The sequence below is a fragment of the Polypterus senegalus genome, chromosome 2, assembly GCF_016835505.1.
Source record: "Polypterus senegalus isolate Bchr_013 chromosome 2, ASM1683550v1, whole genome shotgun sequence".
NCBI lineage: Eukaryota > Metazoa > Chordata > Cladistia > Polypteriformes > Polypteridae > Polypterus > Polypterus senegalus.
This window is the reverse complement of record NC_053155.1, coordinates 239,605,966-239,750,144: the sequence shown is the minus strand read 5'-3', so window position 1 is coordinate 239,750,144 and position 144,179 is coordinate 239,605,966. Positions and strand designations below refer to the sequence as shown.

Genomic DNA, 144,179 nt, shown 5'->3' with positions numbered 1-144,179 from the left:
TCTCGAAATTTCCACTTTAATTACGTAGTTTATTTTGTCATTAAAGTAGAACATCATAAACTTAATCTTAACATCATTTAATTAACCAGTTTCTCAAATCACATTAATTAAAGTAGCACGTTAAATGCTTTGGTTTGTATTTAATCTTGTGCTCTATGTGTGTGAATCACTACGTGTTTCTGCTTTCTCTTTCTCCGACAGGACACAGAATCCATTACATTCGTGATATTACAGCTCTCTGAATAATTAAAATACTGAGATGTATACGTGATATCTTTTTCATGATGATAAGAGTTAGAGCATGTTATTAATTAGGGGAACACGGTGCGTGATTGTGCGCGACCTTCAATGAAATTATTGTAGCAGTACTGTCTCTTTCAAACGTACTAATCTCCAATTCCTGTGCTTACTTTTCTTTCTCCAAATACCCAATCACCACACAATCAGCTCTGTAATAGACGTTATGCCAACTGTAAGCTTACGACGATTCTTGAAAACTTTTAAGGAACATTGGAATATCTTCATTGTACGTATTTAATTATTCTATCCATCTATTCTTCCAGTGTCACGTCAGCCCCAGCAAATATACAGCACGAGGCAGGCACAATCCCTGAACTAGCTAGCACTGCAGAACCGTGTCCTCACATGTTTAATTTTGAACAATACAGATTAGTTAAATTAAGTTAAAGTTTTATCTATATAATATAATCAACATATTTTGCTGCATTTCATCTTAAAAATGATATCGTCATCATATGTAAATACGCACTTTATAAAGTGGCTCAGGTTGTGCGATATTATAACTGTAGTGCAAGTTTACAGTGAGGTGATTGTACTAATAAGTACAAACAGTTCTACAAGGAGCAATTGGTTGAGTGCGTTTATAGTTCTTGGGATGAAACTGTTTCTGAACCACGAGGTCCGTGCAGGAAAGGCTTTGAAATGTTTTGCCATGCAAAGCAAGCATGTGCTTGATGCTGTATCCCGATAATTCTCTTTCCAATCAGCTGCTGCTGTGATTCCCCACTCAGATACAGTGATATAAATACTCCGAGTGGTGCAGTGAGAGTAATATGATGATCTGCTGTGGCAACCCTTAACGGAAGCAACTGAAAGAAGAAAAAGAAGGTGCAGTGAGAGTAACAACGCTAAAGCAGTTATGGTATTTGGAATACTATGGCTATTCCCTGGACTATTATATTGTTACAAGTTAATTACAATCAGATGCATTACACTGATAAACAATATGCAGTTAGTTTCAGTGTATTTATAACGCCGCAGCAGGAATGTGGATCTAAGAAATAAAGAGTAACCACACAGGAACAGTAGCACTGCTTTGACGCTGGGTGCCGCCAGTCTGCAAAACCGAGTGGAGAACTTGCGTACGACAGGGTATGAGGTATCGTGGAAAAGTGCGTGGCTTTACGCCAAGTGTAGGTTTTATACATCGCGATTTGAACATGGAAATGTTCTTACGCATCATTTCTGTGCATACACACCGTTTATACATGAGGCCCCAGGAGACCAGAAGATGTCATGTCAGGCCAACTCGTAATGAGGGACAGGCAAAGGTCAGAAGGATAGAGGTAACCAGCGAACAAAACACAAGAGAGAATTGAAAGAGAGGTTAGTGTGGTATAGCAGGTCTGTGGCTTAATAATAATAATTTTAATACATTTTATTTATATAGTGCCTTTCCCATGCTTAAGGTACTTCACAGAGTTTAAGAAAGAACGGCAGGGTATACAGTATACAGTAGTAAACCAGATAAATAAATAAAGAAAATTAAGACAGTAAATTCAGAGAAAAAGCCTAACAGACAATATAATTGATGGTCTATCACACACAGGTTACATGAGCATCTTGACAGAGAGGTAAACTGAGAGAAGAGGAATAAAGTCAAGTAGAGCTAAAAGCCTTCCTGAACAGATGAGTTTTGAGTTGTTTTCTTTAAAGAATTCATGGAGTCAGCTGATTTAATTAATTTCGGTAGGACATTCCAGAGTCTGGGCGCTATACAGCTGAAGGCCCTGTCACCCATGGAGTGTAGATTAGTGTGGGGCACAACAAGATTGGCAGAATCAGAGGACCTTAGTGGGCAGGCAGGCACATAGAGATGGACAAGGTCACTGATGTAGTTTGGCACGAGGTTATTTAAGACTTTGTAGGTTATTAGTAGGATTTTATATTCGATTCTGTAAGACACAGGGAGCCAGTGAAGACGGAGCAGGATGGGTGTGATGCTCTTGCTGCTGCTGGTGCGAGTAAAGACTCTTGCAGCCGAGTTTTGAATAAGCTGTGATATAAGATTAGAAGGAGTACCTGCCAGTAGGGAATTACAATAATTGATGCGGGATGTGATAAAAGCATGGACAAGTTTCTCAGCATTTGAGAAGGAGAAGAAGGAGCGAACATGGGATATGTTACGGAGGTAAAGTAAGAAAGTTTCTTAATGTGATTTATGTGGACGGAATAAGACAGGGAGGATGAGATCACTGCCAAGATGGACTGGGAAAGAGCTCATTTTATTAAGTTGCACTTTAGTCCCAATTTGCAGGAGTTCAGTTTTGTTGCAATTTAATTTTAAAGAGGCTTAGCAATCAGGAGCCCATTTTAATTCAAGAGACATTCAAAAAGTTTCCACACTTTTATATTTTTGTTGGAAACGGTGACGTCGGGAGGACTAGTAATTGGGCATTAAAGAGTTGGTACGATGCTAAGAAAATTGCATCGTAAACGAAGGTGACTATGAAGTAGAATGATGTCATTTGTTTTTGAAATTCATAATAAATAGAGTCAATAACAGTGCTAAGACTTTTTGAACGCCCCTCGTAGATAAATAATTAATTGGCTGGCTCGATCTCCGTGGGAGTGCATGCTTGCGCATCTGTAGGAGGTTGGTGAAGTAATTGGGGCAAGACCCACCTGCATGTGAGGGTGCGGTCTGTCTCAGTTGCTTAATTGTCTTTCTACAGTGGATGATTGAGATGCTGTGCCCAAGGAGGCATATAAGGGAGAGCCGGCATGAGGAAAAAGATGAGAGGAGGTAGGATAGACTGGCAATCAACAATTAAGGGAGAAGAGACATGCAGGAGGTTAAACGAAGTGGAAAGAAATAGAAAGTCAGGGATGGAAAAAGAGAGAGCCCATGCTGAGCTGAGTGGGGCAGGTGGTTGGGTGTGAGTCTCAGGGCAGTAGGAGTCAGAGGCTGTGGAAGGGGCACTCACTACTGAGTGTTTTCCTGGGAGTAGGAGCAACCTAATATGCGGCGACCCCATGGATGCCAAGGGAATGGTGGTGGGAGATGTATGTGGTTCAGTATAGTGCCCCAGGATTGCTGGAGGCCGAGCAATGGAGACCTGAGCTGGGATTTGAAGGTTGACTGCACCTGTAGGCAGGGGTCTCCTCCTTTAAGTGAGGTCCAGACAGGATAAGGGGAGGAAAGTGAATGTGAAAACACATTCTCAAGTACTTGGACTTAAAAGGCAGCAGCAGTACCAAACTCTGTGCCTCCATCCACCTCTATAAAGAGAAGTACAAAGAAGAGTATCTGAGACCAGTTCCTGCTGTACAAGCCGTCACTTGTGCTTTTTAATTCAATATGTACCTTCATTCTCACATGCTGACTTTTTCTCAAAGCTTGAAATTAGCTAATTGTATCAGTATAAATATTCCACATCTGGATGTGAGACCATTGGCAGCAATTACAGCTTGGGATGGACTTCAACCATCTTTATACACTGGTCTATGTCAATTTTTCGTTGATGATTGAAGATTGAAGGTTCTCAAATAAAGCAATTTATAAAACATGACATAAGCTTCCCCATAAGGTTGAGGAAAAGACATTGACTTGGCTCCTCATGAACCTTCGCCTTTTAAATCTTGAGGAACTAATTGTTGTTTTGGCTTTGTTTTTGGCATATTACTGAAGTTCTCTTCCCAAGCTTCACTTATTTTTTTTTAACCGACAGAATCAGGCTCCATTCCAATAATTTCTGGTCTGGTGCTCCAAACATTTTCATCTTTCCAAGTGATGGCTTTTTTCTCACGACCTTTCATTTCCATTATGTAAAGCTCTTAATAATGCTTACTAACGCATCTTTATTTCTCTGCAGTTTGAAGGCTTTTCCATCTTTCTTTAAAAGTCAACTTGCCTGATACTTAATTTTGACAGATGTCCATTTGTAGGTAGGTGGTGTAGTGCAGCTTTCTTTTCTTTAATACTAAGGAAGATCCTTAACTCCCTGATAAACACTAACACTATTTTGCTCTCATTTCCTAAGGTATGCCTAATGAATGTTTTATCTGGAATTTCCTTGGAATCTCTATGATGAGAAAAAGAAAATTGCACAAAATTTAATTTGCATCAAACGTAGTGTTTTGCTTTGCCAAAAAATAGACTTTTGCTTCAGCAAAATTTGTGCCATTCACATAAGAAAGAAGGTGTTTAGTTCCTGTCTGGAAGCATTTTCATCCATTAATTCCACATGTGTCTACCTGTCATATAGTATTTAACAAAAGATCTCCAGTGGAAAAAAAAAATCACCACACGCAACTCTAACCCTAAAATTGGGAGGAATAAAACAGACATTTTGGGCAGACTACAACAGCGAGCACCTTTGTGCTATAAGGCTGGTGGTGACGACTTCTATGGGTGTCATGGAGAGAGATGCAACCCTAGAATTAAATGAGGTGCAAGGTGAAAGAGAGAGGTCAGGTCAGGTCAGGTTGGGGAGCATGCACTGCTACAGTGTGTTACCACACCCACAATACGACGAAACAGGTCGGTATCCTGGTTGGCAACCCCCCAGGCAGACACGCTCTCCAGCCCCACCCCCAGAAATGACCGTCTATCTTTCAGGTGTTATGTGGGCATCCCCTTGGCCTAGTCCAGCCACTAGATCCTTCACATGGCCGTACTGCTGTAACTGACACTCCCTCACAATCAGAAAATGTGCCTCATTCAGGACTCCATGAGCAACCACTCATTCAACACAAAGTCAAACCGGCAGTACCCAAGGATTTTCAGAAGAGGTGCAGTATTGAAGGAGCCTGGTGTTCGTCTCAGGTCGCTGGATAAAGTCCATGTCTTGCAACCATATAACAAAACAGGAAGCACCAGGACACTAAAGACTTGGACCTTTGTCCTTTTGCATAGATATCGGGAGCGCCACACACCCTTTTCCAGAGACCTCATGACCCAAAATGCTCTCCCAATCCGTCTACTGACAGAGTCACCATAGACATTAACGTCACTGCTGAGTTACTGTAAGTAAACATCTTGAGATAATCCCTCACGACTAACATCCAGTAGTCAGAAGCTGTGGGGCAGGGGAGCTAAGCAGTGCACTGCCATTTCACTCTACTTTGAAGATATTTTACTAATGTGAACCTCGGGAGGCATTCTTGAACAAGCCCCCAAAACAAAAGAATACATATGCACCATCAAAGTACATATAAAATGTTGACATATTAAGGTTAGGGAGGGTAACAACTAACATAGACTAAACAGAAGGAGGAAAGCACAATACTTAAGAGAACTAGCTTCATTCAGGTGCATCACCTACTATTCCTTTTTAATCCTTTTTAATCCCACCTTGACTTTTCAATACTGTTTTGTCCTGGACTGTATACTCCCTCAGTCTAGATATCACAGCTCCAGTCCTAACTTCAAACACTTGTAGCTGAGTACTTTTAAAGCTCAAACTGGGATTATTTCCAGCACACACCTAGCACATTCAGAACACTCGTCTGGGTCAGGCAGAGTCCTTGACAAACAGGAATGTTCCGTTCCCCAAGATCTCCACTGCAGCGAAGGAGTCCCTGACAGGACTATGCACTAGAACTACAATTCCCAGACAACCCTGCAAGAGCCCACTCCAGAGAAACTGGAGGAAGGTACCGTTACTCTGAGGCTGAGGGGAACACATGTTCCTGTCCTTCCTCTATCTGCTAACCACCCCAGACAGGTTGCCAAGCTTCACTAAGCCTTGCTTCACTATATATATATATATATATATATATATATATATATATAGATATATATATATATATGGTTAATTAAAAAAAAATTATTTTGAAAGGATGTGTGATTTAAATGGAGAATACATGCTGCCTCCACTTGCCAACTGTTATATTATCGTCTCAGTCCATCATACTGTGAATAATTAGGATCATGAATTAAATACAGAAGCATTTTTATTGGGGTCACAGGCATATTATGCAGCAGATAGCAATGCTCTTTAACCCTAATTTTCCACAACGGTTTAATGTGAATAACACGATGCATATGGCAGTTGGACATCTGCATTGTAGTGAACAATAGGGGCTATAACCTTATGAATTGTGGAATGTCATTTAGCAACAGCTGCACAGCTCTAGTAGATGTCCTGTTTTATGTAATATTAAGGTTTAAAGTTCTTTGTTCAAAACTGCACAATTTGAAAATCAGGTTAGTTGCATGTGATTAAACAGTCTGCTCGAAATTTATAGTTGTAAATGAGTGGACGCTTGGTGGCACTATTGCTCACCTTTTCCCCAACAGACAAACACACTGGACAGAAGTTAAAAGCACTAAGAAGTAATTTAATTTCTTCTTTCCTCTGATATAGTGCCTCCAAAGCACCCCAGCCACATTAAACACAAATTCACAATATTGAACACAATACTCTCCTCCACCTCCCAGCAAGCTCTGTCACACTCCCTCCCAACTCTGGGTCGCTTGCTGGGTATCCAACAGTTCTTGACCATGAAGTGCTTCCGTTCTTCCATCCCTGTGACTTGCCAGCACTTCCGGGTCAGATGGAGGATCCCAACTTTTTAATCGGCCAGGAAGTACTGTGGGGCTTCCATCCTCATGACTTCCAAGCACTTCCGGGCTGCAAGGGAAGCATGACTTTCATATTCCCCCCTGGTGGCACCCACGGCACCCAACAGGGCTGAGAAATTGGACTCCAAGTCCCAGTATGCCCTGCGGGAATCCAAGGCACTGCTACACTTCAGGGGAGCTGCCATCTAGTGTTTTAGGGGAGGCAGTGTCCTGAAAAAGCTGCCTTCCCCCATCCTTCCATCACAGGGGCATCCCAGCCAGGATGGGTTGCCGGCCGTCCGCCCGCCACATAGTATACATCAAAATTGTCTGTTCATAACATCGTTAGTTACTGACTACAAAAGATTTCTAGGAAAGAGTTCATTTCACATGGAGACTTTCTTATTATCAATTTTCTGTGAGCCATTGCAGTTACTGACAATGAATTAAAGCAATGTCTAGGAGTAGCACATGACCTTCAAGAAATCAGAGCAAAGCAAAATTGGTGTGTTTGAACTGTGTGCTTTGAGGTGATTAATGCATCTTACACTACTGAGGCCACACAAAGGACAACTTATTACTAAAACAGATCAAGCCCAGCTGACCACTGGAAACATCTTGAGCTAAGCACACCCAAAATATTTTGGCCACAGCCAAAAGATGGTTCTCTACAGGGTTGATGCTAGTTAAGTTTGCTAGTTCAAGAAAGAAAAATATTGAAACTTTAAATGAGGTCTTACAATATACAAAGCATCAGCGAAAGAAACTCTGGAAGCAACTAGAGAAGAAATATAACAGAAAACAGACAGCAAAGGCCTACACCAATGGCTCTGGGCATTCATCCAGTCCAGTCATCAATTGAAATTAAAGTATCTGACCAAGTTAGATCTTCGTCTATTTTCTGAATATTCATTTCTGAGTTTCAAGCAGCTGGAACCTGTCAATGAGCTCCTTCTTCTTCTTCTTTCAGCTGCTCCTGTTAGGGGTCACCACAGCGGATCATCTTGTTCCATATCTTCCTGTCCTCTACTTCTTGCTCTGTCACACCCACCACCTGCAATCAGGCATAGATGGGATACAGGTCATTGGACTCATGCACACACAGGGCAGGCCGAGAGTTAACAGTTGTCCTAATTGGCAAGGGAAGGTAGAGCAAAAAGGCTGATTGAAAGTGTTTGTTCCACTTCACTAAGAGCGGATGTTCCTGACTTACCTGCTGAGAACAATACTCTCTTTTCTGGGAGTGGACCATGACCTCAGATTTGGAGATTCAAATTCACATTCCAACAAAACCACACTTTGGTGCAAACCATTCCAGTGTTATCCTTTTGACCTCATCAGACTTCTAATAGTCTGATCAGGTATAGAGGACAACATCTTCCACAAGCATCAGAGTTGTAACTCTTAGCTTCTCCTTACTGGATGCCCTTTAAATAGGTTGATAGGGTCATTGGTGTCTTGTGTACAGAATATAGGGACATTCTTACTTACATTTGCTAATCAGTATGCCTTATGTTGCCATGATTAGTGAGTAAAATAACCTTACCTTGAAACTTCTCTCTTCCTTTACTGAAAATCTAAAACCGCATTTGTCATAACTAGTATCTGTTGCAATTAGTATTACAAGAAAGGGGGAGAACAGGCCTCTAAATATACAAAAATTTGAGCCAGACCTCACTGATTAGCCTCAGAAACAGACCTCACCTCAGACAGCCTGACCCCAAACTTGAAAAAAATACTCAAAAATACTCAAAATACTCAAAACTACATAGAAACTCCCTTCAAGTGAGGGGATAACTGTAAAACTCCTGGCTTAAGAAGGCATCAAGGCAAATGATGAGTCTTTATAAAGAATTTATTTGTAATAAACAAAGAAGCACAAAATGTAAAAAAATATCAAGAAATAAGGTAGAATGGGTATGTCAAAAATGCAACCTGAGGCAAACAAGTCCAGTTCATAATCCAGCAATCAGAATCAAAACCCAAGCAAAACTCCACAATAAATCAGAAAATCAAATACAATAACAATCACAGTAACAATCATTACAAAAACTCTCAATGAAACTCTGAGAAACCTGCCCCACAATATAAAATACAATGGCAGAGAGTGGTCCATCACCATTGATATAATGGTAACTCTGCACCTTGGGGTTCCATCCATTGAGCACAGGGAACATACGTAAACCACATAAATACTAAAGAAATAAAAATATTAACAAAAACACATTACAATAATATTTTAGTGACAACAAAAGACACCAAACATGAGCCAATGAACAAATTCTGACCAAAACATATCAGCAACCATCTATGTATTATATGGTGTATCTTGACTGTGGCTTGATATTTTGTCCATGAAAATCAAGAACGGGTGAAGTGACAAGATACACCTTTGATGGAGTTCCTGAATAACAGAGAATAGGAGAGAAGAGGAGACAAGTTGAACCCTTGGCAGAGTTTAACACCTACATTGAAAGAACTCAACTTGCAGTAATCCCAACTGTGTAAGCACAGGTCTCACTCTGCAAATAAAGTAAAAGAATGGCATACAGTAGAGTGCATCATGTAGCATCATCCACAGAGTACACAATCATACTCTTTTTTTAAGTCTGTTAAGCACATATTGACCGAATTAGCACATGTTTATGACCCCCCAAGTAGCTGCACAAGGACAAAGTATATCTCAATGTTCCAGGGAGGAAATTGAGTCTACATTGCTTCTCCTGCATCTGAGGTTCACCTATCAGACAGACTCTTCAATTAATTACCCTTAAAAAGGAGGCTTAAGAGTATGATCTTTTTATAACTTAAACTGTAGAAAAGAATATTCTTTAAACTCGTGATCTGCATATATTCAAAGAGAACATAAGCATATATGAAAATAAGTATCATATCCTAATGCATGCTAGTATAGTAAGGGTTAAACTATAAAAAGCCCTCGCCTGCATATTTTATTATTTTCTTCTTTGCAGTTGTAAACCACCAATATCTTGCTGCTAAACTTAAAAACTTTAGTCAAGGACAGTGTGTATTTTGGGCTAAACAGGCCATTGTTTTAAGAAATGCATGAGAAAAAAAAAACAGATAGGCCGCTTGCTTCCACTTGTAGTGGCTGGGCCTCTGCCTCCCTGTCTGCCTGCCTGGACTGGTGATGACAAGCCAAGGAAAATGTAGTTTAGAAGAAACAGTGTTATTGTTTTAGGGGCACAGCTGCCCAAACCTCTAGCCCAGTATCTTATGTCTGGGTTCGCCTGATTCCGACTTACTGGTGGGAATCGATTAATAAATAGGTTTTGGACACCTGCACAGGATAGGATAAGGACAGGTGTTGGAGTGTTTCGATCAGATGATGAACATAGGGTAAGCTGATGGACATTAGGTAATGGTAAAGACCAGCCAAGTGGACATGATGAACAGGACAAAGCACTATTCTCATTAAGCTGAAGGTATTGGTGGAACTAATTAGAGGCAGGTCTAGAGCTACAAGATGATTGGGACTCAGCTGAGGATGAGTAATGAGTTATATGATAAGAATTGTAATAAAAGTATGGTTTGCCAAATTTTGGGCACTCATTTCAGTTGATTTGGGTCTGTGTATGCATCACGCAAAAAAGCTTAATTCTGCTGCCTTCCTGAGACTCAGTGTGCCTACAACAAAACATACCATCTTGTCTTCTTTTTGATCCAGGCATACTATACCTTGACAATGGAAACTGGCCTTTTGGGAAGTAAAGAGTAAATGTCCTGGTAGGGATGGAACTGGAGGTTGGATCATTCAGCAGACTCCTTGAGTCAAGGATGAACCTTCTCCTATTCTACAGGTGCCCTGTGGGGGAGGCCTCTGGTGAGGGTGTGGTCACTCACAGACCCCCATTAGGTGCCTTGCAACTAGAGTTTGTTTAGCTGGATGAAAAGGATGTCTCAAAGAGACTTCAAATTGTAGAGGAGAACCCTTTTGTTTAAATGCATGCACCCATTAGCTACTCAGATTAATCATCTTCTTTTGAGATATTGCATTTCATGCTCAGAAGAGTATGTACTGAATAATCCTGAGAGTCTTTCATGCTAGCAATCAAAGAGATACCTTTAAGAATGTAATGTTAATCTGAATAGTATATTCTTACTAAATTTCTAGTAAGCCATAGACTAGACATGACAAACATAATATTTGCGAAAAAGGGTACCTGGCACAAGACTACCTTGAACCAAAGGCCAGTGATCAATAATATCACCCCATTAGAGACCATAAGTACTGGACGCTCAAGTAAGAAAAGTTATGAGTTGTCAACTGATGGTGTTGAGTTGGATCAGAGAGATGGTGTACACCCAGGATTAATGGTGTATGCCAAAAGAAAGTAGCAAACATGTCTCTGTGGGCTGAGTTTGAATCTAATTTTCAGAAAAGCTCTTCCACTACAAGAGGCCAAGAACATGGAGTCTAAATGGATCCTGTTCATGAAGCCAGTAATAGCAGCAGTGATTAATGTCATGGTGGCAACATTAGGACCTGTAAGTGGACACCAGAAGTAAGGGAAGCTGTCCAGTTAACGAAATAGAGCTCCATGTAGTGTTAGCTGGAGGATCTCAAGATCTGATGGAGAGGTACTAGAGGACCAAAAAGTTGTCAGTTACAGCAGTGGCCAAAGTGTATGCGTGATGTTTGATGAAGTCATGGAGAACAACTTTCGTAAGTGATTAAAAACATAAGTTAGTAAAAATTAATCAGTGTCAACCAAAGGTCCAAAACATGAGGGAACTATTCAAAGCTTGAGAAGAAACTAAGAGCTACAGTTATGACTATTTTAGTATTGTAATAATCAGAAGTGTAATGTTTTAGGCATTTGTCATCGGCCAGGTGTCTAAGAGAGAAAATGTGCATATTAAGCAACTGTAGCAAATGGGTACATCTACCTTATTTAAATAAGGATATCCATTTAATTGAGCCTTCCCCATTTCCATCCCTTTCCACAACTTTTGTCTGTTTCTCCTAGGAAATGAAGCATCTTCAACACAGAAGGGCAGGAGGGCTTGCTCTAATATAAAAGACACGTTGGCACTGTCTGCCATTAAATATGACAGTCTTCTCAATTCCTCGGTGCTACTCAGGGAAGGGTTGGTAGGAAAAAGGCTATTCCTCTATTCCTCTACCTCACAAAGGTACTATTCTATCCAGCTCAGATCTTCCAGCATGGGATGAGTAGCCTGCAGTCTGACATGTCTAACAGCCTACTTCATTTAATTTCTCCTCCAAATCTGCCGACAGCTAATGTCAGCGCTGTTCTTTTCCAGTGCCATTGAGTTTATATCTGCGGCCTTGGCTCTGGCTGGGTTTTTGACTCAAGGGATGGGGAGGGATTGGAAAGGTTGAAACAAGATTGCAAGCGATGAGTTGTTAAAAGCGTAATAACAACAAGCATCTGCCAGCCGGAAAAGAGTTACACAAACAGGTCACTAGCTGTTAAAAGTTTACACAGCAGACTTCAGGAAGACAGAATATGGCATGGGCAGGAGGAGAGCATTTTATTAAAGCCTTCTGGGTGGGCAATGCTGTCAAGCAGTAGGCTGTGTTTGCCCTCATAACACCGAACACCCAAAGCCTCACAGGAAACATTCCAGTTTTTTTTTATTTTAGCTCTTTGTTGGGGAAAAAAAAGACCAGTAAATTGTATTCTCCTACCGCATCACAGAATAAACATAGGGAATATAACACCAAAGCTAGAATTAGAATTGCTTTTTATGTTATTTCTTCAGATTTTTACAATATGCTCCAGGGATACTTAAATTGAAGAGAAATAATTCAGGAATTAGAAGTCTGTTTTTCTTCACCTTTTATCCATGCCAATCTTCCAAAGGCACATTCTGTTGTGTGATGGTTGAAGCCAGAAGACAAGCCCTTAATGTATTGCCTTTGACCCAGTGTTGGGCGTAGGGCAATGTGGAGGTCGGCAAAGAATACCTGGCAGTGTGACGACTTGTATTGGTTTTATTTAGAAATGAGCGATAGGTAACTGTAACAGAGGGCTGAATGTGTAAAAGAACATTAAAACAAGACCTGAATCAAACCAACCTTGACCATTAGATTATTTTCTTTGTCATCATGTATATGCAGTAGCTTGTTCTTTGTTGAAAAGTTTGACAAGCTTACTGAAATGTGGTAGGTAGCTGTTTTCATTTCATTTTCTTGAACCTACAGTGGACTTAGAAAGTATTCAGATCCATTCACGTTTGGCACGCATTGTTGTGTTTTTTAATTTTAAAATTTGCCATTTTGGCCCATCAATCTACACTCAACAACCCATAATGACAAAGTGAAAACATTTTCAGAAAGGTTTGCAAGTTTATTAAAGATCAAAAACAAATCTCTCCTTCATGTAAATATTCAGATCCTTTACTGTGGCATTTCAGACTGTATTCAGGTGCATCCTGTTTGCTGTAATGAATTCATGTTTTAATTAGCCTTGCCTTAATTAATTAGCCATCAATTAACCCCAAGTAATGTTTATGTAATTAATGTTTGCTTTCGTACAAAACTCCGGTGGGTGTCACACACACGCGACTAGGAGGGAGCTGAAACGACCACGTGAAGGTAATTCCACACCAGGGCAGTGGATGGCGGGGTACACTAAATTTATTTCTATTATCTCTGCAGACCAAACACGGGAAATCCCGTCTGATTCCACATCGGTGATGTCACTTCTGGAACCGGCGCCAAGGACAACATCACTTCCGGTTCAGGCGCTAAGGACGATGTCACTTCTGGTTTGAGCAGCAAGATGACGCCACTTCCGGTCCGGAGTCCTTTAAAACCGTCATCTTTCCTGCTTAATGCCAGTTCAGCTCCGGACTCAATTCGATGCACATGAGTGCTATTTCAAAACCCTTTTGCAGCCATGGGTGACTGCCCCAAACTGTTTTGTGTGTGTCAAACCAGTTCATTTCACAGGGGACACCCCTTCCCCTTCTCTTTGACTATGCAAAACTTCATGGGGGACCTCCTAACCATGCAAGTGCCATTACAAGAGGAGAAGATAACCCACTTCTTTTTCTTCTTCTTTTGGCTGCTCCCATTAGGGGTCGCCACAGAGGATTATCTTCTTTCAAATCTTTCTGTCCTCTGCATCTTGTTCTGTTACACCCATCACCTGCATGTCCTTTCTCACCACATCCATAAGCCTTCCTCTTTTCCTCTTCCCTGGCAGCTCTATCCTTAGTATCCTTCTCCAAATATACCCAACATCTTCCTCTGCACATGTCCAAATCAATGCAATCTCGCCTCTCATGATTTTGTCTCCTAACCGTCCAACTTGATCTGACCCTCTGATGTACTCATTTCTAATCCTATCCATCCTTGTCACACCCAGTGCAAATCTTAGCATGTTTAACTCTGCTACCTCCAGCTCTGTTTCCTGCTTTCTGGTCAGTGCCATCGTCTCCAACCCATATAACATAGCTGGTCTCACTACCATCCTTCACTCCACTACCACACCACTCCATCCTCCACTACATAGACCTTCCATCTCACTCTTGCTGATACCTGTCTGTCACCAATTACTCCTGACACTCTTCTCCACCCATTCCACCCTGCCTGCACTCTCTTCTTCACCTCTCTTCCACAATCCCCATTACTCTGTACTGTTGGTCCCCAGTATTTAAACTCATCCACCTTCGTCAACTCTACTCCTTGAACCCTCACAATTCCACTGACTTCCCTCTCATTTACACAAATGTATTCTGTCTTGTTCCTACTGACCTTCATTCCTCTCCTCTCTAGAGCATATCTCCACCTCTCCAGGGTCTCCTCAACCTGCTCCCTACTATCGCTACAGATCACAATGTCAGCAGCAAACATCACAGTCCACAGGGACTCCTGTCTAATCTCATCTGTCAACCTGTCCATCAGCATTGCAAATAAGAAAGGGGCTCAGAGCCGATCCCTGATGTAATCCCACCTCCAACTTGAATGCATCTGTCACTCTTACTGCAGACCTCACCACTGTCACACTTCCCTCGTACATATCCTGTACAACTCTTATGTACTTCTCTGCACTCTCTCATACAATACCACAGCTCCTCTCGAGTTACCCTGTCGTATGCTTTCTCCAGGTCCACAAAGATGTAATGCAACTCCTTCTGGCCTTCTCTAAACTAGGAGAAGATAACCCACTAATTAGCGCTAAAGCTAGCATTGGTCCAACTTGCTATTGGTACTATTGTTTAATTTTTACTAAAACTACTATTCTTAAAAAAATGTATAATATTCATAAGTGTAGTCACCCTTCTCTGGCCTTTTTTATTTTACAAGGAGATCGGCCTTTTTTTGGGACTTGAATGACTTTCTTTCTTTACATAGCTTCAATATTTGAGAAATTATATTATTGGAGTGACCAGCTTCTTTTCCAATGGCTAACAGGGTCATCCCATCAGCCTTCATCTGAACAACCTGACATCACAGCGTTTCAGTTACCTTATAGCTGCCCACCATGTTGCAAAATGCCTATCAATGTTGACTAATCGGTTGGTGTTGCCTGGTATTTCAGGACGTGGCCAGATTAGAACCAGCCGTTAACTAGTACAACTCGTACAACTTGTTCTCTGATTTTGATCTCTGAGCTTCTCCTGAGTTATCTTTTTAAAATCTTTTTCTTTGTGATGTGGGATAGTTTTCACTGGTGAAATATGATTACAATATGTCTCTACTATCCATGTTCAGATAACGTTTGATTTGGATAAGCAGTGACTTAGCAAATTACAAAAATGTAATTTGTTTTCTAAGTTTGATTGCTAGTGTAGAATCAGAAAAATCATTTCAAATTGTGAGTATAAAATTAAGACTCAAATAAATAATAGTTTAATGCAATTGGAAAGGACATGATTTGTGAAGAAGTGCCCTATAGAATTTTAGAAATGAACTGGGAGATAAAATGATGGCAGAATCAGAGTCAGAAGGCAGATTGGAAGTTACAGACAAGCAGACAAAACAACTGATTAAAAAATGTATCATGCAAAGAGCTGACAAAGTGGAAAAAAAATAACATAAAAAACAAAATCCCAATTTTAAATTCTTCCATGGAAAAACCTTTTAACTACTCTCTATCACTTAGGAAAGTCGCAAACCAAATAATTTATTCAAAGGCAAGGATTCTAAGACATGCACTTTCCCATAATGCACGGCTAGCATGTGAAGTGAGGCAGCATTTTGGTAAGGGTGGCATTTTCATGCAACATTATTTGTTTAATATCACAAAACAATGATATGAAAAAAATTATGTTATGTATGAGTCTTAAGAATTACATAACGTTTAAGTGTCTTAATTAAATACTACCTCAAAAAATTGTGAGAAAAAAAGTTCATTTTAAATTTTTTAGAATTTTTAAATTTCACATAACACCTTGAAACACCACGAGCAATGAAAAAAAAAAAACTACAGGTCAATTTGCGATATTGCCGTTAATGATGTCATCATGTCACTTGTCATATAATGTGCAGACTTTTGTTCATTTCTGTAATGTTACTCGGGTGGCTGTCATATGTTGAATGTCTGTATAGAGTCTCTTAAGTTTGCATCACATGTTCAGTTAAAGAGTGCAGGGGCCTTTTAGTCAAGTTATTTAGAAAAACACCCAGAATGAGCAAAACACACATTTAATTTCACATTAATTTTGAAATCACAAAACCTAATAAAAATAATTGGGGGACCCTGAGGCCTCATGTATAAACGGTGCGTACGCACAGAAATGTTGCGTAAGAAATTTTCCACGTTCAAATCGCGATGTATAAAACTTACACTTGGCATAAAGCCACGCACTTTTCCACAGTACCTCATACCTTGTCGTACGCAAGTTCTCCGCTCGGTTTTGCAGCACCCAGCACTGCTACTGTTCCTGTGTGGTTACTCCTTATTTTCCTGACACGGCTTTATAAATACAATTAATTTATAACAATATAATGATCCAGGGAATAGCCATAATATTCCAACTACCATAACTGCTTTAGCGTTGTTACTCTAACTGCACCTTCTTCTTTCAGCTGCTCCCGTTAGGAGTTGCCACAGCGGATCATCTTTTTCCATATTACTCTCACTGCACCACTCGGAGTATTTATATCACTGTATCTGAGTGTGAATCACGGCAGCAGCTGAATGGAAAGAGAATTATCGGCATACAGCTTCAAGCACATGCTACCTCAGCCACAGCAAAACGTTTCAAAGCCTTTCCTGTACGGACCTCGTGGTTCAGAAACGGTTTCATCCCAAGAACTATAAATGCACTCATTCAATTGCTCCTTGTAGAACTGTTTGTACTTATAAGTACAATCACCCCACTGTAAACTTGTACTACAGTTATAATATCGTACAACCTGCGCCACTTTATAAAGCGCGTATTTACATATGATGACGATATCATTTTTAAGATGAAATGCAGCAAAATATGTTGATTATATTATACAGATAAAACTTTAACTTCATTTAAATAATCTATATTCTTCACTGGGACTGTCGTGAAGGATAGAATAATTAAACATGTACTATGAAGATATTTCAATGTTCCTTAAACGTTTTGAGGAAATCGTTGCTCTAAGCTTACAGATGGCTTAACGTCTATTACAGAGCTGATTGTTTGGCGATCGGTTACTTGGAGAAAGAAAAGCAAGGACTGTAGGGTTGGCCACACCAATATATATTAAATATAAAACAGAAAGAGAAAATAACGACACAGCTAAAAACGCAGCGGCAAATTTCGACAAAAGTTAAACGCTTGTGTCATGAGCATGAGGCGGCTATGCAGTGTCCACAACGGACGTGGCCATCCACCATGAATAAGATACCATATTGACATTGGCGGGCAAAGGGGCCACCTATTCTTCCTCTGCCCAGGGCCGCCACAAGCCTAGAGCCGCTCATGAGTACTGCTGCAATAAATAATTTCATCGAAGGTCGCACACAATCATTGTGCCATGAAACCCATGTTTAATAATGTGCTTTAATTACTATCATCATGAAAATGATATCACGTATACATCTCAGTATTTTAGTTATTCAGAGAGCTGTAATATCACGAATGTAATGGATTCTGTGTCCAGTTGGAGGAAGAGAGCCGGTTTAAGAAGCAAGTAGTGACTCACACACATAGAGCACATTGAAGATCACATACAAAACAAAGAATTTAACGTGCTATACTTTAATTACGATGTGATTTGAGAAACTGGTTAATTAAACAATTTTAAGATGAAGTTTATGATGTTCTAATTTAATGACAAAATAAACTACGTGATTAAAATGGACATTTCGAGATTGAAGTTGACATTTCGTGCTTTTTCCCCACTGTGTGCCTTTTTTTTCTCTGTACCCTAATAACTTTTCATATGACACTCAGACAGTGGGTTACATCTCGCCTTTTCACGGCGACTTTGATATGTGACTTCTTATTTCCGGCACTGTGCAACTTTGTGAATGTGAGCTTTCAAGTTTCTCCAGCACGCTATGTCACTCGATCAACTTCATTTTGTTGATTATACCACGGTTTATTTGAACAAATAGTATGTTTTTCCTTTGCCTCCACTTGGTATTCGCTGAAATTCTTATATTTTCCCCCGTGCTTTTCCCATTGTCTTTTCACAGAAGGCTGAGCTTAAGGGCAATTTATATTGATTTACATATTCAAATAGGCGTAATTCTGGGAGGAGTTGGGGCGTTCCATGAAGTGCGTGCACGAGCGTTAGTTTTCATGCTGACCGGGATTTATGTAACGGAAGAACGTGGAAGTTGGAGTATGCACAGATTCCTGCATCTGGATTTTTCTGTGCGTAAGCACATTTCGGCTTTTGTGCTTACACCATGTTATAATGCAAATTCTACATCATGGCGTTATACATGAGGCCCCTGGTGATCAATTGTTTTCAATGCCTATTTTCTTTGTTAATTTTAAAGCTGTAATCAGAATATAAGTTTAATGTCACTGTGCTCTGTACAAAAATTATTCCATAAATCCACTCACATGTACAGGCCAGGCCAAAGTTAGCACACAGGGGCTCTCAGCATTTAGAACTGCTAGGCAAGAACTTGAAGAGAGAAGGGGACAACTATGAAAACGGGCATTGTACTATCTGTTTATGTTAGAGATAACACTGAATCCTCTCCTTGCCTTGTTTGGAACCTAAGTAAGGGCCTGCACGTGGAGGAACCAGTATAAAAGACTTGGACAGCAGCCAAACACCTCAAAGTTGACAGACGGATGGTTGATGACGTCATCTGTCCTGAGAATCCTTCCAGCGCAGCGGCGAAAAAATGGCAGACTGTATACATTAAGATCCCACCTTGATAAAAGTCTTGCTATGGCTTCTTCATTTGTAATGCCACGTAAATCGTCATTAAAGAAAACAAAGTTATTTTCTCTTATGTGATTTCTTAATTGCCGTATCACTATGGGAGAGGTATCGACTTTTAATATTAGATCTATATAGTTTCGGGTTACTTAAAACACTGCAATTACAAAACAACTTATTCCAACTATTTCATTGTTTAACATTTTGCCCAAAATAATATCAATTATTTATTATTTTAATATTCATTATTTTGCCCATTGTTAGAATATGTATTATATTAGAATTATGTCTGTTGTCTCAGGTGGCATTATTTATAGCACCAGCTCTACCATCTTGTATAGGCGTGCCATGATTTTTCCGGCTTTATCTTTTAGCCAAGGTTAAGCCTTTTTTCATCTCCTAAGGATGCTGTTATCTTTTCTCAGCTTGATTGCTGCAACTTGTTGTATTCTGGGATCAACAAATCCCTGAACTGCAGGTTTCAGTTGATTCGGAATGCTGCTGCTCGTGTTTTGGTCGGGGCAAGAAAGTTTGATTCTGTATCTCCAATTTTAGACTCTTTACTCTGGCTATCTGTTAGTTTCAGAATTGATTTAAAAATTTTGCTGCTGCTTTTTAAATCAATACATGGGTATGGTCCATTTATTTATCTGAATTGTGTGTTTTACACCAGCCATCCAGAGAGCTAAGATCTACCGGTCAGTTGTTGTACTAAGTGCAAAACTAAGGGGGACAGGGCTTTTGCAGCTGCTGCACCTCGTCTGTGGAACTCTTTACCTCATTACATTAAGGAGTCACCGTCAACTGAACTGTTTAAAACGAGATTAAAGACACATTTCTATTCTGTGGCTTTCCATGGCCTTCAGTAATACTGATGGTATCCCTCTTCTTAGTCATTTGTTAATTTCAATTTACTGCTGGTATATTTTACTGTAAAGGACTTTGGCTATAGCATTACTGATGTTTAAAATCTGCTGTATAAATAAATGGACATTGACATGATGATACAATCTGTCACTTGACTTGCATGTTGTGTGATGTGAAACAGGCATATTAACAATAAAAACAACATGGCCGTAGTCATGCAAAACAAGCACAACTATTATGGTTTTACCATGGCTCTGTCCTTGGTCTTTTTTGTATGTTACTGTTTTTGTTAAACCCTTCTATATTTTGTTATTTTCATATAATGTGTTTTGTTTTTCAAAGTATTATGATATTGTAATTTATATTAGTTCTTTAGCTGGTGTTTCTTGTTCCAGAAGTAGCATTATATGATGGCGCAATTTCATTTAAACAAACATCATGGTCTCCTTCCTTGTCCAAGTTTATGGATAACTTATCTAAACATATCTCTGGCTTTCCAATTAATTTGAACTTCTGGTAATCAGCAGCTTTGCTTTGTTTATTCGACAAAGGACTTTGGCTTCCATATGGGGGAGTGCCATTTTGATTCCATAAAATTAGAATAATAATACATTTTATTTATTTGTAGGCGCCTTTCTAAACACTCAAGGACACCGAACAATAGACAAAACACAGATTATAAACAAAAGTAAAATACAGAATTTAAAATCAGACAGAGCAATTGTAATCAAAGAGAAAAAGCAATCTTAAACAAGTGAGTTTTAAGTTTAGATTTGAAAAGTGAAAATAACTCAGTATTTCTAAGCTCAGGTGGTAGTGAGTTCCAAAGCTGGGGAGCAGAGCACTATAGTGGTAAGACGGACGAAGGGGACAGTCGAGTGGATGGAGGAAGAGGATCTGAGGGTGCAGGAGGGAATGGAGGAGGTCGGACAGATATGGAGGAACAAGGTTGTGGATAGCCTTAAAAGTTAGTAGGAGAATTTTGAATTGAATTGGGAACTGAACTGGAAGCTAATGAAGCTGCTGCCAAACAGGAGTGATATGGTGAATAGAGGGGGTTCTAGTAATGATGCGGGCAGCTGAATTCTGGACCAGTTAAAGCTTATAAAGAGATTTGCGAGAAAGACCAAAGAACAGGGAATTGCAATAATCTAGACGAGAAGTAACAAGGCTATGAACAAGGATAGCAGTGTTGTGGGGAGTGAGGGAGGGGTGAATATGATTAATGTTACACAGGTGGAAATATGCAGACTGGGAAATGTTATTGACGTGGGACTGAAAGGATAAAGTACTGTCAAGGATGACACCCAGACTCTTAACCTGTGGGGAAAGGGAGAAAGAGGAATTATCAATAACAAATGAAAAATGATCAGTTTTGGATAATGTTGATTCTGTACCAATGAGGAGAACCTCAGTTTTGTCATTATTTAACTTAAGAAAATTTGAAGAAAACCAGGATTTGATTTCTGCTTTGCAATCAGTAAGTGAGGAGGGTGGAAATAAGCAGTAGGTTCGCTAGTGAGATAGAGCTGGGTATCATCAGCATATCAGTGGAAGCTAATGTTTGCGAAAGATATTATCAAGGGGAAGGAGACAAATAATGAAAAGGAGGCGCCCCAGGCCAGAGCCCTGGAACACACCTGAAGTAACAGCAGTGGGTTGGGATGTGAAAGTTTTAAGCTGAAAAAAGTGCGGCCTGAGAGGTAGGATCTGAAACAATCTAGTGGAGTGTGAATAATGCCAATCGAAGATAATCTATTGAGAAGAGTTGTGTGACAAATAGTGTCAAAGGCTGCACTCAGATCAGGGAGGATGAGAATGGTAAATAAACCAGAATTAGCTGCCATAAAGAGGTCATTAGTAATTTTTATAAGTGCCGTTTCTGTACTGTGGAGGGGAAGAAAACCAGACTGGAACTGTTCATACAGATTATTTTAAGATAAATGAGAATGAAGTTGAATACCCACTATTTTTTCAAGATTTTGGAAATGAAGGGTAGATTAGAAATAGGACAAAAATTACTGAAATTAGTCAGATCAGCACCAGGTTTTTTCAGTATTGGGGTTATTGCAGCAATTTTAATAGGTGAAGAAACAGTACCAGTAGTGAGAGAACAGTAGATTATAGCAGAGATAAGGGGGACCAGTGAGGGGAGGCAGGCTTTGACCAGAACTGTAGGGAGGGGGTCCAGTTGACAGGTGGATGGCTTAGTCTTACAGACAAGATCTGATACCATTATGTATGGTATTGACTTCAACTCGTCTCCTGGAGCTTCTGTTCTGTTCTTACACTGCCAGTTTTTACATGTAGCAGAACACTGATGATGATACTATGGCTGCAGGCAACCTATTTAAAGGCAAGAGAGGCCTCAAGCCTGTGCTGAGGCATTAGCTGCTGCTTGTGTTGTTTGGTTCTCCTTTCATGGGTTACCTTTGCTTATAAGTTTTTGTTTTACTTCTTTTGGTTTTTGTATATTTTGCTCTGTCTTTGGCTTATCATTTTGTGTTTTGGTTTGGATTCTGATGTACTTTTGGATTGCCTCATGGAGGCAAAAGTTTGAAAACTCCTTGACCATTTTTTTTGAAATCACTGGTTTGGTATTGAATAAATTTTATTGTTATTATAAGAAAAACATATTTTGCTTAAACATTCCTCGCTCCAGTTTGGGATTTATTGGCCTTGGACTTTTTGAGGTTTCAGAATTATACCCGCTTTTGGAGTTCAGGGATAGACCTACTTTGAATTTTCAGGACTGTTTTAGAGTTTCCTTCTCTTGAAATTCAGAACAACAGCATGACAGCATCTGGAAAACAACTTAGTGTCGTAATCACAATACCAAGCATCACGATTAAAAAAAACAATTAAAAATAAATAAAACCATATTTGGCAAGCAAATGAGACACTAGAAAACAAATTGTGACAAGCTAACTAAAGTTTTTTCACACTGAAAATAATCAGATGGTGTACAAAAGGAATTTGGATGTTGTGTAACACCGTACAGTGTGTGGAATCCAAGTTAACGGATGTTCTTAAATCACATGGAGACTTGTGAGGCTTCAATGCAGGTCACACTTACTAGTGTCAGATGTGATGCCCACAATTGTCTAGATATTCATTATTTTTCACCAATAAATGCTTCTTCCTTATTCCCTCTAAAATCTACATTTTATTAGTTATTAAGTTGCTGAACATGACACCAGAGAGTGGCAGAGTGTTGGATGTTGGTTACACATGCAAGTAATAATTTTGTGAATTCTGTTAATGTGACAGGAATTTTAACTTTTAAAAAAGTATCTGGATAAGGTATTGGGTGAAAGATTTGCTATTCCCTAACGAAATGAGCTTAATGGACTGAATGGTGTCCTCTTGTATGTCAGACTTGTACTGTTCTTTTAAGGTTTGACACTTTTATAATGTGATTGGCTAAAAGGTCTTTCATTTGTTCCGATGCTGAGACGGTTACTATATGACAAAACAACATCAGTCACTTGGCCATCGCCATGTTGTCTCAATGACCAAACCATCAACCACTTTTTCTGTCTCCATTTTTTCTCAATTACCAAAGCATGAATGTCCTACAACAACTTTATTCCGATTGATTTTTTATTGGTAAAATTCCAATTTTATTTATCAGTGCACAGAAGTAAACACGACTATGCTCATCCACAGTCCACAAACAGTCAAGAGTCAGATAATGGTGCCCTGGAGCCTTGAGACATTTCTTTGGAAAGAAGGCAGGAACGCTAGCTGCATTTCAAACTATAAACAAAACATCTCTGTTTTTAAAAACACAAAGAACAAAAAGGAGAATTCTACTCACAGCTCCCACTTTTTTTTTGTAAGTCATTCCGTTTACTTCTATTTTTTTTAAAACTCCCAGTGCAATTCCACAATGTAATAATTATACTGGAGAAAAATGTTTGGAATGTAAGCCTTTGCATCTCATGTTATGGGTGCCCCACACAGATGAAGGCACCATGCCAGGGCACATTTAACACATGCCTTCGTCGAGCAATACAGTATGTGCAGACAGGCAGAGCTCTATGAGCATCCTTACACAGCTGGATCCTGACTTAAAGTGAGCCTTTGTTTAGTCGGCCATGAGGAACTTTTCTCAAAAACAAATCTCATCTCATTCAAATGAAGCCGAGTTCGGGCTCTTTGGTGAGTAATTCTGGGCACATAGTGATTAAAAGTGGGCAGGTGTGGGCACAAGTCATATGCTATACAAGTTCTAAGTGTCTTTGTGTTCCTCTTGTTTACTTTTATAGTCGTGTAACCTGGGCTGATTGAAAAGTTAACTCCACACCTTCAGCTTCTAACCGACCCAAGAAGCACAAGGAAGCTTGCAATCAAGGGATGAACAAGAAAGCTCATCGTTATAGCATCTCTAGATCAAGACGTTGTAAAGCCAATGCCACATACCCAATGTAACCAATATAATACACTCTCTATAGGACAAATATATGGGAGATAAGTCACCACATCATTACCATTGTAGGAGTGGCAAGGATGAAGTACTGTTTGAAGATGCCATCCACCTCACACTAAGAGGCAGCTCAGCCATATTGCCATTAAGCTCATCAGCCAGAAGCAGTTTTCCATTTGTCTGACAGTTTTGTTTCTGTTCAATTTACTCATTCTTTAATCTGGCTGGCTACCTTCCCAAGATGGCATTGCTTCTGCTTTGGCCATGTAGCTGCCAGCCATCAACATAAATGAAGGCTGCCTTGTTTCCGTTTGAATATACAGTTAGCTGATCCTTCAATTAAGGCAGCAGTTCGCTCGTCTCTACCAAGATCATTTATGTAGAGGCAGGGAAGCTATATTTCTGTTTTGTCTGAACTGCTAGCCACCATTAACAGGATGGCCGTCATCTTGTTTGTGTTCACTGTTCATTTTACGTCCACTAATTGATATTCTGAAGGGAATTAGTACAGTGGATCACGACTGTTATTTTAAAATGAGTTCATCTAGAACATGGAGACACAGCTGGAAACTTGTTAAGGGAAAATTTTGCACAAACATTTGGAAGTTTTTCTTTACACAGAGAACCATAGCCACTTGGAAAAAGCTACCAAGTAGTGTCGTAGACAATAAGACTTTTGGGACTTTCAAAACGAGGATGTAATGTTTTAAAGAAGAATTAAGTGAAGAGGACGGGTGAGCTTTGTTGTGCTAAATGGCCTGTTCTTGTCTAGATTGTTCCAATATTCTATTTCTTTCTGCTTAACTTCAAGGTCTGATTATGGACTTGAACTGCATAAATTAAGGAAAATGTAAAATTAATCCTCCTGCCCACAACTATGTCTACCTCTGCCACAATCCAGTGAGCAATAACGAGACAACTAGATAGTTGTCAAACTACTGTGACTTTATTAGGACAAATATAATATCAATGACTCTTGACAATACATTAAAGAACCATTTCCATTGAACTATATTGTATGTACGAAAACATTTTTTAAAAGCACAAGAAGTCAAGTAATAATTAAATTGAACTTCTCTATTTTAATGCATTCCTATTTATCGTGGTATCAGAGAGTACTGATGTGTTGCATGTTGGTTGGACAGGCAAGTAAAAAGTTCACTTTACTCTGTAAACATGACAATACTCCTGTTACTTCAAATTGACAAAAAATGACAAAAAGGAAAGTAACCCTCTGGCCAGCTTCTTCTCAAGGCTCTCATAGATGCTTGTGGCACCCAAACATCTCCAATAAGAAATTATAGCCTGGGTGTAGAGAGAAGGCTCTCCTTAGATTAACGTCATGCGCAGTGATAAGACTAAAGATGGAGTGTCCCCATACCACAGACAGAATCAATTTGCAAATACTTCCTTGTATGGCAAGCGACATTCAAACTGTCTCTTGGCATTCCTGCCACCCAGCCCCTCTCTTGAAGTCTACTGATGCGTGCCACCCTGATGCCTCCTGCATCCTTTTCCCTCTAAAGCAGATTTTAAAAGCTCTTGCTCGCTAGCTCCACCCACATCTCTTGCCTCTCCAGTATCAACCAATGAAAGCAGGAGTTGTTCACTGACTCCCGCCATTGAGGGTCAATGACCTGTGCCATTCCACAGAAATGAAAGCTTTTTTCATTCATCTGGCACTGACAACTGGATCATCTTTCAAATTATAAGGGAACTAGCAAAATACCCGCGCTTTGCAACGGAGAAGTAGTGTGTTAAAGAAGTAATGAAAAAGAAAAGGAAACATTTTAATAATAACGTAACATGATTGACATTGTCATGAGTGTTGCTGTCATATATATTCCTGCCTAAATAAGTCACCCTCGCTTCGCTCTTACTTTTTACCGTTCATTTAATCATGGCTAGTGGCGGAAAAATTATAAAATGGAAGGAGGATGGCTTTACCAAAACAATTATTGATGGCGAATCGATTATTCATAAAGCTTGAATTGGTGATCTGTTTTTCTGTGTTAACCTCATATTTTTTCATACTTCTTCTCAAACTAAGGTGGTGCGAGGGTAAAATGAATCGGGGTGCGCTGATCAATGTAATCAGTGTACCAAGAAATCATGCGTTGACAAAAGCTCCCCTTTGCTTGTAATGCAAAGTGTGATTAAATGCATTATTTTTAACGCGTTATGGAGCACATGCATCGAAGCTTCTCAGCTGTGCTTGTGCTAAGAAAAGGAAAGATTTTAAAAATAACGTAACACGATTGTCAATGTAACCTTTTGTAAGTAGTGCCTGGAGGATTAAGTGTTTAGAAACTCTAGAGACAGCGTGTGTATTAACTTGTGGATTTTTCTGTGAGTATTTGGTTTTAGTGTGACGAAGTTGCTTCGGAAAACGGCGTTAGCCGCAGAGCTTAGCTCAGAGCTAAATGAGGTAAATGGGAGGGGAGATGATGACGTGACTCCCCAACCCGCCTTAACTGTCAATCCCCCACAAACACAGTCTCGGATTTTGCATAAGAACACCCCTTCACCTACAACTTTAACTTAGTTACAAAGTGATCAAAACTCTCGTTTATATCCTGCGTCCTCTCATTAAACTTGTATCCAGCATTACCTGTGGGCATGTGAAAAGCCAGCGGTAGCCTGTCTATGAACTTACTTTAAAGTTTAGGTTTACACCTTGCTTTCTTTCCGAGGTAGCAGCACTCATGAATATGGTAGTATATGTAACTCGCTCGCTTCTTATTGTTTTGCTGCCTTCTCAATTATATAATGCATGTTTTCTTAAGCGCTTTTTGGAGGTCTTCCTGGTTTTCACGCACGCGTTGACAGTCAGTTCACGTGATTACGTGGGAGGCGTGATGATGTCACACGAAACTCCGACCCCCACGTCATTGCAGCTCAACTCCATTACAGTTAATGGAGAAAAATACCTTCCAGTTATGACCATTAGGCATAGAATTTCGAAATGAAACCTGCCCAACTTTTGTAAGTAAGCTGTAAGGAATGAGCCTGCCAAATTTCAGCCTTCTACCTACACGGGAAGTTGGAGAATTAGTGATGAGTCAGTGAGTGAGTGAGTGAGTGAGGGCTTTGCCTTTTATTAGTATAGAGATTAGTAAAAAGGAATGGAAGGACTGGGGGAGAGGACATATTCAGGGATATAACTCCCCCAGAACATAAGGACAGTTTCGGAACCCTGAACTGCCTCACCCAGAAGTGCTGCCGGAAGAGGATCTGGGAGCACCTGCAGCACTTCCTGGTGCCCTATAAAAGAGCCTCACTCTGTTCGAGGACCAAGAGTTGGGAAGTAGAGGACAAAGCTTGCTGGGAGAGGAGAGGAGGCAGCAGAGAAAAAGAGAGAAAGAAAGAAGAAGAGAGAGAGAGAGAAAGAGAGAAGGGACTGAGAATTATTTCTGTGGGTGATGATGTACTGTGTACTGTAGTGGGGAGCGAGGAATAGAGCTGCGAAGATATAAACTGTGTGTTGCTTTTGGACTTGTGTCTCTGTGCGTGTCTGTGCCTGGGTTTAGGGAGCTGTACGCCCCTGGTATTCCACAATATATTATGTACAGTATATAATAAAACAAGGTGAGATGATGGGAACAGAAGTGTGAAATGTGGCCATAGAACTGATGGGGGGTTTACTTTACAAATACCACCACTTTGATACTTTGGCACCAACACGCTGCAAAGTTGCACACTAGGTTCAAATTCTTTTAATCTTATACAGTACAATTCACTGAGAACAATGTCAGTTATTTACAACTTTACTGGTGATAGCAGTAAAATGAAAAACTCTATGAAATGTATTCAGGATATCAAGTTAATCAACAGTGAAACAACAGATAAACCTAACAAAATCATGTTAATATAAATTTCTGTTAGCCAAAAAATTGAGGTGACAATGGAGGAGAGAAACCAAATAAACCTTGTGGGGGGGCCAAAGGTGTTTTGCTGAAGAAGGCCATATCACCACTTTCCCACGCTCCACATTTTATAATTTTATAAGTAAAAGCTGACAAACTGAAGTAAAATAAGATAGTTTGGTGTTGTGATGGTACAGGCTGAATCGTGAAGCTACCAATTACTTTGATGTCACATTATGTAATCAAACAATTTTCACTGCATTTTTTTCATTTAAAATGTGTTAAGCTAAAAGGAATACCCCACCCAGTAGTGTTTTTCTTCATCCATTACTTACCTCACATTGTTTGTGGTGATCACCAAGTTCTCATCTTTTCATGGAGAACAGAGATAATAAAAATTCCTGATACCATGCACTTCAGTGGAGAACCAGCTTGAACAACAATGTAAAATGTCAGAATCAAATTACTCATGTTATCTAATCTACATTTCAGGTATCAGGTCTTTCATCATAAAATTACAAATATATGTATTTTGGTTAAAGTACTCCTAAACAATCTATTTCTGGAAAATCCTCCAGAGCGAAATTGGAGTGTGTTCAAGTAAGACTGAGGTTTTTAAATACATGATTCAGATGAAAACTATAAACAACATGCAGTAAGTGCCAGTATAAAGAAATAACATTTTTGGGAGGAGCATTCCTTTAAAATCATACCATAACAAGTAGTGACAAGTTAAACTGAACTTTTAATTCAAATAAACGTTTGCAAAACTGTGTAGCCAGTATGGGGCACCACTGAGCCACAAACCCCAGACCCAATAATGTCAAACACATTCACAGGTTCAAACAATGGATATGTTTAATCCACCAAGCACTAAACACAACGAAACACCATCAAAACCATACCAACGACAAACCTTTTCTTCTCCTTCCACCATCAGAGCAGAGGAGTGTTGCCCGCTGCCTCCTGTCTCTGACTCCTCAAGGTGAGGTAATGGGTTCCTTTTATATTGGACCCCAAACCACTGTGATATGCCTGGTTCAGCGTGGTGCAAATAGTTACATGAGAAAAAGGCAAAAGGACAGTGATCAAGTGGAAAAACAAGCAAGATGTAATCCCATAAGCACTGCTGACAATGTTGCAACTCTAAATGGCCATGTCAGAAAGTCACTGAGCCATGTACTGTGCTAGCTTTCAATAACACGATGGACACCACAGCCTGCTTTGCAGCGAATATGTGGTGTTCACCAGTAACCTTATTTTCCTGGAAATTTGTTGTGGGACTGGCTTAGACAAACATTTTTTCCCATTGCTCCAAGATGCTTTGTGAGGCCCGTGTGACATCATACAGCTGTAGCAGCCGTGTACAGAACTTTCATGCATGTAAGATTATCACCAATCTGCTTTGTGCTTGTGCAATGTCAGGACTTGATCAGTACTCTAGTTGGTTCCCCACAACGTATGTGTTTAAAATTAAAAAAACAAAACTTGCAGTGTTTTCATTTGAGAGGTACATTAGCTGACCATAATAAGAATATTAGTAGTGCTAACAGAACAGACACAACACTGATCCCTATAAGCTGACAGCTCAGCACAGCATGGCTAATTTGCAAGCATAATTAGACATGTACCATACAACTCCCTAGTCAAAACAAGCCTTAAAGGAGCCTTTCCTCACGTAAGATTCAGACCCCATGAAATAATAATAATGACAAAAGATCTATATAAAAGGTGCTTCTTTCTTCTTGGATGGATTTTTGGTCCTTCAAATTGCTCATGGTAAATTTAGATGTGTTGCTGTAGTGTCTTCGATCCCACACTTTGGTCTGTATGCAGATTGGTAAAGATCCAGATAAAGCCTTGGCCTTGCTAAGTGATTTTTTCTTGATTAACTTCTCAAAGGATTCCATGATGTGAGAAGTTAAGACCACCAGTCTGAAGTCACTTAATGCTTTGTAGTGTGCAGTTTTTGCTATAGGAATAATATTGACCTGTTTCTGGGCACCTGCTGTAAGTCTAAAGACAACTCAGATATGTATTGGAGCAGGAGTGGAACAGACACCACCTTATTCTGACTGTACTGAAGCTTTTTTATTTTAGTTTGTTTAAGGACCTTTCTGATATGCAGGTAACACTTACTAGTGTCAGATTTGATGCCCACAACTGTCTAGATGTTCATTATTTTTCACGAAAACATACTTCCTTCCTAGTCCCTGCTCTTTTTCTAATTTGTTTGTGTAACACAGACTTTAAAACAGGTCCCATCCAAATCACTACACTACTGTAGTTTGTGTCACTACAGACTCAGTGGCCTAACTCAATAAGATTCTGTAGACAGGAATTTTGGTCCAATCTGACTTGATCGCATCACGCAGTTCCTACCGACACATTCGTGCCCCAAAGCTGGCATACTATGGCCAAACCACTGTACATTGCACTTGTTTTTAATTCTGATTAAATAATTTGATCCAACTATATAAAGACAAAAACAATTGCTCTATTTCATCATATTACAATAGTTATCTAACAATATACATATTCCAGTTTTTTTTAAATATTTGAAAGACCAGTCTATGAAAGAGATATTGTAAGCTTTTATTAGCAATTATTTAAGACATCCAAATGGTAAACATACAGGTTTCTTTACGTAGCTATTTAAAAGTATTTCTCACAAAATATTCAAATTGTTATAACAAATTATTTCTCAAAATTATGAGAAAGCTGTCTTTTTATTTGCTTTCACTAATCCTGTGAAAGTGATAAATCTGCAAGTACTGCAAATATCACAAATAATTTAATCATGCAGCTTATTGATTTTTTAATGAAAAATATTTGCTTTTAGATGTAATATTAACCTTTCACAATAAAGAAAAAAACAATAATGAAGAAAGTTAAGGAAAGAAACATAAAAATGGTAACAAAGTGACACATTTGAAATGGGTGCAAAAAAGCATTTTTGTTATTAAGGGTTATATACAAATTCCAGTTTTAAAATGATAAACTCAGTCAGACCCAATTCAGATTAATTTATATTGTATAATACAATTTTGGAAAAACTGACATTCCTTTCACTGGTGTATAAATTTTGATTATATTCTGATGACAAAATAAACATAACATACTGAGTATAATAAACATTATTAATGTTGTTTGAATAAAAAAAACACATCAATGAGCCTTATGATATTTTGCGAAGATACTGTAGAGCTTAATCAAAAGTTTTTTTGATATTCCAGTTTGCATAGGCATTGTTTTTTGTACTTGTACTCATCAGTTCATCAAATACAACACAATTATTCTGAGAAGCAAGTGTGCAAACTGTAAGTCAAAAATGCAAGCATTTGGCTATGTTGTTAATAGAATAAAAACTAAGATTTTGATCATGTTTCTTCTCTGCTGATGTCCAAAATTTTTTTGTATCCAGTTAACCAAGCAGACTGTCAACTGTCCAGGTATTTCACATTAGGTAGGAATGTTTGGTCAGTGCAGTCTGTTAAGAAATAAAGAAACAATACACACAAATGAACTTTGAAAAAGAAAATGTTTTAACAATATTTTAACAGTGAATGTAAGAATATTTGATTTTATTTATAGAAATGTCTGAATAAACCACTTTTATTTACTAGAGACATGAAAAAATGTAACTGTACATAAGTATTTCTATCCACGCATGGTGCTTTGCAAAAGGAGATGCCAAAGAAGAATTAACAACAGAGAATCAAGACAGACTGGTAAATGATTTTAAAAGTCCAGAGACACTTATTTTGGATTTCTAACTTATGACAAGTACAAATAAAGGCTTATTATGAATTCATGTATGAATATTGGTCTCTGTATGATTGTGCTCTTAAATTTATGTATTGTAATAGTAATATTCTGTTCCTAGTATGCTTTCTCTCATCTCACATTTTTAAACACACATTACAGAATTCAAATTAAACTCAGTAAGCTAATTGAAACATCATTAACCGCCTCCTTTAAATCTCACAGGTTATTTGAATTCCATTCTGCACACAGACATGCACAACAGCAACATTTAATTAAAAGTCTGATTTGCTTCCCAATGCAACTAAAGTGTAAATATTTACATAGCAAAATGATAACTGCCGTGGCAATCATACAAGCTATAACTAAAGTATGATGGAGAAACAGAATGTCACCTTTTATTTCTGTGCATATACAGTGGTGCTTGAAATTTTGTGAACCCTTTAGAATTTTCTATATTTCTGCATTAATATGACCTAAAACATCATCAGATTTTCACTCAAGTCCTAAAAGTAGATAAAGAGAAACCAATTAAACAAATGAGACAAAAGTATTATACTTGGTCATTTATTTATTAAGAAAAATGATTGAATATTACATATTTGTGAGTGGCAAAAGTATGTGAACCTTTGCTTTCAGTATCTGGTGTGACCCCCCTTTGCAGCAATAACTGCAACTAAACGTTTCCAGTAACTTTTGATCATTCCTGCACACTGGCTTGGAGGAATTTTAGCCCATTCCTCTGTACAGAACAGCTTCAACTCTGGGACGTTGGTGGGTTTCCTCACATTATCTGCTCGCTTCAGGTCCCTCCACAACATTTCGATTGGATTAAGGTCAAGACTTTGACTTGGCCATTCCAAAGCATTAACTTTATTCTTCATTAACCATTCTTTGGTAGAACAACTTGTGTGCTTAGGGTCGTTGTTTTGCTGCATGACCCAACTTCTCTTGAGATTCAGTTCATGGACAGATGTCCTGACATTTTCCTATAGAATTCTCTGATATAATTCAGAATTCATTGTTCCACAGACGGGATAAGGTTCTTATGGTGGAATGCAGCGTTTTCCTTTTTCTAAACATAACGCTTTTCATTTAAACCAAAAAGTTCTATTTTGGTCTCATCAGTCCACAAAACATTCTTCCAGTAGCCGTCTGGTTTGTCCACGTGATCTTTAGCAAACTGAAGACAAGCAGCAATGTTTTTTTGGAGAGCAGTGGCTTTCTTCTTGCAACCCTGCTATGCACACCATTGTTGTTCAGCATTCTCCTGATGGTGGACTCATGAACATGAACATTAGCCAATGTGAGAGAGGCCTTCAGTTGCTTAGAAGTTACCCTGGGGACCTTTGTGACCTCGCCGACTATTACACACCTTGCTCTTGGAGTGATCTTTGTTGGTCGACCACTCCTGGAGAGGGTAACAATGGTCATGAATTCCTTCCATTTGTGCACAATCTGTCTGAATGTGGATTGGTGGAGTCCAAACTCTTTAGAGATGGTTTTGTAACCTTTTCCAGCCTTATGAACATCAACAACTCTTTTTCTGAGGTCCTCAGAAATCTCCTTTGTTCGTGCCATGATACACTTCCACAAACGTGTTGTGACGAGCAGACTTTGATAGATCCCTGTTCTTTAAATAACACAGGGTGCCACTCACACCTGATTGTCATCCCATTGATTGAAAACACCCGACTCTAATTTCACCTTCAAACTAACTAATTCTAGAGGTTCACATACTTTGCCACTCACAAATATGTAATATTCGGTCAATTTCCTCAATAAATAAATGACCAAGTATAATATTTTTGTCTCATTTGTTTAACTGGTTTCTCTTTATCTACTTTTAGGACTTGAGTGAAAATTTGATGATGTTTTAGGTCATATTTATGCAGAAATATAGAAAATTCTAAAGGGTTCACAAACTTTCAAGCACCACTGTATGCTTTAACTTTTTGTAGCAAAGCCATTTTCAGCTGAGCCCCTCCGTTACAGGTCAGAAAAAGTACTCATGAACCAATACACTGGGCTGTGACCAAAATCAGCTGAATTTCACTGTAAACACCTAATTTGCCAATCAACAAATAACTAGACAGTCATTGGCAATTTTATGAGATACTGACTATAAGACAAGTTCCCTATTGGCATTTACACGTTTGTGTTTTTAAGAGACTGAACATTTTAGGAAGCAGGTGGTATTCACTTTGTCAGTACCTAAATTGTGTATCTTTTTTTGGAAAGTACATTCAAACTTCATTCTACTAGCTGTTTGTTTTAATTATTTTTCTGGTATTAAACAACCTTCCTATCACATTGAAGCTTATATGAAGAACACCACAATGTGCTTTAATCACACGCACTTGGACAGCAATGTATTTGCTAACGCTGAATGTGAAACAAGATATTAGCAACTTGTGCACATTTGTGCACACTTAATCAGGACATCAAGTGACACTCACGGTGAAAATGGCTACCATTCTAATTCTACATTTTTAGTATGGTGGAAGCATAGCTCTTGAATAACAATATGGACACATAAATGAATTAGATAGTTTACATGAAGGTTTCTTCTACTGCAGGTACATCTTTATTTAAATTTGTTTTAAACAGTTTGTTCTTTTGGTCTGTTAGGTTACCTAGTTAATGTACTATAATTCAGAAATGTCACAGCCTTTTTTCAATCAATTTAAAGGTACAGTACATTAGAAGCAAGCATATTTTACATGCCAATAGAAGTGGTCCATTCTGGTCTCAATTGCTTGCTGTTTGAAAAGAAGAAGTTTGTAAGTTTTGAATTAAGGCAAACAAAATGGTGCCTAGGTGCCCAGAATCTAACCAAACATCAAAGAAACGATGACAAAGCAAACTAATATGTTAAAATTCAGCATAGTTAGCAATGTTTACAACAAGACTTTAATAGCTACATTTATTATACTATTCAACTGTAAGTAGTTTTTTGTCCATTTCTCAGTAAGAATGTGGAATGGCTACAGGTAAACACTACCCTACATTTACAGGAAGAGGCATCATTATTTTATATATTAAACTATGAGGAGAGTAACATTTGGTACAGCACAACCTGTCATATGTGGCATGCTGGGTGTGAAAAGGGCACAACAAAGTGAATTCTAGCCATTTGTCTTCCCAAGGAAGAGTTGAAAAGTCACCTCATTCTACATGTACAGCAGAGTCTATATTTGGAATGAGCAATGGGACCAAGACTTACTTTGTAAACAGGACAGCCACACTAACACCTAACACCTAACAGAAAACACGTACTTTTTATTGTATTTGTGGCTCCCATAGCACCATTCATGGTGTGCAAAGAAACAATGAGTGTGCATTGCTCTTGTAAATATTTACAGACAGACAGACAGACAGACAGACAGACAGAGAGAGAGAGAGAAACTAAACAAGATCAGAATTTTGCAATGTGTTGCGGTATTCTGGGCAATGATACCATTTGTACATATGACTGTGAACAAATATTTGTAAACTAGCCATGTGTGCCCAATTACGTTGCCCGCGTTAAAGTTGTCTGTGAAGGGCTCCCTGTTTAAACGCGGCTGCCAGTTGTGAACTGGGCCCTTCGTCGCACAGCATTATGATTTTTTATAAGGGAAACAAAATTACAAAAGAAAACCCTTGGACACTGATTCGATAGGAACGGCCTACTTGGAATCACTGTCCGAACAGTAATTATGTAGTGGTGTAGGAGCATTTCTGCTTCTGTCCGTTCACAGTCCGTCTCGTTTTCACGACGCTATCGTTTCCTCTCATGATGTCTTCTCAACCTTTCTCCAATCTCGCAGGTTGCTTTGTGGCAATCCAGAGTAAGGCAATATACACAGAGCAATGGTTATAAAAGGGGGACACATAGGTATCCAGGCTCTTTAAAGCATAAATAGGGATCACTTCACTGACATGTGAGCAAGGCATGGTACAACTGTGAGACGCGCAGCACTCGCCAGCTACAACGTAAAAATAATAATTTCTGGAACGTGCTGTTATGTTGTCATTCATTTTTACCCACTGTCTTTCTTTCATTCATATGTTACGTAGGCACGTACCTTTTATCTTCGGCAATCTCATTCTCTAACCAGGCCTCAGGAGCTAACCAGTGTAACACTGTCCACCACCCAATTATTCCAGCACATGGTTGACACCCGTGAGTAACATCAACGTACTAAACTGGAAGGTGGTCTACAAATGTGTGGAATTCGCAGACAAACAAAGAGGGAGTAATGAGGGAGGGTGTGGCCTAAGGAGATCAACACCCTATTTCAAAGTGTGCAGAATTATTAGGCAGCTAGTTTTCCTCAGGCAAGATGGGCCAAAAAAGAGATTTAACCGACTCTGAAAAGTCAAAAATTGTAAAAAGTCTTTCAGAGGGATGCAAATGAAGATCTCTTTAATTAATTTAAAGCACAACAATTTCTTTAGTTTGAATATCTGTGTTTTGAGGTGTGACTGGAGTACTACAGTCTTCAGTAGTATAAGCCTGGAGGAGATTCTTAATGCAATGCCTATGTTTTAGCTGTCTCCCTACTGCCATCTAGTACTTCTTCTTCTAATTCATGCGCGGACAAACAAAGATCAAGATCCAAATGAAGATTATATATAGAGATGTTTCAGAATTTTCTGGATTCTGGTATGAATGACTCCTAAAATGTGATCTGATTTTCACCCATCCATTCATTTTTCTAACCGAAATACTGTATCTAGATGGGTGTCACAGAACAATGAGCACAAGGCTAGATCTAGTAATAAAAAAAGAGAGAGAAAGTCTGATTGAACAAAAAAAGAGGCAAGATATACTGTATATTGTCATATCTTCACTGGACATATTTAAAATTTCATGGTTAAGGACTGAAAAAAACGCATCCTTTAGGAAAGAAATAACACAGCTCAGGTATTTAGGCGTTTAGTTAATCAAATGACATTCATGTGTGGGTTTGAATTGTTCTACCCTGTAGTAGTAATAATAATAATAAATATGTACAAATATGAGTTTCTGCTCTTCACAACAGAAATCTGTTGAAAGGCAGCATGGGCCAATCAATAAAAAGTTCTGGGCCTTCGTCAGGATACAGTTAGTCACAGACTAACCAAATTCAATGCAGTTACTACTCCCCTAGAAGTGGACATCCAGAATTAACAATTGCATAAGCACACTATAGAATGTTTAAGGAGGTGACAAACAACACACGGAGAAGCAATTAACAATCTACAGGCATATTTTGCACTTCACAATGAAGGGAAAAACCCGCCAAAAATGTAATAATAAAAATGCAAAAGGTTTTCGTACTTTTCTTTCAATTGTAAATAAGTCAAGCGTGATCATCTCTTAACTAAGGTTAGTCATGCACTGTAAATTTCAAACTTAAATATATTACTTACTTGCAAAATACCCGCGCTTCGCAGCTGCGAAGTACTGCCTTAAAATTTTTATTAAGAAGAAAATTAAACCTTTTTAAACTGAGGGAAAATATACCAATAATTATTTGTTATGGATCTCTTTGTATACCACATTGTGAGTTCGGCCCTCCGGTTTTAATATGACCAAGCTGTGCGCTGAGCTTACTCTTGAGCATGCAACGTACAGTTGGCCATGTGAACAGTAATCTTGTTTCAAAACTCACAGCTTGGATTGCTGCTGTCATAATCGGTTTGAGTTTCATGGTTTGTTTCAATTACGACAGTATTTGTAGGACTTGTGTTGAAGAGACATTCAGCATCTGTCAAGCGTTGTAAGTATACAACCGGTTTCATCGATAACTTCACATCCAGCTTTTGAGAGTTTAAACATTCATAAACATCAAAGTGTCCACTACTGAAATCGTCACCTGTCAATTTAAGATGTTTAAGAGGCATTGGTGGTTGTCAAAAGGTGTAAAATATTTGGCCATTTCGGTGCACTTGAAAGCGACAACCGAACAATTCACCGGCAGCCATCAACTCACATGCAGATGCATAGGTAAAGGGCTTAAGCATTTCACTCTTCTAGTGCTCCTGTGTAGAATAATTATCTCCTGTACGGTCATCAGTCCACATCTTGAACCTGTCCCAGTCATTCAATACATAAGACACAATGTTCCTCCGGATATCAAGAGTGAGCCAGATATGGCCGTGCAATATATAACAAAGAGAATGGAAAAGGTAGGTGCCATGTCCGGGCATGGAAACCACTCGGTTAGTGACAGTTCTTTGATCGATGGTGATCACCTCGATAGACATGTTAATGGGGGTACAGTTGGAATGATAAAGGAAATGGGTACCTGAACAATGTAAAGTAAGTCTAAAATACCTACACAATAACTATAATCACAATAAATGAACAATAAAACAGCGGAGAAGCCGTGGATTAAATAAAAAGGCTGTAGTTATCAGCAGGGAGACGTGAATCCCGTGGCGAAGCAAGAAAAGGAATGTCGACTGGAGCGACGGACGGCCTTATATAGGCAGGCAGCCAACAACATGGGAGGTGTTGGGATGGGGGACCCAACGCCACCTCACACGGTGACCAAGCTGCAGGCTATGGACGTATATATGTATGTAAGTAGGATTCAGTTAGCGTTGGGAACCCGCGTACCAAATTTCTTGAAGATGAGCCAATAAGTAACAAAGACCGTTGAAAAGTTCAATATGGCAGCCAACAGTGGCATGATACCACCGAAATAAGTACCAAATTTCAGCCTTCTACCTACATGGGAAGTTGGAGAATTAGTGACGTTGGAAAGTTCAATATGGCGGCTGACAGTGGCGTCATACTACCGAAATGAGTACATTGGTTTCGGTTAGTGCAGGGAAGCCGCCTACCAAATTTTGTAAAGATGGGGGCATGAATAAGAAAGTTCAACATGGCGGATGTTGTTGACCGTTATGACCGTTACGCATAGAATTTAGAAATGAAACCTGCTTAATTTTTGTAAGTAAGCTGTTAAGGAATGAGCCTGCCAAATTTCAGCCTTCTACCTACACGGGAAGTTGGAGAATTAGTGACGTTGGAAAGTTCAATATGGCGGCCGACAGGCCATACCACCGAAATAAGTACGTATATCGGTTTTGGTTAGCGCAGGGAAGCCACCTACCAAATTTCGTGAAGATGGAGCCATAAATAAGAAAGTTCAACAATGGAGGACGTTGTCGACTGTTATCGACCATTATGACCATTACGTGTATAATTTCGAAATGAAACCTGCCTAACTTTTGCAAGTAAGCTGTAAGGAATAAGCCTGCCAAATTTCAGCCTTCAACCTACACAGAAAGTTGGAGAATTAGTGATGAGTGAGTGAGAGTTTCGCCTTTTATTCGTATAGACTAGCAAAATACCCGCACTTCGCAGCGGAGAAGTAGTGTGTTAAAGAAGCAATGAAAAGAAAAGGAAACATTTTGAAAATAACGTAACATGATTGTCAATGTAATTGTTTTGTCACTGTTGTGAGTGATGAGTGTTGCTGTCATATATATATATATACATATATATATATATATATATATATACACACACTGTGTGCACAATTATTAGGCAAGTGAGTATTTTGACCATATCATCATTTTTAATGCGTATATTCCAACTCCAAGCTGTATTAACTTGAATGCTTATTGGATTTAAGCACGTCAGGTGATGTGTATTTGTGTAATGAGGGAGGGTGTGGCCTAAGGAGATCAACACCCTATATCAAGGTGTGCAGAATTATTAGGCAGCTAGTTTTCCTCAGGCAAGATGGGCCAAAAAAGAGATTTAACTGAGTCTGAAAAGTCAAAAATTGTAAAAAGTCTTTCAGAGGGATGCAGCACTTTTGGAATTGCTAAGATATTGGTGTGTGATCACAGAACCATCAAACATTTTGTTGCAAATAGTCAACAGGGTCACAAGAAACGTGTTGAGAACAAAAGACGCAAATTAGCTGCCAAAGATTTGAGAAGAATCAAACGTGAAGCTACCAGGAACCCATTATCCTCCAGTACTTTCATATTCCAGAGCTGCAACCTACCTGGAGTGCCCAGAAGTACAAGGTGTTCAGTACTCAAAGACATGGCCAAGGTAAGGAGGGCTGAAACCCAACCCCACTGAACAAGAAACATAAGCTGAAAGCGTCAAAACTGGGCCAAGAAATATCTGAAGACAGATTTTTTCAAAGGTTTTATGGACCGATGAGATGAGAGTGACTCTTGATGGACCAGATGGATGGACCTGTGGATCAGTAATGGCACAGAGCTCCACTCCAACGTGGAGGTGGGGTACTGGTATGAGCTGGTATTTTTAAAGATGAGCTAGTTGGACCTTTTGCATTGAAGATGAACTCAAAATCAACTCCCAAACCTACTGCCAGTTTTTCAAGACACTTTCTTCAAACTGTGATACAGGAAAAAGACCATGATTTTTATGCAGGCCAATGCTCCATCGAAGTTCTCCACTGCGTGGCCAGCCAGTAAAGGCCTTAAAGATGAAGGAATAATGACATGGCCCCCCTTCCTCATCTGACCTAAACCCTATCGAGAACTTGTGGGCACTTCTTAAACGCTAGATTTACGGGGGAGAAAAACAATACACCTCTCTGAAGAGTGTCTGGGAGGCTGTAGTCACTGCTCCAAAAAAGCTGATCATCAACAGATCAAGAAACTGACAGACTCCATGAATGGAAAGGCTTATGACTGTTATTGGAAAGAAGGGTGGCTATATTGGTCATTGATTGATTGATTTACTTTTTTTGAAATGTCAGAGATGTTTATTTGTAAATTTTGAGGTGTTTGTTTATTATTCTCACTATAACAGATGAAAATAAACAAATGAGATGGGAAAATTTTCATTTTTCCTTTAGTTGCATAATAAATCTGCACACTAATAGTTGCCTAATAATTGTGCGACATATGTATTCCCCTGATGATGTTCACACTCACATTTCCGTTGTGAAACATTCAGGTTTATTAACATTTTGGATTGACTGATAGCACTGTGTTTGTTCCATATTAAAATTAATCCTCAAAAATACAACTTGCCTAATAATTTGCACTCCTGTATATATATATATATATATATATATATATATATATATATATTTACATATCTATACATATACACATATCTATACACACACACATATATACATACATATATATCTACATATATACATACACCCATACATACATACATACACACACACATATATATAAACATATATATACATATACATACATATCTACATATATACACACACAGCTATTTCAGATCAGTGCAATACGCTGCTTGTTAAAACGGATAACTCCGCTCTTACGCAAGTCTGCGTGGATATTATGAACTATCGATTTGTTCAAGTTCTATTTAAATTTTAAACAGAAGGAATTTTTATTTAGTCGACAGAAATATCTTTGGTAGGAATGGTAAAAACAGACAGGAATATTATTCGTGAATAAATCAACTCAAACCTTAAATAAATTATAATATTTTGCTCTCCATAAAAATATATCCTGTCTAAATTATACAAGTTAGAAATAAAGTAAACGTTAAAAGAACAAACATTCAAATTTCTTTACTCTTATGTAAATTTATATAAAAATAAACTTAGATTTTAAATATCCCAAAAGATTTTGCTCTCCATAAAAATATATCCTGTCAAAATTATACAAATTCAAATATGAACATGCTGCATAACAAAACCTGGAAATATAAATAAAATGTGTTCCTTTCAGCAATAACAAATCAAATCATTCAGTTGTCTTTGCTCATATGTCATTTTAGAGCTGGACGCCTGGCATCTATTTTTGGCAACAGGTTCGTTTATGTTTGGTGTGAGGTTCTGTGTTGTGGAGATTCTCAGGATGGATTGCAGGTGCTCATCAGTGAGGCGACTCCTGTGTGCTGTTTTGTTAGTCTTTATCACTGAGAAGAGCTTCTCACACAGATATGTGCTACCAAACATGCACAAGGTTCGAGCCGCATGTAGACGGACTTTTTTTGTTCTTCAAAGTCACCAAAGCGCCGTGCAAACTCAGTGCGCTCAGTTTATCAGCAAAGTGCATATTTGGGAACACCGTAGTGACGACTTGGTTTAACATTACTTGGGAAAGGGAAAGTTGCACTGGTGCATTTGTGTCTCCCATAAAAGCAACTTCACTTGAAATCACTTTGTGATTGTGCACGGGTAAAAACGTCCGCTGAAGTGTCAGATTCTTATTTAATTCTTCTGCTTTCTGTATCTTCTGCATTGCATTCAGGTCTTTCAGCCTCACTGATGAGCACCTGCAATCCATCCTGAGAATCTCCACAACACAGAACTCCCTGATGTTTTGTCTCATAGTGCCGTCTTAGATTAAATTCTGTAATTACAGCCACATTAGCTCCACAAATGAGACACATGGGTTCAGTAAACATATACTCAGCCTCCCATCGGTTTTTAAAGGCTCTATTTTCAGAATCAACTTTTCTCTTCAGCATCGTGTGAGCTAGCTTCGCAATAACTTGCAGCATCATAAGCTAGACTTGATTAACGCGGTAAGTGTTGCAAGGCAGCTGAAGCGCTGCATTATGGGATCTGTAGTTTATTGTGTTACCAGCGCTTCATATACCCGGCCATTAATAACAATAATACAGTATATAAAATGATCTCGGGCGGATATAATTACGCCGGGCGGATGTGGCCCGGCCCTTGAGTTTGACACATATGGACTAAATAGAACTTGAAAAGATATATTTTTCAAATGTGATCACGCAATTCAGATAGAGTTGACGAGCACTACAGCCTGCATGCCTCAATAAGTCATCCTCCCCTCGCTCTTACTTTTTACCGTTCATCTAATGAATACACTGAGTATGGCTTTACCAAAACAATCATTGATGGCGAATAAAGTATCCATTATTCGAGTATGTAGATCGGGATATATATATACATATATATATATACCCGCGTATCGCAGCGGAGAAGTAGTGTGTTAAAAAAGCTAGAAAAGAAAAGGGAACATTTTAAAAATAACGTAACATGACTGTCAATATACAGTATTTGTTTTGTGAGTGTTACTGAGTGTTGCTGTCATCAAGGATTTGATTATCATTATTTCTTTCAATCAGGTTCGTATTTGTAGGATGTGTTGTGTTCAAGTTACATTCCGTGTTTGTCAATCGCTGTAAAGATGACAGGTTTCATTCATCGATTCGTTTCTTACTGCATCAATAAACAGCTCGTCTTCTTCTTTATCTGAGACCTGACACACTGCATGCACGGGTTTTTTACACTGTCTTCCTTTAGCGGGACATTGACTTTTTCCACCGTGTGCTTTGTTTCTGCAGTAGCTGGATTTATGAATATGCTTGTATGTATCAGACGCTTCATATTTTTGCTGCCTTTTCAATTGTGTAATTCGGTTTTGTTCAGCTCTTTGGAACTGTTGCTTTTATCTGTGCACTGCGCCAGTTCACATGAGCCGCTCTGTGTACATGCATCAAAGGTTCCCAGCTGTGCTGGTGCCATCTCGTGCTATGTCCATGGCTGTATTTAATGTTACCTTAGTCCTGGCACTTAAAACTTTCTCTCGCAGTTTCGCTGAGTTTGTGCCAAACACCATCCTGACCATCTCATCTTCCTCTGCATAAGCACAGTCCTTCACCCGTGAATATTTAGTGGAGTTTGCTATTGGATTGCCGCTGACGGACGGCCTTATATGGGCAGGCACTAAATTACAAACGCCAGCGCAGCCTGTCTATGAACTTAATTTAAAAAGTGTAGGTTTACATCGTGCTTTGTTTCCGAAGTAGCAGAACTCATGAATATGGTTGTATATGTCACTCGCTCGCTTCTTATTGTTTCGCTGCCTTCTCAATTATATAATGTATGTTTTCTTCAGCGCTTTTTGGAGGCCTTCCTGGTTTTCTATGTACTGCGTGATTACGTGGGAGGCGTGATGATGTCACACGAAACTCCGACCCCACGGCGTTCAAGCTCATCTCCATTACAGTAAATGGAGAAAAACAGCTTCCAGTTATGACCATTACGCGTAGAATTTCGAATGAAACCTGCCCAACTTTTGTAAGGAAGCTGTAAGGAATGAACCTGCCAAATTTCAGCCTTCCACCCATACGGGAAGTTGGAGAATTAGTGATGAGTGAGTGAGTGAGTGAGGGCTTTGCCTTTTATTAGTATAGATAATTAACAATCAACAGCAAAAGAGTAGGACTTAATGATTTTAGTATGCATCCAACTTCCCCACATCAACACAGAGAATTCTGTGTCATTTGCGTGATAGACATATGCGCGCCGACAAAATAGCGCCGATTAAAACGCACCGACAAAATCGCGAAAGTTTCATTAAATATGAATTACTAGTTTAATTAATCAATTTTAGAAGTCAATATTATGAGATGCGGCATGCCATCAGCACGGCACGCAGATAGTTCTTAAGATCACGCCCTGCATATGTAGGAAGGATTGCAGCAAGGGCGTCCCACTCTCTTGGCCTCTCTCGCGCCGATTTTGTCGGCACGCATTTGTCAAAAACCAATTAGCGGCTTTGTCGGCCGCGGTTTTGTCGGGGCATATATGTCTATCACATTTTTGTCGGTGAACCGAGAATTCAAAGCAAACAGGCATATGGTTTTAAGCTCCAATCTCATGTGTTTTGCATTTTTTTTAAATGGACGCTGACTTCTCAATTTGCTTAGATTTTTTGCCATAAACAAACGTACATGGTAAGCAAAATACTACTCTTATTTACATTTAACTCAAATGAAAAACAAACTTATTTACTCTCAAGTATTACCGTCATATGCAACACTTAATTAGCATTATGTCTAAAAAATCATCATAATATAGTTTAAAGTGGTAGCAACCTGTTAGGGGGTTTAAAAAACACTACGGACATGTTAACCAGATATCACAGTAGGTTTCAACTCTAACTTCAACTACGGCTTATCTCAGTTGATAGAATCCACCCACACTCAGTTAGGATTGATATTTGCATGACTTTTACCACATACTTTTTAAATATCATATACTGTATGGACGTTAACATACATATTATTCAATTACAGTTAACAACTTCATTTCATATGTTGTTTCATTCTGAGTTTATGCAGTACTAATTATACATGTAACTTCTTATGTATGCCAAATCAAAACTTGTCTTAATGTTCTCAAATATTTTGATTACCTTTAATACAAAAATAAAAATCTTGTTCTGTGAGATGCTGCCATACTTTCAGACATATTGCGAACTTTAAGATAGTTCACAAATCCTCTGAAGAACAAAAGAAGACCTAGAAGAGAAGCAAAGTTAATATGGTTTCATATAATTAGAAAATAAAAGGTCATCCAATAATTTAGAAAATATACTTAATCATGTGTTAATACCGTACATCCCGTTATAAAAGCCGAGAATTTCGTCCTAGATTTTTGGTTTGGAGTTTGGGGGTCGGTTTAAACAACGAGTATCGTTTCAGATTCAAGATTTCCAGTGCAATGCCGGTTTTGCCAATGAATACGGAAGTAAATAATGACAAAACCACAGAGCCATCTTTCAGATGAAGAAGTAACTTTGCATGCCGGTACTTTAAATTAAATAAAGAATTTATTCAAAAAAGTGTTTTAGTTGTTGATTTTATTAATAAAATTTATAATAAATTATCAGGAAGTTTAAAATAAAAATTTTTGTTTTGATTTACGATCAACATCTTGCGTTACGACCCAGATGCGGTCACGTGTATCCGCTTGCGCGATTGTAAACAAACAACCGAGAGCATTAGTAGCGTCAGTCAGAGCCCAGATACATGTGTTTGTGGATGTAATTTCGGTCATTGCAGTGATTTGCCTATTTTGGCAGGTGGCTGGGTGTGGTCACCAATCGCCACCTACTTAAGGAGCCGCCGCCCTGCAATCAAGGCTGGAGTCGGGTGAGGAGGAGGATGAGGTCGTGGCAGAGGAGGCGAGGAGAGGCCCGAGTATGTTGTGGGACAAGAAAGTGGCTAGTGAGAGCCTGGACTTGGGAAGACAGTGGCTGTTGAGAGACTAGACCGGGGGGGTTTGGTGGCGGTGCACTTGGATTTTATATTCTTTGTAAATAGTGTAAATAATCGTGGTGTGATGGATAAAACGGTGTCCGCCTGTGTGTGTCTGGGCCGCTATACTTCACACTATATATATAATTCATTAAGACCATGTAAGCAAGACACATAATTGCTAAGGAAGGAAGAGAAGGTAAAGAAAGCGATCACAATCGAAACGAAGATGGAAATTGTGTGGAAATATGAGAGTGCTGTTCGTGTGACCGATCTCGCTAATATGTACAGTATGTCGAAATCCACCATCTCAACAATTTTACAAAGAAAAGATTTGCATAAGGAGTCTCCTTCTAAACAATAACCACCTTCCGTTTCATTCTCCTCCTCCTCCCTTCCTGCAGCCCAAAGATGTCAAATTAAATGGCGAGTACAGTATGAAATTGTTGTTTCTAGAATAGAATGCCTTTTATTGTCACTATACACATCTACAATGAGATTAAAAGCAGCTCCTTCAGTGCAAAAAAAAAGTTCTGTATAGGGCTTGTATGGTTGTTTTTTAGCCTTAGCATAACGCCGGATCTGCGGTCTCGCTTCTGCTTTCTTTCCCTCCTCCGTCTGTGTCGTACCCTAGACCAGACAACAATCCACGGAGAGCTCGCTGGTCTCGCTATTTTGTCTGGGATGTTGTGCGTGTGATGAAAAACACTCGGAACAGATGTCTGGCTCTGGACACCGATGTCTATAAGGTTCTGACAGGTGTAGCGGATGTTCGCCAAACCGATCGTGCACAAACAAGGAAAAAACAAAAATACAAAAAAGTGCACTGAAAAGGAAAGCCCTGAGCTGCTGCGACCATGCGCGCCGCCATGCTCCTAGCTTAATCTAGCCTACTTCTGGTAGGCTAGGCACTTTTTATAACGTTTTGGTTAGCACATTAGAAAAATTATTGGTGTTTTGGTAAATTATGCACATTATACAACCCTTTTTTATTATGAAAAGGTTAAGTAAATGTTGCAGTGGGAGGCTCAGAACGCATTATGGGTTAGCCTTCGCAAACGAATTAAGTTCGTAAGTCAAAGGTCCACTGTATTGCATATTTAAGTTAATCAAATTTATAAAGAGTCTCTGGAAATCCACCCGCCGATGTACCGTATTTGCGTATATAGTTTCAACACAAAGGTTTCATTTTACCAAACTTCTCCGCAATCACTTACTGGTTTCCATCAAAAATGCCGGCAGTCTCAAATTCTCGCCGATAAACTTGATAAATATACCTGAACAGATACTTTTAAGGAAATTTAGAAAATTTTGCTTGGAGATGGGGGTCGGCTTAAATACTAGTCATCGGCAAATGTATCTAATTTAGTAGGTAGAGAAGGGGTCGGCTAATACACCGAGTCGGTTTGTATTCCGGGATCTACGGTACAAGAAAAACAAAAGAGGAAACACATTTTCTCTCTCTCACTGATAATAAACATTCATAACAGAAATTAGATCAGTTTAAACTGAAAGGTTGTAATACAGTACTTAACATCTCAACATTTATTTTAAAATACTGAAGTTCTTTCACAAGACTATGGTATTTCTAAAAATGAAATAAAACTAAAGTTGCATTTGTGAAGTTTTACATATCCTAATTACCTAAATTGTCAGTATTTGAGATTTCATTACAGTTGTAATTTAATTCAGCACTAGAGGGCAGTACAGGATAATCATAAGAGAAGTAACCCAAAACATGAACTCCCTGAAACCCTCTAAACATGAATATATGGGAGTCACAAAAATACTGATTAGAAATAATGGTTTCATAATATTAGTTTCTCTTTGCAATACAAGAAACCAATTTAGACACTTGATGTTATCTTAAAATGTAAAAAAATGCAATATGGTTTAAATATCTGTCCACAAATAAAGGTTTTGAAGGACTCAAGAGTGAACAGTGTAACAAATTACCTTTAGGGGAATAAAGGCACATCATAAAACTCACCAAGAACAAGGAAAATCCACCACAGCCAGTACTGTCCATTGAAATATCCCGTAAAGTAGTCAGAAAACTGCAAAATAAAAATAACATCGAAGTATGTTAATTTACGCCATTTTGCAAAATTTAATCAGTGAAGTATTTACACAAGCAATCCAAGAAACAAAAACACAAATAAGTAAATATGAGCAGTAGCCAAATACACAGTGCTTCAAAAAAGAAAAAAAATTATGACACAAAAAAAGAGATGGCACATATTGAGTGAAGAATGTTAGTTTTTTGAAGGCCCTAGAAAAGGTGTTTTTTGAATTGGACTTGAATGTTCAGACATAAGGAGCAGAACAGTATCAGCTTCAAAGTGTCAAAAAGATGATGCCTTAAAATGAAACATTTTTAAACACAGTACACAAAGACTTGAAACATCAATTTTTAAAAATGTTTGCTAGGCTTGGAAACAAGGCATCAGCTTTTGATTGCCACTTCTAATACCCTGCATTTGGATTAATTAAAATGCATATAAATCTGCATATTTTAATTTAAAAGATATCTAACAAAAGGATGAAATGTAATTACATCAGTTAAACTTGCGTTACTGACTGGTTCGTTTTGCCTACATTTCAGGTTTAACGGCTGACATTCTTTCTTTTATCATTGAGTACATGAAAAGTGATACTAAAAAATCTTTTTGCTCTCTACAGGCTTTCATGGGGCAAAAATATATTCCTTTATTAGTCTATCAGTAAAACAGTGAAATGTTCACCTCTAGGCAAGAATGGATTCTGATTGGTGAGTTTACAATTGTGAACTCTGAGCATGAAACTTAATAAACTGCAAACACAGGGCTTATAGGCATTTACCTTTAAAGCACTTTTGAACTTAAACTTTTTAACAAACTCATATTTGTTGCTAGAGCCATTACACTGCCTTTTTAGCATAATGCACAATTAATCTGTAATTTCAAAAACAGCCTTTGTATTTTTATTAAATAAAAGTTACTTTTACTAGTACCTAAATTTCCTAATCATAACACAAAACTATTTGGCATTTTATAGAGATAAATGATGACCATGATAATTATCAATACATAGAACTGGTTGCTGCAGATATTTTTAATAACAGAGCACTCGCCACTCTATGGGCCCGAGTATTACTTTTTACATTAAAATAAAATAAAAAATAAAATGTCAAATAATGTTTAAAATGCCCAAATCGCTGCTGACATTTTTTCATATCTTAATTACAGAAGCAAATCTGTTGACCTCTGCATTCAGGGCAAGAATCTTTCCATCATAAATCCATCCATTATCCAACCCGCTGTATCCTATCTACAGGGTCAATGGGGTCTGCTGGAGCCAATGCCAGCCAACACAGGGCGCAAGGCAGGAAACAAACCCCAGGCAAGGTGCCAGCCCACCGCAGATCTTTCCATCAGCGATAGTCATTTTTAAACACAAGTGGAAATGCAAATGTGTTTGCTCTCCATATAAAATAAATACTAAAATCAGCAGAAAAGACAAAATAAACATGTAGTGAGGTGGCAGCAACTAGGTAAGCCATGGAAGGGGGTAGTCCGGCCCTGACACTCGCACAGTGTCATGTGTGAAATCAACCTAACATCTCCTTCCTGACACTGTCAAATAATTTTCTACTAAAACTCTTTAAGGCTATTTTCTTTTTACTCTTTCTTGTTGGGTTATAATGAACAGCCCATTTCTATTCTAACTAAAAGTAAGTAGCCACAGTCTGATGAGTGACCACTAAACCCCAAACTGCTGTGCCCATATGGGGGAGTCCATCAAACCCAAAACAGTCTACCTATAGATGAGACAATCTAAAGCCTCAAACACATTCAGCAATCACAAGAGAAACAATTCAATATCAGCTGTAAATGTAAAATAGCTATCTTATATGCGGATACTATCTATATACAGTATGAAAATCAATTTTATGTTAGGGATGTGTTCTTTAATAGTCATTACGGGACACATGTAACATGATTTGAATAATGATGAAGTGGGTCACTTTAAAAAGATCTCGCGGCCAGAATGCCTGTGGTCCTTAAATCTGACACACCTGCTATGGCTTAAATTTTTACTGATATTTTGCAATTATTTTAAGTAACCTTGCAGTTCCCTTGGAAGTTGACTCTGATTGAGAACCACTGCATTAATGGACTTCCACACTGCAGACATTGCAGTGGAATTTTTTTTATAAGTCGTTCAGATTTCATCTCCCAGGTAAACTACATACTCGGGTTGCTCCAATTACAAGAAAGGGGCGTTACCACAGAGCTTAAGGAAAATGTCGGCATTCTGGTTATGTACACAACTGGCTCACATACCCTTGCACAATGGCCAGTCATTACACTCCCTTTTAACTTGCTTTACCTGCATAAAGGAAAGCCAGCAAGTGCAGTATGTGTGTGTTCAGTCAAATTTGATTTAAACCATAAAAGTGACTGGTGATTTCCAAGTTTATATGATTACACACAACCAGCAAAAACTGCCCAGTTCTGATCCACTGCCGAAAAGCCACTAAATCACTTAAGTGACTGCCACTGATGTGAACTAAAGGCCCAGCAATGGTTGCCAATATTCTTGAACTATTTGCCAATGGCAACAAGGTCCTATTAATTTCTAGCCCTGTACAAGACTAGCTTTAAAAGATTACAGTTTGTACAGGGTTTTACAGGGGATATAAATTTGGACAGAAGTCTGAATCATTTGGTTTCAGAGGATTGTAAGATAAGCAGGAAGATACCTATTCTAACTGATAGTAATTTGATGTAGCTGACGAGCACAAGAGTTAGTTACTGCATCTAATATACATATTATCCTTCAGGAATTCTAGTGTTAAGAAACAAAATAAAAAGTAGTGGTGACATGTAACAATAATTTCATCCAAAAATGCAAAGTAGCGTCAAAGCATTTTAGTTATTATGTAGAATAAAGGAATCCTGACATATAAGCATGCTCCTATTTACTTATTTCAATTTCAAGCAGAAGGCGCGCTGGGGTTTGGGGACCGCAACATCAGCTTCAACTTATGAATATGGGGACATAAAGCAGTGGACAAATTATACATATAAAAATGTTAAACACCCAGGAACAATCAACAATTTAGGACAAAGATGTAGAACTTAATTATCCCATCACAAGATGATGGTTTTCAGACTTTTTGTTCATTCTAAACAAATGTATCTGACTGTAATAAAACTGATGTGTGATTTTAAAGTTAGGCAGTTTAACTGACTTAGTACTGAGCCCATTTTAAGAGCTTTATATGTTTCTAGTAAACTAAATACAGCCTAGTGTTACAGTTATTAGCCAGTTAGCCACTAATTTTATGCATGGTTTAGAGGATTTCAAACATGTAATTGAAGTAAACAGGGACAAATCGGTAATTAGCCAGTACACAAAACTACATTTATCTTTTATTTCACTAGGTAGTGACACATTCCTTCTCAGCTAGGGTAGCTACAAGTAACTTTCTGTAAATGCTGATCAGCTGCTCATACCTGCTTTACTTTGCCTTGTGGTGAAGTGAGGTACGCGGCTGGTTGGCGTTTTAAATAAAATCTAATTGCCGCACTTGTGTCTTTGAATGGGCGTGGCAACATGGCAGGAGCGGACGGCCCTTTACTTAGTGCACAGCTGCAGGATCGCCAGTGACCCAAATTGGCACTGGGTGCTGCTGATCACCGCAGCCCACCATATTAAAAGGAAAACAATGGAAAGAGAGAGAGAGATAGGGGTTAAAGGAGGGAGAGCAGAAAGGCAGGAACATAAGAGACAAGGCAGACAGCTGGGAAGAAGTCCCTTGAGGGAGCGTGTGAACCGTGCTCGGGACTGATGGTCAGCAGCTGGAGATGCGGAGGAGCTGCTTAGTTGGGTTACTCTCCAAAGAGAGGCAGTGCGGCTTCAGGGGAGTGAGAGGCACAGAAAGGAGTCCTGCAGGTGTTTCCATGGGTTACAGGGGTTCAAGCCTGACAGTGGGAGTCAGAGGCTTTGGCTTATTGCCCTGCTGGGACCACAGATGGCAGCAGGGGCCTGAGCCTAGGAGCAGTGGGCTCAACTGCTGAATCGGCACCTCCTTGGCTACAACTGCCTTTATAGGGATAAACAAAGGACTGCACCAGGATTCATGTTTTTGGGGACAGTTTCCTGCCATATTTTAAACCTTGTTTTAATGGATTATTTAATTGCTTGACTTTTAATCTCCACACGGACACCTTTCTTTTTATTGGAGGATATGTTTATTGGACATTTTGTTGCACTGCACTTTTGAACACAGTTTGAATTATTTTTAAAAAAAGCACTACAGCACATTTTACACCTTCACCCTTGCTATGTATGTGTGTTTTGTTCTCATCTACCAAGCTCATCCCAGTCATGACTATCGACAGTGTTGGGTTCAAGAGGAACTTGAGATCAACAAGAAGCGTGACGCCAACCTGCACTGCCACATGCCTATTTTAAGTTACTAGTTTGTCTGCCACCTTGTCAGAATAGTCAGCTTTACGTCTTGCCACTGAATGTTTATACTTGCCATTACAAAACTTGCATTTTCTTCCTCTTATGTAATTTTTGGTAAAATTACTGTAATGTTTAGTGTAAATTTCGTTCTATAAGGCATATTTTCAGCTTAATTACATACTCTTATCACTGAATGAGGGCATGACAATTTCTTTCAAAATACTATAACATGACCTTGAAATGTATTGTTCCTCACAGTTTTGACAAATCATCATGGTTCAAGGACAGAAAAGCAGCTCCAATTGTCAACACCCTCATCTCTAAGCTCAAGATTGGGAACGTGTTTACACTGGTGAAGAGAATTTTACATTTCCATAAAACACTTTTTGATGCTTTGGCTAGAATGAATAATTTCAGGTTCACTGTTCCAGAGAACATTATTTTAAAAAATGTTTTTGCAAAATTAAAAATGTACCATGGCATTTCTAGAATAAAACTTTTTTTTCTCAATATCATGCTTCCATGAATGCTACTGCAATTAATCTTGCATTATACACTACTGAAATGCAATGAATCACTGAAAATGGTGAAAAGGTAACAGGCAAAATGCCAGAGGTTTAAATGTAATGTTTAGCTTGGCAAAAACTGAAAAAAAGGAAATTTCAGAATATTACAAATGGGCTTTATCAGAGAACAACTAAGGTTATAGCCTCCAGATATTCTGAGGCAATTAATGTAAATTAAGCCTTTCAAACGTAACAAATCAAACCATTTGCACAGGTATCCCAACTTCTGTTGATGGATTGTTATTATATACATTATACACTCACCTAAAGGATTATTAGTAACACCTGTTCAGTTTCTCATTAATGCAATTATCTAATCAACCAATCACATGGCAGTTGCTTCAATGCATTTAGGGGTGTGGTCCTGGTCAAGACAATCTCCTGAACTCCAAACTGAATGTCAGAATGGGAAAGAAAGGTGATTTAAGCAATTTTGAGCGTGGCATGGTTGTTGGTGCCAGACAGGCAAGTCTGAGTATTTCACAATCTGCTCAGTTACTGGGATTTTCATGCACAGCCATTTCTAGGGTTTACAAAGAATGGCGTGAAAAGGGAAAAACATCCAGCATGCGGCAGTCCTGTGGGAAAAAATGCCTTGATGATGCTAGAGGTCAGAGGAGAATGGGCCGACTGATTCAAGCTGATAGAAGAGCAACTTTGACTGAAATAACCACTCGTTACAACCGAGGTATGCAGCAAAGCATTTGTGAAGCCACAACACGCACAACCTTGAGGCGGATGGGCTACAACAGCAAAAGACCCCACCGGGTACCACTCATCTCCACTAAAAATAGGAAAAAGAGGCTACAATTTGCACGAGCTCACCAAAATTGGACAAATTTGGCGTAAACAGAATGAGAACATGGATCCATCATGCCTTGTTACCACTGTGCAGGCTGGTGGTGGTGGTGTAATGGTGTGGGGGATGTTTTCTTGGCACACTTTAGGACCCTTAGTGCCAATTGGGCATTGTTTAAATGCCACGGGCTACCTGAGCATTGTTTCTGACCATGTCCATCCCTTCATGACCACCATGTACCCATCCTCTGATGGCTACTTCCAGCAGGATAATGCACCATGTCACAAAGCTCAAATCATTTCAAATTAGTTTCTTGAACATGACAATGAGTTCACTGTACTAAAATGGCCCCCACAGTCACCAGATCTCAACCCAATAGAGCATTTTTGGGATGTGGTGGAATGGGAGCTTCGTGCCCTGGATGTGCATCCCACAAATCTCCATCAACTGCAAGATGCTATCCTATCAATATGGGCCAACATTTCTAAAGAATGCTTTCAGCACCTTGTTGAATCAATGCCACGTAGAATTAAGGCAGTTCTGAAGGCGAAAGGGGGTCAAACACTGTATTAGTATGGTGTTCCTAATAATCCTTTAGGTGAGTGTATGTTCTCTCTAGAAACATGACAATGAAAAGAAAAATTCACACTACTTACCTTTTATACATTCAACACATTCAAAGGCAATAACCAGTACATTTGTTTTACATACCCTAACAATGAGAATCCATTTAATCAATGAAAGTCCAAATCCACAAATTGCACCATAACGTCCAGCAATAGTGTTGGTTAGGCAAAAAGATAGACAAAAGCCAATCCAGTTGAACAAAAATGCCACTGTGAAGAAGAAAATAAAGTCTTTACTATTCTACATTTCATGAATGGCAAAAAATACAGAATAAAATATATTAAAGGATAAATTTAATATTTTTCATGTCAAAGATATTTGCAGTCATTTTATATATTAGTTTGCCACATGAATCTGCATCCAAAAGTGAAGCAAATTTTATACATTTTAAAGAGTAACTATCCCACTCTTGCATTTTATAATGGAACTAATAGGTACCGGAGTCCCTCTGTGAAGAAAAGACTTAAATGTTATTGTATATTTCAACTTTGAAGTAGCAAAAGTTTCAATTTAATAAAATGTAACATCTACATTTTTGAGGCATGCTTATGGCAACGAAATTAAACTGGAAAGAATATATTTTATCACAGATTATTGGTACTATTTACTCAAAGTAATGATGCATCTTGCTTGCTTCTCTACTCGCAGTGAGTGTTTTACATGAAATTAATGGCACAATAAAAAACTCAAAAAAATGAAAAAGGCCTAGTGTAAGACAGAGTAGATTGAAGTACCAGAAACTAGTCTAATGCATGATGGGTCACTTTTGCTGATCATATGATAATAAAAGAACTAAACACAATTTTTTGAATGAAAAATCACATTCACAAATACCAATCAAACCGTTAACACAAAGGGAGACATGCAGACTCTATATAGAACCTGGCACTGTGAGGCAAACCTAGCAGCTCTCTGCTACCACTCTGCCTATGCTAAAATTCCTGTACTAAACTTCATATACATCAACCAGATTAAACTTGGGTGAACTGGCATTGCTAAATTGGACTGTGTGTGTGTGTTCAGACTGCGATGGACTGACACCCTTTCTGGGTTTTGTTTTTGCCTTGCGTTTGATGCTTGTTGGGATAGGCTCCACTTGTCCCGTGACCCTGCCCTGGATAAGACAGTTAAGAAGATTGATGGAATTTTTTTTAGTATTATTATTATTATTGTGGAAAATATATGAATATATTAATGGAAGGGAGATACTGAGGACAAATATTATGATGATGATTGTTATTATTATTATTATTACAATATTATTACTCTACAGATGTTGTTTCTGCCTTGCTCCTTATGATTGCTGAGAAAAGCTCCAGCTGCCCCACAGCCCGGAAAAGGAAATAGGTGTTTATGCTGATGCAACATTTTCATCATCTAAGCAATGTACAGGAATTGTTATAAAGGCAAATAAAAGGCTGTACAATAACAACTGATGAATATAAAACAAGGAATATTATGCTCAGACTATATACTGTGCTAGAAAAACCGTGTCTGGTAATAAGTAAAATATCCAATTTGTTTTATTGGTTTAACCACAAATGTGGTTGCACCAACATTTTCTTACAATGTATTTCATATTATTAAACTATAAATAAAAATCATAGGCACAGAATGAACACATATGTACTTAATATTGACATTACACTAAAAACTTCATGACTGTATTATCTGTACATTATAAGGATTCAGTATTTCTCTGATACTAAGATTTATCAGCAAAGCCTCAAACTAGCTCTCCATCATCGTTTGATGCAGCCAACAGCTTTACATTCAGACACCAACAGAAATGTTAACTTCCCATTGGGTATGTCGTTCAAAAATATTATGTTTAAGAAATATGAACTACAATTAGTCATAGACCCTCCATGGCCAACAACAATTGGACATCAATCAATGCCATTTGTACATCACTTGGTTGAAACCTGCTGTTTGTGAAAAGTATTGAGCCACCGTAAGCCTATCTGGGCTACATTTTTAACCACTTGACATCGTTAAGTACTGTTAAAAACATGTATTTAATGTAGTCTACTAATACATGTAATTGTATTCTATTATCACTATTAATTTTGTACATGATTCATTGTTACAAAAATATTTCATCAACAAAATGTGACAACTGACTCTTAAATGAACTAAAAGTTTAAAATGCTCCAACTTTCAAATCAGATAAAGTTGCCGGATACACATGAAAGCTGCTCCATTTTCCATCTTTTTTTTTTTTTTTTTATTAAATAATCCAAAAAGGTCACATCTCTCTTTCCATGTTTCTGACAAGTTGTTCAAGTTAACACTTGCATACTTTGTAAACTGCTTAAACATACTGGTTGGCCGTTCCAAGGTAACAGTTTACATATACTGTATATTGCATTATTTAAAAAACATTGTTTTATCTTTTTAATAACTAGGGGACTCTGCCCCCTGCTTGCCCACCCCCGTGTTTGATTTACCGGATATACAATTTAAAGACATTGTTATGTTACATATTCATTATTTTCACTTTTACTTTAAAAACTTTTGTAAAAACAATACTCGTCCTTTATTTCTGGCCCCGGTCATGGTTAAATTTTTTTCTCACAGGACGTATAATGCTGTTCGCGTTGTGAAGGGGTGGGGCTGCTGAACGCACACTAAGGAGATGCTGTCAGATCATCTGCTGTCTTTCTGCTGCTGGCGAGCTACCTGTTCTGCTTGTTGCATGTCGTTGTTTTAAGAGCTGAGAGCACATGATGCGTGTCTGCCAAAAGCAATCCAACAACTGCTAGGTTAGATGTCCGTGGACTTGTTTTAAATGATGGCTCACTGCCTTGTCTCGCGTGACATTGTAAAAACAATACTTGTCCTTTATTTCGGCCCCAGGCGTGGTTAAATCTCTTTCTCGCAGGACATATAACGCTGCTCACGTTGTGAAGGTGGGGCAGCTGCTATCGCGCTGCCCATCAATCATTTTAAAGCCTGTACAGCCGCTGTCCTTTTTGCCACTTCATGTCTCTGCTGCTCGCGTTGTGAAGAGGGGGGTTTAGGGTGGCTGAACGCACGCAAGGAGAAGTGGTCAGATCATCTACTGCGAGCTTAATGTTTTGCTTGTCGCTTGTCTTTGTTTTAAGAGCTGGGAGCAAGTTAAAGTGTCTCTCGTGGGCAATCGGATATACAATTTCAAAAGCTTTTTTTTTCTTTGGAATTGTTTCAATTTCCATATTTGCACTTTTACTTTAAAGCTTCATTAAAAATTTGGAATTACCTTTTCTTCAAGATTGCATTGAATTTTGATTCCGTTTTTGGAGACACATTGTGACAATGCAACGTATAACTGCCCTTGAGTGAATATTGTTTCTGTTACTCTAATAAATAATCCGTGTGATTTGTTAATTGTCATAGCAAAAGCTATTCTCACGGGAAACTGTAAACATTTTATTACGAATGGCATATCAAGATCTTCTTTGGTGTCTAAAGTTATTCGCGGAACATATACATTACCTTTCTTGTCGCCTGTTAAAATCGCTTCTCTGTGATCATAAATATACAACTGACCGAACTGTGTTTTCTTTGAAATTAAAGTTGTCGTTGCTTTGACTGTTGCGGGACCACAGATTCTCATAGCGTATGGTCCATTATTGTGTAAATCAACGTTTTGTGCACTGAATGATGCGAAGGCGAAAAGACTGCTCTTTGCCTTTTATTTCTGACCTCGCTTTGTCCTGCTATTTTTTCAATTACAACGGGTCCTAATGATTAATTCCCTTTTGTTTGCGCTAATGCGATCTTTACTATCTTTTTTTTTTTTTTTAAACTGTAGCGACTGATGTAATAAAGTGTCACAAAAGTTTTACTTGAACAATCGCCAACTTCGTAACCCCAAACACAACTTTCTAGCATCTTCTCCAAACCCTCATCCCCTGGGTCTCACCACCACCCCCTTTACCGCATCAATCAATACCCCGCTATCAGTCTTCCATGCTGTACTCTGCTCTCCCTCAATCGGACCTAACAGTCACTTAAAACAAAAAAGGCTTCAACCTGGCTGGGATGCTACAATACTTTCAAATTTTACTGCTTTCATATTCTTTACCTTTCTCTGCATGTGTATCGCACCGTCGTTTGTTTGAGCCTTTTGAATTCCACTGCTTTCATAATCTCTTATGTGCCTTTTTTCTCTCCAACGCTTTTGGGTCTCTTTTCTCCACGCTGCTCTTTCTTCTTTACTTAGTTGTTGACGTTTCATCTAGAATGTATTGTCCTTGTATTCTTTATATGTGCTGCCAGCACAGGACCTGTGTGTGCTACGTGCCTGAGTGTTTTGCTGGCTGTGCTCTTATTTGACATCGTTTGCATCTCGTGGGTCTTTTAAGTGTCTTCTGAGAACTTCTGAGAAGATCACGTCTCGTCACCCTGCATTTCCTTTCCAGGATTTTTTTTATAATAAAGAGACATCAGCACGGTGTTTAAATTACAAATTTCCCAACATCATTGTGAACAACAGAAAGGTTACTAAATATGACTATTAGAGGAACAATGGAAGATTTCTCTCTTTGCCAAGATCAAAAATATTGGTGTCAAGGGTGGGTATTCCTCAATATCAAAAGATGTAGTAAACTGGCAGTTCTAAAAAGATGCAGTGGGTGGGAGTGTGCCCTCTGATGATCGTCACCCTTTCCAGGTGTGCTACAAAGGCTCCAACTCTCATTATCCTAAAATGGAATTAAGTCAGTTAAGTACTGAAAATAGATGTATGAAAAAACAGTTTAGTAACCTCTTATACTTAATAGCTTTTAAATATGATAATCTTGTTTCATAAATTTCATATTCATATAGATGTGAAAACAGACACATTTGTCAAGTTTTCTATCCTCAATTGATTCAGCAAGGTGTTAGCAAATTGAGAAAGTTCCCTTCATAGTCATATGTTGCCTATAACTACCACACATATTAACATTCATGATGTAACTTTTGCATCTTTAAAAAAAATATTAATTACTGGTTGGATAATGGATGGATAATTACAGGTTGAGTATCCCTAATCCAAAATCCCTGGGACAAAAGGTAGCTTAGATATTTTTTGATTTTGAAATATTTTTATATACATAATGAGATATGATATATCTTGGGGACACATGTCATCAAACCCGCTAAATGGCGACTTGCACGTGAAATTATTCTTATCACTGAGCTGTTATAATAATGTGCATTGATGTGAAAAACATTAAATCTCAAAAGTAATGAATATGATGTACAGGTTCTATTATAGTTGCCTTGATAGAGGGCTGATATTATATATTTGCTCTAAAGAACTTTTTTCCTGGTTTTATATAAGCTACCTGTTGTCACTTCTCAGGGAGCTGGCCGATAGGTCAAGAATATCTTAACTAAACAATCACTCCATCTTGCCTGCTGTGGTGAAAACCATAAACCAACAGATGGGGCACTACATTAAGTTTTTGCATGTTACTGTTGTAGATCTATAAAACAACGAAAACCAAACATAAAAAGGCAACTTGAAACAGCATCTGTTTTTAAAACGTAATCATAGTCTTATACTGCACTCATATTGCAATAAGGATACTTTGCGAGAATGAAGCTGCTTTTGTTAACTGTAAGAAGTGACATTCCCTTAACACAAGTGAACAAACCTTTCTTTACTATGAGGTATTCAGCAGATAATTGCAGATATAGCTGCTAATATTAGTGATAAACTATCTGTTTCAGAATTCAGATTAACCCTGAATTCAATATTTTACCATAACTTTGTTAGTGCAGGTGGTGAGGTTATTCAGACAGCATTTCAATAACTGTGGTAGTCACTATAACTGGACCATTACCTTCCCATTACTTTTTTCTTAATGTCCTGTGGTGGTATTTGCAGTCACAATAATTTTATTAGCGTTTTAAAGTGAATGATTTACTACATACAATAGACAGGGCACTGAACTCAATTGTATTTTCACAGTCATTGACATCTGAACGCACTTTGGTCAATTATTTTGTTTATTTTTTTTTTTTTATTATTTTCATCACAGGGTTGTCTAAATTATGCATTACATGCAGGTGTCTAAGGATGTTTCTTTTGATAAGTGTGCCAGAAATTATATATGGAATATTTTAATGATAATTACAAAATTCTTCATAAGTTGAATTAACTAAAAGAATGATGCATCTAAAAATCACTGAATTTTGATTGTGAGCAAAATATTTTATGGATAAAGGTGTAGTACTTATAAACAGTGGATTGTCTAAAACACAGAATGTTGACTGTAAGTATAGTAAGTTTGAGATAAAGGTGCACACATACAAAGCACTTTACACAAAGAGACATATTAATTTATATACGTTGCTGGCACACACTTAAGAGTATGGTATGGCTCCAGAATTCTAATTGCCAAATGTTTTTAGCTGCAGTGCCACTGCCATTTAAAGAAATCCTGCCCTGAATATCTTTAAATTAGATTAAATTTTGTTTAATCATATTTATCAGACACCATTTAAAAGCAAACTGTACATTTACTCAAATTTAACATGAGCTAAAAAGTTTGTACTCTATAGATTGTACTTTGCCCAAGCAAAGTTTATCTGAAAGCTCTTACATTCACAAATTGTAATAGAGACGTTATAGTGCTACTCTCACTGATTAACTAAATAAAAAAAAAACAGATGTCTGTTCTTAATACACCAGGCCTGAACTGAAATGGTGAAAAGCATAACATTTTGTAGCAAGCTAGCACAATTTCCTTTTCTCTGCAAAGGTTTACATCAAAATTTTTAAGAAAACTGGGTCTTTACTGAATGTTTCTTTGTGGCAAAGCTTTTTTATGTAATACATTAAAACTCTAAATGGTAGAATTCATTAAAAGTCTGCAGAGCCAATAAAGCAGGTGGACAGGAAAAGATTGGTTTAGGAATAATTACATATTAATAACAAAAAAAAAAATCAAATTTGAAAATGGTCTGTTTTAAAATAAAGTTGTACATTGCTATATTTTCATGTTTTAAACCATTCTTTTTAAATATTTAATTTACAAATGAAAGTTTGGTATAAAAAAATGACTATAAGCAAACAAAAGTTTGTTTTTTTCCTGATAGTAAAGGACAATTCTGTATAAAAATGTATAAACCTTTGCAAACCTACTAAAAAAAGCCAAAAGAAATACTCCATCATTGCCAACTCTCAGCTGATCTGCATCACTGAAATCATCTCTTGGTGTAAACTCTTCTTCCTGTACCTATAAAGAGGAAAGAAATAAAAAAACAAAAAGAATCAAAACAATGCAAATTCATACCAAAATTTTTAACTGGTTTATTTGTTTACTAGCATCAAATTTCAAGAGTGATTAAGAGAAACTGTTGGTTTGAAGATAGCAAACAAGTAAATGCTTTGCAATATAAATAAAAAATAAAAAAATTGATTTCACATAAAAGAGAAGACAGTGTTTTAACTCAGTGTGCAAATTTCACAATGAGAATCAAAATAAACCCTTAGTGCAGAAATTCTTCTGCAAGCTGAAGGCAATGAAAAACACACACATGCACACCATTTTACCATATATTTAACAGTAGTTTGGATTACTTCTAGGATAAGGGTTCTTCTTAGCTAAGAAGTGATAAAAGGCTTTAACAGAGCCTACAAAAACAAACTTAAATGAAACAAATTTAATATACATTTTTTTTTTTACATTTCCAGATTGCCACAGTAATAGTACTGGTGATAAATATGTTCTTAGATTTTTCAAATGTTGCATGTTGAATAGCTTATATAAGTAAGAATTTCACTGTATATACAGTACACATAACAATAATGACCCTGTATTTACAATGTAAAAATTTGGAGTAACAGATGAATGCTTCCTACAATATGTCTGTATTATTTACAAACATTAACATTAAATTAAAATTCTTCAATGTTGTGCATTGTTAAAAGATTGTCTTAAGTATGTGACTATTCTGCTGTGCTTATAGAGATGAGAATAAGGTGGCAGCAGCTAAAACTGACCTGGAAAAAAATTATACCTTGGCCCCATCTAGGTTCATCAGTAAACATATAAAAAAGTGTTGCCCAAACTCACAAAAAGCACTCTTAATACCTGGCAGGGTAAAAGGAGAGGCTCTGGCTCAAATATAGTACTTTGTTGCGTTCAGTAGAACCTGCTTACAGTGTGCTAGACAGAGCACCTTTACTTTATAGATAGAGTGTTTGCTGTGTACCAAGATCATGTTTTTTGGTGATTATGAAAAGGCTGTAATTGCACTTGTTTTCATCTGTGCACAAAGTTGAATTCTATGTGCAGTTTTTGCTCCTAAATCTTGATTGACATTAACTCCTTGATTGACATTAACTCCTTAGAAGTTTTTTCTGCATTTTTTTCTAAGCTGCAATGGAGCATCATTAAGCATGTGAAGGAAAGCAGAACTCAATGAAGGGGCTTGTGTATAATTTATAAGAAAAGACAAGAAATGAAAAATAATACTATGGAAATCAACACTCAAGCCAGACAGGAAAGGTAAAGTACACATTCTAATAAATAAACAGAAGTGTAAGTAATGGCATTTGGAAAGAAAGAAAAGGGTAGGAAGCAAAATGGCAGGCCAGCATTAAAAGACACAATCATATAGAGAAGCAGGCAGAAACATGAGGGAAAATAAAAAAAGAAACATAAGAAAGCGGATGAAGGACTAAAGGCAATTGAAATATTACTTGGCTATAATTACAGTCACACAGCAACCTGTAAAAATGTGCAAGTCGCAGCAGGGTAAAAGATAAGACATTTGATAGCATTATTAACAGATGATACAACCATTTATTTTCTTAGCAGTTAATTGAATACACCACAGAAGAACTATTGTAGCATAAATCTCTGAAAAACGTTCTGAAAAATTCTTTCCATGTCAGGTAAGTGTCTGAATATGTAAAATACAGCTTGCTATGAATGGGGTCTTCTAAGCCGCATACCATTCAGAGTGCCCATGTTGACCCCTGTCCACCAATGAAAGTGCCAACAATGAGCATGAAAGCATCACAACTGGACCATGGAACAATGAAAAAAGGTGGCCTGGTCTGGTGAATCACGTTTTCTTTTAGATCATGTGGACAGCCAGCCGAGTGTGTGTTGTTTACCTGGGGATTAAACGGCAGCAGGATAAACTATGGATAGAAGGCAAGATGGTGGAGGCAGTTCAATAATTTGGGAAATGTTCCACTGGGAAACCTTGGGTCTTGGCATTCATTTTGACGTTACTTTGATATACACCACTTACCTAAAGATTGCTGCAGACCACATAACCCCTTCAAGGCAACAGTATTTCCTGGTGGCAGTGGATTCTTTCAGCAGGATAATATGCCCTGTTACATTGCAAAATTGCTCAGGAATTGTTTGAGGAACCATGACAATAAGTTCAAGATGTTGACTAGGCCTCCAACTTTCCAGATTTCAATTTGATCATAAATTTGAGGAATGCGTTGAAAAAACAAGTCATAAGCCATGAAGACCCCAACTTGCAAGTTGCAGGACTTAAAGGATCTGCTGCTAACATCTATAGGACACCTTCAGAGGTCTTGTGGAGTCCATGTCTCGATGAATCTGAGCTGTTTTTGTGGTAGTTTTAATGTTGTGGCTGACTGGTGTATATACTTAAAATGTATTAACGTAGATCCCGTTAAATAAGCCGAGAATTTTGTCCTAGATTTTTGGCTTGGAGTTTGGGGGTCGGTTTATACAACGAGTATCGTTTCAGATTCAAGATTTCCAGCGCAATGCCGGTTTTGCCGATGAATACGGAAGTAAATAATGACGAAACCACAGAGCCATCTTTCAGACGAAGAAGTAACTTTGCATGCCGGTACTTTAAATTAAATAAAAATTTATTCAAAAAAGTGTTTTAGTTGTTGATTTTATTAATAAAATTTGTAATAAATTATCGGGAAGTTTAAAATAAAAATTTTTGTTTTGATTTACGTTCAACATCTTGCGTTGCGACCCGGATGCGGTCACGTGTATCCGCTTGCACGATTGTAAACAAACAACCGAGAGCGTTAGTAGTCAGTCGGAGTCCAGATACATGTGTTTGTGGATGTAATTTCGGTCATTGCAGTGATCTGCCTATATATATAATTCATTAAGACCATGTAAGCAAGACACATAATTGCTAAGGAAGGAAGAGAAGGTAAAGAAAGTGATCACAATCAAAACGAAGATGGAAATTGTGTGGAAATAAGAGAGTGCTGTTCGTGTGACCGATCTCGCTAATATGTACAGCATGTCGAAATCCACCATCTTGACAATTTTACAAAGAAAAGATTTGCATAAGGAGTCTCCTTCTAAACAATAACCACCTTCCGTTTCATTCTCCTCCTCTTCCCTTCCTGCAGCCCAAAGATGTCAAATTAAGTTGTGAGAAATTGTTGTTTCTAGAATAGAATGCCTTTTATTGTCACTATACACATCTACAATGAGATTAAAAGCAGCTCCTTCAGTGCAAAAAAAAAGTTCTGTATAGGGCTTGTATGGTTGTTTTTTTTTAGCCTTAGCATAACACCGGATCTGCAGCCCCGCTGTTTTCTTTCCCTCCTCCGTCTGTGTCGTCTCCTAGACCTGACAACAATCCACGGAGAGCCCGCTGGTCTCGCTATTTTGTCTGGGATGTTGTGCGTGTGATGAAAAACACTCGAAACAGATGTCTGGCTCTGGACACCGATGTCTATAAGGTTCTGACGGGTGAAGCGGATGTTCGCCGAACCGATCGTGTACAAACAAGGAAAAAAAAAAAGTACAAAAAAGTGCACTGAAAAGGAGAGCCCAGAGCTGCTGCGACCATGCACGCCCCCATGCTCCTAGCTTAATCTAGCCTACTTCTGGTAGGCTAGGCACTTTATATAACTTTTTGGTTAGCACATTAGAAAAATGATTGCTGTTTTGGTAAATTATACACATTATACAACCCTTTTTTATTATGAAAAGGTTAAGTAAGTGTTGCAGTGGGAGGTTCGGAATGCATTATGGGTTAGCCTTTGCGAAAGAATTAAGTTCGTAAGTCAAGGGTCCACTGTATTGCGTATTTAAGTTAATCAAATTTATAACGAGTCTCCGGAAATCCACCCACCGATGTACTGTATTTGCTTATATAGTTTCAACACAAATGTTTCATTTTACCAAACTTCTCCGCAATCACTTACTGGTTTCCATCAAAAATGCCGGCAGTCTCAAATTCTCGCCGATAAACATGATAAATATACCTGAAGAGACACTTTTAAGGAAATTTAGAAAATTTTGCTTGAAGATGGGGGTCGGCTTAAATACCAGTCATCGGCAAATACATGTAATTTAGTAGGTAGAGAAGGGGGTCGGCTAATATACCGAGTCGGCTTGTATTCCAGGATCTACGGTAAACAGTTTCACAAATATAACAATGAGGACAATGCAATATCAGTCTTGTACGATGACGGACTTTTAGGATGCCTGATTGTAAGAGATCTATCTCTGTGACCAGTGCCATTTAATCCAGCACCTTCAGTACTGAAGTTAATTATCTTTGGTTGGAAAAAAGAATTGTATGAACTTGCCCATTGTCTTTTAAAAAGATTGCACTCCTGGAGTGGAGCAAAAGGAGACTTTAATCCAGAAGGGTAGAGAAAAGAGGGTTATGGTTGGACATTAGTGTAAGGTAAGAGGTGCACTCCATTCAGGTTTACCAACTCTATAGTTAAAAGTGTCTAACCTAATGGGACTGAATGGCAACTCTGACATAACTAAAGGTGGTACTAAGGGATGAGAAGACCCTCCTCTGCAGTTACACAAATAAACTACAATATCAAGTACTAAGTGGAGCCTTAGTATGTTGTATACAACAACACACTGTTCTTTGCATCTCCTCCCAAGGTTAAATAACATCATGAAGTGAGTTGGCTCCATTCTGGATGAACTCTTCAAAAGTTTTCAAGTTTGGCAGTATGAGCAAAGGTAGAATTTATGTATAGCTGGACTGCTAAAATGAAAGGTGTGCATACTAAAATTATATATAGGATGATAGTGAACCACTGTTTGTTAAAAAAGCGTGTACTGCCACAGAGAAACAAGACTATGTCATTTCTATTTTACAATGGTTTGCTATACTTCTGCAAAGAACAGTATGTTTTGCATTATGTGTATCTTGATTTCATTTACACAGTCTGCCTAAAGGTCAAATATTTTTATGCATTTGGATTAGAAGATCATGGCTTTGCATACTACTGTAAAGACTTTTTCTAGTGTCATGTCACCAACTATGCTGATGAAGTTTTAGTGTTGTTATTTAGCAAGTCAGCTTGTGTCTTACATCTAACAAAATTGTAGTTTTTATGTGGAAATTTAACAGGAAGTGACTTACCCTTGGGGTAGCCTCAGCTCCTGCAGCTGCCAATGCTGCTGCTTTGGCCTTTTCAGCTTCATCATAAGTAGGCAATGAGGTAGCAACACTGTATGGAGGTGGCACTGGGTAGGTATTATTCTGAAATTCACTTTCTGCAGAAAGACAATATGCATCTTATTACTGATTAAGCATTTTACGCAATAACTTAAACATTTTATCAATATATTTCTAATTTAATACAATACTGATACAAAATATTTTACAGAAAAAGGATTAAATGTTTCAACTTTGTTTTACATTCATCCATTTACATGAAATAGGTTGAAATACAGTACAGCAAAATCTACCTAATTTTGATTAGTATCAATAAAGTATCTTAGATTTTCGTTAATGCCATTTCTATCAAAATTAACACCTCACTTAAAAATGATGGGGGAGGGGGGGGGGTAATCTACAAGTAAACAATATCTCCAATGAGGTAAATTCTTTCTTTTTCAATACATGCCAATATCATCTTTGTCTCATTTTCTGTATTCTCAACCTATGATTCAAGGTTCTCAGACTTAAATATTCTGAGCAAGTGTTTTATTTACAGAGGTTATTCACTGTTAGATACAGTATGCCTAAGTCAGAAAAGAGATGTAATTTGTCATGTATGGAAGGTTAAATTGTAGCTGGACATGCAAGAACAGAGTGTTTTACAGTATCAGAGAAGCATAAATGATAACTTACTAGGAGCGGAACATTAATTTAAACCGAAAAACAAAAAGAAAATTCAGTTGGAGTAAAAGTCAGTCACCCAGCCTGCAGTGAAAGCCTAAATGAAAGTGTCTCACAGGCAATCAGCTGAACTGAATTACTGAAAACAAAAAGATAAAGATTAACTCAGTGCTACACCGAACCAGTAAGTTCAATATGTTTTCTGCCTGTCAAGGGCATGTTTACATATTGTGGCAGTTCCACCTGCCAAACAATTGTGAAGTTTAGAGTTGGTGGGAAAAACAATGCACTTAGGATGATTGCATTAGGAACCTGATAATGATTAGGCAAACCAAAAACTGCATTGAGTTGGTGTGTACAGAAAAGTCAGTCACTTGTGATTTGGCTTCTGTCTCTCCAGGCCTCACTATAGCTAGTACACAGCCAAAATCAGCAGCACCAATTCAGCCACAGGGTGAGTGGGTTAAAATTTAGTCTCTCTTTATCCCGATCACCAATTCAGACCCAGAATAGATACAAGGCTCAACAGCACATCTGTCGAAGATGAGAAGAACAAAGAGTAAATAATGTAATGCATGCTAGAATTTCAAACTATGATAATCCAGCATTTAAATATAAATGATTCCTAAGGAAGGTTAAATTGGGCATCCTGTCTGACAATGAAGTATCTTATTTATTGGTAAATGTCTGCACTAACAGCATTGCTTTGCAACATTCTCAGGTAATAAAGTTGAACTTCATATGCATGTTTAATACCTGCTTTAATGCATTTCATCCTGAAAATGATACCAAGTATATATCTTAGCATTCTAATTTTTCAGAGAACAGGAATATTATGAAGTGAATGTATTCTGTGTGGTGATTGCTGCCGGCGCCTCCTCTTAGTGTGGAGGATGTCAGTTTAAGAAGCGCATAGTGATTAAAAACTGGGTCGGGGAACACAACACAAAGCATTTAACGTGCTACATTAACTTATGACGGGGTTTGAGAAAATCTAGTAAATTAAACATTGATTTTAGGATGAAGTTTAGTTTACGACATTCTACTTTAATTACAATATAAACAGTGAGAATAAAGTGGAAATGTCGAAATAGTTGTGTGCAAATTAAATTTTTTTTTGTACAGTGTACAATTCTCATGACAGTGGAATAGGTTATTCTTATCCAATCTACTGCAGTAATTGCAGTGGAAAATGTGGTTAACATCCACTCATGCATGGGAAAAAAAATACCGTTAAATACAGTGAAACCGGTATAATTTAGAAAAATACCTTGATATAGAATTTTGGTCATACCGCCCAGCACTAATACAAATTCACCTTGGTCAACGAGAGTATAGAACAGAAGTACAAATTTTAGTGTAGAATGACCAGATGGAGCTAAGGGGCTTTTGGCCTTAGAGAGATTTATTTTCTCCAACATTCTTGCCATTTGGAGTTTTCATTATCCTCTCCACTTTGACTATCTCACCATAGTGCATGTTATCTAATAAGGTATTGACCTTTACCATTTTAAGCATTAGTGACTTTCAAACTATAGATTCTTTGTTTTTACCTTTTTAATAACTTCAGATTTTCTTGTACTACTTATAAAGCACATTGAGATATAATTATGTATAAAAATGTACTGCATAAATAAATATTATTAAACAGTATTCACTTACCAGAAGATGCACTTGCTGCAAGACTGCTGTAGGGAGGAGGTGGAACATTGCTGTCAAGATGGACAACGGTTTCTGAAGTGGTTGTGTTCTGCATTGAACTGGAGGACTCTCCACTCACAGAAGGCTCAGGAGAGTCACCATCATCCTCATTATGGAGCTAAATTAAAAAAAAAATGAAATATAGAAATGTATAAGTATTGCTATTTTAATATCAGTTGTAAATAATTCATCAGGTTGGAGTTTCAGTGTAAATAAGCAATCCAAAGAATTCAGGAATACTATAACTGACAACAGAACTGGGGAGAGTGGGTTCATCCTGTCACATGTCCAGTTAGATTCACACTGGTAAGAGAATTGTTTGTTTAGTTAAAAATCTTTCTTCCATGGCCGCTGTGGGGAGTGAGGAGGAGTGAGCTAGGTATGATGGGAGGAAGCCTTCATAATCCTATACAAAGCTTAAATATGAGCAGTACTGTCAAAAGTCGCATCTCAAAGACCTCAGTTACAACATTTTTGTTCCTCTTGCAACCATTTTGGACAAAAATCTTGATTGTTTGACTGAATTACAGCTTTTGGCTAAGAGTACTTTTTGTGTTGTTGTGGAGTTTGTTTACCCATGTTGTATTTCCCCCTGTTTATTTTCATCTAGTCCCATTTGTGAGAAATGTATGGATCTAAAAATAGGTACAACAGTGAGAGATTATTGTTCTTTTCCTTCCATACCAAACAAAAAAACCCCCAAAAAATACTGTTTTTATTTGAGTTTAACAATTGTAAAATAAGTTTTATTATGTATAAAACTGTTTGCTAAAGGGGCATTCGGAATCATCATGATCAAATACATTTTGTGTCATTACATTTGACATAACCTATAGTGACAGATTCATTCTACTTAATAAGGACTATGATAGCATAATGTGTCGATCAAATGCACAAATAGGAATATCCTTGTACTTTCCTTGAAAATTAATTTCAAAGAAACAGATTACATATTTTATCAAAGCAAAGCCATGTATTTTTGAAAAAGGCAACATTATTGTCCAAGGTCACAATGAAACAGAATGAACTGTTTTTCTCTATAGTGCATGCCTTTGTACTTTGGAGTACGCCTTTAGATAATGCAAGAATGCACTGGCAGCAAAACTGTTGCTAAATTGTATTACTGGGTGATCTTACACTGGTTGTGTTTGAAATTAGGGCTGGAGTGGATTTTGTTTTAAATCCTTTACACCAATTTGCTCTTGTTAAGAAGACAGTGAAGAGAAAAGAAATGGAAATGTCATTTTTGTAATTAGTAACACCTAATGTTTATTATTAGTAGAGATTTATTAAAATCTGTTTTTGATGAGGCTGTTCAGCGTTAGGCTTTGATGCCAATACTGAGTCATTATTTATAGCAATTTTAAAATCAATGTTGAACGAATTCAATATGAATAATTTTTATAACACTACTGAATACAGTACTGCTACTGGTGCTGTAATATGGAGACCTGTAGCACACCACTAACCCCACACCAAACACACCCCCAATGGAGATGCTTTCCATGGTCCGCGACTACTATACAGCTAAAAGTCACAAAAATGTACTTTTCAATTATCATTCAACTTTTGAACAGAATATCAACAAAGTACTAACATAATTCAATGAAAGCGAGTTAATGATTTCATAATATATAGACAATCTTCATATATATATACAGATTTTTCACACATGTACTACTCAGGCAAATAAAAAACAATTTTAATTTAACACATGTAGGTTAGAAAAAGAAAACAGTCAACATCTGAATGAGTGCTAGTGAAAGACTAGTTAAATCCCATTTGTAAAACACTTTGGGATTGTACATTAGGAGGGAGAAGAAAGAGTGAGAAACTGAAAAGTAACAGAAGGCAGCTCTCAAACATTGCAACCTTATCAAAGTTTGTTCTGAAAAAGTCAATGGGTATTATTATCTCCCCGGCTGGAAGTAAAGCTGCTTTGATGACTTTAGCTCCATCTGAAAAATCTTTTCAAATCAAATCTGTCTTTAAGCAGTGCATGGTTAGCTTGAACATAATGGTCATTTTGAATTAGCCTTAGAAAAAAAATACAGTGATACATCATATTTCTCTATTTCTTATACTACAGGATGAACCACACTGAGTGAATGTGCTGTGTGAATAGTACTGCATAAAATCTAGATTTATTGTCTGTTAGAGGGAGTTATGTAAAAGACACCTGGATGCAGAACAAGATCTCGCTCCAAGTGCATCTTCAGCAGTCTCTCCGTTTGCCCCAATTCTGTCTTTGGAAGCTTTTTGTTAATCAATGGTGCAAATTTGGAGCCTGCTTTAAAATATATGAAAAAAATCTCCATAGCTTACTAATCTTCTCCACGCTTGCAAGACTTTTTGCAACATTTCTGCAGTGCCTAACTCACTGCCTCTGTTTACTTCAGCCTTGTCAGCAGACTTACTAAAACCCATCAGATATAAGCTACTCAACATTAATAACAGCTAGGCTAGGCAGCATAGACTACCTTCGACAACTAACAATATAGCATAATGTTTCAAAATACTTTATGTGTAAAAAAGTGATGCTTTGTGCAGTACCATAAAATGGGATGGGGATGCAGGACGTTACAGTTTAAGAATTAAGCAAAAACCTATGAAACTAATAGCTTAATGCTGATAAAATACAGAAGGTGGTTACTTATGTCATGGTACTCTACTGGTTTAAAATGATTTAAAAACTTAAACTTTACTGACTATAGAGTGGTTGAGTATAAGAAAATGTCATTTATCTTTCAAACACAGTTTGAAGTATATTGTCTACTGCCTGTACAACAAGTAAAACAGAACTGAAGTGACTGCACCATGTGAAGTGTGCTTTTAAAGGTTAGGACGTGACAAACAATCATTTAGTCCTGACCAAAACCTAAAATAAGATAATTTGAACCTGAGATAACACAAAAAAAAAACATACAGTAACAGACTTCTGTCACAACACAAAATAATCCAATATCCAGAAGATATGTGTGAGTAAGTAACCACACCTTTACTTCTTCCATATTATTTTAGGAGGTAATTAAAGCCAAATGCTGCTAGTGACCTAGAAGTGATACTACAGTAATCCCTTCCCTCCTTGATCGCGGGGGTTGCGTTCCAGAACCCCCCGCGATAGGTGAAAATCCGCGAAGTAGAAACCATATGTTTGTATGGTTATTTTTATATATTTTAAGCCCTTAGAAACTCTCCCACACGGTTTATAAATATTCTCCGCACAGGTATACATTAAACCCTCGTTTATTACGGTTAATCCGCTCCAGACAAGATAAATTAATTTCCACGAAGTTGGATTCTTTATTTATAAATCTAATATTTTTGCAGTAGAGCACTGAAAACATGTTTACAACCTTCTAAATACGTTTTTTTAACATTATTAGAGTCCTATAGACATGAAATAACACCCTTTAGTCAAAAGTTTAAGCTGTGCTCCATGACAAGACAGAGATGACAGTTCTTTCTCACAATTAAAAGAATGCAAACATATCTTCCTCTTCAATGTGCGCGTCAGGAGCTGAGAATGTCAGAGACAGAGAGTAAAGTAAACAATCAAAAATCAATAGGGCTGTTGTGCTTTAAAGTATGCAAGCACCGCGATAAAGCGAAGCAATGAAGGGATCAATGTGAAGGTAGCCTTTCAGCATTTTTTAGAGGAGCGTATATTCTAAGCAAACAGCCACTGTGCAAACACCCCCTCCGTCAGGAGCAGATAATGTCAGAGAGAGTGAGAGAGACAGAGAAAAGCAAACAATCAAAAATCAATACGGGTTGTTAGAGCTTTTAAGTGTGCGAAGCACCGCACGGGAAGCATATATCAGAGGAGTTTTATTTAATACATAATATGTGCTCTGATTGGGTAACTTCTCAGCCATCCGCCAATAGCGTTCCTTGTATGAAATCAACTGGGCAAGCAAACTGAGGAAGCATGTACCATAAATTGAAAGACCCATTGTCCGCAAAAATCCGTGAACAAGCGAAAACTCTGTGATATATATTTAGATATGCTTACATTTAAAATCCGCGATGGAGTGAAGCCGGGAAAGTCGAAGCGTGATATAGCGAGGGATCACTGTATCACATACTTGCAGCATGGCTTTGGTAAACAAAGTTTCATCTAAACAAACCACAAGATCTTTAAAATAATACCCTATTGACACACAAGACAAAAGTGAAATAATTCACTCAGTATGCACAATGCCATCAAAATCTGATACGTTTGGTTTTATATCACCACAAGAACATTACACCAGTCTTTAAGCATTTTGGAAAAAAGAGTGTCAATCTCTAAATCATTAACTCTATCATAAAATCCTCTTTACACTACAATTTTCTAGAGAAAAACAGTGAGTTCATTTCCTAACTGATAAAGCTTACCTAAAACTGGACAATGCAACAGGACAAGTGAACAGATGAAAAAGAATCAATTCTTGTAGTGTCCAAATAATAATATTGTTATGAAACCTAACAGAGTTGTGCATGAACAAATGCTCTCAATTGTCACAGAATTAAAGCAAATTTGGAAGGAACAGTGAGCCAAAAATCCTCTAATATCACCAAGGAGACTGATGCACTCATTCAGAAAACAGTTACTTCACGTTAAAGCTTCTAATTATGGTTCTACAAGCTACAGAATCACCAGTGTAAATCCTACATGGGCTGGACGAGCATCCCGACCAGAGAAGGGGATAGTTTCTCCGGACAGGAGGGTCTGAATAGGCAGATGGGCATCCCGAACAAGGGAAAGGAAGGAGCCAGACCTGAAAGTGATGGCTGGAGGAGATGGGCAGACAGTTCACCGGAAGTGGAAGATATTGCTAGGGACTTTTTATTCCCCCAGAACTGGAGATGGCAGCAGCCTTCTATATCAGCAGCAATTTGGGAACCAGTAGGGAATGCAGAGAGATGTAGTTGAGCAACACAGCCCTGCTGGGGACCATGGGTGCCACAAGGGGGCGCTGTTGGGAGATGCACTCCCTAAAATGGGACTTCCATCGGGTATTGGCCCTGACACCAGAAGTACTCACGGTCATTAATAAGAGGGACGCACTCCCTTGTCCAGGCAAGTCAGAGCTGGGTGGACGAAGACCAGCACTCAACTAGAGGAGGGCACTGAGGTAGTGAGAGAGAGAGTATTGTGGAAGGAAAGGAGAAGCGATAATTGTGGAGATAGAGAGAGAAACCTGTGCTTTTTGTTACTTTTGAAGGAATTTGGTTAATAAACAATCCTTTATTTGAACCTAGGACTCTTTGTCTGTTTGTGTTGGGGTTTGGGGGAGATTGATTGCCCCGGTTCCCATCACACCGGGTATACTTTTATATATGCCTAGTGTACTTTTTTTTTTTTTTAAACATATAAACAGAAAGAAAAATTAAAAACAAATGTCTAAAAATGAAAAAAATCACTTGTGTTGTCTGTCAGCTAAAGTTAGTTTTTACCAAGCCCTTAAATTAATCTAAATCATTATTAGTTATATCTTGCTACAAACTACACGTACATGCAAAAAAGGGTGTAATTAATATTTAACAGGGTATAAATTTAATTTGAGACAGAGGGGAGCTCTACATATTGTGATGATAAATAGCAGGGTTGCATATGGTCTATAAAGAATGACATGATCATCATAAACTATCTTATCTATTCATGAGCACAAACTAAATTTATTTACTGACACTTTATACTCAGGAATTCGAAACATGCTGCTTAAAATACTAAAAAACATAAATGTAAACATTATTTCATTGACATATGAATTACTAAACACCAAGATTATCTGGATATTTTTATTTACACAAACTTGTTAAAACTGTCTTTTCAACAACATACCTTTCAAATCATGTTTATTAAAAAAGAAGTTTCTCAGGTTTGTGACATTGGGTGTTGTGAGACTTCTGTTTGAATAAGCATTTTGGGGAAACATGAACTGGTTAACACACTCACCAAAAAGTAATAGACAAGTGAAATTAATTTAAATGTCAAATGTCATAAACTTCTGATGCTTTAATTTTCTAAAAAAAAATATTTTATTTTAAAACATGTGTCCCAACATTAAGGCTGCCTTTGTGAAATTCAACTTCTCAAGAACATTAGACAGTTATTTCAGAATTCCTGCTTTCGCTATATTCCGCACATTTTAGTTGCTATACTACAGTATTGAATATTACCCTTGGCTTCAAAAACACAACTTACAACGCAAATTTGGTTAGTGTAGCAGTTTGTCTGCTGCTATGAAGTATTCTGTTTCAGCAGCACCACTAATTGTGCGTGATTATGAGCTTTCGTTATTGCACTGCATGTTGCATAATTACAGAAATTTGCCTTGTGCTTCTAAGCATTATATGTAAAGCCACACAAATTTCTGTCCAAATTTTACAACAAACTTGCCTCAATTTTTACTTGTTACAACTGTAGCTTGCATTACCTATGTGGACAATCCTCCAAATGTTCTGGTTCTCTTCCCAAATCCCAGAGACATGCAGGACAGATCAATTCACTCTATATTGGCCCCATTCAATAAGAAAGGATGTGTGCAAGTGTGGCACCTCATGTAATGTTGGTTCCTACCTCTACCTGGTTCCTATGACACATAGCTGGACAAGACAGTTAGAAAACGGAAGGATGGTCGAAAGGACAACTACAGTCATGTCTATTGTATTCCTTTCTTGAGGCTATGTATGGTACAGTTTTAAAAGGCCATTAACCTTACAATCATTTTTAACACCCTCATTCAAATGTGTGATGCTATAAAAAAAAACAATTGCAGCTCACAGCTAAATCCATATGTGATAAAACTGTAACAAAATCTTTATTTGCCTTAAATTTTCTACATGCCAGGTTTTTAAATGATAGACATGATTTCCATAATTCTAGGCTTAAATTCAAAGCTGTAAAAAGTACAGTATGACTAACAGACATATTTCATACACTGATGTCACATGTGAATTAAAAAGTTTAATTTTTAAGTTAAAAGTCTAATAACATTTTTAGAAAAAGTATAAGTCCATGCAGATAATGTCATTTGTCATTTACAACAAATAAAACCATTACTCTTCCATATACTGTATCAAAATACTGTTCAACAATATCAGCACAGACCTCACTCTTTCTAAACAAACCTTGCAGTTTTTTTTTCTGTTTACTTCATTAGGCCACATGGTACTAATATTAAACCTAACTCAGCAAAACACTGCGGCTCATTTTTCAGAATGTCACAAGGACTTTTCACATGTGTAAGATTCTCATAAAGCTCAATCAAATATTGCTTTACTTCTTGTTAAATTAAAAAACAGGGCTGTAGTTATTATTGTAGAACATATATGTTGCATATTAACTATGTGAACCCAAGGGCAAAACTTTATTTTTTAACACTGTAGGTGGATGGCTCTTTTAACTGATTTGGCAATGCTTTCGACATTTGCAGTTTAAAATCTTAGTTCTGCAGAAATTTGATCCAAGGGTCAGATGGCATTATGGAATTCCTGCCAGACTGGCTTCAAATCAGCAGACTAAGGTTAGAAAACACAAGGCCATTTTCACATTGTGGGCATTTAAAACCTATAAATGTGTAATAAAGCACTTTTGAAAAATGACCAACTAATGAATATCTCAAGAAAGCTCGTAAAAACTAATTGTGTTTTTGCATGATGGCTTTATTTTACAGTTGAAAGGAACCTTATCAGTGGGGTAACTTGCAATCTTTGCAAGAGATTTGTAAACATAAGAAAATGATTAACATGTAAGCAAAGAAAAATGTGTACAGCATTTTGACTTCTCATTCTGTTTTTCTTGTTAAATTCTGCAGATGAACTTCACAATTATAGTTCTTTCAATCCTATCATATCATACACCATGGTAAAAATAACTCTAGCATGTTATGCATTTAGAGTTGATTACATTCTGGAAGAGTCACTTTGGTATCTATGTTTCTTAATGTTACAGCATAAGTTTGGTGAACATGCCATCTGCTTGGCTCAGTACACATATAGTAGGTTTCATTTAAGCAGCCCAAATCAAACTTTTTCTCTACATTTTCCAATGGTATTCAGAGCTGGTCATACACTTTCATGACTCACATTATTTATAGTATACTATGTAATTTACGAACATAATATTCTCAGATTTGCTTGATCCAATTCAGATTTTGGGGGTGGGTGCTACTACAGCTTATCCTAGCAGCACTAGGCAGAAGGAAGGAACCAACCATGAATGGGGCACCAGATCATGACAGGGTTCACACTCACAAACTCCTTTATGGGGTTAATCCAGTATTGAGAAATAGCTGAACCTTCACATCTTTAGGTATGTGACAGGAAAACAACAGAATCCGAAGGAAACCTAAAGCAGACCTAGTGAGAATGCCTACAATGCCAAATTCTGCAGTGGTCAACCAAACTGTAACATGCTCACAGGGGTCACTGATGACATTCACGAAGGTTGGTTTCAGCCCAATAGCAAAATTTATGCTTATTTACGCAACCATTCAAATGGAAATGTGTCTCGTCGCCGCACATGATGATAGCATTTTGATGAACGGTTTGTAAAATGTTTGCGCACAACTCTCTATGGCTCTCCCAGTCTCCCTCTGCAAGTTCCTGCACTAACATCATTTTGTATGGGTGGAAATTACGGTCCTCATGCAAAATCCTCCTCAAAGACGTGTTGGAAATACCTAAGGCAGAAGCATGTTTGCACACTGAATGTCTGCGAGACTGCAAAATTGATGCCCTTACAGCTTGGATGTTTTCAGGCGTTCGTACAGTCCGAGGGTGGCCTGGAGATTTTCTCTTCAATGTTGTATCCGTCTGTCTAAAATTTAGTCACCCACTAAAGAATTGTTTTCTGATTTGGGACGTCACCATTAGGAGGAATGTTGAAGTGCGTTCGTAAGGCTCGATGAATAGCAATGATGGATTCATTGTTTTTGAAGAATGTTTCGACAGCGAAAGCTTGGTGCACATCAGACCAAGACATGTTGCCGACTGAAAACTACAAGGGATTGCCTATCAACGGACCCCCTTCCCCACCCCACTCAGCTGCCTCTACTTTACTCAATGACCTTGAGAAATGTAGTACTTCATTTTGGCTCACCCTGTATATTAGAGTTTGTTTAAAGAAAACTGTTGTCCCTGAAAGAGAAGACATTTTTATCACCTTCAACCCTGAAGTGTTCTGTAAAACTGTAAATATCATTCTTAACATAATGTCTCCTTCCTTTTAAAAGATATGTTCTCATTTAGCTTTTTATGTTTTTCATATTTGTTTCAAGAAAATTCTGTGGTTGATCTATGTTTCAAAAATCATCAAAACATATATATCCATTTGTTTTCTTAGGTTATGGCCTCCCAACTTCATTAATCACTTATGATTTGTATAAGTGTTCTCAACACTGAATTTAACTTTAAAAACTGTACAGAAAAAGTATTTAGAATATGTGTGTTAACAGAATATTAGATTAGGTAAACTTTCTTAATCCCAAAGGGAAATTTACATTACAGCACCGGAAACACACACAACAAATAAGCAAATTCATAAGACAAATAATGCAATCAGTCAATAGATACATAAATATATTGTGAAGAAATTGCAAAATGAAATTAAACAGTATAAGAACTTAGTTTGGGATGTCGGGAGGAACCATTGAATTGCATGATAGCAGCAGGATGAAAAGCTCCCCAGAGGCACTTCTTAGCACATCATGGAGGAATGAACCTTTGACTACAAGTGCTCCAAGACAGCGCCACCTAGAGATGGAAATTTTTCATGATGGCATCTACTTTTGCCACTATCCCTTTTCTACAACAGCTTATAGTGTGTCCAGGGTAAGCCCTGTGATGGAGCAGACTTCCCTGATGAGTTTGTCCAGAAATTCTCTGTCATTTGAACTCAATATGCTTCTCCAGGAGACTAGAGAGTATAACAACAAACTGGCTATTGTGCACTGGTAGAGCATTTCCAGCAGCTTTCTGCATAGATCAAAAGACCCGAGTCTCCACTGGAACTGCAGTCTGAGGTGGTCCATCTTATAGAGCAGCAGTATGTTGTCAAACCAGTCATGTTTGTTGTTTATGTGAACCCTCCAGGTACTCGTAGTTGTGCACCAATATATTATAAATATGTGAAAATACTCCTAAGGTCAACCCTAATGGTCCACTATGTGTGACGATATGGATCGGCTTCTTGCTCCCTCTTCTATAATGGGAACCTCTTGAACTCAACGCTGTCAGTACTGTAGCCGAGATGAGTGTGGCATATGAGGACAAAACGCACCTGAAGCAAGGGGAAGGTGCAAAGTGCTCAGTGCTTTTAAAAAAAAAATCCAAATAGTGTCTAAAGTGCAGTGCTCCAAACTGTCAATAAATAAATAATCCATAAAAAGAAGTGTTCTGTGGAGGTTAAAATCAATAAATAGAAAAATCCATTAAAACAAGATTAAAACAATGCAGTGCAGGAAACTCATTTAAAATCCATAAGCACTGGTGCCTTCCTTTAAAATGGACGCCTTTCTGGCTTATCCTATTCGGACCTTGAAGCCCAGAGACTCAACAACCAGCAGATGCAGACAAAAATCTCATCCGACACGTGTCAACTCCTTTTACATACTGGGGAGCTGCTGCAGGTACGATCACCTGATTGCCACCTGTAGGCATTGCACGGATGGCTGACCACCATGCACCAATTCGAAGATGGGGCGTCCTCATGGCAGACCGCTCACACCTGCTCCACTCCCCAGTGAGAGCAACTTCAATATTTATTTATTAAAATAACAAATATTTTTGAGCCTGCTGACCCACTATACCACAGTATATCTAAGGTTTTTTGTTCCTATACCATTCTACAATCAATGCAACAATCATGCAAATTGACTTCATTGATTAATGTGTTGTTCTTTTTATTCTCTTATTGTAAGAAATTCTAAAATATCTGTATTTTTGCCAATTAATTTTAAAATGAGTAAGTTTCATTTGTAATTTTCTTTTCATTTCAATCATTTCTATAGAGTTTGCTCCCCTAGTTGTATCTATAAGCTGACAACACTGAATGCCAAAGGGAAGTAATTACCTCAGTGTTATATTCACTTGTCCACTCATTTGTAAGACAAATTTCCTAATAACCATACAAGTTAAAATGACAGCTGAATTGTCCAGCTAAGGTATGACCTGCTTATGCAATGAAGAGTACAACATAAAACAAATGCAAAGAAGTAAGGAAACTATACTTCGAAATATTGGTCATTCCATTGCCGAGGGATTCTACATACAGTATTCTGAAATAGAGATGCATTCGTCAGTGTCAGTACAACACATTTAAAACAGCAGTGACTGCAGTGACGATAAGTCTTTAAATTATGAAAGTGAACATTTAAAATGAAGTTCCAAAACAATACAAAAAGCACTACAGTACAGTGGGAAAGTCATGGACACGTTGCCGCTCCAGTAAGAACAGGTTTAAGTAAGAGCTCAAACCTATCGGTTTTATAGGCAGTATTTTAGAAACTGGCATAAGTTTATTTTATGAAAACTAAAATGCTGAACAACACATCACTCTTCACACAACAAGCCTATCAAACACATGTGTAAGCAGAATAGCCAGTCCATCTGTGAGCAACACTATCAATGCTTATAATGGTTAAAGAAGCAAGAACTCAATGACACTGACAACTGTTATAAATGATGATAAACACTGCGTATTGTTCTGGCCATATTATGTCCCGAAGTCGAGAAAGTTCTGACTTTTCTTCTTTTCTTTTCTTAATCTGAACATTAAATTATGCTTTTTCTCTACTTTGTTTGCTCACTGCTGGATTATAACCTCACTGTTGCTTCTTTGTCTGTGTTATATAACGTGTAACTGCCAGAGTGGGAGCACTTGCTGTATTTATAAGTATTGCTCATACACATCTTCAGAGAGAACAAAATAAGGAGGACCAGCAAGGAAGGGATCTAAAACCCATTTTACCTGGGCCCATCAGAAGTTTCTTTGTTATTACACTAGATTTGACTTAGTTGTACAATTTGACAAGGAGGCTATGCAGACATTTTATGTTCTCTGTGAAGCACACTGTGTTTGGGGGCAAGTATTGGACAGGGTGGAGCTTAGGTAGTAACCTTTTATCCTTGAATCGACCAAACTTTTAACGTTTTTTTTGTTTTTTTTAAGTCACTCCAGTCCCAGCTTTATTTCTTGCTTGTTAAGTGAAGATCAAAGGATGGCATAATGCTTGATCCACTTGCTCAGTATGCCTACTGCCTTTACTTCAAACATATTTTCATCCTTATGCAGATAACCCATTTAACATTTAGGAAAAGTCCCAATGTCAACTAACCTAGCAGATCCCATAAAATAACTATTTTGCATTTGATGGGCACCAAGAGGCTCTGCTGCAGCCAAGAGGCAAATAAACACTGTTGGTTGTTTTACAAATTAAAGAACAAGATGGTAATTTTCTATCAATTCTTTTAAAAAGCAGAGTATTAGCATATTGATATTACCAACAAGCTAGAATAGATTATGTTTTAGATATGTTAATTAGGGACTCCAGAAAGAAGCATTTAATTTGTTGGCAAAAGAAATACAGAGCATTTCTTTTGAGGTCATTATGCTAGCTAACCTATCTAAATATGTAAAAATTAACAGTATTCAATCCACACAAATATGACCTCCTTTTCATTCTAGCCAATCACAAACAATCATTTGGAGTTGATGCGATTCTTTTATATCCCTCTATCACTGCTCTTTGAAGCTACATAAACATCAAATATCTTTCATTTCAATCTATCAAAAAATGAATGACAAAAGTTTCAAGTAATAAAGTTTAAAACACTGCTGGTACCAAACAGAATTAGAGGAGCACTTAATTACATACGCACAAATGGAATACTCCAGCATTTTAAAATTCTACTTCGGTGTGTCATGGGCTTACACCTCGGTCTTCTCTTAGTATTATTATTAGCCTTGTACACCATCATTAAAATATCTACAATTCAATACATGACAAGTCATTAAAATCTTCACAGAGCTGCTTATTTAAAATATATATGTTAAGATTATACAAGTGAACACCACTACTCCTACAGACAACCTGAAAAAGCTGTGGACACAATCAGTTTTCAAGACAATGAACAAAGTCAATTATAAATTAAACACACCCAATTATTGTGCCAGATACAGGCTACTTCAGATCAAAATTGTTCACTGAAAACATCTTTCTTTACTCTAGACTGAAAACAACCTATCTAGAATTCAACTCTACAAATAGGAAATGTTTTCCAGCGCCTGTCTCCCTAGGACATATATTCTCAATATGTCTTTGGCTTACACACTATTGGATTATTATATATGCCTACTTATCAAACACCTTTGGGGTTGCTTTAGGTCCTCGCCCTCTAACTGCCCTCTTTCAATGCCTGATAAAACACCAAAGCGTTAAAAGCACTTTAGTGTTCTACCCTTCACTACAATACTAGCTTTCAATCTCATTTTGCTTAAATTGAAGAATCCTAATCTTTCTTCTAAATTGCAATGGGAACAAGATGTATTATACTATTTAATAAATTAAAAATTAATTTAAATCAGCATGTAAACTAATGTTCTTAAAGTCCAACGCAGATCTGTTATTAAAACCACCTTTATCCATCTCTACTTAAACTAATCTAGGATATCCACTGAAAAGGTGCAAATTTCTAGCCTTTTTACTAGGAGGAGAGCCTTATTACTATGTTACTATATCAAACGTGAATTTGCAGTACATAGGGTGGGTGGAATAAAATGTAGAGATAAGCAATTTACTGATACACATTGTTCTGAGAGGCTTAGCAGGAAAAGATAAACTGATATATTAATTTATTTGCTTTACTAAGTACTCAATCACAATTGGATTTTGGGAGTGCAATCTGTGCCAAAAATCAGCACTGGAAATAATCAGAGCCAAGGACAATAGTGCCTATATATTAAAACAGTTTTGTCTCTTAAAACAGATACATATGACTAAAATGCCCCCAAATTTAAACATAATTTCTGCATCAATAAAGTTCAATCTCCGCTTTTTGTCTATTCGTTTTATGTACATTTGGATATAATATGAGCAAATACAATGCAACTTTTCAGTAATAACATCCTCATCCAGAAAGAGGTGAATGACTGCATTTTGTGAAAATAACATCAGTCCAACATCAGCCTGTCACAACAATCATGTAACAAACACTGCAATATGGCACTAAAATGAAGAGCCTGTCTAGGCAGAAATACATCTGCTATGAATAGAATGACAGCTTCCTGAGCAACTGAGACTCTGTAACAGAGGCAGATCCAACTTCAGCAAAAGGACAATCTCCTAACGTTGCTGGATTAAAAGAAACTTTGCTTTTCTCACAGTCAACTTTATATTCCATGTTCAATAACTGAATTTGTGTTTGTCCCAAAAACGAAAACTAAAAAATACTGAGTATTAAACTATTTTAAAATAAAAACAATTTTTCAATAAACATAGACTTCAAAATTCCCCAACAAACCAATCAATGTGCAGGTCCTTTAATTCTGCCTCACAAGCAAAAGCAGGTAGCCAAATTCAACCAAGGGAACAAAGGCAAAGTAGCAGGTCCAAATGGTGTCCCAGTGACTCAAACTTCACATTTGTGGAAACTTATGAACTACATTTATACATTAAAAGTTTGGCAACTATGTTTAAGAATAGGGATGCTACATCTTTTGCTTAATATGTGCTAAAAACTTTTAGTAGAGCCCTTAGATTCTGACAAAGACAGCCTGTAAACTCTTCCCAGGTACATCACTGTTTCATCTAAAGAGGCATCGCTGAATGATACAAAATCAGATTGGCTTAGTGAAAGAGTAACACCGGCTCCAAAAATGTATAAGAAAAACATTTCAAAAGTACTGATAAAGGTGATGACAATATTGATGCTGTCCAATACCCAGTGGAATCCCTGAACATTGCATCCATAGGGTGTTGCACCTGACAATGCGATGCTGAACACTGGATATTCTGTCATGCTGCTTTGAAGATCAGGTCCTCCAAAATTGTACAATGGGACCATACTGATTATGAAGAAGCTTCATCTATATGTGACTGAAGCATCAAAATTCTATGAAACAATGAAAGGAGAAGATGTATTTATTCTAAAAAAAATCCAGTCATTTTATCACATCTTCCATTCAGCTTTATGTACCTAATGTTCCCTCTCAGACTTTTGGCATGCCTATCAACAGATTACTGGATCTATCAGTGAAGTTCAGTTTATCCTGAAATCACTGAGCTTTTTCCATGACTTTATACTTGATGCTCACAAATTGGTCCCAAAAATCATTTCCATCTCATGACTCAGAATAATTCTCTCTTATAAAAGAAACCATCTTATTGTACAAACAGCTACTGTAAAACATCCTCCAAATATAAAAGACAATTCCATATATTTTCTAGTAGTGGCCGGCTTCTTATTGACGCCCGTTTCCAATAAATGCCGGGTTTGAAGAGATGTCGCGACAAATAGAAGCCGGTCTCTAATAGTAGCCGGTCTCCTTTAAGCGCCGGTCTGTAGTAAACCCCGATCTCCAATGACCCACCGCCTTTTTCGTACGCTAATCCTCTTTTCGTACCACCTGGGCTACCGCCCTCCTGCAGTGAATCATACGGTAAGTACCTTTTCGTGTCAAAAATGTTTTCTCGTCGTATGCTATCTAGGAAGCGAGAAAGTCAAAAAGAAATTTCTTTGTGTACATTTTGCCCTTTCGTCTCCACGTCAATCATAACCCCACAGGGAGGGCAGAGATGGCGGGAAGAACATGAAAATGCCATCTTCGACACGTTAATCCTGATAAAACTGATTACTGCGCGACAAGCAATGGGAGTACCTGTATTGCCATCACAAGAAGAGGAAGAAGAACTCGCAAATAACGAAGCAATCATTACCTATTCAGACGACGAGTAGATGATAAGTACTGTACTTTATTGTATCTTATCCAGTCTCATGTCGTAATGTATACGTATATGCGCGAGTTTGGAGCTTATTGCATTTCCTTATGTTCCGCTTGTCGGGACTTGTCGGGCTGATGAGCGCTTTCGTGCGAAATTCGGACTGGTGCAGGCCAGTGCTGGTGGCATCATTGGCAAGAAAGTTGACATCTACCGTACCTGTTTTTCATGCTTACGGTAGTACCGTACTGTATACTGCTTTAATAAGACCGTACTGCTGTACTGATAATTTCATTAAATCCTGAAATGTTCATCCGGTGTTGTTGCCTACTTTTTGTGATCGTAAATACGGTACCATACCATATTTTACTGCCAAATCAACCCCGTTTACCCATCACCATTCTGTCTGCGAGGCGAATAATAGCCGGTCTCCAACAACCGCCAGTCTCTTTTAAACGCCGGGCCGTCCGAATAATTTTTTGAATAAACGCCGGGGCTACTATTGGAAGATATACGGTACACTATCACCAGCACAGCAGCTCATCATTACAGTATTCAATGGGCCAATCTACCAACCACTGAAAGATAGACATTCATTTGACCTAAAGCAGAATTTCAGGTTGTCAGAATACATCAAACTGTACCATAAGGTTTGCAAAGCCTTCCCTCACATAAGCATCTGAGCATAAGCTTAACCAGCACTGCCACTGATGATTTTTTAAACAGCAACAACAACAGAAAAAATATACTACTTTCTGGTACCAATCAAAGAAGTTATGGCATGTGTGAGACTTGCCCGGACACCACCAGTCAGAGACAACATCTTTATAAAAGTCACACTTTTATTACACACCTCCAAATACAGAAACAGTCCAAAACACAGTACACAATGCTCACAGCAATAATCACTACTCTATGGGCTTCTCTCTCTCAGTCCTTGGCCGCCTGTCTCCTCCAGGGGAGCTTCGTCCAGCTCCCACTCCCGACTCTAGCTCTCCGACTGTTAGGAGGCGGCCCTTTAATCCCGCCCGGATGCATTCCAGGTGGCTGGAAACAATCTTCTGGCAGCACTTCCTGGTGTGGCGGAAGTGCTGCCCTTTGCCCCGGAAGCACTCCGGGCGTTTCTGGCAGGTTCAGCCGCCATCCTGCCTGGTGTGGCGGAAGTGACAATTCTTCTGGTCTGTTTAGACTTAAGGCGCCCCCTGGCGGTGGCCGCGGGTCCCAACGGGTTAAAATCTTTTTGTCCCCTTCCCATGGTCCTCTTTTTATCCAGGGCGGTTGCCCTCTCTTGACCCGGAAGCTATTATTGTCACCTTCCGGTCCTTTTAGGCGTCCCGGCCGGGTAAGAACCCCAGCCGTCTGTGACACAAGTTATAAGGAGCAAAGGTTAATCTTTTTGATGATGGTTAATGAATGCATATAATTGGCTTGCAACAAACTGGCTAAGGTAAGCTAAAACATTATAGTAACATTGGTGGCAATTGAGATGATGACGATGAACATATCTTAATAGCAAGTCCTTAATAGGGAGCTTCGATTAGGTTTTTATCACAGATTTCAAGTTACTTTTTCCACCATGTTCCTGCATAACCAGCCATGTAGAAACCCCCTGTTGGTTGGACAATTGGTCATTAGTGTTTATTAATTTTTTTATTAATAAAATGAAATTCTGTATGCGTATTGTTCATTTACTATAAAAATAAGTAAAATCCCCTTAAAACATACTTTTTTAAACTAACATGCACAAAAATACTTTTCCATAATACACATGCAATAAAAGAAAATAAAGTCATTATTACAAGCCATAATTATAATACAATGTTCATGTTTAACAATAAGATACATGGCAAACGTGCATAACACATTTACACATAAAACAGGCACATAAGTTAAAAAGCCTATTGTTTAATAAGCATCAAGTTTTAATTCTTCTTTATCTGTTTCTTTATCTAATTAAAAATATCAGCTGCTATTCGAAATGCAAGCTTGCTCACAGACCACACTCAGACTAAGAGGGTTTTAATTACAGGGGATGATGAAAAGGTCTGAACTTATTCTCGGCTGAAGATGTGCTTCTCTTTTCTTATACTCTGCTGTTTCTGTCCATGCACAACATAACTCCACAGATTTCCTTTTCTCTATTTATTACTTAATTTTCTTTAATGTACAAGCCAATATTCCTGCCTTCTCTCTCTCCAAAAGTTTGACTCTCAGCTTTCAGTTTAAAGAAAGTTTGGCAATAACTTAACAATAACTTTTCCATATCATCATGCCCAGCGGACCATGACAACTAAATTACCGTAAAGCTTGGAAATGAAAGTTCTGAAAAAATATTTTTTGAATTTGGCTAGTTTACTGATCACTAATTGAGTCATTTGGGGCAAAAACTGGCCAATCTCGATCAGCAGCTGAATGGAGAATCAGTAGACCCACTATACTGCTGTTATAATATATTCTCCTTTTTAAAAATGTTCTTATTCTTGTAGGGAACACAGCAAACTCTCTCATGGTTGAAATGTACACTTGTATAATCCATCTGTACATGGAACATTGTCTTCTTTTAATTCAATTAATAGATAGCTTATGGTTTAGAAATTTTTTAAATAAAACAAAAAGAAAAGGGAATTTGTTAACTGCCTTATTTGTATTTATTTAAATAAACAATTCTCTATTCACTATTCTGATATTGTAAAAGGTTATTCTGTAAATTTCACAAAATGCCTCTAACCTATATACATAAAATATATATAAAATGCAAAGCTGACTGGCTCCTCAACAAAAATACTATTTTTGTTTAGTTAAAATGCTGAAATTTGGCTGGACTGCACATCTGCAGTAGCAGGTATTCACTAAATCAGTATTTAGGGGTAAACACCCACCCTATAATCAAAAAACTAAATAATCCAAAATTTCAAAACTTTTGACTTATTTGATTGAAATTTGATGGCATTATACAAAAAAAATTATGTGACCTGGGCTTTTTATTTGCTGAAAATTTATTTATTGATATTTATTAATATTATATGCAAAAGAAGGATGCAGCTGAAGCAACAGACAGACCACACGAGCAGCATCGCTAACCAGGGTGGATAGATGAGTGTAATGGAAGGATTTTTCTAAAGAGAGGGGGGGGGATCAAGAGAGCAGATGGGCGCTGGTCGCTCAGTGCAAAAACCAGCTTCAAGAAGGAAAAGTACTGGGAATATGGCCAAAGGGTCATGCTGACTTGTTTTTCACTTTGAGGGGCTTTTTATTATACAGCCCTTATTTTTGTGTGCCTCTTGGTACCAGGTGCCGTCTCCATCAAGACCAAGTGCAAAACAACACCGCGTCCCGTGAAAGGGTGTGTACTGAAACTGATCACTTCTGTATACACTGCTTACACGTAAGCCGCTTTGGGCAAGGACGCTCAATTAGTATATAAGGGAAGGTTCCGCCCTCAGTTTCTTTGGAGGCTCAACCGTGGGGACAGCGCGCACCGCCCGGTAAATTGGAAGGGCAAATAATAAGTTGATCCTCTGACAAGACTGACAAGCGGGCCCCCTCAGTCTACTGGTCTGGGATGATGGCTCTGTGCCTTTTCATATGTTTGTAAGTATTGTTTTGCTTTTGTATGTCTGCATTATATTGCATTAGATGTGTTTGATTATTATAATTGATTAAGTAAATAAAATAGAAGTATTGGACCTCTTCTCTCTGATTCTTTGCCTACTTATGTTCATATCCCTGGAACCATTTTCCCGTAACAAAACATTTTGGCGTCACTTGCAGGATTTTGGGGAATCTGGTAAAATATTGAACTGTTAGGTGAGGCAAAGGAAATCAGAGATGCTTAAGAAGAAGAATAAAGACCCTGAGGCAGCTCCTTTACCTCTTCCCGGCTGGGAGGAAACGGTGTGGGAAGACTGCGCCAGAGAATTGAGATGTGGGGGATCAGCACAATATTGGCAAAAGTTGAATCCCCCAACACCAGTGAATGTACGAGCTGCGCTCAAGAAATGTCAGGTGTCTGAAAAAGAACCCATAACGGGCTTGCAGACGCGGGGGTGGGTTTTGTTAACTGCGGTTAAGAATTTAGACGGCTTGGTAAGCGAAAAGGAAAGGGAGATTAGCAAGTTGCAAAAGGACTTGGTGGATGCGTTAGGGCGGGCCTTAATGGCTGAATCCCAGGTAGCTGTATTATTGCCGCGGGTACAGCGGGCCGAAGGGATGGCGGAGAAGGCAGCCTTTTGCGTAGCCAAGGTGAATGCGAAAAAGAAGCGTAGACCGGATGTTGCGAAGGTCAGAGCATTTGTAGCCGCAGCTAACGTCCATGAGTGGGATCCTGAAAAATGGGACGGTGACATCTGGGATGATGATTATGATGTAGATGATCAGCCAGACCTTAATCCCCCAAGTTTACAAGCTAAACCGGTGGTGCGCCGCAGACTTTATGCTGACGCACACGGTAATGTTCAGAGGGGAGATGTGTTTGAAGATTATACGGCCCAAGAAAGGGAAGGATTTAGATTACGTTATGCCCAGGGGCGAAATGAGCCAGTAGATACATGGCTCGTACGAATGCATGATGCAGGGGCAGGGCATGTGAAGCTGGATGGGGCAGATGGTACCGAATTTACAGATTATGCCGTCGATCCCCGGTTCAAACAGGCAATGAGACAGGAATTGAGTAAGTTAGGGGAAGGGGATAGTACGCTGTTGGCGCTGGCGGCGAATGCAGCATTTGAAATATACCCGCACCCACCGAATTGGCCTGAAGTAAAACCGTGGACGACTCTACAGCAGGCGATGCGAGTGGTTAGAGAATTGGCAATGAGGGACGCTATAGTAGCGGGCCAGGCGGATCAGTTAGATGTGTTCCCATTCACGTCTATGGCCAGGAGTATTTTGATAAGAACGTCCCCTGTTAATTTGAAAGGAATAGTCATGACTCTCCTGCTGAATGAAGTAGGAACAGAAACAGGGGAGGTTGTGGCTAAATTACGGGATTTAGGTGATTTAGGAGATTGGGGAGGAGCCCCGCCGGGGACAGCTGTAACACAACCCACTAGGACTGTATTGAGGGACAGCGCACAAAAGATAGGGGGAGTGATTAGAAGGGAGTTATGGGGAGCGTTAATTAGTGCTAATGTCCCAAGGGGCGACATAGATGGACAACCTATGGGGGTACTTTTAGACATGGCTAAGAAAAAAGGACTCATAGATAAGTTCGGTAAATTAAAGAAGCGAGTGGCGAAGGCGGGAGTACAATCATTCCTCACCTTTGCTGGGTGGGAAAAATTGAGTAAGAAATTCGATGGTAAAAATGAGGAAATTAATTCCCCTTTGTCTTCGGAAAATTCCTCATTTCTTACCTTTGATGAGTGGAAAAAATTGAGTAAGAAACGCGATGGTAAAAATTGGAAATTAGTTCCTCTTCATCTTCGGAAAGTTCCTCAGAGGAGGGGGGGGAAAAAGAAACATCAGTGCAAGAGTAGGCATAAAAAAGAAGGAAAGAAAGCCAAGGGCAAAGGGAAGGGAAAAAATAAAGGCAGGACCTTATACCCTGTCGAAGAATTAGAATATGCAGCACAAAATTGTTAGGGAGGAGGCCAAGCACAGGTGAGAGCCTTAAACTGGCATGATGCAGATATTCGACCTTTTGTATCTGTAACCATCCATTGGGAAACTAAAAATAAACAAATAGTCAAGGCTCTCATTGATACGGGTGCGGAGGCCACATTAATATATGGGAATCCATCTAAATTTAAAGGGAAACGATTGACAGTGCAGGGGATAGGGGGAACAGACATCCCTGCCACTCAGGTGACAGTGATGTTACAAATTGGTCAGTTGCCTGCGAGACCTTACTCCGTATTAATCACCCCAGTCAAAGAATATATAATAGGGATGGACATTTTACGGGGGATGACTCTCCATCTCCCCAATGAGGGGACGTTCTCCTTTGGGGGTCCAAAGAAAGTCAGGGCAGTGACAGTAGGAAAATTGAAAATGCCGCCATTTCCCATCCCAATCGCCCGAAAGGTAGTGTGTCAAAAGCAGTATAGGATTCCAAGAGGGCAGGAGGAAATTCAGGCTGCAATAAAAGATTACCTGGACGTAGGAGTATTGAGGGGAACAACCACTAAGTGGAATAACCCAATCTGGCCTGTCAAAAAGTCAGACGGTACTTTGCGAATGACGGTAGATTACCGAGAACTAAATAAGCACACGCCTCCTCTGACAGAGGCGGTGCCTGATACTATTACATTGATAGAGAAAATACAGGCAAGTAAGGGAACATATTACGGAGTAATAGACTTGGCAAATGCCTTTTTCACAATCCCCATCCCTGAGGATAAGCAGGATCAGTTTGCATTTACATGGCTGGGAAGACAGTACACTTTTACACGCCTGCCACAAGGGTATGTACACTCCCCAACCATTTGTCACCGGCTGGTGGCAGAACATTTGGATGAGTGGAAGAGGTCGGCGGACCTCACTATCACTCACTATATCGATGACATAATACAGGGTGAGACAGAGGAGCAGGTAGGAGAGGCGATAACCTCGTTAGTAGAACATATGAAAAAGAAGGGATGGGAAATTAATCCACAGAAGATACAAGGACCCTCCCACGTAGTTCAGTTTCTGGGGATTCAATGGAACAAAGGGGAAACGGAGATAGTAGAAAAAGCACGTAACAAAGTTGTTCATTTTGCAACCCCCAAAACCAAGCAAGATGTGCAGAAATTTGTGGGGTTATTTGGATACTGGCGACAACATATACCGCACATGGGGCAAATTCTAGGACCACTGTACAAAATCACACGCAAAAAGAACACGTTTGAATGGACATCGGAAGCACAAGTGGCTTTCGCGCTAGCAAAAGAAGCGATAGTACAGGCAGGGAGCCTAGCAAAGGTGGAGGATGGGCCTCTAGAATTACAGGTGTCTTCAACCGAGTGCTATGCCAACTGGAGTTTGTGGCAAAAGCAGAATGGGACACGTAAACCTTTAGGGTTTTGGTCTAAAAAACTAGCCGATGCATGTTCACGCTACACTCCTTTTGAACGACAATTGCAGGCGTGTTACCTTGCACTCATAGACACAGAGCAACTGACATTAGGACACGAAGTCCTTTTGCGACCACAAATACCGATTATGACATGGGTGATGAGTAACCCCAAAACTCATAGGGTGGGGGCAGCTCAAGAAAACACCATAATCAAATGGAAATGGTACATAGCTGACCGGGCAAAACCCGGTGTGACCGGTGTATCTGTATTACACGAGAAAGTGGCGGAGGTACCAGAAGAAGGACAAGAAATAGTAATGGTCACCTACGAGGAGGAGTCGCCGGTAAAATGGGGCATGTTATACGATACCCTAACAGAGGAGCAAAAACAGCACGCCTGGTTCACTGACGGGAGCTGCAGAGTAGTGGGGGGGCGGCGCTGCTGGAAAGCGGTAGCGTATAATCCTCACACTGGAAAAATGTTAGAAGGGAGAGGGGAAGGAAAGAGCAGCCAGTGGGCCGAACTTCAGGCCGTAGCGATGATACTACAGCAGGAAAAGCTGAGTCCCTGTCACATTTACACTGACTCATGGTCCGTAGCGAATGGGTTGGGGATGTGGATGCCCATATGGAAGAAAAACCAGTGGACAATAAAAGGAAGGGATGTCTGGGGGAGAGAAATGTGGGAACAGATTTGGGAAATCGCCATTAATAATCCTGACATCACGGTGTCGCATGTAGACGCACATACAAAGGGGACAGATGCAGAGACCCTGTTTAACGCGGTGGCGGACGCCCAAACCAAAACCGCGACAGTAAAAATCATGGAACACGAGGCAGATATGGCAAGGTGGGCGCACGAAAAAGGGGGTCACCTTGGAGCGGCTGCCACTGTAAGGTGGGCGGCAGAGAGAGGGGTGGCCCTGACTTTAAATAAAGCAAGGGAGGTAGGATTAAATTGTGAAACGTGTCAGCATCAGCAGAAGCTACCGGTACTACAACCAGTAATGGGACATATTAACAGGGGGCGAGAACCAGGACAAATTTGGCAAATTGATTTTATTGGGCCTATGCCTAGGTCCAAAGGGTGTGAATATGCATGCACGGTGGTGGACACATATTCAGGGGTCTTGGTGGTACACCCCTGTCTACGTGCCAATCAGGAAGCTACCCTATCAGCCCTCCAAAAGGTAGAATTGGCATATGGCCTCCCATTACAGATTCAATCAGATAACGGGACGCACTTTACGGGATGGAAGGTAAAGCGCTGGGCGAAAGAAAGACAAGTAGAATGGGTATATCATGTTACTTATCATCCACAGGCCGCGGGATTAGTAGAGCGAGTTAATGGATTATTAAAATCTCAATTACGTAAGAGAGGAGGGGGAACACTCCAAAACTGGAAGGAACATTTAGTAGATGCGGTCTGCGCACTTAATAACCGTCCATTAACCACGGGTTTGACTCCGTTACAGAGAATGAAATTTCAGATTTGCAAAATAGACACAGAGGGGCCAATCCAGATCTGGACAGAACATCCAGATGCTAAATTACCCCTTAGAGGTAGCGAAGGGGCAGCAGGTTTAGATCTCTATGCAATACAGGATGAGACAATCACCGAACGAGTAACTTTAATGGATACAGGGATAGGGGTGAAGATCCCGAAGGGACACTATGGTCACATATGTCCGAGATCAAGTCTAGCGTTAAAGGGGGTCACTGTGTTAGCACGTATAATTGATGCAGATTACCAAGGGACCGTTAAGGTCCTATTACAATCCTCAATGGGGGATCCAATCAAATTGACTAAAGGAGACCGAATAGCGCAGTTGCTAATAATACCAGTCCACATGGGAGAGGTGCAACGAAGCACTGCACCAGTAGTTAAGACTGGCCGGAATGTGGGGGGATTTGGGTCAACGAACGCTCTGAAATTAGTTAATGGTGCGAAGGTGTGGGTTAAACAACCCCATGGACCACCCCGCCCGGCAGAAATTATTGCAATGGGACAGGATTTAATTGTGACTGTACTATACAATGGCGAAGAAGCATGGGTGAATGTTCCCTTAGAACATTGTTACAGGAGAGAATGAGGTGTGAATGCGCAACCTGTTATATGTTTTGTCTTACAGGGTCGGGGGTGTCCTGAATGAAGTAGGAGCCACTATACTAGGGGGCGAAGCGGAAGAAACATCCGAAATCCGATGGTGGTGGAAGAATTCCACTAAACCCAGACAACAGGAGAACATGACGTGTGCCGCAAACGTTCCTTGTAATGTGCTCAACATCACCACTACGGGAGGTTGTACAGGTTACTCTACCTCGTTAAAGTTGCCAGGAACAAATAAAAAAGGCAATGTCAATGTTATAGTCGAGTGCTCCGAAGATTTAACAGTTAACTGGACATCCGAGATTCACTGGTGTGTGGAACTTTGGACAGACACCAATTCTTGGCCATGGAAGAACACAACCTCCTGTAAGACAAACATGACCTCCGGTGTGTTCACTACTAACGAGACAGGTATTTTAGCATGGTGGAACGGAACCTGTATTACAAATCGTACTATCATGCTGGCAATGATTGTATGGACAAGAACTCCTAAAGTAAGACAATCACACGTGGAACCAATAATTGATACATGTACGCTTGTTTCCACGACAGCACAAAGGACCAAAGTCACATGGCAAGTGACGTTCCCACTGTTGCCACAGTGTAAGCGCTTTAAACGGGCATGGTACGACACCTTCCTAGGAGGAGTTGGTACTACCCTTGGAACTTTAAACACCGTAAACAATGAAATAAATGCGAACAAGCTCGGGCATGTGGGACGTCATACTCATAAAGTGGCAGATCAAGTGGCTAGGTGGTTACCCCAGTCTATGGTTTCTCATCAACAAACAGTAGACTGGGAACAACACGCTTTGGATTGGATAATCATGATTAGTAATGACACTCGGTGAATGAATGTTTCAACCTTTATGAACTGGACTGCATGCACTTTTAACATATTGCAAGCACAAATACAAAGAAATAACATGCAAATGGCTCTAAGAACTAACAATATGCAAATATGGCAAGATATATGGAATATTAGCAGTAGTTTATGGTTAACAGTTAAACCTGAATATACTAAGTGTAATGATACAGTATGTAATGGGTACTGGTTACAAAATAATGTTACCACTATGATAACTTTGTGTAAATATCACGTTTTACCTGTTATTGCACACGGACACTTCTGGCAGCTACGATTGGATGGTGAGTGGTTAGAACCTAAGACGAACAAAACGTATGATTTACGAAATTGTGAAAATACCAATATTGGTCTGTTCTGTGGATTGATGTCAGGACAGGAAAACCTATGTATTACAGGTAAAACAACAACCTGCAACTGGAGATTAGTTAATCAAAATACCACTTTGTACGAAGTAGGACCTCATCGAATCTGTGTCACCACTGCCATCGCTACTCGGCGGCTGCCAGGGGTTCCGTTTTCTGGGTGTCTTGATAATGTATATGTATGGCAAATAGGGAATAATACTTACTATCTGAATAATTACACAACTGAAACACACCTTACTAAAGTCCAGTGGCAAGTCTGGCACGCTCCGACTTCAATTTCACTGGCTATAGCTGAACGCCTGTTAAATAGCTCCCAGCAATTAGGAGAGCTGGCCGATAAACATCACAAATATGTAGATGCACTTACTGTGCAGACGGTCATGACGACGTCCCAATTACAAATTTTAGGGACCAAAATTGAAGGTGAATCTGTAAATGCGTGGTGGTCAGTCTTTACAGGTTGGTCACAAAAAGCATCCACGGTATTGTCAATTCTCATCCACCACTTGGTAATTATCATCATTTTCATTGCTTTAATGACTATATTCAACTGTTATATATTTTGTACTTTACAAAGAATTGTAATCAAAACGAGAAGGGCAAGAGCGCTGGTTTTGCGCTGAGCGAGGGACCGAATGTAATGGAAGGATTTTTCTAAAGAGAGGGGGGGGGGATCAAGAGAGCAGATGGGCGCTGGTCGCTCAGTGCAAAAACCAGCTTCAAGAAGGAAAAGTACTGGGAATATGGCCAAAGGGTCATGCTGACTTGTTTTTCACTTGTTTTTCACTTTGAGGGGCTTTTTATTATACAGCCCTTATTTTTGTGTGCCTCTTGGTACCAGGTGCCGTCTCCATCAAGACCAAGTGCAAAACAACACCGCGTCCCGTGAAAGGGTGTGTACTGAAACTGATCACTTCTGTATACACTGCTTACACGTAAGCCGCTTTGGGCAAGGACGCTCAATTAGTATATAAGGGAAGGTTCCGCCCTCAGTTTCTTTGGAGGCTCAACCGTGGGGACAGCGCGCACCGCCCGGTAAATTGGAAGGGCAAATAATAAGTTGATCCTCTGACAAGACTGACAAGCGGGCCCCCTTAGTCTACTGGTCTGGGATGATGGCTCTGTGCCTTTTCATATGTTTGTAAGTATTGTTTTGCTTTTGTATGTCTGCATTATATTGCATTAGATGTGTTTGATTATTATAATTGATTAAGTAAATAAAATAGAAGTATTGGACCTCTTCTCTCTGATTCTTTGCCTACTTATGTTCATATCCCTGGAACCATTTTCCCGTAACAAAACAATGAGTGAAAAACGGACAGTGTCATTGAAAGGAAAAAAGAGACAAACATTTGGTGTGCACAATCAGTCATGACATGGAAGGGAAAAACTAAGGAAGATGCAAAGCTCAGTGGTTAGCAAGCACACCATAAAGCTCCAGTGATGGTGTTAGGCGCTCTGGCTATGAGCATAGGTGTTAGTTTGGTAGAAACAAAAAGGGAGGAAGACAAAAGTAGAGGAACCTAGGGAAGCTAGGGCGAACATCTTCAATTTAAATTTAACTGGTCCCCCATGAGCTACTCTATTATAATATACATTTGCATCATAGGACATTGAAAGGGGACTCTCCCATCTCCAGCTTTTGAAATCATTTACATGACTGTCTGCTTACATTGAATGGGGATGCCCCACCCTCCCGCGCGCCAAACCTTTTTACATATACATTTGCATCAGCGGACTTTAAAGTGGAACCGAATATAACTGATGATAAACACAAAAAGAAATATGTGAGTAAACAATGTAAATGAATGAATACCATACACAACTAATAATGATAATAATATATACTCAAATATCATATTACCTACCGATTACCCATTTCAATTTAAAAGGATAAAGTTTCCTGTAAAAAAGTGTGTTTTGCAATAACCATCAACAAAAGCTTATGTCTCTAGGAAATATAGGATTTGATCTAATGCAGAAATGTTTGTACTCCTAAGCAATTGTATATAGCATGTTCAAAAGTAAGCAGCTCCAGTGACTTAATAATATCATTATTATTTTCTGACCAATTATACATGGGGACTTAAAACATTTAAGATACAGTTGGCTACATGCATTTTGTTTTTCCAGTTGGAACATAGGCAGGTGAAGTGACTTGCTCATGGTTACACAGTGTCAGCAGCACTGATACTTATATTAGCCCTTCTTATACACCTGATTAATGAAGCTAGTCGATTATAAAATACCCCTGGATTTTAGTCAGGGATAACACAAATTTCTCCCTAAAAAAGCATGTCCTACACTGGCTCTGGGTGCATGCATGCACATTTCATAGAGGAAAAAAAAATCAACATGCAGTTTAGTGGCTGTATATATGGAGGCACATGGATTCCACCAACATACACTCAAGCTACTATTTAAACATTTCTATCTGACAAAGCAAAATGGAATGCCAAAATGTAAATGAACACGGGTAAGCTTTTTTGGGGGTTATCTAGTTTTCTTTAACAGAAAGGGTGGAGTGGAATAATTTCAACAATTGTGGTCTTCTTTTTAATGCACACTTCCTTTCTTAACAGTATTTTTAAATATAAATGGGCATTTGACTACTCATTTACCAATTACCATTACTATAAACAACATAGCTACAGCACTGAATCTTCGTATTCTTCCAGCTAGCATAACTGCATTTGCTTGTTTGCTTATAACACATTTGCATATATTGGATATACTTTTAGTTGACTTTTGACTTGTGACTAGTTCTGCTCAAAAGATAAAAATTTCAGTATGTATTCAATCAAATCAACAAAATCAACATGATGCAACTTATTTTTTATTATTATTTTTAATTTTATTGATTTTATTAAAATCAAATAACATTCCATACACATAACTCAAGTTTTACAAAAAAAAAAAAAAAAAAGATTCAAAACAAATCAACCCCCACCCCAGGCAAAGGAGAGCTAGGCAAGCAGTTTAAAACTTTGTTAGTAAAAATAAGTAAATAGATAAATGAATAAATGAATACAGATAAATGGAGTAAAAGAGGGGAGAGAACCTGCTTCACCAATTTAAATGCTTATTCTAAAATGTTATTGATTAGATCCTGTCAGGTTTTGAAGAAGTTTTGTACAGATCCTCTAAGTGAGAATTAGATTTTTTCTTGTTTCAACTAGTATATAACATCAGTTACCCACTGACTAAGAATAGGGGAGCTAGGATTCTTCCAGTTGAGCAAGATAAGTCTATGTGCCAGTAGTGTAGTAAAAGCAATCACAGTTTGTTTGTCCTTCTCCACTTCAAGTCCATCTAGAAGTACACCAAACACAGCTGTTAGTGGATTAGGAGGGATTGTGACACCAAGACTGTCTGAAAAGCATTTAAAGATTTTCGTCCAGAATGATGTTAATTTGGTGCACACCCAAAACATGTGGCCCAGTGAGGCCGGAACTTGATTGCAGTGTTCACAGGTTGGATCTTGACCTGGAAACATTTTGGACAATTTTAAAAGAGGGAGATGCGATCGATATATATTTAGAGTTGAATAATTCTATGCTTTGTGTGCATATGGAGTTCGAGTGAATTCTGTGCATTGCTACTTTCCATTCCTTTTCTGAACTGATGAGTGATAGATCCTTTTCCCACTGTTCTCTTGGATCTTTGAAAGGAAGCAACTGAAAAATAGTTTTATATACTACAGAAATGCTGTCCGAGTCCTTAAGAGTGTGCAGTATTTTTTCTGGCATATAGGTAGGTGGGAGGTGAGGAAAATTGGGCAGGTTTTGTTTAACAAAGTTTTGAATTTGAAGGTAGTGAAAAAAATGCGTTGTGGGAAAGTTACATTTGGAATGTAATTGTTCAAAAGGATGCAAAGACGTTGTCTGTGTACAGATCTCTAAGTGATTTAATCCTGAATGTTTTCCAAGCGTTAAAAACTGCACATGTTTGCGAGGGTGGAAAAAGGTTGTTCGCGTGCAGAGGTGCCACAGATAAAAGCTTCTCTATCTTAAAATACTTCCTACATTGGTTCCATATTATGATTGAGTGAAGAACAATTGGGTTGTTAGTTTGTTGCCAATAACTTGTATGTACTGGGGTGCAAAGCAGGGACTATAAAGAAGTACTGCAGGATTTTATTTCTATTGTGGATCAAGTCTGTGTATGTTCATCTATTTGTGTCCATGTTTTTATAGTTTGTATGTTTACTGCCCAGTAATAAAACTGAAAATTAGGTAGAACCATGCCACCTTCCGCCTTAGGTCTTTGTAGGGTTGCCCTTTGGATAAGTGGATGTTTTGAATTCCAAATAAATAAGGTTATGGTTAAATCTAATTTCTTAAAAAATGATCTATTGGTGTATATTGGAAAATTTTGAAATATAAAGAGAAGCTTAGGAAGGATACTGTGATCATATTAGCAATGTTAAGTCTTCCAGCTAAAGTGAGATGAAGGGTTGACCATCTACGCAAGTGTTGCTTAATTTCTTCCATACAGACACCAAAATTTTGTTGATAAAGTGCTTTATGTTTACTTATGATGTTTACCCTTAGGAATTTAAACTGATCTGCGATGATAAAAGGGAAGGTGTCCAATCTAATATTTTATGCTTGAGAATTCACTGGGAAGAGCACACTTTTATTCAAATTGATTCTGAGACCAGAAATCTTTTGAAATTCTGTTAGTGCCGTTAGGATTGCAGGCACAGTATTTTGTGGATCTGATATATACAGTACCATATCATCTGCACATAGAGAAACTTTCTGTTCCAGTCCTTCTCTGATATTCCCCTTTATCTCAATAGCATTTTGACAATGAATTGCCAGTGGCCAGTGGCAATTGCAAAAAGCAGTGGTGACAAGGGGCATCCTTGTTTGGTACCACTCTAGTTTAAATAGTCTGAATTAATGTTGTTAATACAAACTGAAGCTTCTGGATTGGTATACAGTAGTTTGATCCATGCACAAACGTTCGGGACAAACCCAAATTTCTGCAATGTAGTGAAAAGGTAGTTCCATTCAACCATGTCAAATGCTTTTTCTACATCCAATGATAATATCATCTCCGGAATGTTTGACTTTGTGGGTGAAGTTATTACATTAAACAGCCGTCGAAGATTGGAAGCCAAGTGTCTACCTTTAACAAATCCTGTTTGGTCTTGTGATATTACAGAAGGCAGCACCTTCTCCATCCTTCTAGCTAGGACTTTGAAAAGTATCTTAATATCATTATTCATGATAAAACTTCAAGTCTTTCTGTGGCAAAACAAAAATGCTTAGTACAAACTGGATAGCTACATAATGAAACCTAAAAACACATAAACCATATCATGAAGTAGAATCTATCACCTATGCCCCATGTCTTTTGGTGAGTTGTCCCAACAACTACCGACTACAAAAAATGGTCACATTATTGAAGATGGTCACTGTCCGATAATTCTGTATTCCTCTTTTTTAAACTCATGGGAGAAAATTTTGCATAACATCATCAAACTTACGCAGGAAATACAGCCACCACCCTATTCATCCTCCAAACCTGCCTAACTCTCCCTTGTTCTGTATGGACCAACAATAGATATACTGTTCAGTATTACATGAAAAATACAATTTACAAGACATACTGTACATGAAAATATAAAATATTCTTTTGTAAATTAAATCCAACATTCATCTTTTTAATTTTGATAGGTTGTGACTATTGCAAAGCTGGACCATTTAAACTAAACTGGTATTCAGAAAGTGTTCTTTTTTTATTTGCCTTGTAAGGCTACAATCAGACCCATTGGCTAACACTACTCCTTACACCTCAGTTCTTGCCTTCTCTTCAGCCGTTTGTGCTGAGGATGAAAACAGTATACAGTGATCCCTCGCTATATCACGCTTCGACTTTCGTGGCTTCACTCTATCGTGATTTTTTTCTCATACACGCTTACGTCACTACGCATGCGCTTTCTGAGAACTTTTATCTAAGCCCTACGATGGCTCCTAAAGCGTGCTGCTTTTCTAATCCTTCTGACAATAAAACTAAGCGCCGGAGGAAGATGCTTACTATCCAGGAGAAGGTGAAACTCTTGGATATGATTAAAAATGGCAATACCCTACAAAAGCCTCCTCACGCATATGAAAAGACAGCGCCAGCAACTGCCTATCAAGACGTTCTTCAGCCTTGTATGCAGACACCCACTGCCTAGTACTTCTTCACTGAAGACAACAACGCACCTGCTGAAGATACTGCACCACCTCTGAAGACTCTCCTACTGAGGTCGTACCTTCATAGGTTAGTGGTTGTGTGCAATTAAATGTACAGTACAATAATCTACTATAAAAAAGCATTTGGGATTGTCCTTCCGTCCCGTGAGTGCAAAGCGTAGCGGTATTCCGCTTATTACAGACTTACTACTTGCGGCTTGAGGTACGAAGCGACGCGATGTGAGCAGAGTTCTGGTGCTGTCATCATTCCCTTGCTTTTGTGCGCGATGCTAGACAAAATTATGTCTCTGGAAATAATTAATGTTGATGGAGTACAAATGCCTCACCGTGTAGTAAATATCAGGGGAGATGGTGCTTGCTTATTCTCATCTATAGCTTATTTTGTGCATGAAACTCCGTCTTTGGCGGTACAGATTCGGGCTGACATTGTACGACTTTGGACAGGCACTTGAGGGGATAAAAAAAAAACTTAGGTTTTCGGGAGATGTTATGAATGGGCACTTTGATGTTCTCATTCCCTACACTTACATGCCTGATGTACACATGGAGCGCACAAAAATTGAGGATAAAAGTCTGTACGAAGCGACGCGATGTGAGCAGAGTTCTAGTACTCTCATCGTTCCCTTGCTTTTGTGCGCGATGCGCTGGAAAAATAGACAAAATTATGTCTCTGGAAATAATTAATGTTGATGGAGTACAAATGCCTCACCGCATAGTAAATATCAGGGGAGATGGTGCTTGCTTATTCTCATCTATAGCTTATTTAGTGCCTGAAACTCCGTCTTTAGCTGTACAGATTCGGTCTGACATTGTACGACTTTGGACAGGGACTTGAGGGGATAAAAAAAAAACGTAGGTTTTCAGGAGATGTTATGAATGGGCACTTTGATGTTCTCATTCTCTACACTTACATGCCTGATGTACACATGGAGCGCACAAAAATTGAGGATAAAAGTTGGTCGCCTTAAAAGGCGAGTGCGCCTAGTAATATATTTGTAATGTCTATTATGTCTTATTTTCTCTTATTTTGTCTAATACGAGTGTAATGGTGACTAAAAGGTGTTATTTCATGTCTAGAGGGCTCTAATAATGTTAAAGAATGTATTTAGAAGGTTGTAAACAGGTTTTCTATACTCTAACTGCGAAAATATTCGATTTATAAATAAAGAATCCTACTTCGCGAAAATTCATTTATCACGGTACAGTCTGGAACGGATTAACCATGATAAACGAGGGTTCGCTGTACATCATTTGTGGTTCACTAATGCATAACTTTTAGACTGTGCAATTGCAGACATGCAAACAGATATTAGTATTTGTTGCTCAACCAAAGCAAGCTCTGACACACTTCAGATTTGTTTACTTTGTTTTTCTGCTTTGATCCCTCAGCTAGGCCACAGAGTAAATAATACAGGTCACAATTAAGAGGAGTAATGACCTAAATTCCATTTACTGAGCTCACATTTGTTCACAAACAACTTCACTTTCTAAGTTTCTCAAATTAATCTCTCATTTTGTCCTCAATCACACATATTCTCATTTTTTATAATAAAAAGACTTGATCTAACCAAATAACTAAGCATGGCTGCTGCATTTGAAATTAGCAATCCAAGCCTCAAACTTAACATTCCAGATCTTTACAGGACTTTGAACATAAAATAAGAAACACTACTATCAAAACAATGTTCATATATTTAAAAAATAAGGGATACCTTTACAGATTTATATCATTTGACATCAATCTTGTTGATTACAAAGTCCCCCAGTAAATACTTTTATATAACTTACCATGTGAAGACAGTATACTACTTTCTTTCTAGCTATGGTCTCCTATCTGTGACAAGCTTTTTTATTTTGCATAAAACAACTTGTAAAGATTTCAGATTACACCTACGCTTACTGTAATAACCCCATACCTACTCAAATAGATGTGGCATTTTGTAATGAAATTGTTTTGAGCCATATTCTCAAAAAGGACAGTGCAATCATTAGAACAAACAACTAAAAATTAATTATCTTCAAAACATAAATGTATCATTCAAATATGGCTTCAAAATTTGGTTCTACATAACATTTTCAATTGTGTCACATGCATGTCAATAGGATGAATGTTGTCTTCAAATGGAAGTGAAAAAACAGTACAAGTCATGTCTGGAATCATGCCTATTATAAAAAAAAACCACACACATACACACACAGACACTTTTATCCTATTACAGAGTTAGTTCAAAAGTAAATTTGTGCATGTGTTGACAGTACAGTTATGTGACAAATCAAGTGTGATTTATAATCTTTCAACTTGTAGAGTCACAAAAGTTGCAAGAGGAGACATCTACCAGAGGGCGAAATTAATGGTGTGATGAATCATTTTTTATGAAGACTGATTTTAAATACAGTGTCTTACAAAACCCCTAAAAAACAATGCAGGCTTCACATTCGTTCTCCGATGGAATCGAGCACATCTACAGATGTCCTTTTAAAGGAAAACTAAATAAAAAAAGAGTTTTTTTTTTTTAAATGTTACCCCATGTAGTTTGTAGTGATAGTCAAAAACATTTTATCTAATTTTCAAACTGAGCAGGACCCAAGAATGACCAACTCTGGACAAGGGCAAATGATGAGAAAAACGCCATTGAAAAATAAATTCTCATGTAGATTGTTTTGCATAATCTACATGTTCACTATCCATTCAAATGCTCAGAACATGGAGGATGCATATATGTTATGCTAAAGTACTATTAATACATAATTCCAGAACACTATGTGCTAACAATAAACAGGAAAGATATTTTTCCACAATACTTTGTGTTTGAACTAAATACATGGTCTTTGACCAGTAAATGAACGTGAGAGGCACATCTCCAATTCTACTTATATGAACCAGACTTTTGGAGAAACTGCATCATAACTCGAAACAGATGCACCAAATGAACTGTGCATCTTCTTTTGTAAAGTGCATATCACAGTAAATTAATTCAGCACACACCTATTAGATCTGCACAATATATTACAGTGCATCAGTTTATTGGATGAGCAGTATAAGTAGTCTCTGAGATGCAATACTGTACATCCAAGCCTCTGTAAGGTTGGGAACATGCACTGATATAGCATGTTGCCATACCTACCATTCCTCTGTAACTTAAGCCACATCAAATTTCATGCAACTTCTTCAGAAATTGTGTTTGTCAAATCATACTGCATTACATAGAGAATACAACAATTCATCTTATTATCAGGCACCTGTAATATTGCTACCTACAGCATCAGCTAGCATCAATAAAAATCAAATACTCTAAAGTATTAATTTGTAATTTCATTTAGCACTTTTCCATCAAAATAGTAACTAGTGTTTTACTTTGATTAAACATAAAACAAAAATTTGTTGAATCACAAAAACCACAACAACAAAATTAGATAAATACAATAAGCAAAGACAACAGTGAACTACCTAAGGGAAAGATTTTTTTTTTTTTTTTGCTACACACACATTCTCCCCTAGCCCTTAATTTTCTTCACATAATACAAATATGCCTTGTGGATACTGTAATAGGCTGTAATGGAGCAGTGCCCTATCCAGAGATAGCTTTCTCCTTGTACCAGATGCTGCAGGAATGGGCTACATCTTCCAGAAGGATAAAAATTAGCTTCAGCATACTTAATAAACAGGATGAAAGGCTAGATGGATGATATAATGGAGGATCTGGGTAATATTAAGTACAGATTTGTACCAAATTGTTCAAGGTCAGTTTTGTTGTCGACATCAACTACTAACCACTTCTAATGGCCGGTCATATTTCTGATATGGTGTATTATACAGCTGCAACTTAGTGACTACTGTTATTATGTTTACTGCTTAGAGGAAAGCAAAGCCTTCAAATACTTTCAAATCTATAAAATGCATTGTTACTGCTGCAGACTCTTTCCGCTGTTGCCTAATCTATTAATTTTCTCATCATAACCTTTAATATAAAGTGCTGTTTTTCTCCTTATGGAATATAATCAATAATGTTTACTGTATCTCATTGATTATACAATCCTTTAGAGAACATTATCAATGATATTTGTTAATGGTTTTCACTAGCTACTGCTATGGCTGCTGCTATTCCTGCTATATATTCAGTTGCTACTTTGTACAGAAAGTCAATTAAAAAGAGAACAGCAGTCAAACACATACCTGATTAAAGCATGGCAAAATACTTCATTATCCAATCTAGTGCAGTGGTGTTGAATTGTTGATATTTCAAAGTTGCTAAAATGGGTTCTTAATTCAAAAGAGGTCACGCTAATTTTAAGCACAAATTCGATTTTTATAAGAACTGAGGTCTGTCATTCTATTTGCACAATCACATCATTAAAAAATATTGTTAAATACATAACTCTGGAAATACAGGTATTCTAGTAGGAAAGGTATGTTCAAGGATGAGGAGGAGAATAGTATTAGTAAGCTAGAATATCCAGACATTGAAATAGTAAATACTGTGATAGTGCATCTTTCTGCAGTTCATGAACACGTAGGCAACCTTTTAAAAGTAGTAGGGACCAAAAAGGAAGTACTTGAGGATTTAGAGTTCATAGAGGGAGAAGTGCTGCTTATATAAAGTTCTTATATAAACCTTGATGTTTATTTTTTGATAATCACTGCACACTAAGGAAGTTACCAAAGACTGGAAGCTAGCAAATATTATCCTATTGCATAAAAACTGTAACTACAGGACAGTAAAGTTAACGTGCACCACAGGTAAATAAATGGGAGCAATTAAGGAAAAAATAAAACAGCACATTTTAAGAACAGATGTAGCAGCATATATTCAGCAGGTGTTCATACAGGGAAGGCGTATTTCATTAATACACCATAGGATTATGATGACAGGGATTTTTCCAGAATTAGGTAATGTTAAAAATGGTGTCCCTCAGGGATCAGTGCTGGGGCCATGGCTGTCTTTAATAGAAAGAGACTCTGAACAAAAACATAAACAACAAGCTGGTTAAGGTTGCAGATGATCCCAATCTAGGTGGAAGTGCAAATAATGCAGAATCAGTTACACTTTTACAGAAGGACCAGGACAGCATACAAGATTGGGCTGATTTTTCATAGATGAAATTTAATGTAAGCAAATGTAAGATGGCAGGCGGGCAGATAGAAAGATACGATAATAATACCAAAGGAAATAAAAGAAGTCTGAAAGAAACTGCAGCTTATGAAATGTTACATGTAAATACACAATGGGAGATTTGAAAATTGAGAAGTATCTAGGAATCATAGTGGACTCATTACTGCAGAAGAGATGTCAGGTTATATAGCATGTAGTCTGGAGTGCAGATTAAGGGGCATTATGCGTAAGCTATACAATGCATTAATGAGGTCTCACCTGGAGTACAATGTACAAGTTCTGGTGTCCGTATTACAAAAAAAAGGTCCATACAGTACTTCCATGTAAATTATGTTTTAGTGATAGAGTAGGAAATCACTAAACAGAAGGTTTTACAATACAATATATTGTACTGTACAATAATATTCTATCAAGTACATTAAATAAATAAGCAGTCAGCTATGTTCACTCAAATTTCTTTATGTGTGTGTGTGTGCATGGATGCTTTTACGTGTGCCTTCCTGTGTATATACATGTATATCTTGAGACTGCATTGTATTTTAGGAAAACAAACTGTAGGAGCTATTTTCTTTAAATAAAAACATCTGTCTGGAAACAATCTGAGTAATTGTGCATGAGATATGGAGTTCTGTGACCTGTCATGGCCTTTCATATCATTTACAGGGACCTTTCTTTGAACTCTGCAGTTTTCATACATTTTCTTTAAATTTTCTTCATTTTTTGCAGCCCTTACTGTTCTTCCCTATATGTCCTACAAACCTTACTTTTCTTTTTTTCTTCCACACCAAGGCACGCCAGCCAGCTTCTTATGTTTATTGTAACTACAAGTAGGGCCAGCCCTAATCATTTTGGGGCCAGAGGCAAGGTTTAGCTGGGGATCCTGACTAGTACAATGCAAACGTGTACTGTAAAGTTTACAAGAGAGAAGACAAAATTTCTCCTGTTGTCTCTGTAGCTTGAAGGAATCCCATGAAGTGCTCTTTAATCCTGGGTACATCCCCCAGTGTGACAGTTCTTATTAGTGCCGTTTGCTCCTCATGACTAGCATCAGGTGTGCAATCCAGAAAAATGAAGCAAATTTGAACTGCTTGATGTCACTCACTATATGCTCAATTACCTTTTCACTTATAGAATTAATAGGTTCATTTTGATTTTCTGTGCCAAGGTAGCTTGTGTGGGTGTTGGTGCCACTCTCTAAGTGTTCTATTTTTTGTTTCATAAATGCCTTTTTCTTGAGCCAAACTATGATTAGATTAACTGAACACAAAAAGCCAGCTGCTAGGGAAAATGTAACAGATTTCACATATATGACAATAGGGGAACAATCTTTTATTATTATTATTTTAATGAGATACAAGTATTAGCATTCTTAGCCTTGTTTTGTTTCTCACATGCGACAAGATGTCCCCCTTGTGGAGATTTACAGTTAATTATTTAGTAAATAATTTGCAAATCATTTCCCTTCCGTGTAAAATGAGATGCTGCTTTTCTCATGGAGTATTCCGTGGTGTTGAGAAATCCCTTGTGTGGATTACATAACAAACTATTTTAATATTTAGCCAACCATAGAAAGATATTAATCTGGCCCTGCCATCCAAGTTTGTGTGCTTTATATTTTATCGTAGCGTTTTCTCTCAGAAACGTAAACAGGTGCCACTAGCTGTCAATCAGGTATCATAGATGAATGTTGACACCCACCCACCAACACATAATGAACAGATAAACTACCTACAAAGAATAAATCTATAAGAGTGAACCAATCAAACAACTCCCATTTAAATATAATCACTTTTAGAGTTCCTCCCACCTGTGGCACCTTATGGCCTAAACATAATTCAATGACATACGAAGAAAACAAAATAATGTAGCCAATGTGAGCCAAAATGATCCTCATGGCCCTGGGCAATTACCTGGGTCGTCTAAGCTGCAGAGTGGTGATGACTACAGGTCTCCAGAGTGACCTGCCTATAAAGAAGTCACTTTGTCCAAGTGTGCGCTAATAGCCCTCCCACTACCAGTTTTTAACAATTCCCTTATTCTTCTCCCCCACCATAGGCTGTCCTCAATGGCAGGATTAGAAGGTGTATTTCTCCTCTGATCCAAGACAAAGTATGCTCTGTTCCCAACATAATCACGCTGACATACAGGATATACAATGGGAAGTGTGCCTTACATTCTGAAGCAGGGCAAAAAACAAATTGAAGCTGGTAGTTTGGGACATGATTTATTTTCATCCTGTGCTTTCTTGCAATGGTTCCATGGTTATAAATTTGTTACAGTCAAGTTTTAGGCACAGAGGAAGCCATAGACACATGCAATAAATTACCACCTGTAAATATTAACTCATTGTCATTTGGAGAAACTATGTAAACCAATTGGCGAGTTTGTTGGGCTGAATGGCCAAAAGTATTCTAATGTTCTAACATGGCTATAGGCAATATTGTCATCCATTTGCACAACTCTATCCTGAGGATAAATTCAGGGTCAACAGCATGAATATAGAATTAGCTGTAAAATGTAGGTTATCACAAACAAAACACCATAAACTAAAATGCTACCTGGAGAAAACATATTACAGTAGAGTCTTGCTTATCTGACATAAGCGGGCCGGCAGAACTTCAGATAAGCGAAAATGTTGGATAATGGGAGGTGTTAAGAAAAAGCCTATTAAACGTTAAACTATGTTATCATTTTACACATTACCAACATAATACAGTGGAACCTCGGTTCACGAACATCTCTGGACACATACAAATCGGGTTATGACCAAAAAGTTCGCCAAACTTTTGCATCTGTTCACGACCACACACTAGGTATACGAACGAGCCAGTTTCCCTTTCGGTTTGTGCGCACCGATGATTTCCGCACATGTTCAGTCTCTCCCTGTGCATTCCCTGTGCAGCGAGAGAGAGAGACACATGCACACACGAGAGAAAGAGAAACACGCGTACACACCCACGCGCAAGCAAGACACACACGCACGCAGACACACACACACACGTGTGCGAGAGAGAGACACATACAGGTGTGCACACACACGCACGCACGCACGCGAGAGAGAAAGAGACACGCGTACACACCCACGTGCGAGCGAGACACGCACGAGCACACACACACGCATGAGAGAGAGAGAGACACACTGGTGCGAGAGAGACACAGGTGCACACACACACAAGAGTGAGAGAGACACAGGCACACACACATGCGAGCGAGAGTCACACGTGCACACACACACACGCCAGAGAGGGCTGGCCACATAATCCACTGTAATCATGTTTTACAACAAAACAGAAAAATGTAACTGAAAAAATGAACTTAGCAACTAAAAATAGACTACGCTCGCAACTTGCAGTTCTTGTTGCCGATTGATGCGTCTGGGGTGGGACATCGGATAATACAGAATGTTGGATAAGCGAAGGTTGGATAAGTAAGACCCTATAGTATTTATTTAATTGAGGTGCAAAGTAGTATCTGAATATCTCAACTTGTCATTTGTGGGATTCCCACAAGAGTTTCAAAGATGAAAAATGAGTTTGTGGAACATTTACCAATTTTTAATCTTAGGTGAAAGAGGTGGTAATCAACATCTCAAACAAAAATTGCTTACAGCATGTGCACACACTGTTCCCAGCTAACTAATTGGCTAGCAGTTTTGACACATCAATGCTTGAGGTTCTGACTGACATTGGCTGGCTAACATTTTAGTAAAACTTAAGGCAGTTTAGTGATAGCAAGTCCCTGGCTTATTAATGAGCCATTACATTTGGACTTGATGTGGTAAAAAGAGGCAGCTCTCCATATTCTTTTTTTTGTAATACTGTACAGCTATTTACAACTTAAACACACAAATAAATATTTACATCCTACTAGTACTTGCACAAATTAATTATGCATTTAGTACAATTTAAGCTGTAAATGAAACTATGCATGCATTCAAACCCATCCAGAACCTAGGCAAACTTTAAAGAACAACTGAATGTATGCAAAGAATATGGGCCCACAAAGTGGATGGATGCTACTTCAATCCTGTTTCACATGTACCAGATCCATAATTTGTATAAACATGTAGACTGCACACTCTTCTCAAACACAAATTTGGGACAAAATGCTTTTAATAGTATCTTTGCCCACTTCTCCCAAAAGAAAGGCAAAATCAAGTGAAAACCCACAGGGCACATAAAAACTGGTTAAGGCCAACCAGAACTTACTATATGACGCAATACACCACCCGAGTACAAGCTCTGAATGTGTCTTGTGAAATGCAAAAATGAAATTAAAAAAAAAAAGTGTTTAGCCTAAAATATTACATAACACCTATCACACATAACAGCTCTCACTGAGATACACAAATGGAATGACTGCAGCATTCAGTCACTGCAAACCACCGCCTACTTTTTCTTTCTGAGTACTTATTTACAAATGACTATTTGAATACTTTGTTTCTAAAGCCCATCCACAGCTTATGTTGTAAGCTACTAGACAAATGTTATGCAACATTCATAAATACAATTATTTTTAGATATAAAACAAATTACTTTAACAGTAGCAAAATTATCGATCCTCCATATCTTCCTTGTGATGAAATGAAGAAATAAGCATACGTACATGCAATTCCTTCAAGTGACATTATTAATGTAATTAGTCGATTGATTTCTTTGTCACTTGTATATTAAAAAAAAACACCTTGGTGATTGTACTTGCACCAATAGTAACAAAAGATGCCAAGACTGAGCAACAGCAACTGTGAGTTGTAATTTTTCACAAGTTAATCCAGGAATCTTCAGGAAAAACAAAGCAAAGAATACATTTAATGGAACAGTTCGATTATGTTTTAACTTCAAAAAACTGCATTAGTATTGCAAAACAATGCAGGAAGACTGAAATACCTGCAGTTGCCTGAGCACCAATCAGTAGTTCCTGGCTCATGCCTGGCGCTGCCAGTTACTCTGCTCCCCTCCATGACCCTGAATTAGCTTTAGCGACTTTGAGTATGTTATATAACTTTCTTTCAATCCATTTTCCATAATGTATATGCACAGCACAATCAGCATAACTTCAGTGCACAGCTTAAAGGACCAGGATACTATTAGCCAAAACAGGATTTATATTAAAATGGTACCCACACCTGAAGTGTATATCTACTTATTAAAAATATGAATAATTTTTACCTCTGCAACAAATAGTGATTTATAAAACACAAACGGATTCAATCTGCAGACCATGACTGAGCCAGTATTAGGATGGGTGACAACAGACTCCTAGGCATGAATCCTAATTCAGCCAGCCCATGTGTGCAGCTTGCAAATTCTTCTTATATCTGTGTAGGATTTTCTCACTCTTTTCAAAGGTTACATTAAATGGCAACTCTAAACTAGCCCAGTAAGTGTGAGTTTGTCAGTGTGCTCGGAGTTATTATTCTGCCTTGTGACTATTGCTGCCATAATAGCCACAAGTCTTCCTCATCCCTCAACTAGAAAATGGATTGGAAAATGGCAGGATTTCCAGCGACAAAAAGTCATTACATTGTGTGGACTTCATCGGAGAAGATAGTTATCTCCCTACATTCGCCATTACTCTATAAAAGGGGTCACTGCAGAACACACCTTTATAGGCTTAATGTTTAATCCAACCACTTATTATTATCAAGAACTCTGCCTTTCCTCTTTAACACTTAAACTGCTAAAAACCACAATTATTAACTGAACAGTTTTCCTAATCAGCCTTCAGTGGCATCTTTGCTTTAAGGTCAGGTGAAGCATTGCTTCCCAATCTTCCTGCAGATGGAACCGTTTTGCAAAAATTAAACAAATAGTAAACTCATCTTAATAATTTAAAGTATTGTTAAAATGCTTGCTGCAAGGTCAACTTTGTATCATAATCAAAGTTTCTCAATTTTCCACGATATGCCCAATGCAATTTATTATCTAGAAAATTTTTATTTTGGATTACATGAATTTCATTCTATTCCTGGTGCTGCTATCGTGTTTCCAAGTATATACACTTTGCCCAATAAACAAAACAAGGAAATGTATAATTATTCATCTTCATCTCTGCTGTTGTTGAGTTCTCATATATTGAGAAACCTTTGAATACTGTCCTTTAATAACTGTATCTTGTGATAATATAATATGTGATAGATTTTCATTTTTTTAAGTTTTTTGGTTGCCATTTTTCCAGCACTTGCTGGCACCTTAACACATTTTGAAACATTGTATCTCTATTTTGCTTGCTCACAGGAGGACTACTGGAGGCCATCTCCTTTCTTTGCCAATTTTAACACCACTGCTGTTCCAATCTTCCACAGCTCCAAAGATCTTTTTTTACTTCTCATACATTCTTGCCACGAAGTCAGTCTCCATCTCACACAGTTTATTTGGGGTCTGAGGCAAAACGAACCACACTCAATTTCCAATCCATGCCAGGATCCCTCCCACCTGAGGTTTGCCAGTATCCACATATCCTTGCCAATGGATTTAACCTGAACACAAAGTCCTTAAAGATTGTGCTCTTTAGGTACTTGATCATCTCTCTCTCTCAACCATTTACCCTCTGCGGGGCTTCTCGGGATGGTTCAACCCCTTCTGAAAATCTCTCCCAGGTCTCTGTGGTCCCACTAAAATGTTCACTTCAAAACCACCAGTGTCAGTCAATTACCAATTAAAAATTAAATGATGCAAACAAGAAGCAAGACAAAAGGGTGTTAGCTATACTGGTCCGCTATACATACATGTGTGTGTTTTCAAGATATTTGGACAGAAAATATACTTAAACAGGCAGAGAAGTAAAAATCAGCTGTCTTTCATAAAACATTTGGATGACATCCTCAAAACACAACTACAATGTCACATATGACATACAAGACAGAATGTGAATACTCATTGGAATGAATCTTTAAATATTTCTGTTAGTTCCTTTGTTGCTCTAGCTTGATCAGCTCGAAAATTACAAATAGGTATCGGCATTAACGGAGAGCAAATAATAAAGAGGCCGAAGAGTGAACTTTATCATTTCGGGTCACGTAATAAACGTCAGCAAAACTTGTCACTGAGGTGACAGTCCATAAAGAAAGCCAGCCCCGCGCGCCCACGTGACATTGAAACAATGTAGCATTAGGAGTTCGTGGTAACGGAAGCAAAGCTTTTTTTTTACCATACAGTCCCGAATCGAAAGGAAATACGTCCTGCCAAAGTCGAAATTTCATCCACAAAAATGATCAAGAACGTTAAATAAACAAGACAAACCGAAGAAGGCCAACAAATGAGGAAAAAGACTTACGGTCACTTCCTTAACAGGAAGTTACCAGTCGTCTTTACGAAATGACAAATAAATAGGTTTCGTTTCTCGTTAAAATGTGTCCAAACTAAAATCGTAAATGTTTATATCTCCCAATAGTTGAGCCCCTAGTGTGTAATATAACAAGTCGACACGCTTTTAAAATTACATAAATACATACGTTAATCTCTCGAGTTGTTTATCACGTACTTCCCTGAAGCAAGAAATGACCGAATTAAACCAGCAAAATAGAACACTAGTAAAGCGCCAGATTTCTTACCGTCTGATATCTGCTGACTGCCTGATGTTCCATCTTGACAGACTCTCGCTCAAACAAAAAAGCAGCAACGACAGAAGACGATGCAGTTTCTCCACCACCTCCACTCTTTAACGCCCTCTCAAAAATTATTCACGTTTATTCAGGACTCTGTCTACCCCTCGTATTCTAGCTTTCATTAGGAAAACTCTTCTAGCTACCATTCCTCAGAGAGAGGGAAGCCGAATCGTATCGTTTACAAATAGAAGTCGGTAGACCAAAAGGAAAAAAAGGCGGAGGTGCTTTGTGACGTTTTTGCGCGGGGGCGTGTCGGAAAGAGGGCTTCAGCCCATTCTCTTTCGGCTTGTGAAGCGTTCAGCTGCAGACATAAGTAAACTTAAACGTTCACATGTAGTGGAAGCTGTTGGACTTGTTGTCCTCCAATTCAAACAGACAAGGGGAGGGAATCAAGCTCTAAGGTGATCTCAGCGACAAACAGTTGGCATGGACCAACATAAATATGCTTATATGCATGCAATTAAATCGTGTACTGGATATTTGCTAGGATTGTAGTTACAGTAAGAAGCAATCCACTGTAAGAACCCCTGGCAGCTAGGGCCAGTCACTTGAAATTCACGAATTAAAAAAGAAAAACACTGACACAACCTTTTTTGGCACTGTTTTCAGAACATACATGTTTCTGTCGTTGCATAGTATTTAAATCTGACAATATGGTGGTACAATGGTTAATGCTGCTGCCTCACAGTTCAGTGTTTATATTGAGCTGTTTTTACATTTTCTCCATGTGTTTTCCTCATGCATTCTTCCTACCACATCCAGATGATGCAAGGGGTAGATCGACACGGAGGTCTAATTGTATATTGTACAGTAGTGGCCAAAAGTTTTGGCAGTGGCACAAAAGCTGTGTTTTGCAAATTTTGCTGCTTCAGCATTTTAAGATTATTATTCATTTTTACATGTTTCTATGGTATTCTGAAGAACAATTATAAAGTTTCATAAGTTTCAATGGATTTGTTGGGAAATACATTAAATTTATGTAAACAACATTTATTTATATAGCATATTTTCATACAAATTATGTATCTCAAAGTACTTTACAGGATGAAGAAAGAAAAAAAGAAAAAATATAAAAATAAAATTAGACAATACTAATTAACATGGAATAAAAGTAAGGTCCGATGGCCAGGGAGAACAGAAAAAACAAAAAAAAAAAAACTCTGGACCACTGGAGAAAAAAAAACAAAAACAAAATCAGCAGGGGTTCCAGGCCAAGAGACCGTCCAGCCTCCTCTAGGCATTCTGCCTAACAAATGATCTCAATCAGTCCTCATGGTTTTCAGGCTCCACATGGAAGAATTAGATGATGATCGTCATGTGGACCTCTGGCCTTCAATCCTTTAAAGTAGGGACTGCACGGTGCTTTGATCGGGTGGTCGTGGCACAGATTGCCACCACAGAAAACCGGAAAAAGAACAGCAGAGAAAGTAGGGGTTAGTGCAGATTCCGGAGCCATGAAAAAATGATAATTAAATGCATATACAGAATATCGATGTTAAACTAAAATGATGCTATAAGAAAGCCATATTGAAATAATAAAGTGCTCCACTGTATTAGCCTTGCGAATTTCTATCAGTAAACTATTCCGGATGTTATGTGCATAACAGCAGAAGGCTGCCTCACCACTTCTTTTAAGTTCAGAATTATAAGCAGACACTCATTTGAAGATCTAAGGTTACGATTTGGAGTGTAAGGTGAGAGGCATTCTGAAATATAGGATGGAGCGAGATTATTTAAGGCTTTGTAAACCATAAGCAGTATTTTAAAGTCAGTTCTACTGTAAATGACACGGGTAACCAATATATTGACATCAAAACTGGAGAGATGTGCTCAGATTTTCTTTTCCCAGTTAAGATTCTAGCAGCTGCATTCTGCACAAGTTGCAATCGATTGATGTCTTTTTTGGGTTGTCCTGAGAGGAGTGCTTTACAGTAATCTAGCTGATTAAAAACAAAAGCGTGAAGCAATTTTTCAGCATCTTAGTGATAAGGGATCTAATTTTTGCTATATTTCTTAAGTGAAAAAATGCTGTCCTAGTAATCTGATTAATATATGATTTAAAATTTAGGCCAGAGTCAATAATTATCCCTAAATTCTTTACCTCTGTCTTGACTTTTAGGCCTAACGGATCAAGTTTATTTCTAATATCCTCATCATTATATCCATTTTTGCCAATCACTAAGATTTAATGTTTTCTCCTAATTTAGTTTGAGAAAATTACTACTTATCCATTCAGAAATGCAAGACATTATGTCAGTGAACCAAGAGAGTCGGGTCATCAGGTGCTATTAATAAATACAATTGTGTGTCATCAGCATAGCTGTGGTAGCTCACGTTATGCTTTGAGATAATCTGACCTAATGGAAGCATATACTGTAGATTGAAAAGAGCAGCAGACCCAGGATAGATCCTTGTTGAACAAAATATAGAATATCATGTATCTTTGAAGTATAAGACTCAAACCAATTTAAGATACTGCCAGAAAGGCCTACCCATTGAATAAGGTGATTTCTAAGAATATTGTGATCAATGGTATCAAATGCGGCACTCAGATCTAAGAGGATAAGAACAGATAAAAGGCCTCTGTCTGCATTTACCCACAAGTTATTTACTACTTTAATTAGCGCAGTTTCTGTTCTTTGATTTGTTCTAAAACCTGACTGAAACTTGTCAAGAACAGAATGTTTATTCAGGTGATCATTTAGCTGCATAATGACTGCCTTTTCTATGAGAAAGGCAGATGAGAAATAGGTCTAAAATTTTCAAAAGCAGAGGAGTCAAGATCATTTTTTCTTGAGTAGAGGTTTAACAACAGCAGTCTTAAGACAGTCTGGGAAGACCCCCATATCTAATGATGAATTTACTATGTCAAAGAGTCAATATTTACCATGTTGACCCTCTTTCTTCATAACTTCTGCATTTCGCTCTGGTATGCTGGATATCAGCTTTTGGGCCAAATCCTGACTTATGGTGATCCATTCTTTACTTTTTAGTGCTTGGAGTTGATCACTACAGCAGTGGCTTCTGCACGTCCACTGTCTTTTTGGGAACTGACCACAAGTTCTCAATGAAATTACGATCTGGGGAGTTTCCTGGCCACGGGTCCAAACTTTCAATGTCATGATCTCTGAGCCACTTCATTATCACTTTTGCCTTGAGACATGGTGCTCCATCATGCTGGAAGATACGCACATCATCACCAAATTCTGTTTGGATTGTTTGGAGAAGTTGCTCTTAGAGGATGTGTTGATACCATTCTTTACTTATGGCAGTGTTCCTGGGCAGAATTGTGAGTAGGCCCACTCCCTTGGATGAGAAGCAACCCCACACTTGGATTGTCTCAGGATGCTTCACTGTTGGTATGACACAGTACTCATGGTAGCATTCACCTTTTCCTTCTCTGGACAGTTGATTTTCTAGATGTCCCAAAGAGTCAGAAGGAGGATTCATCTGAAAAAATAACTTTGCACCACTCTTCTGCTGTCCAGTCCTTGTACTTCCTGCAGAATTTCATTCTGTCCTTGATATTTTTCTTGGAAAGATGTGGCTTCTTTGCTGCCCTTGTCCAAAGGTCTTCACCTTAATGTGCATGCAGATGCACTCACTCCCACCTGCTGCCAATACTGAGCAAGCTCTGCACTGGTAGCAACATGACTCTGTAGCTGATTCCTCAGGAGGAGATGGTCCTGGTGCTTGCTCAACACTTTCAGCTGATTATTTTGTGCCAGGGACAAAATATGTGAAAATGTTTTATTTGTGTGATAAAGTTAACTTTTTATGCTAATAAAGCTCTTTCCAATGAATTAACATGCCTCAGACCACTCTGCGCAATAACATAAAAAACAATGTGAATTGCCACCACAAAAACTGAAGCCACACATTTTGCAAAATACATTTGTGTTACTGCCAAAATTTCTGGCCACTTCTGTGTAAGTAATTTTGTTTTGTATCACACCAGTGCTATACCCATGGTTTGCTGAGGATGCCAGGAAAGGCTTCAGTGCCTGTGGCCATGTATTATAATATGCAATTTCAAGAAATGAATGATTGGAGCTGTCACATGAACATCAGAAGTTTTATAATTGTTGCCTTAAAAGCATGTTGCATTTAATAAAAAAAAAACTGTGATGGTTGAATAGCACAAACTCCAGTTCAACTTTTATGTAGAGCAATCTTCACAGAAATCTTTTTTCGATATTTTGTTGTTAAAAATGAGTCTGAATTTCTGTTCATGCTTTCTCTGCAAAAGGCACATACAACCACACAACAACTGGTATGCTTCATGCAATAAATTAGTTTTGTGGTCTGCAGCAGAAAAGATAGTGTTAATTTCTTCCTAAACTAATGATTGCTGGAAAACTGACTCAGCGTTTTCTCTCACTTGCACTGACAGAGAAGTCTGTACGCCCATCTGAATTACTCTGGTTTAAAAAATACAGTATGCTCCCACTTAGACTTATTCTACTTTTTTGTTGTGTTCCTACATGCAATTGTGATGTACTTAACTGATATTTTTGCCACATCAACACACAGTACTCTGTAATGTCAAAGTTAAAAAAACAGACATTGTTGTAAATTAATTGAAAATAAAAAAGCAATTTAATGGCACAAGTATTTGTAGTCAAACCTTTGCTCTGGCACACTTGAATTATCTCTTAAGTAGCAAAATTGTTTTTCCAAATTGCATAAATTACTTGACTGGAATCTATCTGTATACAGTTGATGTTTAACATGTGCTTTCATCATATGTACACCTTTATTTGTTAGCTTCCATAGTCAGAGCAGTTCCAAAATAGTACTACACCATGAAGACTAATGAACATTCCATTTATGTATAAGATAAAGTTCTTGGAAAATACCAATCAAGGCATATGATAGAAAAAAAGATAGTAATTCAGTATTACAATAAACACATTGCACATTTATGTCTTTTAAGCTCAGTGATCAAACTTTCACTGATGTAAAAAGTGTGTGAACCTTTGGTAACTTGTGGAATCTCCTTAAGCAGTAATGACCTCGGCCAAATGTTTGCTGGACCTGTTGAACAATCCTGTTTATCTTAGAAGTATTCCCATATTTACTTCATCCCTGTATTACACAAACTACTTGCTTCATGTCTTACCACAACACATCACTGGGTTAAAAGTCAAGATTTTGATGTATCCATTTTAAAATGTTAAGTTTCTTATCCTTCAGTCATTCTACTGTAAAGGTACTACAATGTGTAAAGTCGTTAATATGTTTTTTATCAGTCTTCAGCACACAAACTGATACCCTGACATTTTTCTGTAGAAATTTTCCAGTTTAGTTTACCAAATTCCATCTATCTATACATCCATCTATGCTTACACCAATTTTGTAACCCACTGTTTAATTTACATTAGAGGGAACTCTGGTAGGCCTGTCCATCACAGGGCTCATGCTCATACACAACCATACTCACTAGAATGGGGGCGATTTAGTCTCATAATCTAACTTGGACATACACATCCCAAAGAGGTGTGTGTTTAAGTTACGACTGTATGTTTATCTCATGTGTGTGAAACTGAACTCTATGAACTACTTGGCAGCAATTTCAAGGCTGGTTTTTATCTGCTGGAATTTGACATTTACCGGCATTAATTGGGTTTAATACTTCATACAAGAACACACTTACAATTATTTAATATTGCATATGACTGAAAAATGACATGAGTAACTAAGTGGCAGAGTGATGATTCACAATGTGTGGACACTAGCTTGATTCCAGGCACTGGATATCTGCAGTGTAGCACTTGTGTTTTCTTCCCATTTTCTGTCACACACTGGCATATGTGAGAGTGACAATGTTCATACAGGGGAATGTCTTGCAGTAGAATGGTATTCCAAAGGTTTATTGCTTAGCATGTTTAGTTTTAGTTTAGTTTACTGAATCTTCATATCGTTAGGGTTGTGGGAATAGAAAAAACACAAACATTTGGAGAATATGTATACTCCATGCAGAGAATAACAACAGACATGGTAAAAACCTAGGACACTATGAGGCAGCAGCACTATCTGCTCTGTTGTCACACCACTTGGTTGAGTACAAACAATCTCAAAGAAAGCAGAATTGATTATCTAGATTTATTAAACTGATTCAGTACTTTATTTGGAATAAAAAAACAAATCCTCGGTGTACACAGTAATTCAATAAAGAGCTGTAGTATTGGCTTAACCAAACAATGTAACAGTCCATTTGGGTATCATATATAAAACAATGCAAATAAGGCCTTTCTGAATGTTAAAATATATATTATATACAGTATATGGGAGAAGAGGTACTTACATCCATATTGGTTGCCCAATAATGAGCAGTCAAATCCCTGTATGCTTTTTGTGGTATATGCCCAAAGGTTCCAAGAAAGAAAGGTGGCAAAGAACTGACATAAAAAGTGTGAATCCACATCAAATACTTCATCACACCTCTTTAGCATTAAATAGGAAACACAAGTATAGCCCATTTGTATGTCCATCAGTTCATCAGAGTCAATCCCCGCAGCATCAGGTGCAAGGCAGAATTTAATTCTGGACAAAACCCTGTCTACCTCTGAGTATTTTAACTTTATGTCTGCCCCAGGACAAACAAACATGCATGTTTTGTGCAAGGAATAATAACTAAAAAGATACATTTCAAACAGACATGGGGAGAATGTTCAAACTTTAGAAATTCAATGTCTGGTCTCCCTTGAGATGTAAGGTAGTAAACCTAAAAATTATATGATCATGCTATTCCAAAAATGTCTGGGACCATGTACATGAAAAGTATTATTGCCCTTCTATCTTCAATTTGCCTTTTCCAACTACTGTATATTGTATTGATGTCATTGCTTTCAGATTCCTGAAGAAAAGAAGAAAAAAATATGAGTGCTTGATATAATTTAGTCCTGTTAGAAGCTAAGTTGTGTGTCTTATTGATTATGAACTTAAACTACAACATGTTCATTGTCAATTGCACCTGAAACAGCCAAACCATAAAGAAATAATATAGTAAATACACCCATGTGGACCAGTTTGTCATTAGTACATAAGCTTTGCTAAGTTTCATGCCTCTGGTTTATTCTAAATAAACATACAAGCTGCGAGGCTAATATTAGAGTCCAATTATTATTAGAATTTAGGCTCTGATTAAAAAATAAGTTGTAAATGAGTTGTGAATGAGTAAATACAAAGACCCGTTCTTGCCAGCAAATATCTAACATATCTTTTTTAACGATTAGCTTTTGTCTTCAAGAAAACAGATAGATCGATCTCTCCAGAGTGTAACTCATCAGGATCACAGTTTTCAGTCTTTTGCAATTTACTTACTTCCTATAATTGAAAATGTTAACAACAGAAAATATGACTGATTTTGCTGTGCCAAATATATCATTTGGAAAAATAATACCATGATGCATGATTTATTCCGTGAGAAGTTGGGGATATCGTATGTATGCCTTTTTGTACAAGCAAAACATATAAAAACAGTCTGGGCTATTCATATACGTTTTAGTATAATGACAAGCTCAAATACAGATAAAGGTTAACTTTCTTTTTAATATTAATTGTTCTTTGGTGTAAGTACATTCCTAGGATCATTTTAATCACCAGAATACCAATAAATACAATAAACTATTTAAGCAAATCTTCAAGCAAAAGAAGATTAGGAAGTGGCACATTTGAAGTGTTTAAAGTATGATGGGAAATAATACAGTGGCTCCTAGCTGTTTCTTTAAAATGAGTTAATCAAGAACATAAGTACATGTTTAGAAGCTTGCCAAGGGCACATTTCACACACAAGTTTTTTCTTCACATAAAGAACAATAGACACATGGAATAAATTACCAAGTAGTGTGGTAGACAGTAGGATTCTCAACTTGATACTATTTTGGAGAATCTTGATGAATAGAATTGACGTTTTTGTGGGGCTGAATGGCCTGTTGTCGTCACCATTGTTCTAGTATTTGCTTACTAGTGAACATGCTGACCTACAGTCCCAAAATAAAACAGAACTGAAAGAGGTGAAGTCCACCAACATAATGATTATGAATTTCAAACATGTAGGCACAATATGCCAGGGGTTATGAATGGATGCTGTCATGGAAGTCAAGGATGAGGAGCTGTTGAAACTCTGGTCTTCATATAAAAGAATGAAAAATGTAGAAATCAGAGTATATTCAGGCATACTGTACATCTTTGTCTGGCATGCACAGCAGTGTCTTGTTGTCTCATGGTCTGTTATGGTCTTGTTTTTCATGAGTGAAAGGTGGTCATTTTGTTAAGGTTTAGGGTCACACTCACATGAGGATGGACAGTGGAAAGCATCTACAGAAGGGGGGTGAAAAAAATTGTAGCAGAACTGTGTATTACAGGACATCTCCAATAGCAGAATTTGGTAATGTTTTAAAAACATTTTAAAATGGATTCATTCAAAGCTAAAAACTTCTAAAAATATTGACTTTGCATTAGTATTAAATTATAAAATTAGCACTGCCTCATCACATAGTGGGTTTGAATACATGTCTACCAATAAAAAACAGTCATAGCTAATAAATACTTTTACTCACTGAAAAAACTATGTTGTTCTCTTTCTATCACATTCTAAAAAAACTGCATCTCTGTCAGCTATAGAAAAAATTGTGATTTATTCTGTGTTATTGTGGCTTAGGTGCATTGCTTAATGTGTGTGTGTGTGTGTTTTAGTTTCTTTATATTTGTTGTACTTCAAAAAGCACATAATTTTGGTTGTTTATTGATATTGTAGTGATATGCAGGAAGGCAACAGAATGTGCTGGCTTTTTCAAAAATGCAAGTATTTGCATTGATAACAATAAAATGTAGTACAATCAGTTTATTTTAACTATGTTGTCAAATGTGGTGTACACAGTAAAACTTAAATGTATCACGCCAGCCCAAATTGTGCTTTGTTGATTATGCCAAATAGAACATCATAATAGTGCTAAGCAAAACAACTGCTTTTCCTTTCGAATATATTACATTTTGTGTGCAATTTTGCAATAGTGAAACTCATTGAAAATTATTTGGGAGTTTCTTAACGTTCTTCTCTCCCTTGTTAGATAGAAAGGATCAGCTCCATAAAGATTTGGCAGCACTATATAAGCCAATTTAAAATTAGCTGTTAATCCAAAGTAATTGCAGACAAAAAAAAAAAAAACAAGCTGTTATCTTTGATGACATCCTGCTTTTGACAATGCTGCTATTTAAACTTTGTGGTCGCCTGGCACAGTTTTTGATGAGAATTGTAATTACCACTAAGTTGCTAATGAGATGAATATCTGGGGAGAGCTAAGAGGGAGTTTACATATATTAGATTCCTTTTCATAGTCTACTGATTCTTTTTGTAAAGCCAAATTCTAAATTTTCATGTGAATTGAGGTTTGCTGGAATTTCTGGCACATCAATAAAGTTTACTAAATTTCCTCTCAGGTATGTGGTGTGAACGCATTCCCTTATGAAGCAGAGCACTTCCAATCACTCCACTAAGATGAATGTAATACCGTTCTGTTGCCAGTGTTGGTTTCATGTCAGATCAGTGGCTTGATTGCTTGGTCATAGTTGACGTTTCAAAGCATTTCACGCTGTCATGTTGTGCTCCATTGGCTTTACCTATCAATGGTGTGCAGGGGCATAAACCAGCCACAGGGGATGCAGAAACCAGTGTGTTTCTTTGTACCGGTCCCAAGCCCGGATAAATGGGGAGGGTTACGTCAGGAAGGGCATCCGGTGTAAAATTTTGCGAAATCAATATGCGGACAACAATACAAATTTCCATACTGGATCGATCGAGCCCCGGGTTAGCAACGACCGCCACCAGTACCAGTAGTGTTAGCCAACAGGGTGCTGGCGGAAATTGGTCTACTGTTGGCCGAAGAAGAAGAAGGAGAAGAAGAGGGGGGGAGATGTGTCCAGAGGCAGGAGGAGAGGAGGAAAGTAAAGAGAGTGGAACTGAGGGTAGGAACTTTGAATGTTGGCAGTTTGACTGGTAAAGGGAGAGAGTTAGCAGATATGATGGAGAGAAGGAAGGGTGATATATTGTTCTTGCAAAAGACTAAATGGAAGGGAGTAAGGCCAGGTGGATTGGAGGTGGATTCAAATTGTTCTATCATGGTGTGGATGGGAGGAGAAATGGAGTAGGGGTTATTCTGAAGGAACAGTATGTCAAGAGTGTTTTGGAGGTGAAAAGAGTGTCAGACAGAGTAATGATTATGAAGCTGGAAATTGGAGGTGTGATGATGAATGTTGTTAGTGCATATGCACCGCAAGTTGGGTGTGCAATGGGTGAAGAAGAAGATTTTTGGAGTGAGTTGGATGAATGATGAACAGTGTACCCAAGGGACAGAAAGTGGTGATTGGAGTGGATTTCAATTGGCATGTTGGTGAAGGGAACAGTGGAGATGAGGAGGTGATGGCTAGGTATGGTATCAAGGAGAGGAATGAAGAAGGTCAGAGGATAGTGGATTTTGCCAAAAGGATGGACATGGCTGTGGTGAATACGTATTTTAAGAAGTGGGAGGAACATAGGGGTACATACAAGAGTGGAGGAAGATGCACACAGGTAGATTACATCCTATGCAGAAGAGCTGATCTGAAGGAGATTGAAGACTGCAAAGTGGTGGCAGGGGAAAGTGTAGTTAAGCAGCATAGGATGGTGGTCTGTAGGATGATGTTGGAGATCAAGAAGAGAGTGAGGGCAGAGCCAAGGATCAAATGGTGAAAGTTGAAAAAGGAAGACTGCAAGGTTGAGTTTAGAGAGGAGTTGAGACAGGCACTGGGTGGCAGCATACCAGACAGCTGGGAAACTACAGCAGATGTAGTAAGGGTGACAGCAAGAAGGGTGCTTGGCGTGACATCTGGAAAGAGGAAGGAGGAAAAGGAAACCTGGTGGTGGAATGAGGAAATACAGGAGAGTATACAGAGGAAGAGGATGGCAAAGAAGAAGTGGGATAGTCAGAGAGATGCAGAAAGTAGACAAGAGTACAAGGAGATAAGGTGAAAGGTGAAGAGATAGGTGGCGAAGGCTAAAGAAAAGGCGTATGATGAGTTGTATGACAGTATGGACACAAAGGAGGGAGAAAAACTATACCGATTGGCTAGACAGAGGGACTGAGCTGGGAAAGATGTGCAGCAGGTTAGGGTGACAAAGGATAAAGATGGAAACGTACTCACAAGCGAGGAGAGTGTGTTGAGCAGATGGAAAGAGTACTTTGAGAGGCTGATGAATGAAGAGAACGAGAAAGAGAAGAGGTTGGATGATGTGGAGATAGTGAATCAGGAAGTGCAACGGATTAGCAAGGAGGAAGTAAGGACAGCTATGAAGAGGATGAAAAATGAAAGGCCATTGGTCCAGATGACATACCTATGGAAGCATGGAGGTGTTTAGGAGAGATGGCAGTGGAGTTTTTAACCAGATTGTTTAATGGAATCTTGGAAAGTGAGAGGATGCCTGAGGAGTGGAGAAGAAGTGTACTGGTGCTGATATTTAAGAATAAGGGGATGTGCAGGACTGCAGTAACTACAGGGGAATAAAATTGATGAGCCACAGCATGAAGTTATGGGAAAGAGTAGTGGAAGCTAGGTTAAGAAGTGAGGTGATGATTAGTGAGCAGCAGTATGGTTTCATGCCAAGAAAGAGCACCACAGATGCAATGTTTGCTCTGAGGATGTTGATGGAGAAGTTTAGAGAAGGCCAGAAGGAGCTGTGGACCTGGAGAAAGCATATGACAGGGTGCCTCGAGAGGAGCTGTGGTATTGTATGAGGCAGTCATGAGTGGCAGGGAATTGCGTAACAGTTGTACAGGATATGTACGAGAGAAGTGTGACAGTGGTGAGGTCTGCGGTAGGAGTGATGGATGCATTCAAGTTGGAGGTAGGACTACATCAGGGATTGGCTCTGAGCCCTTTCTTATTTGCAATGGTGATGGACAGGTTGACAGATGAGATTAGACAGGAGTCCCTGTGGACTATGATGTTTGCTGATGACATTGTGATCTGTAGCAATAGTAGGGAGCAGGTTGAGGAGACCCTGGAGAGGTGGAGATATGCTCTAGAGAGGAGAGGAATGAAGGTCAATAGGAACAAGACAGAATACATTTGTGTAAATGAGAGGGAGGTCAGTGGAATGGTGAGGATGCAGGGAGTAGAGCTGGCGAAGGTGGATGAGTTTAAATACTCATCAACAGTATAAAGTAATGGGGATTGTGGAAGACAGGTGAAAAAGAGAGTGCAGGCAGGGTGGAATGGGTGGAGAAGAGTGTCAGGAGTAATTTGTGACAGACGGGTATCAGCAAGAGTGAAAGGGAAGGTCTACAGGATGGTAGTGAGACCAGCTGTGTTATATGGTTTGGAGATGGTGGGACTGACCAGAAAGCAGGAGACAGAGCTGGAGGTGGCAGAGTTAAACATGCTAAGATTTGAATTGGGTGTGATGAGGAAGAACAGGATTAGAAATGAGCATATTAGAGGGTCAGCTCAAGTTGGATGGTTGGGAGACAAAGTCAGAGAGGTGAGATTGCATTGGTTTGGACATGTGCAGAGGAGAGATGTTGGGTATATTGGGAGAAGGATGCTAAGGATAAAGCTGCCAGGGAAGAGGAAAAGAAGAAGGCCTAAGTGAAAGTTTATGGATGTGGCAAGAGTGGACATGCAGGTGATGGGTGTAACAGAACAAGATGCAGAGGACAGAAAGTTATGGAAGAAGATGATCCACTGTAATGACCCCTAACGGGAGCAGCCAAAAGAAGAAGAAGAAGAAGAAGAAGAATAAGGTGCGCAGGGGCATACATATTTGGTCAAATCCTTAAAACAGTGGCTGTGAGTATCACCTTTAATATATGGGTTGCGTTTGTGTCAGACCATGGGTATGATTGGGAGTCTGTACATGTCAGCCATGTGGCAGGTAGCACAGCGGTATGTTGTGTGTCAGTGAGGTGCTCTGCTATGCATATATTGTCATGTATAACTGACATCAAGCGTGGGCTGGCATTCTGGCTAAAGATAGTTCATGGACCATTACCCAGCTGGGAGGCCAGTTTGTTGGAAGAATAGAGGGACAATTACACAGACTGTTTTCCTCCCTGACACAATAGGTGGCAGTCCTCATGGATGATGGTATCTATGTGGATGCCTGCAGGGAAGGCTGGGAGATGTAGTCCGATAGCGCAGCCCTATGTGGTTACATCCATGCTACCAGGGCGAACTGCTGGGACATATTGTCCTTGCTTCAGAAAACTTCCACCTGACCTGGTAGTTTCATGACATAGAAGGTACTCCTGGGTCCGGCATAAAAGAGGCAAAGTTCCTGGGGGTCAGAGTTGGATGGTAGTGGACAAAGATCGTCAGGAGGAGATAGAGAGAGAGAGAAAAAGAGAGAGAGAGAGTAAAGGGAATGTAGAAAAGGAAGAATTATGTCCAGTGATTATTAAATTATGTGTTCTAATTGTTGTTATAATAAAACCATCGCTTGCATTCACATTTTGTGTTAGTGTTGGTATATTGGAGGGTTTGGGGGCTCGCTGATGCCACCTACAGGTCACACAGGCTGTGCACGCACAGGTGTGCTGCCACATCTGAGCCAGTCATGAGAGGGACAAAAACCCAATTTCTGTCCTGCCGTGCCCCGATCATAAAATACTTTGGTTTTGTGAGTTACAGCAGAAGGTGTCGATTGAGACCAAAGGCCAGGGTGCACTGTTTTTTTGTGAAAGACAGATAGGCCCTACAATTTATATAAATAATTTCACAGTAAAACTCCCTGTATTTAAGTGCATTTACTCTTGTATTTTTTGTCTTTCCATAAAGTAGATGTTAAGTGTCCCTTTTATCCTCAATGGCTATATACAGTATAGCTAAAGTAATTGGTAGGTATAATTGAAAGCAGTAGATGAGCATGAGAAGCTATCATTTCTACGTTGGAGAATTTTTTTGAAGAAAGCAGAATATATGGGACAACACATAATAAAAAAAAGGACAAATTTCATTTCTCTTCAGGTCTAGTGTAGTGCTGATACCCTTTAGAGGCAGTCTTCTACTGTTCACCTCTGTGAAGATACTATGACTTACATTAAGGTGTCCAGAAGCAATGGTTTACTTGCAAATGTAAATTTTTGAAATGGGTGTTTGAGGAACACAGTGGCACTATCCAATATGATAAAATAGTAACCAAATTATTAGCCAAAATGATGTGGTAAAGAAAACATTGTGAAGACATATTCTGAAGGCTAGATCTTGCACCTCATCTGAAATGATACTTTCCTGTGAGCTAACTCATCTTATTTTTTTGTTCAGCAATCCCTGTTACATGACAGTTATGGAATGATGGGGGAGATTATAAGTAAAAGAAACGTACTCCTTTTAGCAGGGCTGTAGCACTGTATCTCACAGTCTTTGTAAAAGCTTTTTGTATTTGCCTAAATTAAATATTTGCTTTTTGAAATATGAGAGTTTTGTGATTTTGGCCTGTTTTTGTATGTTTCAGATTTGGATGTCTTTTTTCATATTTTGATAACTGCTCCAGACTTCATGGCTTTTGATATTTTGCATGAAAAATCTATTTTATTTTTGTTTAATGGACAAGAAATTACTGTTATCTAGACCATTGATTTCAATGTTTTGTGTTGAGTACTGCTTTTGTGTTTCCCTGTTAATTTACACAAATTTTCATGCACTTTGCACATACAGAACTGTTTCATGTAATGTCAGTGTTCTGCACAGTACAGAACAGCTCTGGAACAATTTCATCGACATTCAGCATGCCTCAGATGTGATGATGTCCAGCATTTAAACAATTAAAGACTTGTGAAAAAAATTAGACAAAACCAATGTTAAACATTTCAGGGGTCACCTTGAACATCTTGTTTATTACCAGATGGCAAAATGTATTATATATATATATATATATATATATATATATATATATATATATATATATATATATATATATATATATATATATTGTGATCTAGAGATCACAAATAGTGGGCAGTAGAGGAAATTCCAATGGGGTCAATGTTGTTTGTCCTTGTCATCAATTTCCTGGCTGGGGAGGGAAACAAAAAATGTGTGAATCACTATGCAATCCCTAAAATCCTCACCTGTAAGGTCCACAGTAAACCCATGCACATGATAGGGTAAAGGAACATGAAAACAGAAGATTGGTTAATTTTGACCAAACTGTGAATGAACAAAGCACATCCTTCTTAATTACAAGAATAATCATAGCTGAAATGATTAGAAGCATCAGGCAAACTCATGGACAAGAATAGTAGCATAAGAAGATATTCAAACTACAGTAGATAAGACAGTTTATTTAATGAAGCTCATTTGGTTGGATAACAGCTGCACACACTGAACTTAGACTTTAAAGCTATGAAGCTATCATCTATAAAGGTCCTGCATTTTATTATAGAGTTTTACTTTCCTTTGTCTGAATAAGCACATACCTAGCCTTGACTGTACTTCTCCTTAAATCACATTTGCAAAGGAGTGTGTTTCAGAATTCAGTTTCTAACCAACTAGTTTGAGATTACCCATTTATAATTTTGGAGATGGGGATTCGATCCACAAGTAGACTTCTCTGTCCAGGGCTAAACAGGTTAATTTAGAGAGGACATGCTCTTTAGACTAGGGACATAGATGGTTGCTTTTTCCTATACTACTTCTGGTGCTACTGTGTCTTTTTTCAAAAGTGGCAATCAGAATTGCCTCCTGTACGTCAAATGTAGTATCAGTACATTTTAGAGCTTGAACATTATGTTAATCAATTTTCATTATTTTTTAATCTAAAACTTTCCTATCCTGTGTCATTGCTGTTGCACTTTTATAACATTGATCCCACTGAACAGCTATATTTGACATTATTAATTGGCTGCAAAAAACTAATGTACAATTTTGTAGCAAAGTGTGCTCCTAACCAGTTATAGCTGAATATCATCATGCTTTTTAAGTACTTAAAACATAGTGCACTGTGGCCTGTTTAAACAACAAGCAGCCTATTCTAGTTTAGACTTGCCTAGCACAAATTTGAGTTAGATCTGAAGCAGATAACTCTGATTATATTGTCCAGTAAATATTTTTGTAGTCTAAAACTTTTTTAGACTATAGTTTCTCCCTAGCTTAAAAATAGATGGAGCTTGAGATCTGACCCATCATTCATTTAACAATACAGTATGTAGAAAGGAGTACAAGAATAAATAAATACATACCAGAATACTTAATAAGCAAGTAAGATGCTAATCAGAAAACATTTGCTGCCACAGAAACACACATTCAAAAAACATATCTACTGTATCTTCAAAGTATAACAATAAAAAAATCACATTGATTAAACAAACCTTTAAATTTTCTGTTAGGATGTCCAGAAAGAAGCTGGGTGATCAGCTGGTCTAGGCTGCCGAACACGGAATTAATACAAGAACCTTTTTCCATTATTTGAGAGTTGTTTGTGTGGTTAATGTTTCTTTCTTTTCTACTGCCACCTAGCAGTTACTTTCTAATTGACTGAAAATTATTTTGCTTGGCTATTTTTTGTTTTGAAAGTCTGCACATCGTATTACTGCCTCACGGCACCCCAAGTCACTTGCTGGCTGCAGTATTTTTACTTGAGGACTTTGCATGATTATGCTGTGGTTCTTGTTGGTATTCTCCAAGGATTTTGATTACCTTTCACATTTAAAAAGCTGCTTCCTGCCACATCTCTTGAGAGGAAGAGCCAAGAAGAATGCAGTTACATGAGACAGTGAAAAATATGGGGGAAGGTGAGAGGAAGGTATACCTGTGGGGAAAGCAGGAAAACAGCACACACAAACAGAATGGATTATCAGCACATGTGAAGACAAACCCAAAAATGTGAAGAAGTTGTGATTTTGTTTAGGTGTGTTTGATCTATTATACATAAATATTACCTTATTTGTCTTAGTATAAGCCTTATATTTTGTGTCCTTTGTTTTTTGGCCTTTACTTGTCCAAATATCCAGGCAGTATGTTATGGACTAGGCTGTTACAAGATATAATATACTGTATCACAGAAAATATAGCATTAAAATTATTCTCAAATTATTTATGTTTAACCATTCAAAATATTAGATACTGTACATTATTATTTATTTGTGTGTTGTTACCCTATTTAAATGTGTTTGTATATGTGTATTGACTGTATGTATAAGTGTATTGATTATTTTTTAAGTGTGTACCTTATTGTAAGCATACGTAATGTATTGGATATGAATTTACTATACAAGTGGAACAAAGCCTCATGTCATCTTTATAAAAAACCTATTCATTTTTACATAATAATACAGATGTAGATTAGGCTGACATTTTCCTTTGGCATCTCCTTGCATTTTACAAATTTAGTCTATGCTTTAACATATTATTGGACATTTTCCAGCCGAGTAAATTGAATTCTACCTGGTCTTAAATGGTACATTATTACAGAAGACATAATTTATCATTTTCTGCAGCACTTTAAAAATGAAGTCATCTTTCACATATTCAACAATAATGTACTCCTTAGTTTTTACCTGATAGTCTTTGAATTACATTGAAGTACTACTCCAGTTTCTACTTATTTAACTCTTTCGGGGCTGATGTCGACTTTTGTCAAAAGGAGGAGTTGATGGTAATTGACTGTAAAAATGTGACAAAACCAACTGTTATGTTTTAGTTGGACTCTTGTTGCTTGAAGAAAAGTGAGATTCATTGCTTTGACCAAGATTTCTTGCGCTCATGTGAGTAGCAAGGCACAAACAACAGCAAAAATGGCACTGACAGCTGGCGAGAGATCAAAATGATTACATAAAGCAAACTACTGTGTGGATGATGTTCTGCCCATTATCTCTGAACTGGACTATGACTTGTCAGACTCTGATTTTGATACAAGTGACTGAAAACGAATGTGAGGTTCCAGCTTCAGTTGACTGGTCCCCAGCTAGTCGTGGTGCTGAACGGGTTCATGTAGCTGATACGCCTACAGCAGTGTTCACCAGGGAGGAGTGCCACTTAATGATAAGAGGTAGAAACTAGATTGCAATGCCCTGCCACCATGATCGCTGCTGCTGCTGCCTCAGCCACATGAAGACAGCCTGACAGCAAGCCTGCCGCACATTCTTGTCAAAATGGCTGCCACAGCATGCAGCAACAGACGTTTTATCTTGACTTCTGTGTGAAACTATTGCTTTTCAGAAAGTGTTTTTTGAAAAAATATTCAGCCCTCAAAGAGTTAAAACATTTTTCACAGATAGTGACTGGGCAAGGATCGTGAACCAGTCTTCTAGAGTGTATGAGTCAATGAAGAGATCAAAATAATAAGAAAGCAGAAAATACTTAAAAAGGACATTAAATATGTCTATAAATAAACAATCAGAAAATAGGTAGCTATCTATTATGTTACAACATGAGTCTCAACACTTCTAAATCAGTTATAGAAAAAAAATTTTAAAAAAACTGTTCATTTGACAGTTAAGCAACACCATTGCTCCGGCTTATATACACTTGTGCACAGCAAGTTGTCATAAACATCTCAAAGTTAGCTGAATGGAGTTTACTTTTGAATAATTAATTTATTTCACTTTAGTTCAGGTTAAGTGCTTGTATTTCTGGGAAGTCCTACAGTTATTTAGAAAATTGTCCTTACAAATACTACATAATGAAGACAAAACATCATTTGAAGAAAATAAGCAAAAACCTATAATTAATACATAATAAGTAGAAAATTACCATGGTGTTGAAAATTCCCTAGTAGAAGTATGGACCACAAGGCAATGGAAAATGTGTATCAGAAGCTGTCAACGTCTAATCACAAAAAACTGGAAAAATGACGAGGGAACCACAGGTATCAATAATCCCTGTGTCTACAGGTATTTCTGTAAAAATGTAAAAGGGAGAAAGAGAGACTAACAAAAGCACTGTACAATTTACAAAGGAATAAGTAATAAAACAGGCCATGTCTTTGCATATGCCTACCTACATGGCTGGTGGCCTCAGTCTATTATGTTTTCTTGCTCAAATAGAAAAACACTACTTTCTCCCCTCCCCCTTCTCTTTCTTTCTGCCTCTCTTATAAAAGTCGACTTCTTCCTGTTACCAGTGTACCTTTATTCCAACTGCCAACTCTCGTCACATGGCCATCTGGTATGAAGTGGCCTTAAACCATCTCCTGGGGTAATTTCTGGCCAGGTCTTAGAATTACTGCAGGTGTGGTCTTTCTTTGGCTACAGGGAAATCAAACTAATATACCTGAATCTTTAATGCCACTGAATCCCTTAACAGGCACTACTACATTTCTCTTACTCTCTTTCTCTTTCTTCTGTTCTGGTGCCTCTACATATATATTTTCTGGGACATCCACATATCATGTATCATCTCCCAGCAGACCTTCTCGTGCCACTGTGCTACACAGATTTGTTCTCTTCCTGCCAGCATGATACAGTCCTTTTTCAAGATTGGCTGCAAGCTCTGTTCTCTTTGCCTCCTTGGCAGTAAATTTCCAATGGCAGCCTTTTCCTAGCTGGACACAAAAAATCAAAACAAACTTGACAAATGAAAGGAAACCATTCAGTCCATCAGGTTTGTTTTGTTTAGCTAATAACTAAGATATCCCAATATCTTATCTAAATAAATCTTAAAAATATTTCCAAGGTTTTTGCTTCAATTATTTGTCTCAGTAGTTTAGTTCAAGTTCCCAAAGTTTTTTGAGTAAAGAGGTGTTTCCTGGTTTTAGTCCTACATGCACTTTTCATAATTTTCATTAGTGTCGAAAGTATGTGATTTACTGTTTAAGTTGAAAGAATTCTGCTGGATCTATTTTATTAATGCCACTGAGAATTTTGAAGACCTGGATTCAATCCCAATGCAGTCTCCTCTGCTTGAGACTAAACATTTCAAGTGTAGAACGTGCCTTGTCTGGGGCCAGGGGAAGAAAACGCCAGCTTAGCCAGCAACAATGGGGAGCAGAACGAGCAGGTATACTACAACAGGTGATCAGAGGGCTATCACAAAGCACTTAAGAGGAAGAGTCTCCTCTACAGATGGCCACCACCAAAGACCAGTAGTTAAAGTAGACAAGAAGCTGGCTGATATGCGGTGAAAGCTAAACTGTTTGTTTAAAAAAAGAAAAAAAAAACAGAAAAATCACTTTAGGTAAAGGCGTGTTTTAGGTATAGGGAACAGCAATAAAGGCTGCAAAAAAAGAAAAAAGTTGTTAAGAAAACTGCAGAAAATATAAGGAAATGTCCTTGTAAATGACGTGAAAGGAATGTGGAGGCCACAGGTCTTAAATTACAAAAAAAAAGTACAGAAAAGACTGCACAGAAAGACATTTACAAGATTTTGTATTTCTATAAACAAAGCAGTTGTATTTTAAGTTTGCAAAAATTAGGACAACTTTCACATTGTGTGTATATGTGTGTTAATAACGTGATTTGTGTTAAAATATTTAGATAAATCATACATAAATCGTAAACCATCTATAAATATTACAAAGAAGTTTTATTTTTTTGCCATATTGCCCAGCCTTATGTCATTGTCATTAATGATTTAAACTTAAAATTAATATGATAGAGATTATATGAATGTGGGCTTGTCAGCACAAATTAAGGGGTGTTGAGTGGCTTTAGTACCCTATGTCATACCGTAATGAGCAAAAATTATATGCTGATCTTACTACAATATGTTACAGTGTTGTGTCCGATTGTATGCTGTTTGGCACTTCGTGTTTCTGTAATGTTTTGTTCCATTTGTGATATTTACTCTTGAAACTTGATTATGTGCACAGATTGTAAATGCTTATATTTATGTTAGTAGACTTTTTTGTTGCTTTCACAGCTGTACAGGTGCAAAGTATTTGTGTGAGTGGGTGAGTTTCCATGGTGCTGGGTTTTCAAAAGCAGCACAGAATTGTCAGACAGCTGCTTGAGGGAGTTCTGAGAATTTAATTCTCATTAGAAAGAGGCAATGCATAGGTCAAGGATTCATATTCAGGGGCAATAACATTGCATTCTCACTGATTTTTTTAAAGGTTACCCTCCAGCTTTAAATAAAAAATCTTTTACAATGGCAGTCTTATTACAGTAGTGACAGCTTCTTGAAGTCAAAGTCTCAGAACTTCTTGTAATCACTGTTGGTCTTTTTTACAGTAGAAATTAAAATAATTTGTCCATATGTATTCTGAGAAAAGGTAGTGTGCATCCTACATATGTAATGGGGCTTAACAGAGACAACTTGGTTAGAGGTAGACATAAGCAGAAGGTGGGAGGTGAATACTGTTCAAGAGCATGAACACTAGAGTCAGAAGTATCCATTGACTTCCAGGACCTTGGCTGTCATATTTCAATACAGTGTATCAATGCACTCATTATATTTGCAACTGATTTTGCATTGTTATTTTCTTTTTCCTAATTTAAAATTAAATTTAAGGCAATTATTACTGATAAATGGTGCTTAATCTTGAGCCTCCTTTAACTTCAGTATTTGTCATTTTGCAAATCTTGTATGTACCTTTGTGTAACAGAGTTTGTAATATGCAGTGACAAATGACTGAAATGTTACTATGATTTATTTGTTAATTGGTTTTACAGATATATGCTGCATTTTTGCTATATTTACACAAAGATTTAGCTTGCTGTTATATCACATTTATAAATAGTATGTATCTTATATTAGGAATACTAAATGTTATATGAACAGTAACACAAGGTACTTTTGATGAACAGACCTCTAAAGACAAACTACAAAATAAGACAGAGCAGAAAATCAAGAACACACTTTTCATATAGCCAAGGACTTCCAAGATTTTCCTTTTTACATAGAGAAACATCTTTAGGAAGGGGCTTGCTTTCAGAGAAATTACATCTTTATAGGGCTAATTTATCTAAACAATAACTGAATTAAATGATGAAAAGGACAACAAAACAACCTGCTACCAGTTACTGTATATACTGTATTTATCTATCACAATGCTTCAAAACCTGAAATTCATTGAACAATACAGTGTTCGCTAAACAAATCATCTAGAAGCAGTTGTACCCAAGAACTTAATACCATGCAAAAACCATCCATAATCCTGTTGTTCCAGCTCTAAAGATGTGTTACCTTTTTGTTCCCTTTAAATACCTGTAGATGGTTTTAAAAAGTTAAACCAGCAATAAAATCAAGCTGAGTCCTATATTTCTCTGTGTGATCAGGTGTTTTTGCCCTTCTGCCACTTATTCTGAGATACATGCATGGGAGGATTTTGCAAGTACCTATGGCTACTTCTAAAGAGCGTATTCTTTATAGACTGTAGTACCCCAACCTGCACATTTTTTTAGGGAGTGAGTACTCCCAGACCTGCAGTTTTATTTTTCTCAATGACAATTTTTCTCCATCCTATTCTGAACTTCTTAGGATTTATCTGGCACAAAAAGAAGGCACACGACGTACTCTGGGTCATCTTAGTAGAAAAGAAAAAAAGCATGTGGTTTTTAGGACCACTTTCCATTAGTGTAATGGGTGAAATAGGAGTGTTAATTAAAAATACAATTTTATTAAAAGCTATTTTTTCACTCTTCTTTCATGGTCATTCAGTCTCAATATATTGCTGGAATTAAGTTATTAAAAAAAACATAAACTAAACTTTTTTCCTAATCAATCACATTCAATGACATAACTTTGGATATCAAATTCCAGCTTAACAACATTAAGAATGAAGCCAGAAAAAAACTGCATAATGTGTAGCTAGAGTTCTCAAGTTCAGTCCTTGGGTGCAATTGTGGCTACTCGTTTTCAATTATTTTCGCAAATCAATTGATCACACTTCTAATTGACCTTATTTAATTAGATAGCCTTTTATCACCAGTTTTGTTTTTTTTTTTCATTCATAAAAATGTTCTAGAATGATATTTACATGGACAAAAAAGTATAGAAAATTTTTATTGTTGAAATAACTTTAAATGCTTCAATTTCATTTACCATTTTATTTTTAATTCACCATTTTCTGTGGCATTTGCTCTTTTAATTGTATCCAAATACTGATAAATAGAGACAAGCAGTCAAATACAGGTGCAAATGACACTCAGTATTAAAAACAAAGCAGCTAGTTCAGTGTTACAGTATGTTTGTATGTGTTATTTGAGAAACTGGTTAGAATGAACTCAACCTGCAGCTATTTGGTACCCTTAATGTGTACTATAATAAACAATGAGTACAGGAAAAGGTAATAAAACTGTCAAAAAATGCTTATTAATATCTATCAGAATTATTACCAGTATAATGGAATTTTATATATGAATTAGCTACAAACTGATGAAGAATTGATTTACACCAGATCTTAACTACAGTATCTCAACTAACCATGCTAATCCCTTCTGAATCCAAAATCTTTTCTATATAATAATCAGACAAATGGAATGAGAATAAATCCATTTTCACCAATCTTAAACATAGATTTAGGTCAGTAAATTTTATGCATTTCCAGACCTTCCCAACACTTACAAAATGATCATATTAGCATGAACCAGGCCTAAAATTTATAAACTGAATGCTCTAGCAAGCAATAATTCAGTGGAGCAGTAAATAATAACCTGTAATTCATTAATGCAACTCAATAAAATAAAACAACCCAGACTCACACAAACTCATTTTAAAGGCTTTCTTTTTGGTTTGTGGACTGAGGCTCCACCTTAAGGACCCTATAGTAACTGTATCAAATTCTTTTGGTACAAACTTTATTTTGAGTTGTCCAAGTTTATATTAACCTTAAATTTGTCTTGCTTTCCCACTTTCATTTTAATTAATATTAAAAGGAGTAGCTCTGCCAAACAACAAGACAGAATACCTTAAGGCAGAGAAGATGCATAACAGATCAACATTTTTGTGTCGCAAGTTGCTATCTATTTATATATATTTTCACAATTATTAATTCCTTTATTGGAAGTAATATTTCTCATTTTCAACACAGTTTCTGATCTTTACTTTTTTCACTCACCCACCAAGATATTTTTGATATTTTTTTAACCCACTAAACCCCAATAACAGATATGAATAATAAGGAGCACTCCTGTAATATACCTAACCACAAATAAATACTAAGGACTGCAAAGTACTGCAAAATAGTATTCACCTAAATAAAATAATATAAGAAAAGGATGAACCAATAATAAACCAATGTGATAGATGGCCGGCAGCTCAAATTGCCGCGACATCCTGTGACGATGCGGGTTTGCTCCATGGTCCCATCTCGCTTCTGGGAGCCCTTGAACCCTACGCTGTCGGTAGTGTCACCGAGCAGCTTAGCAGTGAGGCACAACAAAGCAAGGGGAAGGTGCAAAAGTGTGAAGTGATTTTATTAAAAACAGCAACAAAAAAAAACACAAAGTCAAAGTGTTCAAATAAATAAGTGCAATGCATTAATTCCTTAAATAAATAATCCAATAAAACTGTTGTGAAGTGAAGGTTAAACTCCAATAGAAAAAAAAACAATGAGGTTAAAACAACGGCTGGAAGCTGTCCTTAAAAACAAAGCCTGTGCCTTCTTTTACCTGGCGGACTCCCCTGCTTCTCCCATCAAGCTGACCTTCCTGCAGCTGACCTTCTCTCCACTCGATTGGTCTGGAGGCTTCCCGATCCCTGGCTTTGATTCAGCTCCCTCAAGACCGAGACTTGGCTTCCCCTCAACAGCCAGGACGCTCACGTTGGGGAATCCATCACCCAAGCCTCCCGACTCCCGTTGCCTTTTCAGCCTTACGTGGCCAGCCGTCCTTCTTCTGGTCACTCCCACTCCTCCATAAAATGCTCAGCGGGAGCGACAACTACCAACTGCCCTAGGTGTCGACCAAACACCCCATTAGAGCTCACAGTCCAGCTGCACGTGAGCCTTCGCTCACTTACGCACGCTCTCGATCTCTCTCTCACTCGCACGCACGCACCGGCTTTCTCCTCCCTAATTCCTGCCATCTTCTTCTCCTGCAACCTCCATCTCTCTTTTTTCTTTTCTTTTCCTCCCCTACTAGCCATCTCGCACTTCTTTATATCATGGGGATGTGGAACAATTACGAATGCGGACGAATCCTCACCTGTGCACTTAAGTGAGAAATGCCTGCATCATAAATCCCCTGGGAACCGCTCAGCAACACTACCACGCCCCCTTTCTAAGCCACAAGTGCACCGATTATATATTTTAAAAAAGTGGCTTTTGACATGAGCTGTGGACCCGCTATACCACATGCCCACAGAGTGGAAGGATGGGGGAAGGCAACCTCTTTGGGACACTACTTCCCCCAGGACATTAGATGGCAGCTTCCCTGCAGTGTTGCAGTGCCCCGGATTCCTGCAGGGCACTATGGGACATGGAATTTGGCAACACAGCTCTGCTGGGTACCATGGGTGCCATCAGGGGACGGCGCAAGAGAACCGGGGGAGTCATGTCTCATCCTTAGCCTGGAAGTACTCCCAAGTCACGAGGACGGAAGCTCCGAAGTACTTCCGGGCTGAAGAAAATTCAAGTTCTCCATCTGACCTGGTAGTCCTAGCAAGTCACTTGGATCAGGGCGTGGCACAGCTGTGAAACTGCTCTGCTACAGGTAAACAATGATTTGCTTATGGCAGCAGACTCTGGACAAACCAGCATATTAATTCTATTAGACCTCAGTGCAGCATTTGACACTGTCAGACATGACATTCTACTGTCCAAATTGGAGAACATGCTGGGTATCTCTGGCACTGCCCTCCAGTGGTTCAAGTGCTATCTAACTAATAGGCAAGAGTTTGTTAGTCTTGGCAACAACAGATCCTGCTTGTCGCCAGTCACACAAGGAGTTCCTCAGGGCTCTGTCCCCGGCCCTCTTCTCTTCTGTATCTATATGCTTCCTCTTGGCCACATTATTCGTAGCTATGGACTGGGCTATCATTTTTATGCAGATGATACTCAACTCTACTTCAATGTTAAAAGTGGAACTTCATCAGAGCTTTCTCAGCTCACAACCTGCCTTAGTGAAATTAAAACCTGGATGAAGCAGAACTCTTTAAAATTAAATTGCAACAAAACTGGACTCCTGCATATTGGGACTAAAATGCAACTTAATAAAATGAGCTCCTTCCCAGACCATCTTGGAGGTGATCTCATCAGACCTGCCTCTACTGCAAAGAATCTTGGTGTCATTTTTGATTCCTCCCTCTCTTATTCCACCCACATAAATCACATTAAGAAACTTTCTTACTTTCACTTCTGTAACATATTCCGTGTTTACTCCTTCCTCTCCTTTTCTAATGCTGAGAAACTTGTCCATGCTTTTATCACATCCCGCATCGATTATGTAACTCGCTGCTGGCAGGTGCTCCTTCTAATCTTATATCACAGCTCCAGCTTATTCAAAACTCGGCTGCAAGAGTCTTTACTCGCACCAGCAGCAGCGAGCACATCACACCCATCCTGCTCCATCTTCACTGGCTCCCTGTGTCTTACAGAATCGAATATAAAATCCTACTAATAACCTACAAAGCCTTAAATAACCTCGCGCCAAACTACATCAGTGACCTTGTCCATCACTATGTGCCTGCCTGCCCACTAAGGTCCTCTGATTCTGCCAATCTTGTTGTGCCCCACACTAACTATATAAAAGACTGCTGTGAACCCAGCATGTGAGCCAGAGTCAGGAGGTAGTAGACAACGCTTGCTGGGAGGTGTGGAGGAGATAGAGAGAGAATTGTGCGTGATTATTATTGTATATACTTGCCTGTGTATGGTGGCTGTGGTGCTTAGGGGCACTATTTATAAAAGAAGAAAATAATTAAAATACTTCTTAGAACTTTTATCTGGTGTCCTGAGCGTATGTCTGTCGGGTTAGAGGAGTGACAGTGCTCTGTAGTGTCATATATCCGGCGCCGCTGCAAGTGGCAGCCATTCCAGCAGCTCCATGTATGACTTTATCTTTTTACCTTTTTAAACCTTTTTTTCTCTATTTCACTGATCACTTCTACCACTTTCTTTTATGTGGGATTGCTCCCTGGACACTTTTAAACTATTTTTACTACTTGACATGGATTTTTACACGCCGAGACTCGCCTATTCAAGTAGTCAACTTAAAGCACTGAGAAGAAATGCCCACGCTGGTGTGGTTCCCTATTTACCTGACGAGGTAAGAAGACGATATTGGGGCAGCCGAGCCAGCGCTAAGATAAAAGATAAGATAAAAGCCAATCAGCTTGTGAGAAAATGGCGCTATAAACCATCGGTGCCTTCTGTGATCCTGGGAAATGTGAACTCACTACCAAATAAGATCGATGAACTGGATGTGCTGGTGAAAATGTCAGAACCTACAGAGAATGCAGCTTGCTGTGTTTTAGTGAAACGTGGCTAACAACTACCATCCCAGATGCTAACGTGGAGCTACCCGGGTTTAGCACAGTTAGAGTGGACAGAGACGCAAATACCTGTACTTGCTGCAGGGACATCGAACTGTTGGCCGTAAGTTTGTGCCCCTATTACTTGCCCAGAGAGTTTGGACATGTGATTGTTGTTTTTTGTGAATTTCCCCTTGGGATTAATAAAGTATCTATCTATCTATCTATCTATCTATCTATCTATCTATCTATCTATCTATCTATCTATCTATCTATCTATCTATCTATCTATCTATCTATCTATCTATCTATCTATCTATCTATCTACACCAATAAAAAACAATGATTATAAAATGAAACACTACAGACTCTCTGACCTATACTGGTCTTGCCTCCGTGACTCCTCAGATCGGATGATTCATCCTCTGCTTAACCAACATATCACTAAATAATCCCTTGTCTCGCCTCCCATTTCTCTAGACTTCTCTCTTTGTCCACTTTGTCCTTTCTTCCTTTTCTAATTCAACAGCTTGCACCCAGAGTTCTTCACAACGATACACTGTTTTGTTGGTTTCCATATCGGTGTCACTTTTGTCTGATTCATTCCGCACTTAAAGCGCAGCTACTATAAAGTCCTAGGACCACCAAGCCAAAATGTCCTTGTGATCATTGCACCTCTGAACGTTCTGCAAGGGCCTTACTAAAATTTAGATTCCATACTAAAATTTTGCTTATGCATGAAAAGGCAAAAACAGTATTTATAAAACCATGTTTATGCTGCATGCCATAGCAAGTTCTTTTACATATCTAAAATAAGCTTAAAATTATTCACTTGTGCCTCAGCTTTTAGCTACTCCCAGCTGCCAGTAACCACATATGGGTGAAAAATGTCTTTTTTGAATATTCATAATCTAATCACCGTATAACTTTGCCAATGTACCTGAATGACATCTTTACAACAGAACATGAGAGAACAGGAAAAAAGGTAGAAAACAAAAGTTAAGCTTTTACTGATTGAAGTGGAGATTTTGCTGTCCTCTATATGGAAGTCACAAATAGAAGAAGAAAATTAAAGTGGAAGCAAGTGACAACAGAGAGGAGACAGCAATAGCAATATGCCATCATGCAGTACACAGCTCACTGCCAGCTCTGTGGGACCCACGTGACGTGTGTTGGCTGACAAGGTGCTGTAGACACAAAAAGAAACACCACGCGAATTGATGCAGGCTGTATGTACAAAACTGTGAGATACTAAGAGCATTCTTACTGAAATTGTAAAAAAATTTAATTATTTTTCCAAGTAAATGTCAATGTTGAAAATACATCCAAGTCTGTTTGATTTCAATGTACAACATCCAAACATCTTTGAATCACAATTGCATTGGTAATTAGTGAAGGATAATGTCTGCTCATCCATGAGTTCATCCTGGCATATCTCACGTGGAAGAGGAAATCCATGTTTCTGTGCTATTATGTGTGGTACTGCGCAAGCCATCACGATGCTGTAAACCTTTGTGTGCTGAAATGTAGTCTATATTATAAAGACCATAACAGAGAAATCATGTGATCCATGTTTTGTTACAGGTTTTAACAACTGTAGATATAGGTTGACCAATCAGGAATCTTGCCTTGAGCTGTGCCTTGCCATCTGTATAGTATGGTATAATTAAGATGCTACCTAGATACATTCAGTTTCCATATGGTCAGGGTAAGCAGGCTAAGTTCAAAAATCAATTTAAAGTAATTGCTGATTTTCCTAATGTAATCTGTGCAATTGACTGCACACTTGTTGTGATAAAGCATCACCACAGAATGAATTTCCTGTTTACTATAATTAATAAGTGATGCTGAAATTTGTCTGATATGTCTGTGGCCTGGCTGAATCTACATTTCCTTTACTTTTATCAAACAGTAGTGTGAGAAGTAGACTTCAGGATCATGCTGTGTTTATGATGATTGACTTCTTGGTAATGCCACCATTGCCAGTTAAGTAAAACAACAAACAGTACTTATTCTCTTTTTTCATTCTCATGAATTTCTCCCTGGAATTCAAGCTCCCACCCATTGACCAAAGACATAATTTTAGGTTAATTGGTGGCATTAAATTGGCCCAGAATATTTTGAGTGTAGTTGTGTGTATAAGTGTATAAGTATCTCAATAAGATGGAAGTTAACATTGATTTATCCATTTTTTTAATCTGCAAAGGCAATTGAGAGACAAAAAATGAAATTGATAAAAAAAAAAATAGTCAATTAAATAGGGAACATTTCAAAAACAAAACATAAACACTTCCAAGAAACAAATCCCACAGAATGAGATGGGTAATCTAGCTCAAGACAATATAATTCTTTTAAACGGGCAATAAAGTCAGTAAATGGGAATAAGCTGGAAGCATGGGAGGTATGGGAGG

The 144,179-nt window shown here is 38.2% G+C and overlaps 1 protein-coding gene across 1 annotated transcript; it reads right to left on the bottom strand.

The window, feature by feature from the left end:
• Positions 1-30,875: 30,875 nt before the first annotated feature.
• On the bottom strand, positions 30,876-114,659 carry ndfip2 (Nedd4 family interacting protein 2). Its single transcript, XM_039745378.1, has 8 exons — positions 114,388-114,659; positions 69,208-69,364; positions 66,844-66,977; positions 61,616-61,709; positions 54,580-54,704; positions 48,035-48,101; positions 45,201-45,306; positions 30,876-31,782 (listed from the first exon to the last, which is right to left on the bottom strand). Exons 1-7 carry the CDS (start codon positions 114,418-114,420, stop codon positions 45,203-45,205), a joined length of 714 nt encoding a protein of 237 aa, XP_039601312.1. The 5' UTR covers positions 114,421-114,659; the 3' UTR covers positions 30,876-31,782; positions 45,201-45,202.
• Positions 114,660-144,179: the final 29,520 nt, after the last annotated feature.

Bases quoted from the DNA above. Each gene is read 5' to 3' on its own strand.
- ndfip2 (XM_039745378.1), bottom strand. From the start codon at position 114,420: ATGGAACATCAGGCAGTCAGCAGATATCAGACG. The intron at 66,978-69,207 runs GTAAGTGAATAC...GTCTTTCTGCAG, and splicing joins TGCAGCAAGTGCATCTTCTG to AAAGTGAATTTCAGAATAAT. The intron at 45,307-48,034 runs GTGAGTTTTATG...CTTCTCTTCTAG, and splicing joins GTGGATTTTCCTTGTTCTTG to GTCTTCTTTTGTTCTTCAGA.